At 39.3% G+C, this 130,825-nt stretch overlaps 1 protein-coding gene across 1 annotated transcript; it reads right to left on the bottom strand.

Annotated features, from left to right (window-relative positions):
* Positions 1–9,421: 9,421 nt before the first annotated feature.
* On the bottom strand, positions 9,422–124,506 carry COL15A1 (collagen type XV alpha 1 chain; the record flags this gene model as incomplete). The annotated part of the gene is made up of 42 exons (XM_082277640.1): positions 124,393–124,506; positions 124,193–124,275; positions 86,613–87,160; positions 83,677–83,751; positions 83,153–83,245; positions 80,709–80,835; positions 79,704–79,822; positions 76,380–76,508; positions 75,754–75,780; positions 73,308–73,370; positions 69,581–69,658; positions 67,890–67,952; positions 66,018–66,143; positions 63,873–63,926; positions 61,762–61,797; positions 60,526–60,678; positions 56,561–56,656; positions 54,110–54,130; positions 49,059–49,121; positions 48,126–48,161; positions 47,949–48,032; positions 41,640–41,705; positions 39,808–39,843; positions 37,310–37,372; positions 35,245–35,322; positions 35,089–35,124; positions 30,967–31,020; positions 30,827–30,886; positions 28,939–29,007; positions 28,540–28,581; positions 26,173–26,218; positions 25,447–25,536; positions 21,659–21,708; positions 19,812–19,922; positions 18,300–18,453; positions 14,795–14,859; positions 13,684–13,812; positions 13,458–13,517; positions 12,173–12,232; positions 11,090–11,275; positions 9,976–10,091; positions 9,422–9,638 (listed from the first exon to the last, which is right to left on the bottom strand). The coding sequence occupies exons 1-42, from the start codon at positions 124,401–124,403 to the stop codon at positions 9,422–9,424; spliced, it is 3,873 nt and encodes a 1,290-aa protein (XP_082133766.1). The 5' UTR covers positions 124,404–124,506.
* Positions 124,507–130,825: the final 6,319 nt, after the last annotated feature.

The raw sequence follows: 130,825 nt of genomic DNA, 5'->3' as shown, positions 1-130,825 counted from the left end.
TGTATCATTCTGATGCAGTTTAATTTTATAGGGGAGGTTACTCTTTTGTAGCTGTAGTTGAAGCCATGAGAAGTCCAGATTTTTTTGAGAAGCTGAATGCTTTGTCTTTTTGCAGGATACATATTTTCTCAGAACTTTGCTGAAGGTTAAAGAACTGTGTAAATATTACATTTTGGAGACTGGCTGCGACTCTTTTTAAAATACAGTTTCGGTTTCCACTTGAATCAACTCTCAGAAATGGCTTGGCCTACAAGCACAGCAGAATTAGTTTGTTCTTATAGCCTGGCTAAGAAGAGATATTCTTCCTAGAATTTGTAGGATAACTGTTCTCTGAGTCTGAGAGGCTATGGGATTCTGCCTTGCCTTCTGCTGATACTTGCCCATATCTTATCCACAGGAACCAAATCAAAGAGCAAAATCAGAAAGGAACAAGTATCTTTTAGTTTTCAGGGTGTTTTTGATACATTGTGCTCTCTGTGGGGTTTCATGATTTTGAGGGTGGCCATAAGGAAGAATGCACAACATGGAACTCAAACGTGTTTGTATCTGGTTGAACTGACTTCAGTCTATTTTATCCTGGTACTTACTGCATTTTGATCTACCCCACACTATCTGTAACCTGCTCTAAAATGGACCCATTTATGTGGAGCTTTTCTTCCATGAGTGAATCAGGGACAGAATTGCATTCATTTGGGCATTGTTCTCACAAACATGAGATCATCCTTTCTCTTGGGCCACACCATGCCTTAGTCATGCCTTGATGAGTAATCCTAGCTCTCTGGATATTGCTTTCCTGTGAGCAAAATGAAGAAGAAACCCTGTGAAAAGGAAACTGCCATAAGCCACTTGAGCCTGCAATGCAGTGTATATTTGAACATTGCTACAAAAACTGTAGAGGAATAATTTGGTCTCATCAGGCTCCTGTCCTGCTCAGTACTTTTCTAACTTCATTCTGTAGTTAACTTCTCTGTATGCTTCCAAGTTGGCTTGAATGGGACAGTCACAGCTGCCACTGGACTTCACTGATAGTAATGAAAGACCCTGACAAGTTTTCTCAGAAGTAGTGGAATAGGTGGGTTGTTACCCCATTCATTCTCTGTATTTTACTTTGGGCTAAAACAGGTTTAGACTTCTCTTGCTTATAAACTAAGACTAACTTTTGAGCAGGCTCTAATTTTGTATGTGAAAAAGTTGCTGCTCTACTTCTTATCTTGACCTGTCTTTGATTAAAATAGGTTTCAGTAGTTTAGAAGTAACTTAATTTACATGTAGACAGCTAAAGTCGTCACTGTAGCTTTTTTGCAGTTTGAGTGCTTAAGTTCTCTGCACAATGCACAGAGAGATACTCACTTAAAAATTAACAGGAAGTTTTGAAGCAGGCTTGCCTAAACTTCTTCACTCTCTCCCCATAGTTAATAGATTCTATCTAGAATCAGGGTATTTCTGCAAAAGTATTCCTGGAAGCTGTTACATTTTAACACATTATTCTAGTGGAAAATAGAGGTTTAATTCCCAAGTGATTTGTGCTCACAGACCTTATTTTCAAGACTAAGGATATTTGGAGTGCTACTCTGAGTCTTTCCTACTGGAACTGTTTCAATAGTTCTGGATTCATATTCATGAGCTACAGAAAGATTTTTGCTCTTTAATAGCCTAAAGTGTCAATGACAGCAGGGTTGCCCACTGATGTCCACCTGTGGCCAAGGAGAAATTAGAGGACCATGAATCTTGGACATGGATACATAAATCCTTTTCATCACCGTGTTTGACATCTATCAGATTTAATTGGGCTGCTCTTCGCAGCTCTCTCCTCCTAGTTCACTCTCCCTTTTGTAGCTCTGACTGTAGCCAATCTTGTTTACTGCCTTCAGAGTTGCTTCAATAGAACCTACACAGAGCAGATAATTCTATATATCCTCTAGCTTCTCATTCATAGAGTTCACCACAACTTCAGAGCTTTATTATCCCTCCTCCCCAGTCCTTTTGATTTGTTTTACCCTGCTCCCTTCCCACCTTATGTCTTACTGAGTGTACCAGTACAGCAGGATACAGCTGTGAGTATTTTGATCCCTCCTCTAGGTTATTCATCAGTTTTCCTGAGCTCTTCTCTTGATGGTGTGCAATTGGGTTTTTGTAAGAAAGATACTGTGATTCAGTAACTTTGACAGAACGAGTAGCTTATTATCTGTCGTTATATAGCACTCAATTGAGAACAGGACTTTGCTCTTGTATGCCCAAGGCTTGCAGTATACTCTGATATATCACCCATACCTAGGTTGGGAGAGCTGACTCTCTTTTTAAAAAAAAAGTGTGAACATTAGGAGGTGATTGAGTTAGATGCTGCTGACTTATCTTGCTTCTCTCCCCCAACATTTTGTTTGTCAGAACAGAGATCTTCCATCAGGAGATAAATTTTGAGAGGCCCAGGCCACAAATTTATTCTAGTTTTGGTGGCAATTACCTCTATCCATCAACTGGATGCTTTCCTGACCTAACAGAAAAGAATCACGGCACACTATACCAACTTCTTGCCTTCTTAAAATGGAAGCATAAAACCTGGGCACAGTGCTGCACCTTCAGTTCATTTGCCTACAATTTGAGAAGATCGCACTTTGAAGTTAGCTTAGCTGTACTTTGAGCAGGGAGTTGGATTAGATGACCTTCTGAGACCATTTCCAATCTAAATTATTCTACTGTTGTAAGACATATCAAGCTACAGGAAAGCGAGGAGAGAGATAGTGACTAAGCATTTAACTACAAATCTTGATGAACTCTGGTTATTAATAGGTATTTTTTTTTACTTTTGAATAACAGTCTGTATGCCCATTTCTAATTCAGGAGGATTAACACATGGAATCAATTTTGGCTGGATTTTAAGCTTTTGAACAAACAGCAGTTCTATGTCTGCTCTTTTGAATTTCTGTAAGCTTTATTTGCATGAAAATGAAGATCAAGATGGGAGTTTTGCAGCCTCAAGGATGAAGACACTTTTAAATAACCCCCCAAAATTTAAGCTGTGTCAGTGGTATATGTTTTAATTACTCAGATCAGTTCTGTCATAGCAAATTTTAGCATGCTCTTCCAAACTCTTCAGCCAATTAGCTTCTGTACATTGGTTTTGGCTCTGGATATCTGAGCAAAGGAGGCAAACAGTCTCAGGATATGTTTAAAAGACCTTGGCTTGTGAGTGTATGGTGTCAAAATTGATGTGTCTTCCTGATATGGGCTACCTCTAAATCCTGGATGTTTGAGATCAAGAATAGAAAATGTCCAAGACAAATTTGTGGTTTAAGAACAGCTTTGCTATAATGTAGACAAACTTTGCCAAGTTGTAGTGAGGGAAAAAGCTACTGAGAGCAAGTCAGGTTCTTACTCTGTAGGCAGAACCAATGGCAGTGAAATACAGTAGTGAATACTTTTGAAATAACCTGTTCACAGATGTACCCTAGGGACTTCCCAAGCCCCAGGGACTTGTGAAGGTTCAGAGCCCACTGGGTTATGCCTTCTTGGGAGGAAACATGGACTTCAAAATAATGAGATCAACAAGCTGGAAATTGCTTTGATGAAGCTGATGAACAATTCCCAATTCACTCAGCTGAAAAAAGGAAACGTAATATGAATTTGAGCTTGGTTTTGTTCAACATTACAGTAAGAATTTAGTAAACACAGGAGTTCAAACACACCACTCACCCTACCCTAATATGGTGCAGCATCAAGGGATGCAGCCTCACATTTTGAAGTATCAGGTAGGCTTCTGGTAGGCTGGCTGAAAGGGTGGTGGAATGATATTAGGAACTCATGTTTGGTGTCTCAGGTGAATCTAAGCACACCTCTAGACTCTGAAAAGTCACTGAGAGGATGCTGCCACCTCTAGAATTGGAAGCTGCTCAGTACTCCTAACAGGCAGGCTGTACATAAGCACGATGCCTGATCCAACATCTGGGGTAAAGCATGCAGACAAATGTCTTGTGTTGCCCTGTTTACTGATGAAGGCATCATGGTAGTAATCAGTTGTACAGGATGACTGCACCAGTATCCTTTAATTCTCAGATATTTGAAACATCCCAGCTCTGTGAACAGTCAATCAAGGCCCTAACCAAGGTGCTCATCAGTGTTGAAAGAGGTGAGGATAATGGCACAATATATCTATACACGGCTTGAGAACAAATGTGTGAGACAGTGACGGCTGTAGGGGGTGCCCTGAATGAATGCAGTCTGGCCACAGGGTTTACATGAATGGAGAATGTTTGCAGGAGGAATGTTTGTTATTAAATTTGGCAAAAAGATGTAAAGAACCATTGATGTGTTTTCTGCGGGTATCAGACATGCATGTCCTGCAGCCCCCCTACAAGTTTTCAGTGGGATGAGGACTCCAGTTATCCCTGAGACCAGGCACAACGCTTCAGCACCTCTGAGTACAATTAAACCTTTCTGTTCCAAAATAGGATGGCTCTTTCAAACTATCCACAACAGTAGTCCTTGGCACACACTCTCCCCAAAAGTTATCCCCCAAAGAAGTGGTTGGAAGGATTACAAATGGCACTGACCACAATTGTGTCAGGAAATAGTTCAGCTGTCAGTCAGATGCGGTATTTCTGCTAATAGCTCTGCCTTGACTGTGATAATTTTCTAGTACAGTGGTAGCCTTGGGGATGAGACTAGCCTCAATTGAAACCTTGAAGCCTGCAAAATGAAAATACGTAACTGTAGAGCAAAGATAAATACCGGCAAATCATTTTTTAGAGGTTAAAAACAACCCATCCTCTAACTCAGTGGGGAGATAATGTGTTTCCAATAGCAAACCATCACTATCGCTAGGACCTCAATGAGTATGTCTGGAACCAAAGAAGGTCAAACAAAACACCTGTGACAGGGTATTGGTGCTGGTCTGTGGAAAACATTGATATTATACTGCTATTCGTGTGAACATACTTGAAGTGCACGATACAAAACATACCTTTCCTGCAGAGGCAATGTCATCATCATCCTGACTTGAATTTGAATGTGATCTTAGGTACTTCTTATAAGGTCCAATAGGGTTGCCATCCCCTTTTCTGCTGAAACATTACTAGTATCCCTTAGACCAGCAGAGGGAAGGTTGTAAGTTACCTCTCATCAACACCAGGGTGTGATGCTGAATTGATATCACATGTATGTTGTGGCTTAACCCTGACTGGCAACTCAGCCTCACACAGCTGCTTGCTTACTTCCCTCAGGGTGGTGTGGGGGAGAGAACTGGAAGAGTAAAGATGAGAAAACTCATGGGTTGGGTTTGATAGGTAAAACAAAAACCACACACACAAGCTAAACAAAACAAGGAACTAATTCACTGCTTCTCCCATTTTCAGGCATTGTTAAGTCATAACCAGGAGATCGGGGCTGGATTGGAATGGTGACTTGGGATGACAAATTCCATTGCTGCAATTATTCCCCCTTCCTGCTTCTTCCCCCCATTTTATATGCTGAGCATGATGCCATCTGATATGAGATATCCCTGTGGTGAGCTGTCCCAGCTGTGTCCACTCACGACTTCTTGTGCACCCCCAGCTGCCTTGCTGGTGAGAGGCAGAAAAGGCCTTGGCTCTGTGTAAGCTCTGATCAGCAAGAACGAAAACATCCCTGCATTAACAACACCGTTGTCAGCACACAGCCAAAACACAGCCCCATACTAGCTACTGTGAAGAAAATTAACTCTACCCCAGGCAAACTGGCACAATGTAGAAATTCCCACAGCCTGTGCTGTCTGTAACTCCATTACTTTCTTTTGCCCACGCAGGATGAAGAGATGTTCTGGCTTTGTGTTCCCTCTCCCCCAGGCAAAGTCTACTACTGCTGGCACTGAGTCATCCACTCTGGGTGCACCTCCAGGTTAGGCTGTGTGTACATATAGCCATTAATGAGGCATATTAGGAGTAGGATAGGGTGGTGTTATGGTGTGGTGGTTTTTTTTTTTAATATGGATACAGTGGAAGGGAATCTGGCAAGTAAAATTTTAGATCAACTGGTAACAGTGGAAGTGTCACCAAGGTGCAGAACAGGCCTTTTAAGATGCAGCAAATATCAGCCCTCTAACTGGTTAAAAAAGGGAGGCTAGGTTCAGATTAGAGGATCAAAGTACTTAAGTAAATGTTCATCTAGAAATATTTCTATCTCTGGGCAGCTACCATTGAAGCATTAAGGAGAGACAGCAGAGAGGAACTGTTAGAGTGCAGGCTCGAACTGTGTATCAGACAGCAAATAACAGCCAAACCCCAATCAGATGTTTTTAGGATGCATGCATAGCATTAATTCCAGTACTTGAACACCAAAATAAAGTTGCAATTCTAGCAACTAATTTTTAAAAAATCTAGGAGACAGATTCTCTTCTCCAAGACAATGCTGGAGTGAAAACAGGAATTGCAAGTGTTAATGCAGAGGTAATACCTAAATCTCAATGCCAAAGAGGAGGAACTGTGGAATCTTCCAGGCAGGACACACTGCAACTCATTCTTTCTTCTTTCACTGCACAGCTCAGAAGCAAGGCTGGCAGTCTTTGATTATACCAAAATGAGTTTTGTTAATTGTCAGTCCTTTGAGATGTATGTGCTGCACTGCAGAAACTCACAGGTTTGGCTTGATTATAGCAGCAATAGGAGGAGAAACTTCTCCTCTCACTGCAGTTCTGGGCAGAGCAGCACACTACTGATAGATGGTAACATGACATGGTTTGTGATTGCCCAGAGAAAAGATCCCTGAACTGAGAAGGACGAAAGACCTGCTGATTACCTACTGCTAACAAAACCAGTGGGCCAGAAGACGATTTTGGGGTATTCACAATTCAGTACTATTTGGATTTCTACATTTATTTCTTGCGCAGTTACTGTTTTCAACCTTGCTCTAGTGCTCTCTTGGTGATTGCTTTGCCTTATACACAGTTTCTTACCTGAATTAGCAAACGTTCTTCCTTAAGTGCACCTGACCTTTGTGTTGGAATCGTGCTGAAAAAAGTACTCTTCTTTGATATAGAAAGCTAAAATATTCTAAGTATTGGGCTAATTTTTTTCTCTGTCATATCCTTGATGAATACTATTTTTTCTTTTCAATTATACTAGGGAATCTAAAGAGCATCACTGGCTTTGAAAAAAAGTGTGTGTTGTTGTTGTTGTTGTTGTTGCTTTCCCCAAGGGAAACTTCATTTTTGTAACAGATTTCTCATGCCATTCTCTGGTAAAAGTATCTCCCTTTGTATGTGAGCAACCCTGTGAACTCAGCACCACAGCAGCCCAGGTGGTGCATGGTTCATGCTCTGTATTCTGTTAAAGGATGTGCAATAAATTCCTGTAGCCTGCAGATCAATGTTAGAGGTGGAAAGCAAACACTGAGAGTTTTTTAGCAACTTATTGATGATGCTTAACCATTTCAGTTCCCTGCTAAGCTCTGTTCAGGATACAGAGACGGGTTAGCTCTGTGACAGGACTGGCACAAAGATCTCTGGATGCATTTTGCTGGACCCAACTTAAACTCCAGTTCAGTATCTTCTAAAACCTGCATGTTTTCATTAGTCTTCTCTCGTCCGCTTTCACAGAGCTCTTCTGTGTGATCCCATGGCCCCACCACCTCTTGTCACTGCAACGCCAGGTGAAGAGATAGCCCACTCCCTGAGGGTTGCTCAAGCTCAGGAGAGGAAGAGTAGGGGCTGATGTGGATGACTGGCTGCAAGCAAAGACCACACTGGCCTGTAAAGGATTCAAAGTAGATGGTTCCTGCTTGAAGCAGGTAAAAGCACTTTATTTCCCCCTCTTGAACCTCCTGTGACTCAGAGTGAAACCCTGCTGTACATAAATAACTCTTCCAGCTCTGTGAACTGGAGGAATTTGGCACAAACGTGCTCAGTATTTTAGGAAAGTCGACTATAAATGAGTGCAGTGAATTGTTATGCATACATTTTAAATGTAATACAAATAGCTTTTGCCTTATTACCATGTTGTATTAATGGAGTAATTTACATTTTTTACTTTTCCAGAAAAAAATGAAGATATCATTCAGCTGACCCTGGGAAATAAGCTTTTATAATCAATCAGAAAAATAAAGCTGGATTTCAAAATATTTAGTTATATAATTACATCATTTTAGTATTGTAAGCGTGATTTGCTTTTGTTTGTTGACAAAAGCTTCTAGTTATTTAACACTCTATTTGTCAGCAAATGAACATGTATTTCCCACACGGATTCTCATTTAAATCTTTAAAAAAAGGATAATGTGGAGTTTGACCTCCACAGTCACTGCCTGATAAAACATAAGTAAATACATTGTATAAAGTATACAGTAGACAAATATATCAGCAAAAGACTTCAGATATTTTGATGATACTGTTAGTGAAGAATATTACCATTTCCTGATCATTCCTATAGTTGTTGCAGTTATTTTATATTAACAATTCTTTAATTATGTGAATGCCAGAAGGGTAAATTCACAAAAAGGAAAATCAGTTTACATATAACTTAGTGGGATAACAGTGTAGAACCTATTTTAAAGAAACCATGGCAGACATATTTAATTCATCAGTCTGACACAAAAGGAAACAACTTCCTCTAATATGGAATGAAATAAATAAAGGTCAGGTGGTTCATTTGTCTGCATTTCTTTGCTCGGTTCTACCAGTTAAACAGGATGTTTTCTATTAACATTGCTTTCAGGTTTCCTGGTAACAATAGCACCAAAATAAAGGCCAGATTTTGTCTTACGTGAAATTCACTCCTCCTGCATAAAGTCCTATGCCTAGAATCTGCAAAGAGAAAAGCTGAAATAAGATGTGAGAGCTGCTATATTTCTGTGTAACCACCAGGCTGAGATCCGTACAAGCTTGCAGGAATCAGGTACTCGGCTTCCACTAAAACTCAGAGGAGGTGAGCACCTTTGTTCTTAAAGCTTTGTTTTGCAAATGCGAGCTCTGTGAGGCATAAGAGCCTCCCAGTATTTGCTGTATACATGAGTATATATGAACGGTGCCTTAGGTATTCAAAATCTATGCAAGTGAAAAGGAGAGCATGGAGCATGCAGCTTCTCAGCTGTGAAGCAGCAGCAGCAGCAGCCTTGCTGAGCCCTACTGCTTACAAGGCAGGCTACTGGATGTTCCTCACAGACCACACTCGACTCATGCCCTTAGGTGACCTCCAGCTCAGGCAGAGGAACATGAGTTAACTGTTGGCAAACTTCGAACCGCATGGGGTTCAAGTGGAAGGAAGGGCTTTAAGCCAGCCATGTGTGCACTGGATGTTCCACCTAACTGGAATGTGGTTTGTGCTGAGGTATGTTTTCTCTGGCTATTTTTTTCCTGAAATGTGCAATTACAAAAATTAAAATATTTACATCATTACAAATGAAATTTCAGTGTCAGCTTTTTCTGTCGTCAAATGGAATATTCCTATGTGCAGCAGGTGAATTATTTTCCTTGGGGATCAGATACAAAACTGTTTTCGATACAGAGAACAATAAACTGATTATTACAGCTATATACTTTCTGGTCAAGAAGTTTCCCTGTGTTCAGCGGCGATGCTTGTCCTGTAGCTCCCACACCAGCTGTGTGCCAGGCTTCACAGTAGTTGCTAACCAGTCGGATCCCATTTGCAGTTGAACCATGCCATATTACCTTTTGAGGCCTGAAAGGTAACATTAAGAAGTTATTTACTGGAAAAGTCTCTGTTGCTTTATTCAGATGCACACCTGTACGTGTGGTGATCCACATTCCTTGTGCTTGAAGCAAAGAGTGGTTAGGTAAAGATGAAGACAGAAAGAAGATAGGGAAAGGAGAACATAAGCTGATATCCCATTTCTAGACTATCAGAAATGGCAAAGAAAATGGCATAAAGAAAGTGGGAAATTTTTATCATGTCTAGTACCCCAAGATACTGCTACTATTTCTATTACTATCTGGTAAAAGTAGAAAAAAACCCCTTATATGTAACATATGAAACATAAATGGTAATGCAAACTCACCAAGATGAATCAGTCATGATGTTCCTCCCATCAAAGGAGTATATTGGAACGTGAATGTTGAATTGTCCACCATTTCCATCAAATATAGATTCCCAGTTACTGAAAAGGGTTTCTCCCTGTTAAAATTTCAAAGCCACTTTTACAAAATAAACTAATCCCAAATCTACATCAAATCCCAAGTCTACCTTTATAGACTTATCTGTAAATTGAAAATTAGATCTGTACTTAAGGACACTTGTGATTTCATCTTTCACATCAGTTTCTGCATAATGTTCCTGAACAAACTTGTCTCATCTGTCATCTCTATGCAAATAGCTTTCTGGCCCATGCCTTTGCCTCAAAGTTGTCTCTCTGTTCTATTGTCACTTCAAAAATTGAGCTTGATCATCTCCTGTCCTTTTCCTCTGAAGGCATTGTTTGAAAAATTGCTTATAACTACTGCAGCAGTAGAGAAAATACAGATATAACTTGTACTGGAACTTCAGTTGCAGTCACAGTTTTGTGAAAAGTGTTGTAAATGTTCAGGGCAAAACCTTTGCATTTGGCTTCCTCTCAAACTGCTTTTGAGTTTTTCCAGTCAAAGTTGAAACAATATTGTCTTCACAAATTTCTCTCAAGGCTCTCTGTTTGCATGCACTTCAGAGCAGCATCCGTTCAACATGTTCCAAGCATCATGTGTTATTCCTGTAGGTTTCTTTGGCCGCTTGTTCTGGGAGCCAGCCAATGCTACAAAGACATGGTTTGTTTTCCTCAGTTTGAGAGTGTGTCTGTTTATGTGAGACCACAAAATGACTCATGCTCTAGACTCTCCTCTCTGTTTCATTGGGATATATCCAACATCATTCCTAAGCACAGAATTTGCACTTTTCTTAGAAATGAGAAAAATAGGTATTTTATCCTATGATCACACTAAAAAGTAGAACATAATAACTCAGTAGTTTTCTACTTCATCACTACTTTTTTGTTTCTTGAATCTGACTGTGAAATACGAAGCAAAGCTGCTTCTTTATAAAATGCAGTTTGGGCTGAAACTTTGTGCCTTTGCTATTTTCCAAGATTTTTGGGGAACCTACAGCCTATCCTAAAAAAGCAAGGGCTGAGTACCCATTTTTACCTGAAGATTGACTATTGGCAAATGGTGTCGGTCTGTTTTTCTGACAACTGTGGCCAGATCTTGCAAGTGCGATGAGAGGAAGGCTCTATAGGTAGATGTCAAACCCGCAAGCTGGGCCTGCCGAAAACACTGAAAATCTGCTCGCATGTCACCAGACAGTGGGAAGTTCAAAGCCACCAGATGTAACTGGAAGAAAAAAGAAGAAAAGGCACCATTTTAGAAAAAGTTTATGACACTAGGAAGACATATATTGGAAATAAAACTGTGCCCCCTCCTCCTGCCGGTACAGAACATGTACCCTTCATAACAGGTATGAAAGTTATTTGTTGCCATAACATTACATTTCTCAGAGCCATGAGACCCTTAGGAGATATACCAATTTATCTTTCAACATTAAGGAAACCACGAAGATTATATACTCCTAAAAATAAAAATCTTTTAAAAGCAGCTTATATTTTTAATCGAAAGTCTTGGAGTTTTCACATGAACAAAATCCCAAATCCTACAAACATTGAAAAAAGTAGTAAGAAGTGACTAGATACCATTTAAAAATACAAGAAGTAGCATGCTTAGGTCAAGCAGCACAGATGCATGAACTAATTTACATTCCTGCTTTATTTTTCTCTTTGGTTTAATTTTTTAGATATAACTCAGTTACCTTGCTTTCTTTGTCTAAATATTTTAAAGTCTTTTAAATAAAGGCTTAGGTTCTAAAGTGTCTATCTAGGCCAAGCAGCACCATGAAGTTTGAAAATATTGTAATGAATATTTTAATTATTTAATTGTTACACTATTGTTAGCTTAGAAGTTACTCTGTGTTGTAGATTCAATCACTAAGTGAAGAGGTATTCCTAACTCAGAGTCAGGATTTTTTTTCTTTGAGATGGGATGATGAAAACAGATCTGGAGGGAAGAATTTCAAATTGTGTCTGAGATGTCTAAACAAGTTAAAGAAGTGTATTTGTAAATTTCTGAAGTAAAATCTCTGAGTTTGAAGAGCAAATATCACAGCTGTCCCTCAAGATGCAAACTATCACATTACAAAGCACAGCTCTGCAGCTGCAATACAGATCTCATACTTACTGCTGGTTTTCCATTGTTCATATTTGATATTGGTCTCAGTGCTGGAATAGACTGAAATCCCTGTTATTTGAACACAAGCAAAAAAAAAATCAGAATTTTAGACACTCAGTAATTTTTAAAATAAAATTTAATTACTGCATCACTGGAGTCCTGCATGAAAGCAGTCTGCTCTTGGTAGGAGCAGAAGAGCAGTTGAGGAAAATCAAAACTGAAAGGGTAAGGAGGATGTGAAAACAGAAAATGTAATGAGTGGAAACACTTCTCAACGCGGTTAATTGTTTTGGGAGAAGCAAAATTTTCTTCCCTAGTTATGGCAAGTATGAGTAACAAGCCACCAGCTGTAGCAGATGGGAAACTCAAGTGGTGTCAACTGGAGGCTGCAGACAACTTCTGATAACATGAGGTCTAGACATTTTGCCAGTGTGCTAGGTGAATTTCTTCTTGACCTACTCTAACTGTTTTATATTTTTTTCTGGCTGTCTTCCTTCTCGCTGCTCCTTCCAAGCACTCTCTTGCCCTTTCATTTTTGCAGCAGACAAATTAACCTGTCATCAACAAAACCTTTCTCTATTCCCTTTGTCACTTCATGGTTTTCATTCTCCTGCAATTTTTTGGGACAGACAGCATGTTCACATGCAGGTTGGTACAATAACTTGCAGAATGGGGTCAGGTCCAAACTAACAACTGAGGCTTTAGAGTACACCCTCTGCATGCTGCAGGGTAAGCTACATTCAGGTGATGATTATGGTATTCTGAATACAGGACTATAACCTTTCAAAGAAAATCTGCTTTTCAGAAACCCTTTTCTGACCTTTCTTGAAGGGAATCAGGGCTTGATATGACTGATTCCAGGATTATGAAACAGAATTCTGTGGGTTTGTGATTTTTTGTTTGTTTGTTTTGTTTTTCATTTGTTTGTTCTCTTCTGTTTTTTTTTTTTTTTGGTGGTGTTGGGTTTTTTTTCCTTTTTGTTTTGTTTTGTTTTGTTTTGTTTGTTCATTGTGTTTTGTTTGGTTGGTTTCTTTTGGTTTTTTGTGGGCAACTTACTTGTTCTGCTTTTTGTAAATGTGGCTTTGTCTCCGTAGTGTTTGGAGCCTCAGAAGATACATGAAACAGATGACTGTCCAAGCAAATCAATTTGCAAGCTTATGTAGTGGTAGGATGCTTATTTCGAACTGACAAATCTCAGTGGAAAATCACATTGTGCAGAGATCTGCATACAACTTCTGCCAAGTGTATCATGCATCTAGACTCAGTTTTTTATGGTCCAATATTTTGTACTTACATGGCTTGATATGGCTGGAGGAGGAAGACTGTCAGCAGGGATAGGAATTAGCTCACCAAGCTGAAAGAACCAAAAAGGAGAGTAGAACAAAACCATATCACCAGGAGCTTCTGAACTCAAAAAAAGGAGCCTTGCACCCACACTTCTCCTCCTCTGTAAAAATATCTCCCTCAGTTTCATTGTGAGGAAGGGAGTTGGAAAAGATTAGGATGTAGTGCAGTAGTACCTGCAATTTTCTCCATCCATTTCGAACACGGATAAAAACCTCACTGGTTTCCCTCAGATAGATTAGTGTACCTTCTGCTACATAGTGAACTTTTTCCAACATACCCTCAATGTTTTGGAACGTCGTAACCTGTCAAATAGGAAAATGAAATATACTTCATCAGACACACAAAACATTTCGCAAGTTAAGTAGTCTCATTTGGACACATAAATGTCAAGACCTCTTCTGCAGGAAATGCTCATAATGTCAGTTTTATGTAATTTAATCCATAAGGGATTCATATTCAGTAATATAAGTATCTTGCTACTTTGGCATACCAGCATCATCATTCTGTGGATTCTAGTAGAACTAGAGCAATTTTGTACAAATTTTGTACAGAGTGAAGATCATTGCACTGCTACAATTTAGCATCCTAGGTCAAAATGGCAGAGTTCAGAAGAGAACTACAGTAGGTTAAAATTGGGGCAAGTTTCAGGAAAGTGTAAATTCTTTCACATTTTTTTTCTCATTTCCTCATTGTCAGAAAGCATATTAGTACTTTATGAATAATGCAGACCCTACTATAGATTTGTACATTTTTTTAATCTTAGTTTTGACCTAAGTAAGCTTGGACCTTCTATCTGAGAGAGTAGCTCCCAGCCTGCAACTACAGTCTTCGGTCCTGGGGCACAAGTCTTTGAACATTTGTTTCTCCCCTGAGAATTGCAATGAATGCCCTCTTCTAGCTTGAATAGGGGTTTTTTTGGGGTGGTTTGTTTGTTTGTTTGTTTAGTTGTTTTTTTCCCCCCAGAAACTATGAATTCTTAATTTAGAAATTACTAAGACTTCTGTCTTAGCTGTTTTTTTTTCTTCATGGATATCTTGGATCCAATTTTGATTTGTTTCATAATGTAAGAAAAGGAAACAAATTTACAGATATTCTCTGGCACAATGATTTTTAGAATTTCTAGGGAAATCTACAGTTTGCATCTCAAAATTATGTGGTTTATAAAACATTGTAATAAATAGAAACACAGGATGGAACTTTCTCTCTTCTTTCAGTGCTACCAGTGACCACCAAAAGTCTTGAAGAAAATTTTCTATAGCAAACTTCCTTATTTTGCTCTCTTACCAGATTCCTGGTGGCAGGTGACCCTGGCTCTCCAGGAGGACCTGGTGGCCCAGGCATTGCAGCTGCTAAAATAAAATAAGCATACAATACATGCTGAAGGTCATCTTTTTTGAGAAAAAATGTGAGTGACATAAAGAAAGAACTTAGTGGTGGTGTCCAGGAGCAGTGGAAGTTTTAAATAGCCATAGTCGTGTCCTGAATAGCTCAAATCAACTACAGAAAATACATTCTAAGGATTTTTTTAGAAGCAATGATGAAACAGACTTTTCTCTGTTGTTTTGGGATATTAAGGCCAGCAGATTGCAATCTGTTGTAGAAAGTGCAAATGAAGAACCAGACCCACTTAAGCTGACCAGAATGCTCTTCTGCTGGCTAGTTCTTCTGCATGTGGAAGAGGAAGAACTTTTTGCTCCTGCCCATATAAGCTTTGAGGGAGTAATTCCATCTTTTGCTCTAAAGGCAAATAAAAATTTACTTTTCCTTAGATGAAAAATTCACGTGTAAGCTTAGCTTATGTTTCAAAGTGAAGAAGAATTCTTCGAGGGTATGAACTTGGACTTCTAAGAATGTAGTCCACACCACCTACTATCTGTGTCTACTCCAAAAGCAAATTTCTTCTCCTTGAGCCATTTTCTGGAGTAAAAACTTCTTTCTTTTAAGGCAGGAAAGATTCAAAGATATGGAAGACTGAAAGCATGCATTTTGTGCAAGTGCATGGCATGGTAATGGACCTTTGAAGCTGTTTGTAAGAAGGAGCTTCTACACAAGGACCTCGCTTGTGGGTTTTTGTGAAACCCAGAGGAGCCTTGAAATCACCTTTACAAACTGAAGAATCTATGTGCTGAGGCATTTGCAAGGATACTCCAGAGCAGGTCCTTCATGCCAATGGCAGGGGGAAGGGGGCCAGTTCTCAGAAGTGTTTAGAGCTATTTACCTGCAGATAAGCTATTCCTCTTTCCCCATATTACAATATGTGAACCCCATACTACAGTATGTGAACTCCATAATTTTAGATAGTAATAGCTTTAAAAGAGATAACTGAGCCTTGAAGATAGGAAATAAATAAACATCTCTTCTTAACATTTAGTAAAATGTGCATTGCCTAAAGAACCTTTTTACAAAGCAAAGAGCATAATGTGTAGGAGGATGATGAAGACTAATGGCAGAGAGCATAAATGAAAGTATAGGGATGAAATACTACTAATAATTTGTTTTGTCTGACTGGGTCTCTTAGGTAATATCCAGAAGTGCTTAATACAAATTACACAGGAAAAGGCCCGAAGACCTTTATGACCTTCATGGATGCTGTGGATCTGTCCATATCGTGATGATCAGGGGCTGATTCACATAAAACCTACATTCCAATGTTGAACATATTAAGAATTTTTTCTTTCTCAAATATTATTCAGAGGATGAATACTTCTGATAGACACTAATTTAATAATATTGACTGGATGACAGATTGGAAATCTCACCTGCTGTATAAACAAGTCTGACCAGGTTCAAGAAATACCTGGAGAGAGCAAATTGAAGACAGAGATATTTTCTCCCCAAACTAGTATACTGGAGGTACAGCTCTCATGGTAAAACAGGCTAATTGTTAGTTCTCAGGAACAGAGATCTGTATTTGCTAGACCTGTTGAAACTTTAGGAAGAACAGATCTGTGTTACTCCCATCCTGCTAGTAAACCATCTTCAGATGAGATTAAGGAATGGTCTCCTCTGGTTTTACCTGGCTGGATTGCCATGCTGGTCACAGTTCCTAGAGGGAGGAATCAATCATTTTCTCAGGCGTACCTGCCAAGTAATGTCAGAGGAGCCCAGGACCCCATCCACCAGAACCCAAGGCTGGACATTAACAGTATGAGGCTTGTCACTAGGAAACTTGTGACCCAAAAGGAGTCAAAAGCACAAATGCCTTGAACAGTGACACTTGATTTCTAGCCACATACTCCCTTTGATGTCACCTTGTTTGCAACATTCCTTCTTGATGTGACTATTTGTGGCACATTTTGCTCCTTTTCTAACCCAGTAAGTTGAAAACCATTAAAGGCAGAGTAAGCAACCTGAAGTTTCATTTCTATTCAGCATTTGCATAGCAACTAGTTTTCAGGAGCAGTTCTCCAGCAGTCTCATTCTAGACCTAAACTCTACCATGGGTACTGCTGTTTGATCAGAGAATGAGAGAAGCACTTGGGTTGGAAAAGACCCTTAAGATCATCAGTGACACCCAGCACTGCAAAGTCTACTACTAAAACATGTCCCTAAGTGCCATGGTTACACTTCCAGGGATGGTGACTTAACCACTTCCCTGGGCAGCCTGCTCCAGTGGCAATCCTTTAGGTGAAAAAAAATTTCTAATATCCAGTCTAAACTTCCCCTGGTACAACTTGAGGCCATTTCCTCTATTACTGTTGTTTGTTGCCCGGGAGAAGCGACTGTCCCACCTGGCTACATCCTCCTTTTAGGCTTTTGTAGAGTGCTAAGGTCTCCCGAGTCTCCTGTTCTCCAGACTAAACACCCCCAGCTCCCTCAGCCACTCCTCATTGGACTTGTGCTCCAGACCCTTCCCCAGCTTTGTTGCCCTTCTCTGGACACACTCCATCACCTCAATGTTGATCTTGTAGTGAGGGGCCCAGAACTGGACACAGCACTCACAGTGTGGCCTCACAAGTGCCAGGTACAGGGTTGATCACTGCCCTGGTCTTGCTGGCCACACTATTGCTGATACAGGCCAGGATACCACTGGCCTTCTTGGCCACCTGGGCACTGCTGGCTCATGTTCAACAGCAGCCAATCAGCACCCCCAGGGCCTTTTCTGCTGGGCATCTTTCCAGCCACTCTGTCCCCAGCCTGTGGAGCTGCCTGAGGTTGTTGTGACACAAATGCAGGACCTGGCACTTTGCCTTGCCAACTCTCATACAGCTGGCCTTGGCCCATTGGTTCAGTCTGTCCAGATCCATCTGTAGAACCTTTCAGCAGACCAACCTTCCTGCCCAACTTGGGGGCAAACTCACTAAAGGGTGCATTTGATCCCCTACCCGAGATAATTGATATTGGATAGGTCTGGACTCAATACCAAGCCCTGAGAAAAACCCCTTGTGATGGCCACCAGCTGGATTTAATTCCATTCCCCACAAGAAGAGTGTTTTGCCTCAAATTTAGCCAGCTGCTCAATTTGATGGATTTTGCAAAGCTTTTCTCAAGGTAACCTGTCTCTGCTATGCAGATTTCCTCCGAGCCACAGCAAGATCTTTCACGCAATAGCACTGCCCTGGCACTAGTCAGTGGAAACTGTCTGCAGAGAAATTGTCCCTTTCGTGCTCTTAGTTCCAACTCAACCCCAGGAGAAATTGGTGGAGGGCAGGAGGAGAGCAGGGAACAACCTGATTCAGGTATGCAGAGAGGGTGGGCAGGTGGGACAACCTGCCAGGTGTGAAAGAATTGGTGATGTGTGGGTTGTGCGCACATGGCTGTACACTCACCTATGCAGTGAAAAGCTCACCTGAGCCATATATTGCAGGGGGGCCTGGTGGTCCAGGTGGTCCAGGTGGGCCAGGTGGGCCAGGAGGTCCAATTTTTCCATAACCTGGTAAGCCAGGTAGGCCAGGTAACCCTGGAGGTCCTCTGGGTCCAACAACTGAGTCCCCTTTTGGTCCCTGCCAGTGATGAAAAGTATTTCCTTGAACGTATTGGTTTCACTGCTGCAGGGCCATCATCTCTGGTGGCAACATTTACCAAATGCCTGCCATTACACTGCCATTTAGACATGAGTCTGTAATTTTCTCCAAGGAGGCATGGGTATAATGGAAAAGGAAAATTTAACCACATATTGAATTAAAGTCAAGGATTTAAATTTCAGAAAGCTTTCTGAAAATTCTCATACCTATCCCTGAGCAGCTGATAGCTGCAAAACTCTCAACAGTGCTCTCAAAGTCCTGGATCTCTACTCTGCTCACGCTGAGACTGCTTGCTTTGATGGGCTCAGAGAGCTTGTGGAAAACTTTAATGTGAAATGTGTCTGTGCAGGGTGTACACCTCATGACGAGTGCTGTCTTCTCCCTCCTGTGATCACGTTAGCCCTTAACCTCTCCAGCTGCCAGACTTGCAGAATAAAAAGGCTCCAACTCTCTTCATTTCCAGTTTAGCAGCGTGTCCTCAGCCTGACTGAGGAGGGCTTGTGCTCCCCATGCTCACACCATCCTTCAGACATGGAACACTGGACCTTGTAGCTCAGCTGTGCTGTTCAGCTCCTTCTTGCCAGTAGAACAGTTTCTGAATAGGGACATGGTTCTCAGCAATGTGGAATAGAACCAGGGGGATTTTTGAGGGTGGTCTTGCTAACCTGACACTTCATCCTCAGCTGTGGCCCACTCATTCATGGTTCTTGACACAGACATGGCAATAGAGGAATGCAGTGCACATATTTGTTGCCAGATGTCAGGGATAAACTTGTTTCCAAAGAATTAGTGCATTTTATTCCAAAGCAGCTGTGGTGGCAATTGCCAGAAGATAAAATTAAAAGGTAGACAGTAGCGAGTGGCTGAATTTTATAGAAATGATCCAGATGGCTACACACTGGTCTCTTCATTAATGTTTTTGGATTACTAGGAAAATAGGATTAATTATTTAGATGGCCAGTAACTTTCAAGTCAGCCTCTGACTAACTTCATATGGCCTATTTTGGTATTTACGAGGGTGCAAGTAGTAGCATCACAAACTATATAAGATGCTTTGATTTGTAATGCTATTAATAGAATGGTCTACATACCAGTGTTGATATATGAGACAGCTGAGCACAACATTACATCAGTATTTCATAGCAGAGCAATTCTATGCACAACAGTGAAGTGTCCATGTTTACGCTCAATGCAGTTCTCTCCTATTCACCTAATGCTTAACATGTAAGTTTTTATATAGTTCCTAGCAATCCTGATGTTTGTCTCTTTAGTGTCTTCTAAATTAATTCTAAGTGGGTAGTGACAAATATTCCCATTCTACAACTTGCATGACTCACAATTAATCCCGGTCTTCCCGGTGGTCCAGGAGGTCCTGTTAGAAAAAACCCACCATTTGGTTCTCCCTTTTCTCCTTTTACACCAGTGACTCCATTGTCTCCTTTTTCACCCTTTGAAGAAAATACATTTTAAAATGTTGAGCTGAAGTGAAATGAAAACACAATGCACTGAACTTTTAAATTTACATGAAATCTCTGAGTTTGATAAAGAAAACACCTGCTTGAAATGTTTTTAACATCACTTTCTTCTTCTGTGATATGGGATGAAAAAGGAATGCTTTCTCTATCGAGGCTGCAAGGCTCTCTCAGGGCAAAGGCTAGGGGAGGTGTGATTAGGTGGAGGCAGAGAAAATGCCTCTGTTGCTGTTTCCTGCTATTCTGCCCAGCAAAACCTTGTTCAGTGCTGTAGCTGGAGGCAAAGAGAGAGTTGGAGGGAGCATAAAAGCCTGGCTTTGTGCTTTCCTCCATCACCAAGGAAAAAGCAAAGCAAGATTGTCATCGATTGGGCAGCTATTTGAAAGTATGTGAAAAAATGAACAGAGCAGGATGGGGATGTGTACCAGGATAACAGAAGAGACACCACACAGAACTGTAGACACTTTTAACTGCATGTCTTCTGTTCTGCATCACTGATTATCAGTTAGTTTGGGAAGCAGAGCAATAGGTAAGAAGAAACATTTACGTACTATATTATTATCTGTCTATGCAAGATGAGCCACAGCATTTATACATTCCTCCTCACATTATTTTTTTCTGTTTGTCTGCTTTTTCCCCCCCTTCAATTTTTCTTTTTTTTTTTTTTGGTCTACCTTTTTCATGTTTCTGAGAAATAAACCTGTGGATAGAAGAGGCAAAGGGCAAAGCAAGAATGGCAGGTGTCTGCAGACAGCCAGAGGACTTTTAGTCTTTTAGATTCCCAGTAAACATGACTCAAAAGGTTTCTTTATGCCAGGCCATTTTGGGGAATTGAAGGACTAGACGAAAAATGAGTTCTTGACAGCTAAATCTGTAAAGCTACAGACATTACATTATAAGGTCAAAGAAACCATATCAGCTTCGCTGATACACAGGACACTTTATGCCATCAGAATAACTTGGGTGTACTCTGCCAAGCAGAAACAAAATCCTAAAACCAGGCAGCTCTAAGAGTCCTTCCAAGAGACTATCAGCACAACACTTTTGGTAGCATCTTTAAATGAGAACTTGATTCAATTTTTTTTCAGTTTTTCTACTGATAAAGAGTCTTATTCACTTAAAAACATTTAAAATAATATTAGATTGTTATTATTTATTGTCACTTGAAGTGGTCAAGAGAATAACGGAACAGAGAGAGACCAAACAAATCAAAGTATGGGTATACTTCATTGTAAGAGCTTCCAGGAAAAGTAGTTCCCATAATTTAATTTCATTCAGTGTGCTTAAAAGATAAATAACATGACACGGAAGCTATTTTCACTCCCCTTTCCCCTCACCTAGTGTTCTAGAAGCCCTTTAGGTAATGGATGTCTTTTACCTGAGCTGGCATGGAAACAAAAGCATTCATTTAAGGCAGGTATGTTAGGTAACAGTGAATTATGACTCACTTTAATACCACTAGGAAGGTAAAAAGCCTCAGTAATAAAGTTTCTCTCAAAAGTAATCTTTATAGACCTCTGACAACTGCTATCTCTACACTTGTAAAAAACTTGCCTATGCAGCTGGAGTTCAAGAAATTAATGTAACTTTTATTTGCTGATGCTCTTATATTTGCATATTTCACCATGTTGCATAGGTTTGTGCTTAATTTATAGCAAAGTACACTTTAAAAAAAGCTTAACAGAACTCAGACACAAATGGGATATAATTACCTTTATGCTATTAATAAAGTGGCTGAAATATGATGGAGGCAGAGGTGGACCTGAAAAATGAAGAAAATACAGTAAAGCACAATAATTATCTGTAATTTTCCTTTTAAAAGCACTGCGGAGGGTATTACTGGTTTAGGAGTTTAAAGGAAAACTATTTACAATAATGGCATTAACCTTTAGATCAAACAGATACTTTTAGTTTGGCTTCCTAACAAAGCAAGACTTACACATCCTATCTTGTCTGTGCCCTATCTTGTCTGTCACTCCTCCACCTTAATAACTTCTGAATCTGATTGGGATTTCAGAAAAATTAGAAGCAAAGAAGGCTCAAATAGGAAAAATTCCCAGTTTTCTGAAAACATAGCAGCTGGGAAGAGGGGTGAAAGAGAAGCATCCAAGTTAACGCCTTTGATGGAAGCCACGGTAAAAGAGAAGCTTTTCATATGTTTTCCTGGTAGTGGGGTGATCCATCAGTAGATGTGTGATCTTTCTTGCAAAGACAGTGCCAGAGCTAACAAGAGAAAAAGAGAAAAGTGTTGCTGCTGTGCTGCCAATTGTATAATAACTCTTCCTTGACATTTTTCTGCCATGAAAACCAACATCAGATTCAATTGTTACACCACCTGCGTTGCCTGCCAATGTTGGTCAGCCAAAGCCATCAAGCCAGCATAAAAGGTTCAAAAAGCCTTCAAATACTATCTGCTTGGTACACATTTGGGAAAAAAACTATTTTGCAGCTTCCCATAACAGTTCAATGCATTTCCTTCAATTGTGTTTTGATTAATTTTTGAGAACTTTGGGCCCAACCCTCCACCAGATATAGGGCTCATTTCCCAGTGTACCACCTCAGATAAAATTAAATCAAGCAGATGTTGTGGGACAGAAATGTATTCTCATTATGGCACATATTTGGATTTTATTCCAACCCTACCAATTACAGCTTGCAGCAGTCATCTCCTTGATCCTTGTGAGGGGAAGGGAATGGACAGCTGGAATGTAATGTCGGGTGTTCTTCTCAGATGTTGCTTAGTATTAACCTCTGCAGTGAGGGCTACCTGAGGCCTTTCTAGAATGACCAGCAAGTGGTCCAGGTCTGAATAAGGTACATGTAGCCCAGGTCTGCTGAGTTTGCTCTCACACATTTTGTTCTGGCTTCATATTTTTGCATGTTATCAATTAATAGACCGTGCTTATAAGGTTGGAGAGGTGACATTTTGTGAGAAACAAAAATAAATCCACTATATGGACAAATACCATGGTTCAGAAAGCTTTTCTGGTTGCTGGAACTCAACAGATATAGCGGAAAGAATTTCAGTCACTTGCCCCTTAGAAAAGCTTTTTTGAAAAATTCCTGTACTTTAATTATGCAACTACTGGCTTGTAAATTTTCCCCGTCAGTGGTTATGCAGACACCTGTGAGAACTAGAGAACTGATTTGTATGAAAGACTATTTTAGCAACTACATCATTAAGCAGAAAAACAAACAGGAATTTTTTTAGAGCAGCAACCGAATTGGTCTTAGTCAACATGCTTCAACTTCACAAAACGTTGGAGCCAATCAATCTATTGGATTTTCTTGGCAAATGAATGAATCGCTGTTATTTTAGTAGAAAAGTGAATCGAGTTTTCTGTTTAACCAGAATTCTTGTGTTATTTTTGCCATCCTAGCTGCAGTTTTACAGCAAAATCATAAGCACAATCCTCTCATAATCTTCTCCTTATGAAGCACCTGAAATCAACTGATATAGGCAAGAAAATACTTCTAAGATACTAATTTACATTCAATACAGAACCTGAAAAGGCACAGACAGGCTTGTGGTGGATAAGCCAGCACAGAAGAGAAAATTTTCTTCGTTTCTGTTTAGGAATGTTTCTTGCTTCTTCTTTTGACAAGTTTATTGATGACTGGAAATGGCTAATGGCTTATTTTAAGGTATTCTGTCAGAATAAAAATTAATGAGGACAAGACAGGAAAATTGATTTTATTACAACAAACAGATGTTGTCTTCAAAATAACCAAGATACCATCTTCAGTCAACAGAACTATGTCTTTGGAACAAAGACAGAAATATCCATGTAGATACAGTGAGGAGTTAATATAGTTATTATATGGGGATTATATAGTTATTATCAATGCATTAAAGGAAAATTATTATAAATATGTTATAGCAACTGTCATACATGAAATCCCTATTTGTGCTTGGTCTTTGCATATTAAATGCTTTAATTAATTAATTTCGAGTTAAATATTTTTAAATTGAATCTTAAAATTAACCCATCAGCCCAGGTACAAAAATCAAGTTCCATTATCAGTGTTTTCAATTGTTCAAAGTGGTTTATTAAGAAAGTTGCATCCTTCCCAGTTAAAAATTCCCCAGTTAAAAATCCCCAACTTAATGCTCTCCTTTCAAACTTCAAACCACCCGTACACCATAAGAGTTACCTTTCCTGTGTTTACGGTATACTTTTACAAGTGTTTTAAGATGTGTTGGATGTATTTTAATACTTTTTTTTAGGTGTTTTTACTTGTTCTCTGGTTCCACGGCCAAAAACCCCAGTTCTAACAGCCAGCAGCTATTTTTAGCCACAGCGCCATTACTCTGCAGGCAAGCTCCATGGCAACCTGAATACCTGAATTTTAATGAAGGCATTTCAGCTCCCTTATCTCAACTAATACCACTCCTCTGACAACGATGAGCCACTGGTGGACAGAGATGATCTATCAAAGGGAAAGCACCAAAGCACCAATCGCTTTAAACTGAAGGGGCGGGCTGTGGGCAGACTGGGGGCGAAGGGGGCGAAGCAAAGACACTATAGAAACAACGAGGCAGGGCGGTGGGGCCTTTCCTCTCTCTCTCTCTCTCTCTCTCTCTCTGCGGGCTAGCTGTGGTAGATGTCGGGGCTGGGCATTCAAAGCCTTACTCCTTTTAAGGAGCCTTTAGTAATTTTTTACTTTTGGACCAGCCAAAAGCCAGCCCAGCACTGCAAGTTCTTTTTCTCACTGAGCCATAGGATCCCAAATTTTTATATTTTTGTAATTTCTGTAATTTTTCAATTTTTCTGTTTTCAATAAATTAATTTTTTTTTACAGTTGTCTCATTTCTCACACAACAGTAATTCAATATACTGCATTTTCTATTTCAAATGATTTCTGGCACTGATCAAAGCCTTATCTCAGTATATGAGATTTCAAAAAATGTACAGAAAATGAAGAGTTTGTAATCACAGTATTTTCAAACAGATGCTTACTTCTGTAACTCTTTTCAAAGAGTTTATTCACAAATACAGCAGAAAATATTAAAAATTAGTTGAAGTGGAAATCATCTATTTCTATCACCTGTTAGAAGCGGGACTATCACCAACAACTGACTGCCTGAAACTCAGAATGCACAGGTGTGTTACCCTGAAATGTGAAGCACTGGATTTTAGCCCAATTGGCTCAGAAAGATTGACAACAAAATGATATCTCAGGAAGTGCTCATGATATCCTTCTAAAAGGTCAAAAAATCTCTGACCAGCCACTTACATTTCAATATCTATTCTTGTACTTAACACATTCCTAATGCTCACAAATGTGCAGGCTGTCTTTTCAGAAGTCATTTTAGATAATATTCTGGGCTTTGCTGTTCTGTGTGTTAGTTCATCAAAGAACACAGGCATAAATCTTTAGGCAGGTAAGGCTGCAGAGATAAATATCCAAGTATCTTGCTGAATTGCTTTTGAAGTTAAACATATATTCCTCCACAGGCTGTCAATGACATATCCCTAGTGTTACAGATTTAGTGTACCTGGTGGTCCTGGAGCACCTCTGTCTCCCTTTTCTCCTTTTAAGTGTACTGAACTGCGCAGTCCCCAGGAATCTCTGTTTGCTTTAGCACCTGCCATAAAAGCATCACAAATTCATGAGGACTTGAAAACAGCAGAGACTGTAGCAGTGACAACCAAACCACTGAAAGTGGGAGCAAACTTTTCCACTCGTGGGGCACATGGCTCCTGTCCCTCTATGCCTGTCTCACTCATGATCATTGAATGGCTGCCCATCTGTCCTCTCTTATCAACCCCAATGTGCGCAAGACAATCTCTCACAAGTCAATCTTTTACTCCCCTTTGCCTAACCACCCAGCCTAAGACCCTCTGAACAAACCTGTTTGGTTTTTTTTTCCATTTTCCAGTGAATTTCACTGGAACAGGTGCAGAAACATTTCTTGAGTTATGACTGAGTGTTGCATACCACATCTTCTACTACCTCCAGACTCCCTTCCCTTCCCTTCCCTTCCCTTCCCTTCCCTTCCCTTCCCTTCCCTTCCCTTCCCTTCCCTTCCCTTCCCTTCCCTTCCCTTCCCTTCCCTTCCCTTCCCTTCCCTTCCCTTCCCTTCCCTTCCCTTCCCTTCCCTTCCCTTCCCTTCCCTTCCCTATACAATAGCCAAGAAAAAGCAAAAAGCTCTTAAGTATGAAAACCCCAACCAAACAAGAAGAATTTATTTAAACCAAGGTACAAGAAAAGAATTACCCACCATGGTCATTAAGAACTTCTTGATTTCCAGGATAGGGAGTGTTCACCTGCAGACAAAGAAATCCATTAAAAATTATCCATACATATTAAGAAATGGAAATGCATTACTTGGTGCGACTGAAAAGTCTGGCAAGTTTGCATGCTAGTAAATATTACAACAACACTCTGGGATTATCTCCAGTTTGACAGTGTCTGAGTATAGCTGATCAAGTTTTTATGAGGATTGTGCTCTCTTTAACATGCAACATGCTTTCAGCAAAAGGGTAACATCATGCATTTTGGAGGCATCAGCAAATCCTACTCTCAGTTGTGCCAGTGAAGCATCAGAAAACTCATTCTCCAAGAACAATTCTGAATTTACAACATCGTGTTTGGAAGCAGGATTTGATTTTTGACTGTGAGATAACAGCTTGTGTTTGTAATTTTTTTCATCAGACCAGGGCTATGTTATGTCTGATGTTAACCTGTGCTCCAGATGCATTGAGACCACAATGGGGAGGCAGAAGCTATTCTAGCATATTCTCTTCTGACACCTGTAACAGTGGGCATGCTACCTACCTCTATGCTGTCCTCAAATTAGGGACAATGCAGGAACTAATACATGGCACAGTGCTTGGAAATCTTGGTACCTGCTTGTACCATTTATAGGAAACTAAGCATGTGTATGAAAAAATGGAAGTTGCTGCATCTGGCTAATCCTGTAGTACTATCCTGTAGAAGTCTTACTCACATGGATAGCTCCATTAACTTCAGAAGTTCAGTTCCCATGAGGAAAACTGGTGGGGTTCAGTCAGTAGTTCTTTATCGACATTCAGTTATGTAGGCATGAACAGCAGACTTCTTATCTATAAACTCGGATAGGTTTAGAAGATTATTCACAAATGCAGGACAAATCTATCTAGCACACTCAAGTGCATGAAGAGATGTTTATAAGTACACGTTTCTATTACTTGTGCACATAAAAGTTAGTGCTATTTTTCACTGATTGCAACCTTCCTGAAAAGTGGCTATTATTATCTGAAATTCAGTGAAAATAGGCTTGTTTTGATTGAATCATTCCACAGAGAATCAGAGGAGAGTTGAGGCTGGAAGGCATCTCTGGAGATTGTCTAGCCCGAAGGACGATCAGCTACAGCAGGTTGTTCAGGGCCTCGTCCAGTCAGGTTTCAGAGGTGAGGCTGACAAATACATACATGATTATGGATGTATGTGATCAATGTACAACAATGTTATACAGTGGGAGCAAGAAGATTCAAGGGAGAAATTCAAAGAGGTAAAAAAAAGATGCATGGAGGAGGTAGGCCAAAACTGTAGAAATGGCTAATTACCATAGAGTAATGACTATTTATCATTAATTCACAAAAAGATCACAAGTTGGGATACAACTTTCTTCAGCAGTAATATTAGGGTGAGTATCAATACATCTAGCATATTTCTCTAAAATAAGTGAAAACTAACTGGAATGCAAATTGGAGAAGAAGGCACAGTATCATTTGGAACTATACTGTTTAACAGAAAAGTAGAACCACCATCTTGAACCCTACACTATTCAGGGGTGGACTATGGCTCCCAAGGACAGAATCCTTTCCAAGTACATACCCCACAGCTTAACAGTAGGATATTGCCCTAGGGAAAATACTTCCAGGACTGAATTATGTTCACCATTCATTCTAGGATGCAATTTCTGTAATTCCTTAAACAAAAATTGCACTAGTGTTCTGAAAATATGAAACCTATCTCCTTTCTTTTCATACTATGTGTGAAACTGCAGGTCCTTTGAAGGTAATGCAGGCTTTGTCATACTCTTTGGAAAGGAAGGGCAGATCTTCACCTGCTGCGATTCTATGCGAACAGACTGCATTTGAGGGTCAAATAAAGAGCATGATCTTTCTTTTCTGATGCATCTTTCATGCCACAACGAAATACATAATGAATCTTATTTTGGACAGGGAAATTAAAAACAGCTAAAGACATAACAACATGGGGACTGTATTTATACATACATCTAAAAGATACGTGTACCTGTATGCATACACATTGAGGTCCCCAAAGCAACTCCTAAACTATGGAAACACAAGCTTTGAAAGGCATTAAAAGTATTAGAAAGAACAAGTAATCAAAGTGCTTTAAGCAAAAGCGTCTAGTGTTTCTAGTTCTGTTATATATTTTATACATGGCTAAGTTTTCATATATGGCTAAACACTTGAAAATCTGTTATCTTGAAGAACAAGTAAAACACATCCCTGGTGCAAAGCAGAAGGCAGGGGAAGAAAAGCTGCAAAGTTATGGTGTTTAGGTGTACAGCTGCTTTGGTTATGTTCTGTCATGGCCATGCATCCTAAGAGCAGATTCTCTGTGTGTGACTTACTGGCATTTTGCAATGAGGCCTGGGAGGGACTGGGAAAACTGTCTATTGAAAACAGGAGGGAAATTACTTTAATGAGCATAGGTATGATAGAGCAGGTAACGCATCATATGGATCTAACAGTCATGATGGAGCTAAGCCTGGAAACAAAAGCAGCACCTCCCTAGCACAGAGCCCAGCTTGCTGCCAGGTCTGCCATCATGTCCCTCTCTGTGGGGCTATGGGGGCAAAACTCTTCCATGACAGTGGCTTTGGTTAAGAGGTCTCTTTCTCTGCACACAAGCAAGTTTACCCACTGTGAACTGTGTTGACTGAAACAAGGTTTATTGTTTCCCTTTGCAAACTGTTTCTGGAGCAGCACATTTCTGCTACAAACCAGTCACTGACCCCAGTGGTACTTACTCCTTTGATATAAAGTATACGTCCTGGAGGCCCAGGGGGCCCTGGGGGCCCAGGCAAGCCAGGAAGGCCCTGGTAAGAGAAAGTGAAAGAAGGAAGATATTAGACAAAAAGAAACCCCAGCCCCAAACTGGAACTGCAAATTGAAACTGAAGTAAAGACAGTGGATCTCTCATCCAAGGAAAATTAGGTATTCTATACTGATCTAGAACTCTCAAGACTGCTAAAATTCATAAATTTTCAAGTGCCAGTCAGATACGTACATGCTAATTAGCAACCCCAAGGAACCCTGCTAGACTGGAGGCATGACCGCCTTTTACAAAAAATGTATGTCAGCTCTTTACTGTGTAATTTGAAAACTTGGCACAAGACCATGTTCACCTTTCAGTCCACATCAATACAACTTTCTGTGAGGTGACATACGTCATCTCATGAATAATTAGAGATACATTAGATTTTATCTTCCCTGAGCATTCCAGGAAGGACTACTAGAATATGTAGCCTCTTTTGTTTGCTTGTTTGCTCTAACCTGTCAGCCTGATGTACTTCATCTAGTTACACTTGCTACAATAGTTTCTGTGTGGTTAGGACAGACAATCCAGAAAATGAACTTCAATATTGTTTGGAAATATGGAGGAAAGGAAAGTCTACTCTAATATATTCTGTTGGTGGGTAGTCAACTTTTCTGTCATTTTCTTCCAATTAGAATTTGTCTAATTTGTCTGTTTTCACTTTCCAGGAACTATATTTCTATTTATACCTTCTTCTAGAGGTGCAAGCCATATTCAGTATCTGCTCTTTTTTTCTGTGGAGATACTTAAATACTTACCAGTTCTGTGAAGATACTTAGCAATTCTCAGTCTCCCTGCTACTCAAATAAAGCAACATCATCTCACTTATATTTATTGTTTAGATAGACAAGACACTTGTGCCTTGCAGTTTGTGTGCCATATTTTTTTTCTTTTGAAGAAAGTAGAACCAGAGGCTTCCTACAACAGAATCCATTTACAACAAGTGCCCTACTGAAATACAGTGATACTGACTTTATGCTAACACAGTAACATACCCTTGTAATTTTTTTCAGCATTATCTCTGATGCAGATGAAATAATGTTAGCTGCTGTTGTGGCATGGGTACCAATTTTCTAGCACAGAATGTCCCATGACATCAGAACAACCACACAAATTACTCTGCTATTGTGAAGCTTATTGTTTATGCTCAGCAGTGTTAGTTGTTCTGTGGTCCAGGCTCAATGTTTGTCATGAGACAACTTGTCTGAAATCTTTTCACGAGAACAGACTTGCAGCAACAGGAGCTTGGTTCATCACTTGTCATTCCACAATTACAGGTTGTATGTGAGCATGGATATGCGATTATCTACGCAGAGGTCATTATTCTGGATACATGTACAGGGCAACTGTAGCAGGTAGCAGGTATCAGTGAGTATTTCCTTGTTAGTAAAGTAGATACCACTTCCCTGTGATATGCGCAGGGCTATTTCTGGGCTAGAAAGCTCAGAGCCTGTGGGAGTACCTTCACATCATGAGAGGTCACACTGGTGGCCTGGATCAGGAAGTCCTCGATATATATAAAAGAACTGGAATGAAAAATCTTGTGCTATTTGAAGCTGCTATGGTAGCAGTGAATAACACACATAACTGTTACACCTGGGAGCTGACACAACTATGTGTATCTGCAAGAACTGCTCAGATGGACCCAGAAGCTGACTTTTCAATGACTGCTGCTAGATAGGAAAAGTAGCAGAAACACAATTATTTCTATATCATTTCAGGTTTTTAATCCCATCATCATTTGGAAGGAATCAATATAAGTCAGACTTCAGATTTTAATGGTTTTTTTTTTCAACTAATTGAAATAAAAAATAACTTACATTAAATGCTTCACCTCGATCACCTTTCACACCTCTCAGTCCATTCAGTCCTGGACGGCCCTGAAACAAGAGAAAATAATTTAGTATGTGTCAGAAGCAAGCTTTTCTGTCTTTATCTCACTTGAGAGCATAATACATACTGGGCGTCCTGGGAAACCGAGTTCTCCTTTGGGTCCAGCAGGTCCTGTTGGTCCCTGAACAAAAAAGAATATGTGATTATGGCCCATTTTGTTGATCTATATTTGATTATTTAGAATAAGAGATATAGTTTCATATCTACATTAAAAATCAGTCTGTGATTGCCTGTAGGGACTGCACTGAACCTCCTCTCTGCTTGCCCTACTGAGTGATCTCAGGAGCTGAGGACTGTGTGTAACAGTCAGCTCTGGTTTGGGAAAGACCACCTATCTGAAATGAAGTCTGAATTCCCAGCTCCTTGTAGAGTGTGAAATTCAAAACTGACTTACCATGTGTTGAAGAAAAATGCATCAGCCAGGAACAGAAAAGGAAGTTAGAGATGCATGCTTTGTGCATCTTGTGCATCTCCTTTTTTTTTTCCTCTTTTGTTTTTCTAATTATTTTTGAACCAGGCCCTGTGAGGAAATGTCTGTGAATCAGCCTAAGAATTCATAGAGTGACAGGCTTCTACTTGCCTATTGCCAGCCTGGGTTTGTGGATTCATGGGGCTGATAGTTGAAACAGAACAGTTCCTTCTTTATAAAAGTGTGACTGACTCACCAGGCCTCACAAAGTAATACCAGCCACAGCAAAAGGAGAGGACAAGAAGGCTGCCTGGGAAAGGTGGTCCAGGACTATGGATAACCTGTGATGGGGCATTTGCAAGGATGCAGCTTCTAGGCAGCCTACAAGTGATCAACAAAAAGCAGCACATCTGAGGATCTACAAACTTTCAACTGCTGTCAGCTTCCTGAAACTCAACAAAACCACAAGGGTCTAGACAACCTCTTTACGTTATATTTGTCAGCCTTTCTGGTTTCATTTCCTTTTTTTCAGTCTGCTGAAATGCTGAGATACTCCTTCTTGCATTACTTGTTAAATAATCTGTCTGTAGATCTCAGTCAGATACCACTTACATGTGACAATGGGTGTGTTTAACCCTTCACGTGGTATCATTTCATTGAAAAGTGATATGTACATTCATGAAAAATTTATCTGATGAAGAAGATGAGATAATTTCCCTTAGAATGAAGCTGCAAATTCATGGATGAATTGTTGTAGTTTTTATCCTGCTGAAACTGAAGACTGGATTAGACTTGAAATTCATAAGCAGTTAACATAGGGATATAGTGATTTATAATGTCACCATTTTAGTCAGAATTTAAAGCTCATCAGAATTTAATGTCAGCTGAAGCTGCTTGAAGGTGGTAAGACTTTTACTAATCTTCTAATTTATTTCCTCCTTGAAGGTAATTTCTGCCCGTGTGATCAAAGTTAATGCCTGTGTCTCAATTAGGCAAGAGATTGCTGCTGAACTGGCAGATGTGAATTTCAATATTGTGCTCCCAAGATTTCAAAATTCAACCCACCTTTCCATGATACTACATCCAATAATGAAGTTTGAAAAAACCAGAAATCCAAAATGTTATGAAGCATTTTCCTAGTTCACTCAAAAAAAGAAATCAAAAATGTTATGAAGTATTTTCCTATTTCACTCTCTAAAACCTGAGCCTTTAAAGAATATGCAAATCTGAACTTTAATCAGCTGTGAGGACAATTAGAAAAAGACTTCTTTTTTAGTTTAAAGAAACAGCAGTGTCTGATCTCATGCTTTAACTGGGATTTCAAATAAACATTAACAGTGTGAGAGTTGACTAATCTGAGGCCACTTTTACTATTTTTTTCTAGGTGCTGGCCCAGTCTGACAGGTGTTGGTGACTCCCTGAGACAGAAGGGAGCAGTCACAGCTAGAAGTGAAAGAAGGAAGCGAGGAAGCCACAGGAGTCTTCTTACCACAAAAGGAAACTTCATTTACAACAGCACAGTAGATTTGGGCAGACTGACACCGAGGTTCTTACTAAGTGCTCTTCTTCAGTGATATGCAGCCATTTGCTTCACTGACAGGGAACAGCACAATCCTGCATGTAAAAGGTTCTAATTTCTCCTGTGGCAGGAGCTTGGATTCAGTCTGTCTGCTTTTGCTAATAATTTTACTGGCCTCCTGACTATCCCCAGTTCTCATCTGCCAAGCTACTACTTCTCTGTAGCTCCTTGTGCTCCAAGCTCTTGTGATCCTATCTTCCATCTAGCTGAAGTCTCAAAAAGAAATGAGCAATGACTAGGGATTTGTTTTTAAATTCTGGAAACTTGTCTATGATTTTAAGAGCAGAGAGGAACAATCAGGGTCCCCAGCTACCTGAAAGGTGTTCGTGGGCCAGAGACTTACTTAGAGCAAAGTGGAACAGAACCATCGTACTAAAACCTTTGATAAGTTACGCATCACAGTCTCTGGCCCAGCAGTCAAAGTCTGTACATTTTTGCTGCACAGGACTCACACTAACTATGAAGGGATTTCTTTCTATGGGACAACACCAAATTGTATCGCCCCATTAGCAACGATGACCAAATGAGAGTTCTGCACTAAGAAGAGAACTGGTTGAGCAAAGCCTTGAGGCAGGCTCTGTGTACCGAAATTTCCTGAAGTGTAATCATTCCCACCAGTGCTAGCAAGGATTTCCTGATCTGCATGCTGAATTGTGTGGAGCATCTCATGGCAGTACTAAATGAGATGTAAAACACAGAGTTTGGGGCTGACAGGAAAAGGACGTCCACAGGATGAACAGCGATAGGACAAGAGGCAGTGAACACAAGCCAGAAAATGAAAGATTCCAAATAAATATAAGGAAAGTATTTTTTACTCTGAAGTTTGTCAAATGTCTGGAATGTGCTGCCCAGAGAGGCTGTGGAATTTCTATCCTAAGAGCTGTTGAAAACTTCACTTGACAAGTTCCTGAGTTAAAGAGACCTGCTCTGGGCAGTGAAGTGGACGAGATCATCTCCAAGTTCACTTTCATTCAAAGTTATTCTGTGTCAGGTTGAAGAGGTAGATCATTTTGCAGTCATACAAGGAGGAGCACAGGAACATCCTTTCTGATAAGTTAGGACAGCTTCCTCCAGGTATTTTGATACACAATAGTTAAGAAAGCAGTTACTCAGCACACCCAGTTAGCCCCTTTAGAAGACTACAGAAACTGATGTAAAAATCTCCTACACACCTTGGTGTGCAGAAATATCAACACCTGCTAACATTCACTTAGACACAACAGTGACCAGGCTACATCAAAAGAAGCAAAGGTTTCTTTGGAATACTAGACGAGAAGAAATTGGTGCCCTAACACTGCCGTGTCTGGGAAACTGTTCTTATTTTATAACTAATTTCTTGTGTTTTCTTGCAACATTTTGTGTCCAGTTAAAAGTATCAGACCAAGTACTTGAAAGAAGGCCTCTAAATCCTGATTTTGGTACATGATCTTACCCTACTGCCTGGTGTGCAGCTTTCTCAGAATCCAACACGTTGGCAAATTACTGGCATTGACAGAAATTGAGCTGATGCAGTTAGTTATATTAATGTAAATCCTATAAACAGAGAATAATTTACGTGGAAAGAGAGAGATCCTCTTGCACAACCCCTTGCTTACAAGACAATCTTGTAAGTTAGGCTTGTAGGTTAAGTCATGCATCTCAACACCTTGTTCCAGAATGTACCATCTCTCTGGGCACCTATTTCTGTGTTTAACCACTTTTAACGTGATTTTTTTTCTTTATATCTAAGTGAAATTTCCCTTGCTGGAACTTGTGATCTTTGTTACTTGTCTTTTTCATGTGCACCTCTGAGAAGGACCTGACTTTGTTTTATGATTCCCTTTCAGGCCGCAGCAAGGAGCAATTAGAGCTCCTCTTAGTGTTCTATCTTCAGGGCTAAACAAACCCAGTTCACTCAGAGTCATAAGTCATGTAAATTTCTAGCTCTGATGATATTTCACTGTTGGTTTAGATAGTAACAGATACATTTGTTCTACCGGAATTTAAACTCTGCATCAAGTCAGTAGTTCACAGCACCACATATGTAACAACTACACTATTTTCTAAAGGACAGTGATCACCCTGAAGCATAAATACTCCTTATCATCCCTACTCAGAATTAATGAAAAGCTAAACCAAAGTACCTTTATATTTACTAATATCTGTAAAGCCAAAGCGAAAATAAAAAAGAAAAAAGCCATTAATCTTTGGAATCATCTTACCATTGGTCCCACTGGTCCCACCACTCCAGCTTCACCCTGTTGAGGACGGACACAGAGAGAGCAATGACAAGGAGAATTCCTGCAATGTCTAGCAAAGGCGGCTGTTAGCAAGGCCACCAAATAATTCTGGAGGAGCACAACACAGTATTAGCTCACCTTCTCCCCTTTTCTTCCTAATAATTCAGTTAAAGATCCATCAGCAGAAATGACAGCACCTGGTTCTCCCTTTTCACCCTGCAATTATCAGAGTAATTATGGTTTACAAAGCAGTTCCCAGTGAATCAGAAAAAGTCAAAGCAGCATTACTTTTCGTTTGAAGCATGACGGGTTAGTCATGCTGTGATATCAAACATAAAGTGATATCAGTATGAGTAGGGTGAAGCTTGATTCTGGGGAAGAAAAGAGATGATCCTTCTTAAAACATAATAAAGTACACTAAAGATGTATAAGTACTGAGATGAATAAGTACTTATTTTTTAAAAAGGACTTAAATTGTTCTCCGTAGAGTAACTGTGTGAAATATGCTGTGTTCACAAAAGGTCTCTGCCAAACGCAGACAGGTTATTGGTGTCATCTTGTGTACCATCAGCTTAATGGTCAGCAAATCCTGCTGGAAATGCAAAATCTTGATAGAACAGTAGATGTTCGGATTTTACTATCAGGAAAGCATGAGTCATTCTCTCTATGTGCCTGGCACGATGCAACCTCATTAACTTTAGGGAAGGCCAATTCCCAGCATTCAAACTGTGACCCTCTGCATTCCTCTTCCACTACTACGAGCTTATCACTTTTCAGTGCTAAGTGCATGGTTCTCACTCTGGATCACTCAGCTTTAACTTTCCTCTTCCTACCTCAGGCAGCTTGCTACATCTTTCCCAAGATCTCGTGGAAGAAATCTGGCTTGAAACTAGCAATTGCATTGCTATTAAAATGACCGTCCAGGTTACAGACCTTTCACTGAGCTCTAAGTGCTGTAACTCAGTTATTCTCAAAAGTTCTTAAATCACTGTCTTTGAAGACTCTCTGAAGATACTTTGGATACTTTGGAGTCTCCCTAAGGCTTGGTTGGCTTCATTGACTTTATCTTCTGTGAGATTTTATGGACCTGAGGTTGAATTTCATGATCCTTTAAGTAAAATGCTCCTAGGTGTCTGTACAGCTTCACTGTGGTTCCCAAACTTACTCTTGAGCACAGTGTGGTATTCACAGCGCAGAAACACTGTCAGATACATCACTATGTTTTTGGTGGGTCCAAAATTAAATGCCTTTAAAGCTTTGAGTCCTTACCAGTGTGGACACTGGAAACAGAAGAAAACTAACCAAAAAAACAAAAGTAAAAACCTCCACAACCCAAACCAAAAAGCACCCAGAGGGTTTTAAGGTTGAGCTTGATCATTTCATGCACTCTGTAAAAGAACAAGAAATCTTATAGTAAATGGGGACTGGTATTTGTGGCCTGAGAGGTTTCCTTCTGAGTAGTGATGATACTGTTCATCTGCTACCCAATTTAAAACATAATTAACCATTTCCAATTACTTGTGAGAAAGTGAGCTCAGCTACTCGGAAAGAATAAACAGAAAGTGTTTTTGTTTTTCTTTTTGTTACCCCCAAGATATTAGATGTTCCTCTCCCCTGCTTCCTTGCAGGTGGATAAGAAGGGGAAGAAAACTGAAACAGCTGCAGTATTTACAGAAGAGCAGAGTCAGTCTTTAGTAACCTCTCAGCACTGTCATAAAATACACATTTTTTGTGAAGAAACGAAAGAAAGAATCCTAAGAAGAGAGCTCCTCAAGTCTTATACTTTCTTTGGGAATTGAAAATTGCAGTCTACATTCTGTAGGCAAAGCCCTCTCTGGCACAGGAGGAGGAAAAGATCGATCTTTTTTTTGTTTGGTCTTTTGGATAGGATCCCAGGGTGTCAGCACAGCAATCAGCTGGCAAGAAGAGGTCACTTCATGTTTAATGTTTAAAGAGACTTAACCTGATAAGCGCATACTGGACTTATGAATTTCAACACTGGAGCAGGAAGATTAGCTCTTGGTGGGATTATATTAAGGGATGTTGCTTAGCACTTTCACATTCCACCTAGTACATTTTTCACATGAACTTATTAACATTACAATCCCTAGAAAAATTAGAATCATTAAACTTTTAATGTCACTAAGTACTTATCATCTAACACATTTCTCAGCATATACTTCCCCCTATGCATTTTTCATACCTGTTGTCCTTTAGGTCCTTGTGATCCAGGCAAACCAGTGTCACCCTTTGGACCCTGAGGGCCCTAGGCAAAAACAAGTACATAAATCCATAGTGATATTTGTGAAGAATATGGAGCTAATCCATTTTACTAAATGTAATTTTAAATTACCGGCAAACTTGGACTTAAATCACTCTGGTTGCAATCTAAGAATTCTTACAAGACTAAATTCTCTTTGACTCAAGTTATTCCCTAAACCAAATATCACAAAAGGAGAATCTGTTAGAAAAAACAAAAAGAAAAATCCCTGATGTTTATCACAGTGTGGATGATACACATTCACAAAGGGAAATATGCAAACATTAATAAGAGTGGAAATTCAACCTAAAATTCTCTATTTCCTCTGTACTTGATCCTCTCTCTCTCCATAATCATTCAACCAGACTGATTTTCAACAGAATTTCTGAAGGTATATTTTTAACAGTATGTTAAAAAAAAAAAAAAATCTGAAATAGAGATTATCTATTTGAAAACAAGACGATTTCTTTATCTGTTTTGTGGGGAAGGCATTCCCCTCAGATCAAATTGTGCTTTACAATCTTCCAAGAGCATTCAGAAGCATTTTTTTACCCACCAAGAACTAAACTCAGGTCTACATAATTTCTGCATTAGTCAAGAGATAAATAAAAGACATGAGGTGAGAACAAGAATGGTATTTTCATGTCTGTAGAAATTCTATAAATGACAGAGGCCCAGAATTCACTATATCACTTTCTAAATGTTATCAGCTCTTTTTCAAATGAAATGTATTTTTAATGAGTTTTTTTTTCCTTCTCTTTGGTTTTCTATGCAGTGCACAATACCCAGGACTTAAGCAATCTTCTGTAGAATTTTGGGCAATTTGCCAGCTTTTTGTTAAGATCTTTGGTCAGTTTTCCCAGTTTTCTCCTTAGCTGTTCTCAGGCAATAGACAAAGGATCCTGAGATCATATGCATGCTCTGAACTGTTAAACAATCATAACAAGGGAAAATAATACCATCACATTACATAGAATATGAATACAATAATTAGAACAATACTATCTGAAGTCATAAGCCAAATAATTACAGAATCACAGAATATGCTGAGTTGGAAGGGACCTACAAAGATCATCAAAGTCCAACTATTGCCTCTGCAGAGGACACCCCATGTGCCTGAGAGCATTGTCTAAACACTCCTTGAGCTCTGTCAGGCTTGCCACTTCTCTGTGGAGTCTCTTCCAGTGCCCAACCACCTTCTGGGTGAAGAACCTTTTCCTAATCTCCAACCTAAATGTCCCCTGACACAACTTCAGGCCATTCCCTCGGGTCCTGTCACTGGGCACCACGGAGAAGAGGGCAGGCCCTGCCCCTGCTCTTCCCCTCACAAGGAAGTTGTAACTGCAATCAGGTCTCCCCTCAGTCTCCTCCAGGCTGAACAGACCAAGTGACCTCAGCTGCTCCTCACACGGCTTCCCCTCAAGGCCCTTCACCATCTTCACAGCCCTGCTTTGGACACTCTCTAACAGTTTAATGTCTTATATCGTGGCACCCAAAACTGCCCCCAGCGCTTAAGGTGAGGTCTCCCCATTACAGAGCAGAGCAGGACAATCCCCTCCCTTGCCCAGCTGGTGATGCTGTGCCTGATGCACCCCAGGACACGGTTGGCCCTCCTGGCTGCCAGGGCACAGCTGATTCATATTCAACTTGCCACCGACCAGGACTCCCAGGTCTCTTTATCTGGCACTGCTCTCCAGCATCTCATTCCGTGGTCTACATGCACAACCAGGGTGACTCCATCCCGCATGCAGAATCCAGCACTTTCCCTTGTTGAACTTCATACAGTTGGTGATCCTCCAGCCCTCTAATTTATGTAGGTGTCTCTGCAGGCCTTGGAAGGAGTTAACAGCTCCTCCCAATTTTGTATCATCCGCAAACTTGGTGTCCCTCCAAGTCCTGCGTCCAAGTGGTTAATGAAGATGTTTATATATGTTTATATGGCAGTCTGAGTGCAATAGGTAGGTAAGGCACCTTTTGATACTATGGTTGTGCAATGCTTACATGGTAGCCCTGGTCTATTATAAAAAATCATAAATATTTCCTAAAGGATAAAATAAAAAGGGTACATCTTGTAGGGCTTTACTGTATTCTGTAGTGGAGATAAAAAAGGCAAAGGAATAACACAGTTACATATACATATGCAGACAACTTGTAGAAGTCCATTTGTTCCATTTGTTTCTTCTATGTGGCATAGGTCTTCCCTTAGGTAGTAATTTTCCATGAATTACATCTCTGTTTAAACTATGACACTGAGATAAGCATATCAGAGTATATTTCGTTTCCCACAGAATAAATTTCTACCTTAGCTGGTAAATTCCTAAGACCTGCAGCATCCTATATGAAAATTTATTAGACTTCATGCAAATTGTGTACAATATAATTTTTAAAAAATATTAAACTGTATTGGAAAAAACCTTAAATCCTAGGAAATGAATACTTACAGGAAATCCTGGTAAACCTGGCTTGCCATCTGGCCCCTGCAAAATCAAAAAACTCATACCCTTACAAACACATTTTACAGACTTGCAAAACAGTATGCATTTTTCATGTGTTGTGTGATTTGTGAATATCAACTCATCTGCAACTGAATTAAGAACTTCATTCAGTTGATGGCAAAGGTGTGAACCTGCACAATGTCCTATGCTTCTAATTTAGGGTTTATTTTCAAAAACTGAAAAGACAGAGATCCAGAAAAGACTGAAAATGGATTATATTTTCTACATATGAAAGGCATGCAACCATTATCCAGCCTCCTTTGAATCTTTTCCAGATGCTGGCACAGAGATCACCTTTCCCATTTTGGTCCTGGTTGTCTTTGGATAGACAGTGTATAATAGGCTGCGAATACAATCATAGATTGGGATTTGTATTGGGCACATTTAAGATTGCCCAGATGTGATACCTGCAGAGAGACACTTTAATTCTGGTTCAGATCAGCAGGATGTCTATTACCCCACTCACTATGAGACTGCACCTCTTTCCTGACTAAAGTTAGAGCTTAGAGACTGAGGTTCAGGTCTTTCTCACTGCAACTTGTGCTTCAAGCTACAGGACCGGCTTCTTTTTTGTGGGAATGTGGCTCTAACATCTACTACAAAACAAAGGTTTGAATGGCAAATACCTGTGGCAGAGCTCACACAAGGGGGCCCATACTCTCCTGGCATCCTATTATGTCTAGGGATTAGGAGAATCCGGTCTTTGGGAAAAACACGAAAATAGTCTTCCATGAAAACTGTTTTATATTGTAAGCACAGCTGGATGCAGCCACAATAACATGGAGTTGTCCTATCGTGTAACAAGTGGGAAAGAGCCGTGCTAGACTTGCAGAAAAAGGTTACAAGCTGTTGCTAGAGCTAATGCCCTTCTTCCCAGTTCAATGACAGATTCAGTAAATATTTGTTTTGGGACAGCTGTAATAATAAGACACAAGGTTTTTGCAAACTTAAGCTATGTAGAGTGAAATTCTGCTATTGGCTATGAACATTCTGACTTTTCTGGCTTCATCAGGGATTGAATGTGGGGGAGATCACTGTGCTCACCAACAAGAAAACAGATAAAATGAAATACACAAACAACAATCCACAAATGAAACTAGCTGTGAAGTAAGTTGCTTAATTTGTGGAGGTTAAGATTTTGCAAAGTGCAGCATGTTGTACACTTTCGGGCAAGTTTGAATAGACTCCACATTTTGGAAAAGGTAGATTTTTCTTTAGATCCAGTCCTAGGAACCTGAAATCATTACCAAGAAGCATTCAGGATTTCAAGAATTTGGCTGAACTATTTTGCAGCTAGAATGGAACCTAAATTTCACATCTGTTGTTCTTTTATGAAATCCCTAGTTTTTCATCCACTGCTATAATTTGTGTGAGACTAAATTCATACACAGGAGCCTAGCATTTCTAGTTGTAGTCCCAAGCAGAACTGAGCAAAACACTTTTTATCCCAATGCTTTGTTACTTGAAAAACAAGAAGGAAAAAAATGGAATAAATGTGAATCTTGGTCTCTATTTTTGCAACAGTTCTACATTTCTTTAATTCTGAGCATATAGTTCAGAATGAGAGATAAGCCAATTTCTTTATTTCATAGAAATGTGTAAAAGCAGTTTGTTCACACAGAACTCAGTTTTGCCTGAAAGTACTTCTGCAGAGTTTAGTGCTGAAGTTAGCAGGAATACAATCTTAAAGTGTAGGAAACTCATCTCTGGTTGATACTCAAAAGAAGACATTGAAGATAGAGCAAATCTGAAGATTTAATAAAGCAGCATATACTCACTGGAGGCCCAAGGAGTCCTTTAATTTCAGTAAAATTAAAAATTCCATCTGTATCATTGAGAAGTAACTAAAAAAGGGGTTAAGAAACAGGTTATTCAAATAGTTTATCTAAGGCACACACACATTTTTGGAAATGTAAAGTTATCTCTTTATAACTATGAAAAACCCCCAAACATAAATAAGGCCACAGAAAAGGCTCTCTACTTCTAATTTCCATTATACATCTGGAATAACAAAACCTAGAATTTCTTTTACATTTCTTCTATAAAGATCTCAGAATGCTTTCAGAAATTTAATTAACTGACTCACATTTTTAATTTGAAAGCTATGACACCAAATTTTGCAGTGTGAAGTCATTTCTCAGCATCATTATCAGCAAGATAAAGATGAAATGGAGGTTTTATGCTCCAGTGTGTCACTGGCATTCTAAGATGGTGAATCAATCTGAGCACACTCATCCTCTGTTGCAGAGTTGAAGTTTTAATTATATTCTGGACAGGTCTGCATCACACCATGCAGTGCCATGCTGCGATTCCTAAGTCAGCACTGATCATGCTGCTGTGTCTGAAACTAGCTTGGAACCCCAAACTTGGATGTGGACCAGCTCTACGCTACCCAGCTCTGAGTCTCAAGATGCCTAATAGTGCAGTGTAATTGCACTGCTGTTATACTGCTTCTTATCCTGGAGTTGGTGAACTCCCCATTAGCCCAGGCATTTCTGCATAATTCCATTACAGATCTTTGGATTCTGAATTAAGAACTTCATTCAGTTGATGGCAAAGGTGTGAACCTGCACAATGTCCTATGCTTCTAATTTAGGGTTTATTTTCAAAAACTGAAAAGACAGAGATCCAGAAAAGACTGAAAATGGATTATATTTTCTACATATGAAAGGCATGCAACCATTATCCAGCCTCCTTTGAATCTTTTCCAGATGTTGGCACATCTGATCCAACACTCCTCAATGCAGGTCTGAATGGATCAGGTCACTCAGGGACTTGTCCTGTTAATTCTTGAACACCTCTAAGGATGGACATGCCACAACTGTTTTCAGCAATCAGTTATAGTGTTTGATCATTGTCAGGATAAAAAAGGTTTTACTTATATATAATTGGGATTTCCCTTTCTCCAACTTGGGTGTGTTGCATCTTACAATATTTACATACACCTGCAAGAAGAGGCTGCTTCCATCTTCTCAGTATCCTCTGATCATGTAGTTGCAGACAGAAACAAAGCCTCTCTTTATCCTGCTTTTTGCCAGGCAAATCAGACCCAGTTCTCTCAGTGCTCTGGTCCCCTGAACACTTTGGTAGCCCTGGATGGGGCTTGCTCCATTATGTCAATGTCTTTCTTGTCAAGGGGATCTCACAGCTGGACACAATACTCCAGAAGCAGTCTTGTGAATGCCAGTCACAACTCTCTATCAGTTGAGCTGATTTTCCACCTATTTTATCATTCTCTTACCCACTTCATAGGCCATCAGTTTGATGATAGCAAGGCTATGGGAGACTGCATCTGAAGCCCTGCCAAAGTCAGGGTCTACAAATTTCATGCCCATCCCTTGTCCACAGAGAAGCAATGATTTGGATCAGGAATGAACTGCCTTTAGTAAATCCGTGTTGGCTGCTTCCCATCAGATTCTTGTCCTGATGTTACGATTAGGCTTTCATTTTGGTTTCAGATAGCTAACTTTCTGGTTTAAATAGGTGTTCCCAATATTGTATCACGTGGTCTTACAGAACAATTCAAGACAGACAATATGTAGGTGCTTGTTCCACATAAATGTTTTAGGTGAAAAGACATCCTTTGTTTTTGTCATTTGTTTAATTTCTTTCAGTCCAATGGTCTCATTTGACACTTTAGCCTTGTTTTGGATTCAGAAGTATGTTCTGAATCTCCTTGGAAGCTTGAATTGGTCCATTTGTTTAGAAGGCAAGACATGCCATCCATTTCAATATAAGGCTCTGTGTGAAGCAGCATATTCCCATTCAATGTAATGAAAATCTGAATTTCAAAAGGCCAGGACAGGGCATGCTTTCAGGTGCCAGGGATTTACTTAGTACATGAATAAACATGTTTTCACTGAGGTTTTGTGAAATCTGAATGCCCCCTTTTCTGCCTGCAACCATGTGCAGATCAACACTACCAGATCACAATCTTTTCCAACATTTGTTATGAATACAGTGTCCAGGAACTGAGTTTGAAACTGCCCTGCTTTGAATAGGGGGTTTGACCATATGGCCTTCGGAGATCACTTCCAATACTCTTATGAGTCTCTGAATACTATTTTTCTAATCCAGATCACTCATCCTATCCTATCCTATCCTATCCTATCCTATCCTATCCTATCCTATCCTATCCTATCCTATCCTATCCTATCCTATCCTATCCTATGTCATCTGAGCACAGCAGTATACGGTCAGCTTTCTGTACTTTGAGGTCATGTTGCATAATTCATACAGCTAAAGCTTGCTGCTTATACTGGATGCTTCTTTCTGCTCCTTCTCCTTGTCCTCATGTTCTACAAAAACCACTGGAAAAAATGTCAAGTAAAAATAGAGTTTAGATCCTACAGGCAGCACCCCACTTTCCAGGCTGCATGAACTCTGCTACTCTTCAGGGGTAGTACGGTGCTCTTGGTCCCACTCTATTTCCAGTTCTACATGGCCCAGGAAAGGAACAGGACATAGGCTGCTACATTAATGACAGTAATAAGAGTCCTGCTGCTGCAATTGTTCTGCTTTATCTGGTGGCAGAAGTCCAGGAGTCCTGGGTTTACATGGTCTTTTCATTGTGGAATCACTCAGTATTCATTGCTTTTGCACTCAATCCAAACAATATTGAAGTCAGTGAAAAGAATCCCAAAGGCTTTGCTGAGTCTGGGATCAGGCACATTGTATATTTTATACATACAGTTGATCTGCAAATGGAAATCGTGGTTGGAAGTCAGAAAACTGTACATAAGGCTGAAGAAGATTTGAAAACAAAAGGTAGAAGAGTGACGATTAGAGGAAAAGATTGCACTCTTCACAGCCTCATCCAGGTGTATAATTATTTATCTTTGGGTTTGGATGTGCAAACAGGTTTAATAACAAAAATCCAGCAATATAATTCTTTAACACATTGAATTAGTTCAGAAAGTGCTGACTACAATAGTAAGGGCAACACTATTTTCCATATTTTCTTCACTGCTGGGTTTTAGGATAATTGTCTGGGTTGGTTTCTAAGTAAACCTTCAGCTCTGCATCCAAAAAGCATGAATATGGCCTTGTTAGAACTATAGAAAGAACAGAGTGAACAAAATCTTTTGACATTTCCTTTACACCCTCACCATTAACCTTCCATTGTGACTTTTGTTTCTTGTACCCAAACTAGGGGTGTGTAGTGGCAGCCAAAGATAAAGGTTTAAAAATTTGAAATTTAAGTCCAATAACATTTGTCTATTCAAAATTACTTCTGTACTGTACCCAACTAAATTTGTGTGATAAAATCATAGCAACAAATATTATGGTTTTTCGGTTATTGTGATTCCATTCATGAAAATGCAGCAAGTATCAGCAACTATGCTCCAAAAGAGTGAAATAGCCAATACAGGATGAGAAATATTGATTTTAGTGTTTTGGAATATCAAACAGCAGCAGAGGGACACTGTTTTTTTTTAAACAGGAGCAGACTTCCTGATCAGTCGCAGGAGGCAGCAGAGCAGGCAGCAAGGACAGCAAGTCTCTGAGACCCACAGTGCTGGCAGGAACTGCAGAAGTCTGGAAATGGATAGGTTCCACGGCAGACCTCAGTTTTAACCTAACATGTATTTTCATGGTATGAGAAATGGTTCTTGAAGGAACCAAATCCCCTCCATTGACATAGGGACCAGGTTAAATGAGAAGAAAACCAAGGTCCACTTTTCAGTGCAGCTCGATCAATGTGCTATTGGCCAGATACTGGAGAGACCTGGCCCTAAGCCACAGCTGTTCATGTCAGGTCTAAATATTTCAACAGTGCTGAAATTGCACTAACTCTGTATTTGCTTTTATTTTCATCAAAAATTTATTTTAAAGTCTGTTTAGTTGTAGCCACAGAGCCCTTCCTAAGAAAACTTCCTTCTAGCTCTGATGGATCAGTCAACTGGACTTCTGTAGCCCAAGAAGTCCTTGGCTACGTAACAGTTAAATGAATGAATTAAATGACCCTGACCTGGGGAGTGATCTCTCTAAGTGCCCTGTGGTTCATTCAGATCACTGATCTCTGCTGCTCTGCCCACATCAAGCCAATATCCACATTACAACAGGTGGCAGTGTTATTTATTTTAGTTCTGCAATTCCAACTGCAATTGATAGGTCTGCTTGCAATAGTTCTTTTCCATATTTGAAGCTTACTATGAAAGATGAGAGACTGAGTCAACAAAATGCACTTGGATAATTTAATGTCTATCTCAGCAAATGTATTGCAAGCAAATGTCCTGTTACACAAACATTTGTGAGATAGGAAGAATTCAATGTCATACACAGTGACATATACTTCCACACAGGTTTAACTAACTGTATCAAAATCCAGTACACCAAGTCCTCAGAGAAATCTTCTGATTTACAATACAAAGGATTTGACAGCTCTTGCTGTACCTCCCCAGAACACCTACACCACAAATGTGTATAAAGCCACACATACTATGCTCTCAATTTTTAAAGAGAGCTTACTTCTAAAACCTGAAAACACTTAGAGAAGGAAATGGGTTTCTGTATGGATTTGTAATACACCTGATGCAATACAGCTTCTACTAGGCTCTATACATTTGTGTAATACATGGTAAAAGTGGTTCATACAGGGATCTGGAGGATTCAGAGGATGCACTTTAGGTTTCTTCAGACATAGCTGTGTGCTAGACAGATGTGAGGACAATGACTAGGGCATGTAGGGAGCCATGCTGTCTCCAGCAAACAAGTTTCCAGCAAAAAGTTAGTTTATGTCAGCTTCAATAATCTTTTTATATTCCTTGTATATACTGACCTCCCTCTGAGGCTCTCATGGTATTTTTTGCAAGTATTAATGAGCTATGGAGCAACACGTTAAGGTTCATTTTTACTGCAAACAGAGCTGTTTAGTCACTGATATGAGTTAAGGCACCACAGTGGCACTGTGGCAGGGTTGTGAGAAAGGACATGAGTTTTACATCAGCATTTCTATCACAGCTATTGAGCAGTTCCCCAGAAACTCCAACAGAATTGTATTAAAGTGTAGAGCTGCTGACAGTCCCACTATGAGCAGGACGTTGAACAAGATCTTCACTGAGCCAGCATTTCTGTGAATCTATAATTCTGCTCATCTAAGACTCAGGATCCAAGATCCTAGTATTCTACATGGATTCCCAGTAAATTCAGTAAAGAAAAAAACACTTCTGTTGGGATGCGTGATGTAGCCTATGGGATGCCAATTAATGCTATATTTGCTATCAGTAGCAGAAGCCTAAGTGAAAGCCTAGTTATTTCAGTCAAAAAAGGTTATGTGTAGTTCAGCTTTGTGATAATGATGGTGCCAAGCTCCCCCTAACACAGATTTCTCAGCTGGGCATCTTCTCTTCTTACAATTACAGAACACTCCTTATTGCCCTTATATGCATTCCTTTGGATGAGTCTGGCTGTTTTAGGCACCTCCAGCTCTCAGAGGTGAAGTTTCCTGCAGCCACTCACAGTTCCTCCAGATCTGAATGTCATACCAGGCCAACTACTAGGATTTTTGTTGTCAGCTCCAAGTGGGATTCATCCTAATCTCCAGCCTTCATTACTGCAAATAGTACTGCTTCTGCAAAGGCTGATGTATACACAGCAAAACTAACTGAAAATATACTTGCATCTAAAGCATACTGGAGAGTTTTTATGAGTCTCTAGTATTTTACCCTTTGTTGCTTCCACAAAGGGGTCAGTGCTCTGGTTTGTGGACAACTGTCAGGAAATATGTCTCTCCCCCACATACTGCTGTGCCTTGGGTGCTCTGCTTTGTAAAATATCCCCAGTTTTGTATTTCTCTGCTGATTTTTAATTTGATGTTCACAGCTCCTGCAGAATCACCTAAAGAGCTTGTGTGAGGTGCTCAATATGACCTCATAATTCTTGTAGGTAAGATTTTACCCTCTTTCTTCCAATGTAATATTTTCAAAACTAATCCATTTGATGCAGAGACATACTGATATTCTTTTGTTTTGAGAAGTAGACTTATGACCTGAATATGAGCAGGAGACTTGCCAGTGTGTTAACCACTTGTGACCTCTTCTCTATTAAGGGAGTAACAGACGTCACTGCTTGATGTACACACTCACCTCAGGTATTGCTATGACTGGTCCTGGCGGTCCTGGTGGTCCAGGTGGTCCCACAATACTGTTCCCGTCCTGTCCTGGTTCACCCTGTTTCAAAAGCATTGCATGTGGAGAACCCATATACTAAGTGCTACATTTCACATAGGTTTTTCAAAAAGAATGAAATCCACACAATCTCACCTGAGGTCCTGGGTCACCCTTCTCCCCTTTTGGACCCTGGAGGTGATAAAAAAAATGAGCATAAGTGATTTAAAAGGGGAAATGGTGAAATTTGCTCTCCCTTGCTTCACAAAAAGCACAGCAGTGACTCACATCTACAGAATGATCAATCCCCAGCTCTCTCAAAAGACACATGGGGCCAACTGGTTTCAGCTCAGATCTTTTGAGGATTTGATGTTTAAAAGTATCTCCCAGAACTTTTGACAGAGTTCACAGACGACTAGAAGCAAATGGACCCAAACCACTTCATTAGCTGGGAATTAATTCAGTGAACCTTTCTTTCACTGCACTGAAATCAGCCATCCCTGGCTGTGCTGTCCTCTTCCAGCACAGTTGTGCCTGGGATTTCCCAGGGGACCAGATAGGAGAAGACAGGGGAGCTAAGCTGTCATCTTTCAGGCAGCTTATTTCTAAGCTTGATTAGCCCCTCTGTAGAACTCCCTGTGCTGGAAATGCAGACAGTTTGTCTGGCACAAGTGAGAGGAAGGCGCCAGGGGACGAGCCGCGGGACTTCCCAAGGAAATCACGCTGTAATCCTCGAGGGTCTTAAGCACAAGAAATACATTAAAATCACCTATGAGACTGCTGGCTTTCCTCTAATTAAAGGCAGAGCTGATTTCTGAATAATTAAAAGCAGAGGGAGCATTGAGGGATCAGAACCAGCCTCTGGAGATGCCTGTATCTCTTCTGACTGATGAGGGAGGTGTGGGCAAGGGACACCCTGCTCCTGTGTTCGGCGTCTGAGGTAGCTGCTCCAGGTTAAGCAGGACAAACACAGCCCCAGCTCTTCACACTCTGCTAGCAAGTACTGGTAGGGCTCCTATGGATCTTTAAGAGGTCGGTTTGGGAGCCAGTGTGTGTTAGGTGATCACAGATTATGGTAACCCTACTCACCATTTCTCCGGGGTGCCCAGCAATGCCAGGAAAGCCTGGTTTCCCATCTGTGCCTGGCATCCCCTGCAACAATAAATACAACAATAATATACAACAAACATACTGTCATGCTCTCTAAACTGCATTCAGTTTCATACAAGCAGGAGGCTGCCACTGGGGAGGGACATGACACAGTTCTGAACAGGCTGGTGGGCAGGTTTGGGGGAGGCTAATTATCTCATTAGTCACCTGCTCTCTCCATTCCTCCTGCTCTTTCCCTCTCTCCAGAGCAGGCTTACAGGTTTTTTTAATGCAGCTTCAATCGTTCTTCACTGCTTCCACCCCTGCTTAGCAAAAGGGTGAATTTCGTTGCTTCCCCCCAAAATACATTTGGTGAGTTATTTCCACCCTTTAGTTAAGTGACTCTCAAGCTGGAGGAAGAGGAGGGATGTAGACATTGGCATTGGATGCAGACAGGAGTCAGTATGTGGGGTAGAAAACACCCCCTGTTGTAGTTTAATACAGGACTGTATATGACTGCTGGAATCTGACAGCTACTCTGTTCTATGTGAAAAACAGAAGCAGTAATGATAATGCAGTTTTCCCTGAGAAAAATGGATAAAAGAAGGCTCTAAATTCTTAAAGGACCAGATAAACAGTGAGATAACACTTTTTGCATCTGTTTTTCTCTGTGTCATATGAAAGAGCAAAGGAAATGACACAGAGCAGCCTAATGATTCATCCAAGGGACCAATTACTCTTGTTTTGTTTTAAGAGTGGGGCTGTTTATTTGTTTGTTAGCTTGTTTTTTTTGGTGGGGTTGTTTGGTGTTTGTTTTGTTTTGTGTGGGGTTTTTTTTGTTTGGCTTTGAGTTTTTTTTTTTTTTAATTTGCTTGGGTTTTTTTGTTTTGTTTTGTTTTTTGGAAAATACTGTTTCTAGCTTTTTGCTCTGCTTCAAGAAAATATTTTTGGGTTTTAGCAGTAGATAGTACCACCACATGAGATTTAGTGTGTCTACTTCATTAAGAAAGGATATTCTCACTGCTTTTTTTGGTTTTTGTCGGTGATGTGTGAAGCATGTGGGTCAGGAATAAAGTATGATTTCTGAAGTACTTTATTCTTCATTTCATAAACAATTTTATAAGCAGGATAAAAGGTGTCTGAATGCTAATGGAATTTAAGCAAAAAGTGGTACTTGGGACATAAGTCTCTCAAGTGCTTGTGGAAAATTGTAAGTATTTATCTGCAGCAAAGGTAAATGGGCAGAGGAAATAACCTCAGACCAACAGCATTTCTGCAACAGAATGTTGTCATTTCAGGCATGTTGGTACTTGCAGGACAGCTTCCTACCATTGCAAATGCTGAATAATTTTTCCCATTAATTTTCCTAACGAAATTTAAATGGGACAAAAAGATCCAGGATAGGTAAGATGTTTTATTGCAACTAATGTATCCAGAGACGTCCTTATTTCTAAGTCCCTCCATGTTTTAAGAATGTAGCTCATTGCTCAAATACAAGAAGACAAAGATCTTTTTTAGTCTGAGGGCTAAAGAGATAAATCGCTTGTTTTTCTTATTTTTTAAATAGCCCTGTAGTAATTCCACTTAAAATATACACGTATTTCAAATGCATCTATCGCATAAAACAACAATAATTACTAGAAAAAGGACCTCAGAAGAAAGGGCATGTAGTCATAATAATAAAGAAAATATTCTATTGTATCAAACTGATTAAGAAGAGTTAAACTACTGTCCTGTGTGTCAATGCATCAGCTTTAATTATCATGCTGACAAATATCTATGTGAAATGACAACACTCAAAATATGTACAGCAGATGGAATTTATGGCAAGTAAAGTCCTGTTACATTGTTGGTATTTTTTAAAAATAAACAAGCAGATGCTGCTAGAAGACTGTGATAATATTCTTGTAAATACTCAGCAAGCATAACTGCATTTATCTTGTTTCTTAGACCAAGTTTTGATTTCAGTGCCGTCCCAAATTCAGGGGAAGGATATTTTATTTTATTTTATTTTATTTTATTTTATTTTATTTTATTTTATTTTATTTTATTTTATTTTATTTTATTTTATTTTATTTTATTTTCTATGAGTCACATCAGCGCTCTCTGCTGGCTTATGCCTGCAAAAGACACCCAGGTCAGACAGCGACCAGCAAGGAGCAGCACAGACCCAAACTGGAGTTTTGGGGTGGGCTCCAGGAGAAGTTCAAAGCAGAATAGACAGGGAAAACGATTGACATGAGCCTACTACTGTAGCACAGACCTGTGTCATGGGTGGGGCACACTGGTGTGGGGTAATAGCTCCACAACACCATATGAAGGAGAAAGGGGCATGTGGAACTTAGTTTTCTGTCTAAGCTTTGCTGATTTTCATTTCTGTTCTGGTGAAAATGTAAACGGCCTCACAAGACACCTTCCAAGACAAGCACCTTTTAGATGCAATTTTAGATGCAATTTTAACCACATTTTAAGCAGAAGTCTTAAGCACCAGGTTACACTGGCTCCTGATACTCATAATTCACCAGAGAAAGGGGTTTGTTTTCCCAGAGAAGCCATCCTGAGCTTTAATACGCTGACAGAGCAAGAAATGTTCATTATCCCCTAAGTGCATTAAGAGATGAAAGGAAACTGAGGAAAGAAACAACTGAGGTTTTAGATCAGGTTAAATAAACTTCCCACCTTTGAACCTGGTGCACCTATGTTGCCTCTTTCTCCCTGAAACAGAGACACAGTAGGGCTCAAATATTACAGTGAGCAGTAACTGCAAGGATTTTAAACATGTATGTTACTTTGATTAAAAACAAAGGATCCAAATGGAGTAAAATGATTAGTAAAAACAAGGTACATTTTGGTAAAGTGATGCTTGGCATACATTTGTAATTTGATTCTGGAATTTTAACCACTCGGTTCCCACCCACATCTAAAGAGCTTGTGGTCATGACTAATTATTTTTGCTGAGCATCGACCAAGCCACATGCCTGAACCCTCATTTTGATGTCTGAAATCAGTACATGGTAATGTTCCCCAGATCTACCAACACAGCCACGACCTTGTGCCTCCACGAAGGACTCACCATCTTTGTCCAAAACAGCTAACGCAGTCCCCCCACACTGCTGCTCTCTCCACCTACCCAGGCACTGCGTCAAACCAAAGCAAAATAATGAACACTGCACTGTTCCACCTTCGGGACTGATTCTGCAGGATTTTAGCACTAAATAGACAGAGTTCTTTGATTTTGTAACAGACAGAGAACATCCAATTTAGTTTATTTCACTGGAGTTAGAGAATATAAACTGGAACAAATCAGTCATTGCCTCAAATGTTATGCTTACTGCTTTTTGGGAGCTCTTATACTCAAGTGTGTGAAGACTGTAGACTGTTTTTTAATGAAAAAAGCTTTTCATAATAACAAAAGCAAAAGCAGAATTTGGATCCATGCTTACTTATAAGAGAGAAAATTTATCATAGCTGGTCTTCTCTGACAGCTGTACTTGTCTGGGGTATTTGAAGGATGAAGGAAGGATGCATGAAACAGAACTATACCTTCAACTCCTCGTGATGCATTAGCTCTTGGTTTTGGGAAGTGGGTGGTTGTTGTATTTTGCCACTGTTGCCTAGTGAAGTCATTTATAATCATGAAAAGTGGGTGTAAATTCATCCCCATGAGAATGATAGTGTATTATAACCACTTTATATTAATTTTGCTGTAGTGTACCTGGTTTTGTAAGATGTCAGGCAGTAACATGTTGCTTTCTGTTTCTCCTGTATCTTGGGGAATGACTAATGATTAAACCGAGGTGATGGTGAAGTCTCTTGGCATAGGTTTATGACTATCTTTTCTGCTCCAGCCCAGTTCCTAAATCCTAGGAATCATACTACCTCAATTTCTGAAATCTTTGTGAAGCAGCATTTCTTTGAAACAAAATTTCTAGCTAAGGCCAGAGAATAAGTTCTTAACAAAAAATGTATTTTGAGTGTAGAGACTGGACACCTACTCCTGTGCACAGAGCAGCATCTTGTGAGAGCACATCTGTTCTTGCCAGTCCACCGCAGTATCACTCACCAACATGTGTTGTGCAAATCGCCATTTTTTTCACTCATGAGTAATGTCATCCAGCATTAACAGGAGTAGTACCCAATGGAAGGACTTTTTTTTGGCCCTAGAAGCTGAGCTCTACAGACTCTAGACAGAGGGGACTGTCCAGATCTTTGGTGGCTGTTGTCCTATGAATCAGGTGCATGCAGTTATTGCTGGCAATGGGCAGTCAGTGATTAATCCTGGGTGTCAGTTCAGGTGAAAATTTCATGGGGAGAGGATGGAGACCGCCACTTCTCGTCTTCCACTTCCTTCTCTTTCAATGCTATTGTTATTTCCCAGGACAATGAAGAATTTGAATTTCTTTAACTTCCCATTTAAGGTGTTGTCATGCTGTACTACTAATCTGAGTGGTACTTTATGTAGGAATAGAAAAAATCTCTTCCTGTCTAAGGACCTATTCTGCAAATCTGCCCTTTTCTTCTGGGATGTTTCATCTCTCCATTTTTTCCTCATGGGCTACACAACCAGTAGCAGCATCAAAGCGGAAAAATTCAGTCACTTCTGAGCTCAAATCAAAACCAAGACAAAGTAGTTATTGCTCCTCCCCTCTTCCCCCAGCACCTTCCAGAACGTTTTCCTATCACTTTCTGGGATTAGAAGGCCTCCTCATGCAGATTTCTCTTTCAACAGCATATATGTAACCTCTTGGAAACCAGAATGATGTATGAACGAGCAACAAAGAGAAATCACCAAATGTCCTAAAAAAAATTAGCAAAGATGCCATGAAATGTAACAGCCCAGTTAGTATTTACTCACTGCTCTTGTTGGGTGTGAAATAATTCTGATTATACACATTCTGGATAGATACCCAATGTGAATGGGAACAAAATTTGTCCCACACTTAATCAGTACATGACTCTTAAATGAAAGCTGTTATGTTCAGGCAAATTCTGGGAATATAGAAATAAAAAATTACAAAAAAATATATAGGCTAGCTTTCAAGTGTTTTTACTTTTGGTCCTAATGGTCCATGCTATCCACATCTTCCTGCGCAGAACCCTGTAAAAATACACTGAATTTACTGGTAAATTCACATGGCATTTCAAAGGAAATTTTTTTCAGAACAAAAATTTAATTTACGACCACAACTGTTACAAAAACAATGCTGGAGACCTGTAATATAACAGAGCAATAAAATGTAAGCATTGTTTTAGGGTTGTTGTTCTGTTAAATACTGCCTTGCTCTATGTTATCATGGAAAGGTCTAAAGATTTCTTTTGCTTACAAAGACAACTTTAGTGCTGTCAGTGCATATTATACATACTTTTAGAAAATATTAGAAATAAATTTATCCAAGTGCGTTTTTTGCAAGGGATTGCTTTCAACTGCTTATAATTTTTTGAATTTGCTTTCTTGGCTAAAATTAAGATATGCTACCATTTAGAGGCAACACAGTCTTGCTAGGATTAAAAGCAGTGTCCCAAATTGTTATTTCAAAAAATGTTTGGAAATTCAAATTCCTCTCGTCTCTATATGGTGGCATCAGTTGTAAAGTACAATTATGACTCTTTGATGGTGAAATCGGCAGCAGTTTATTATTGGTCATTTTAGAAAGCTGAATGGAAGAGAAAGGAATTCAACTAAGTGATTGAGTTGTCTTTATCTGGAATATGAAGGCACTAATAAATGGTAATGCTAAATAATGAGAAAACACCAATGAAACTTTACACCGATCTGTGGAAGAAAAAGAATAGAAACCTTGGAAATGAGAGCTGAAGTCATCAGAAAAAATAAATCTGATATTTCTACTTCAAAACACAACAACTACTTTCTGATTAAAGATTAACAAGAATCTTAACAAAGATGGTGCCAATAAAAGTAATTTATTTCCTAGCAGCTGTTTTGAGTTTCAGCCCCCTTAGAAGCAGATACTCTGTTTTCACCTAAACACCATTGGGTACTCTGGGGTTGTGATAAGGTGTAAATGGCCCATAATGCAGTACCAGTAACTATGTAAAAGCAATTTCATAATCACAGCAAAATTCTTGTTTTTCTTATCTTCTTTTTCTCATCTACCCTCTTTACTGACTCAGGCTTTGCAGAATAATTAAGCAGTAACAGGAAAATTTTATTCAAGTGCAACAAGACATTTAAAAAATATTTATAGCTGAGTGATTTGGAAACAATGCCTGTTACAAAACCAAATGTGAGAGTAAGGCTGTGACTAAGGCAGGTCAGAATCTGCTATTCCAGCCCTGGTTTTGGACACCTCCTTGTTTCAGCTAACAGATTCAATACTTATTTTTGTAACTGTATTTTTGTGCTATTTTTAATATCTAGGAAAATACGTAAGAGGAAGCAAAGTTCTCTAAGCTACCAGCTGTAACTTCAGTGACTCACAATTACTAGTACTTTAAGCCAACACAGTAAAGAGCCGCTCAAAGTCACTCCTATCTCCAGGGTTCCATTGGTTTCTGATGATTCATGGAATCACAGACACAGGCTTCTACAGGCCTGTGGAGGCTATCAAATCCAATCATCCCCTGACGCGGAACTGTCACCAGCTTCAGATCAGGTCAGTCATGTCTCTGTCCAGCAAAGTCTTGGTAACTTCAAGATCAGATCTTCTGCAACCTCCCTGGGCAAATTGCCCTAGTCCTGCACCAGCCTCCTGGTGAACAGCCTTCTCCTAAGGCTTAGCCTGAATAACGCAAGCTGCAAATTGTGACCACCGTCCCTTGCTGCACCATCTGGCACTACAAGGAACAGTTTGGCTTCATCATATTTATAGTTGCCCCTCAGAGACTCATAAGCAGCTACTGGATCATGCCTTTGTCTCCTTTTGTTGCCAGACTAAACCACTGGAGCTCCTTCTATTGTTAAGAATGACAATAAATCCAAGTGATCTGGTAGGTACTGATACATTATATTCCCATGTTCTCTACTTGATTTAAGTGGCCCACACTAGCAAAAAATCTCCTGAGACACAGTGATGAAGAAAAAAGTATCCCTTTGTCTGTGACATTGCTGCCATACTACTGGGAGCAAATTTTTAGTTTAAAGTGGCATGTCAGATTATACATATTTGGTTGTCAAACTATAACATTTCAGTTTCATCTTCGTATGTGTGATTCACCTTCGTAAGTGAGAAGGGAATCTATTAGGGTGAAAGAAGAAATAGAGAGCTAGATAACATGAAAACCCTCATTTCACCCTTTAATATTTCAAAAATATATCAGAGCAGAATCTAAAAATCACTAGCTAATGAGGTATCAGAGAAATACCATTCCAATTCTTTGGAGGACACAGTTATTGTAATGACATTCTAGGGCAAGTGAATCCATTTCAACCTATGGCTGACTGGGGCTGTATGTTTCCAAAAAGCAGAAAGGAGGAAACTTTTTTTTGAAAAAAACCCCAAACCAAACCAAACCAAACCAAACAACGAAACAACAAATTATACTTCCCCTCCCCCAAAACACCCACTTACCTTTGGCCCCCTTGATCTGGAAATTCTCGATTCACTTAACAGGTCAATGCTACCTGATCCTTCCATATCCTAATGGAAAAGACAAAATGCTACAGAATTTAAGAATTTATCTTTTGGGGTTTTTTTCTGTTTTTTTTTTTTAACTGCTCCGTTTTCTGAAGTTCTGTAAAAACTGGAAACATACTGAACACAAATATTTTAATCTTTTCTCATTAACTTTTTTTCTGAGGCAAATGGATGATGTCCTGGTGATAGGCTCTGCTCAAATGTGATAAAAACATGTTGGTCTTCCTTACAGAAACTCTGGTCTTTACTGTCTTGCCAACTTGACACCATTGCTCCAGGACTTCAGGCAGAAGGGCATCAGGCAGAAGTGAAACAGCATGTACTATGTTTAAGCACACTTTTAAGTGTATTTTTCTGTGTAGCATTTACCTGCCACACAGCTACGGAAACACTAATGACTAGTAAGGGTTACCAGAACTGATTTATTTCAGGGAGAACTTGCAAACAGTTTGTCAAGAGCAGCAATCACTTTTCACCAATAAAGGTTCTTCCTAATTCTCAGAGCTGAATGTTGAACTCCTGCCTAAAATACTGCTTAATGAAATTGAGGAGAAATAAAATTTCCACCATTGAATTGTAGAATTAATTATGTTGAAAGGGTTCTCAGAGGCTGCCTGCCCCATCTGCTTGTCGAATGCGGTGTCAACACTGAATTACAATCAGGTCATTTAGGGCTTTGGAACCTCAGGCCTCGGAACATTCCAGAGATGAAGGTTAAGTGTTCTCCAGACTAAGCAAGTTCAGTTACCTGAGACTTTCATTATAGGTCATCTGCTTCAGCCCACTGTCCATTTCCATTAACCTCTGCTTCAGAAACAAGTCTCTGCATAGTGGGAGTCCTTGAGAGCAGCCTCTGTATTTCCCATGGAGATTTTTTAATAGTTTTACAGGAAACTACACAGAAAGCAGCAACCTCCCTCCAGCTTTCATTGTTCTATGACATTCCAGATCCATGGCAGAAGCAGGAGCTACCAATTCCAAAGCAGCCAAGAAATAAAACTGCAGGCTGCCCTAATTGCTTGTTTCAACCCCAGCACCTATCACGTTCCTATCCCTTGGCTTGTGCCTAGTCTAAACTTGTCAGACTGTGCTTCAAAACATCTGGATGAACCATGCCAGCCGGGAACTGTCCATTTGCTTTAAGCTGTAGTTTTAGTTGCAGCTGTGCTGGCTTAATTGTTTCCTTTTTCTGAAAAGGGAAATTCTTAATCTTTCTTTTTTTCACTTTGTTACTCACAGCCATACAGCCTTCATTTGCAATGCCAGCGTCATGTGTTGAATCCCCTCACTTTCCTTTAGATGACTAAAATGGCAGAAAATATGTTACTTTTGGGGTACAAGTGTTCTCTAAAATTTTAGTAAATTATATTGGGTTGCAGAAGAATTGATGGAATACTGAATCTTAGTGCGTGTGAAGGGCAGGCATGTGCCAGGAATGTCTGCAGATGGGAGAAGAAACAGGAGCAAAGGAGAATCTCCGTCTCCTAGTGATGACAAGCCCTTGTGTCAGCTTACCATGTTTAGAGGATGCATACTCCTGGCCTACTTAGCTTCCTGCCTGTTGGTGACTTGAAATGGCCCAGCTTAGCACAGTTGTGATGCACTCAGGAGAAGGTGAAAAGGGAAAGGGTGAGACACCAGTTAGATGACCTTCAGCTACTATCGAATGACAGCTTTACACCAAAGGTATGGAAAACACCAGCTGACCTTACTCCACTGCAAATATAGATCCTGTTCTTCTAACTATTTCTGCCAACTCCACAGGAGTAAGAGAAGCAGAAGGAATGCACAGCTGGAATCAGTTCCTTCTTTTTGGTGGACCAAGGCAAAAGACCATTTGTGCCACTTCACCTGAGATTGACTGAATGTTATTCAGACTTTCATTCTGCTCCTCCATCAGCAATGAGTGTATCAAATACCAGCAGAAAATCTCCTCATATTCTCTTTGGCCTTTTTAACCGAACACTCACTGCTTAGGGTAAACCACAAACTGTGTTTCTGGGTCCTTTCCCTTGACTGCACTGTGCCAGTCTGTTTTTCCCTTTAAGAGAGTGCTTGATGCCTGCTTTATATAACACATCATCTCTTTTGACATCTGCATGTTTTTAATGGGTTTACCAGGTACCTTCTGCAGCTCAAACTGTTCTTTTGGCAAGCATAAGTGCCAGCAAACACCATGCCATTTGGTTTTTGCACATAGCTGATCACAGATGCTAACAAGTGCTAACAGGAGTGTTTTGCAGAAACAGCCTTACAGCAATAAACAGACTGCCACCCAAAAGGTAGTGTCACCCTAACAAACTGGCAGACCATGGTGCTGCTTCAACAGATGGCAGGGGTGGGCATCCAAAAGATCAGCTACAGCTAGCAAGCCTGTTTACAGTAGTATTTCTCTCAGGAAAATGACAATCATGCCAATTTTGTTTGGACTAGATAAAGTTCAAGATGAAGCCAGTCAAGATACTGTTACTGCAGTTAGAGCTCAGATCTTTCTGCATATGCATCCATAAAAGAGGAGACTCCTAGTTTTCACTCTCTCCTGCTCATCTGCTAAGTTTGCTCCTCTGAGACTTAGGTATTAAAAGTGGCACAGTTTGATCCTACGCACCTAATTTCAGGACAACTCTTTGTTGACATAATAGGGGCATGTTGCCTTCTGCTCAAATAGTGTGAATAGGGAAAAGTGGAGAATCTCTTAAGAATGGGTCCTCACAGGTCACAGAAGATGACTGGAAGTCAGAGAAGCCATCATTCTGGGCTAAAACTCAGACCAGGCCTGGGATGAAGATATGATTTGCCAGTGGTCCTTTACTCATTCTGAGATTAGTAGGTATTTATTCAGGGGAGAGACTGTACCAGCCTTTGTAGTGTGCCAAAGATAAGGCAGAGGAGGTTTGTGTGCTTAGACTTCATGCTGTTCCTTGCTAACAATTTCAGTACTGGCAATTAAGAACTTGTGAGCTGCTTGAGATATTTTTTGTCCATTGAAATTCACTGACATCAGTGAGGTTATTAACCAGTTTTGTATATAGTACAACATTTTTTAGTCAGACATCAGAAAGCAAATTAGGTCTCTAAACAAGCATTAGTGGTCTGTGACACCTCAAAGTGTCTGTAAAGTAAAGAAAAGAAAAATACAGAAGAGATGGGGTAGATATTAAGAGAAACAGCCAAGTAAACTGGTATCTTTTAAACACCACCACTTTACTGCAGCAGTTCTCCAGATGGCCAGTAATTTTGGTCAAACATTTTTACTTCTCTGATGAGACTGCCCTGTGTTACTGTGCAAACCTTATTATATCCCATGACATAAAGAGCTTTGGAGAGACTTTCCTGAGCAAAACAGCTAAATTAGAATTGAAAGATGCATGGAAAAAAAGGAAAAAGAAAAGGGAAGACACAAATATGAATATTGATATTGATAATTTCTTGACCTCTCTTCCCAAAGATGTTAATGCAGCAGCTCTAATTCTTGAACCTGGGCATTCTTCCCTTGCCTTTCTTTACTGCCAAGCCACTTTCCGCTCCAACAACATTATCCAAATGAGCAGTTCTCAAATTATATGTAAAACTCATCTTGAGCTTGCCCAATCTCATATTTTTAAGCGATGAGGGTTTTATCCTCAGAAAAAGTAACATCTGCAACTTTATATTTTTAATAGAACATTTTTGTTCTAAGTAGAACAGGTCATGAGGTCAGAAATGACCAACATGTATCTCTGTATTTGCACTCCAATGCAAATTTCAATCTAGAACAAGTTACTCTGTTATCAATTCAGCCTTAAACATCCATGAAATATACAGGTGGTCACTGTCTTTACTCTAGAGGAAATATATCCACAGTTACAACAAACTTCAGAATAGAAAAATACCTCAAATCCCAAGCTGTAGCTTAGTCCTGGTGGTCCAGGAGGTCCAGGGGGCCCAGGAGGCCCAGGAGGTCCTGGTGGTCCAGGTTTTCCAGGAGACCCAATAGGGCCAGCTTCTCCTTTGGGGCCTATTGATCCAGTGACTCCAGTATCACCCTAAAATAAAGATGCAGTCTATTGATATGTGTATCTAGATGCAAGTGAGTAGATTTATAGGATCACAGACTGGTTTGGGTTGGAAAGCTCATCAAGTTTCAATCCCTCTGCCATGGGCAGGGATACCTTCCACTAGACCAGGTTGCTCAAAACCACATACAACCTGGCCTTGAACATTTCCAGGGGGAGGTCATCCACCGACTATATTCATGGCCCTCCCCTGGACTTGCTCCAGCAGGTGGCATGCCTTTCTTGTGCTGGGGGTCCCAGAGCTGGGCACAGCTCTCCAGGTGGGCTCTCATGAGGGCTGAGTAGAGAGGGAGTATCACATCTCTCTACCTTCTGGTCACGTGTATTGGTTCTGGCTAAGCTGGAGCTCATTTTCCCTTAGCAGCCCTCACAGTGCTGTGCTTTGCATTTGTAGCTGGAAAGGTGTTGATAACACACCAGTGTTTTGTCTACTGCTGAGCAGCACTGGCACAGCATCAGTGCTGTCTCTTTAACATGCTCTCCTCCCCTCCTCCCCTCCTCCCATCAAGTGGGCTGTGATGTATGGGCAGTATACTGGGAGGGGACGCAACTAGGCTAAAATAGCTGACCCAAATTAACCAAAGAGATATTCCCGACCATATGATGTCAGCTCAGATATAAAAGGGAGGGAGGAGGACTGGGGGGCATTCGTTATTTTACAGTGTTTGCCTTCCAGAGCAACTGCTTCCCAGGAAGTGGCTGAACATTACTCACTGATGGGAAGTGGAAGTAGAGATTAAACTTTTTTTCTCTTTGTTTATATGCATGCGAACTTCTACTTCCTTTTTGCTTTTGTAAACTGCCTTATCTCTACAAATTGTTTTCCATCTTATTCTCTCTCCCCAGTCCTGCTTGGAAGGGGTGATAGAGCGGCGTCCAGCCAAGGTTAACCAACTACACCATGCTTCATAAAGAAGCATTCTGGCCAACTGAGAAACCAGGTTTGCCTACTTCGTTAGGTTACACAATAATAAAGATTTCTCAGCCCTTTTCAGTAATGTGCTGTATCACAGTGATACCATCATTCTATAAAGACACTGTCCTTTTTGTTACCTTTGGACCAGCAGAACCAGGTAGACCTTGATCACCCTGTAAAAGAAGATCAGTCCTAAATACTTAGAATAAGACTATGAGGCAACAAAAACACATTTGTAGTATTCTTCCTTAATAAAAATGCCCACAGATTTCTGTGTTGTTTGATTTGATGTCCTTTACATGAAGCCCTTAGTCTGGAACATCAGACCTCTCAGTCAAAAACAATCTATAATTCAGGACTTACAAGAACACATTAATAGCTCTGGTCTGGTATGCTGACTGGACGCAGTCTTGTATTTCAATTATTGCTGCAGATTTTAAGGGTTTGGAGGACACAGAATTAAGCATTTCAGGTCACATCCTCATGCTTCCGAACACAAACATCAAAATTCTTGTGGGATATAAGAGAACAGGAAACTGGTCCCATTCAAGTTGTCTAGAGCACCCTTCCAAACACAGGATGTGACAACTAGGAAAATTTTAAGGTTCCTCTGAAGTAGTCAAGATTTTATCAAGGTTTGCTTTTATACACTTTACTTGCATACTCTTTTTTCCATTTCTAGTCCATGGAATAGACAGAAAGACAATAATAATGCATGCAAATAATTCTTTTCCAAATTGCTCTGAGTCTAGTGGAATTATTTTTTATTTTGGCAAGCTCCTGTCCTTACTCACTCAGCAGAAATATTTATTGAGTAAAGTCTGAAAAAATGAATAAGCATCAGGAGTAAAGTAATGTTTTTTCTAAAAGCAACGGCAAAACTCCATGTCAAGTGTCACTCCAATGAACAAACGGAATTTACTTTCAGTGCATCCTGTTGTTCCTGTAGTCTTCTCTGGATTAATTTGGAATTATGATCAAAACAGATAGTGCAATATAAATTAAAGCAGGGTTTTCAGAAAGAGAAAATAGTAAAAATGAAAAAAACACTTGTATTGAGCAGGTGCAAATACACAGTGCTTCAATTCTAATTGAACTTTTATCAAATATACACAATGCAGCAGACAGACTCAGTGAGGCAAAATATTTTAGTCCTTTTTTTTGAGGATTATGATTTAAAAAAAAAAATTAATTTATCTTCCAATTGCTTCTTTTTCCACATCAATCTCTTCCTATAATATACAATTCATGTTCAGTTTACTTCAGCTAGACTTCTTTCTGTTCTTGGGCTCCCTCATGTAAAACACACACCACTGATTACAATGGACCCAGGTTTCAGGTGCCTGCTTTATAACACACATGCTGCACTTTCTGGATAGCTGCTGGTTCCCATGTGTGCTGCACTTTTACCGACCTCAGGCTTTTGATACCACAACTCAAAAACTCCAGCCTCCAGAGATAAAAAGAAATCAATATTCTGGTCATTTAAGACTTGCCTTTTCATTTCCCTTACAGTGTGTGAGCTTACAATGTACCCTTGGGAATTTACTTGCAAGTTCTTGTACGTAACATGTGTTTTTGAAGCTCACTGGAGGATGAAATTGTCTTGTAGTCTTTGCCTCGGTTTTCTCCACATCCTTCTTGAAGTGGGGTGTAAAAAAATGGTGCTTAAAACGGCTTTTTGATTAGCAATAGGTTAGATTAATTTCCCCAAGTCAAGTCTGTTCTGCCTGTGCCAGTAATTACTGAGTGATCTCTTGGTCCTTATCTTGACCCATCAGTCCTTCATTGGTGGGCACCTGGTATCCAGCCAGGGTAGGCCATGGCTTTGTCTCCTGTTTGCCAGATTAAATGGTTTGTGCTCCTTCAGGCTCTTCTCCCCTGTCATATAATGTGCTGTGACTCTGTGCCAGGCTGGACTAACTGGAGTTCTCTCTTTCCCACTACAGACTCATCTGTCTGAGCCCAGTCATGACTGGCTTTTGAATGGCACATCACAACAGAGTAGTTCATACTGCATATCGAATATTGCATGCTGCAGAAAATGAGACAGTATCCAATAGGAAATTCTGATTTCTGAATATGCCTTTTGAGATGTGCTCTAATAAACCATTAGTATCTGAATTCCATTAAAAAATATTGAAGCCAGATGCTCTTTTGTTGCAGGGACAACTGTTTATGATTTTTACAGCCTAGAATTGGCAAAGATTTTCCACTGAAATAGGAGCAAGACAGACATTTAACTCACCTTTTCTCCCTTCCATCCTGGTGGGCCAGCCACTCCATCACGGCCAGGAGGACCCTGCAATGACGGTAAATCTAAAGCAGGTGCCACTTGAGAGCCCGGTTTCTAGAACATGTGTGTGAGTATTTTGGACCAACTGATGATACAGCATTATGAAAGACTCATGTGCAGCACCTCATGCCACTAAGTTGTAACATCTTTATTTCTTGTCTTCTCAGAGTTTGGCTTTGTATCAAACCAATATTTAAATATATTTTAATAGGAAACTATACAACAATAATAAAATAATAAACGAAAATAAAACTCAGCATAGTGTAAATATAACATTAGCATGAAAAATAATGGTGCTATCCAAGCAGGTGTTGACAATCCTGTAAAAGACACGAAGGGGTTGAAATCCCCAGGCACCTCAGTTATCCACACTTTTGGCAATGCCAGTGCTAGACAACAGCTGAGGAAACCTCGGTGTTGACAAAATCAGAAGTGGCCAGGTTTTCTGTGTGGCAGAATAATTAAAAGCAGTTGTGATATGGAGGGAATGGTGTCAAACAGGAGACTTCTGTGTCACTGCAAACAGAAAAGCCAGTGGGTTGACAGTGTTCTTGATTCACACAACTCCAGTGATACCCTCACATGGGAACAATGAGTCTGGGCCTAACCTCCCCATGCTTTTACATTATTCTTTTATGGCAAATTTTAGTACTATGTCCTAGACCATTTGAATTAATTTATAATCTAAAGATATAGAAACAGCCACAGTCAGGAAAGTTGAAAGTACATTTTGAATTACAAAGAAGGTGTTATAGAGGACCTTTCAATCTAACACTGCACTTCATCGAATGTAGTCAATAAAACATTAAGGTAACAATGTCTACTTTATAAGACTTGCCAATGGATTTTCTTAAAATTACAGTTGTAATCCTCAATAGAATTTCATCTGTCTTGGATTCAGAAAAGAAAAAGGTACTGTTGGGAGCTTAGCAGTTAGATGAAATCTGTTATTTCAGATTTTTAAATTTATACTGCCATCCATATTACAATCAGTAGAGAACAACGGGTTTCATTGGCTTCCCATGGACGTGCGTCTTGAATCCCATATTAAAGATTTTGGGTGCTTAATTTCCTTCTGCACAAAAGATGCTGCTTTCCATCTGGATGGACAAACACTTTTTAGATTTTGTATCAACTCCCAACTTGGTTATCCTCAAAAAAACATCCTCCAAGACAACTGAGGTATAGTGAGATCTCCTTTTTAACACCTGCCACCCATACACTTCCTTGATATATGCTAATTACACCTTGTCAGGTACAGAAATGGTGACTCACCCTGAGGGTGGCATGAATTTACAGGCCAAATCTAGCCCTGAGAACAACTTCTACTGGCAGGTGGCTGATAGGGGATAAAGGAACCGTATTAGTAAATATATGGAATCAGAGATTATTCTGAATTGGAAAGGACCCACAAGGATCACTGAGTGCAGCTCTTAGATGAATGGCCCGCACAGAGATCAGACCCACAACTGTGGCTTTAACAGCACCATGCTCCAACCAACTCAGCTAATCTCATAGTTCCAGAGAGGATTCTCAGAGCTGTTCAATGCTAAAAAAAATTGGTTTTCTTCACTGAAAAAAACACTTTATTGAGGATTTATTTGCAAGTCGAACTTTAGCAACATTTTTTACAGTAGAACTACATTTCACATGTCCACAGGAATAAGTGTTTCTACCTAGCTGAAGAAAAGGAAGGAAGAGAAAAGAGGAAAATTCAGTTTATTCTAGAAATTCTCTGTGGCTTATGTAGGTGATTTAGCAAACTTCATTTTCCTGAAAGCACCACAGGAAAACTAATACTTAGTCTTATTCAGTGTTGGCAAAAGCATTCTTACTTTTAATTTATTCTGGTCCAGATTTACCAGTATCTGTCTGTCAAATGTACATTACTGCTGTGCAGTAATGTGATTTCATTAACAAAAATTTTCTGGTTTTTGGTGTTGTTTTTTCTTTTTGGTAAAAAACTCGGGTAAGATCCAAGCTCTTAAATTAAAAATATTCTCCAATTTTATTAAGAATTATACAGACTGTAAGTCTTAGAACTTAGTGTTGCAGGACAGAAACAACATCAATATTTGTGAACAAAAGGGTACTCACTTCAGGGCCTGGTTCCCCAGAAGCTCCGTCTTCTCCTGGTGACCCAGGAGGTCCTACACCTGAATCAGGTGCTGGCTTTCCTGGAAGACCAGGCAGTCCTGGAGGGCCTGGTGGCCCAGGAAGACCCTGGATAAATCAGCAGGACTGTTAGAAATTACCCTAGCCAGGTTCATTTCTATATCCGTAGAACAGGAAAGAGCTCACATAAGGCTGTTCAGGCTCGTAAAACTCAGCTTGGGTTTCTACCCCACTTCTGCTTCACTGAGAACCAATTTTAGTTTCACAGATACACCCTTACATGGGGTCACACTGACCTCCCTCACCCGTGCTCTCTGACCTGTGCCACCTCATAGGACGCATCAGCAAGCAAGAAATTGAAAACCAAAAAATTTTGTGTCAGCTCTCTGTAGCCCAGTGAATATCTCAGACATATCCTAAGGATCAACCTGGTGATAAGAGACCTAACCATAATGAAACCAAGGGATCATTGTACTGAGGGAAGTGGTTGGTTTTTTCTCTACCATTTTATAGGATTTCACCATGTTATTGCTAGAGCACTGATAATATCTATTCATGCTTAATGCTGTAACACTGGCCTCCACTCTAAAGATCTCACAGACATGAGGAGAGGTATTTAAATTGAATTAAATGAATGAAATGTTACTTTAGGAGAAACAGTACATTTGCAATTATTCCCTCTCATGTGCAAGCCCATATGTGTTACTGATTGCATTAGCAGGCAAACATGGAGAGCTTGAAATTTTGGGCCATGGCACTTTAAGTCAGGAAATCTTTAATTCTGACTTAGAGCCACATACAGGATTCTGTCAGGAAGAGGGTCATCTTGGATTTTCAGTACAGTAAACAGGGCCTTCTGCAGGGCACTCACCTGTCTTGTTACCTACAAAGGGCATCTAAAGAGGCTCCTATATTAGGCAAGATAGCTAACTTCCAGCATGTGGCAATTATCTCCTGAAGGGCCTTGAGAATAAGGCATTAAGCACTTTTGAGAAAAAAAACCCCAAAAAACAGAAAAGAAATCCAGAGGCAGAAACCAGCTCGAGAGAATTAAAAATATCGCTAGTTGTGTTGCAAAGCAGATGCCTCCATGCTGTAGCATCCTGGACTTCATAGGAACCATAAGGAACTCAGAAATCTGCAGGGTTACTGATGTTCTGTTCACCAGAAAGCTGCACCATAAAGCATGTCATACAGGCACACTTATTTTTTTAAACAGGTCCTCCAAATTCAAAAAAAGCAAAGACTAGGGTCATATAGCACCTTCCACTGACTAAAGGTGGCTTACAAGAGAGCAGGAGAGGGTTGGTTTACAAGGATATGTAGTAACAGGATAAGGGGCAATCTGACAGAGTAGGTTTAGATTAGATATTAGGAAGAAATTCTTTGCTGTGAGGGTGGTGAGTTACTGGAACAGGTTGTCTGTAGAAGCTGTGGATGCTCCATCCCTTTAAGTGTTCAAGGCCAGGTTGGATGGGGCTCTGAGCAACCTGGTCTCGTGGAAGGCTTCCCTGCCCATGGCAGAGGCACTGGAACAAGATGACATTTAAGGTCTTTCTGTGCTTCTATGATCTATGATTCACCTCTCTCTCCTCTTTACTGTCTTCTCATAGTCAGATTAAAAGCATTTCCTCATTTTAAAAAGTCCTCTTGCTATTATTTCTTTGTTGGCCTGCTTCTGTCTCATACTTCTTCCCCACTCACAAGCTCTTAGGCCTTTTCTCATCTTGAAACGAAACCCTACAAATGCTGTAAATTAAGCATGTATAAAACTTGCATTATGAAATTAACCTTCTACAACTTGCACGAGTAAAATAAAGATCTTTATTAGGAGAAATATGAATATATACTTACCCTTAAAATCTCAGTCTCTCTGTCAGTATCTCCAGAACCTGATTCTTCAGGTTCGAGTCTATTCTGAAATTAGGAGAATTCGGTTTTGAATTATTGGTTCTAAAGATGACTAATGCAAGTATCACTGACATTTACTGGAAATACAGCTACCATCAATATCCTTACAGCAGTCTGTCACTGGTAAAATAAATTATAATACAACAAAAACATTTTACTTATGTTTCTGGTGTTTCATACCATCTTCTTCTCTAGTCACTGAGCACTGTATTTACCTGCAGGTGCTCTATGAGCACAGTAATAATTGTCCTGCAGGACACACATGCTATGTGACTGTTTAAGTGAACTGAAGTAATATCTCAGAAAAATTTTAACTTCAGAAAGACACCTGCCAACATTAAGAATATCCTAAAATGAAGACCTTACAAATAAACCCAGTTTCCTACAATGTGCCCCTTATTTAAAAAGCCAGATTCTGAGATTCCTGCAACTGGAATCAAAAAGATGACTTTTGTAAAGATACATCAATATACTGAAGCCCTTTCTAAAACCTTCTGTTGAGAAAACAGTGTTTAGTCCTTGGTGAGTTTCATAGTTGTGTACATTTTGCAAACTACAAAGAAAAGCACAGAGAGAAGCACTACCTATCACAGTACCAAAGCTAATGTTTCAAATGCATGAGAGGTGAGGATGCATTCCTTGGCTGCACTGAGACTTCCACATCACTACAGAATAAAAGGCCTTGAAACTTGCTGTCACAGAGAACAAGAAAGTAAAGGCAGTGTAGGACTTGGTGTTCACTGCTACATTTATGGAAGTGGCCTTTGACTGGGTGAAACTGTTGGACTGGAGCACCTTGTCCTAGGGATCTGGAGCTGGTCTATTGAAGTCAGCATCAGTGCAGGCTCAATAGTGCAGCAGAACACTGTTACTCTGTTTTTATGCTGCAGAAATATATTGGCATAATTCAACAGGCCCAGAATCAGGGAAGCATATAATCCATTTTGGCCAGTGGAATATGTTTCAAACTGTCTTGTTAAATACTCACAATACCCAATGTGAGAGATGGTTTTCTTTAAAAGTCCACCACAGGATTTCCACTGTGTCAGTGGTGAATTATGTCTACGTGTAAAATCAGCTCTCACACCATGAACTGAGAATTCAGGCCAGATTCCTTCTTTAGCTGCGTGCACATGTATCCTCATAGATACAGTGGGAAAAGTCCAAGTACAGCAGAAAGATGGATTTGAAACTTACTCTTTAACATTGCCTGAGTACTGAGCATTCAAAATACAAACAGTTATCATGTTGATATGTGTTCTAGTATTTAATGACAGCAAACATAACTGACTGTCAAACCATTTCTCTGTTCAGTAGCAGGAAGAAATTAATAATTCAGGTTTATAATGCCTTTTTGTGGAAATTTTTGTTTCATGTTCTCCCATATATTGTTGCTTTTGCACAGGAGAGCACACACATCCACTGACATTTTAAAGTGGGAATACTGGGTGTTTATGTAGCTTACAGAATTCACACACTTCGTCAGACATTTATTTGCATTTCGGCATGAATGTTTTAGAAAACATGATTATCTCTGTGGCAGTCAGGCTGCTTTCCCAGAGAAAACCTCCTATTTAGTTCTGGATTCCTCTGTGGCAAGCTGAGCTCATTGACAGAGAACCCCAAATACTCACTAATCCTCTGGAAGGAGCAGATGGTCCTGCAGGTCCTGGAAGTCCAGGGGGTCCTGGCAATCCCTCACCAGGATCACCCTGAAATGGGAATTAAGATAAATCAACAAGGATTTAACCATATAAAGACTATAAGCACTAGCTGCAATCTGTGTGGATTTCCAGTCACAAGAGTGACTGCTTAGATGCTATGAGCAGGGTTGGACTTTGTTAATTTCAAAGACACGCTCCCAAGAAACATGATCTTTGCATGGGCAATGGAAGAAAGAACTCCTCCTTTTCTAACTTCTGCAATGAATTTGCAAATGTACAAGCAGTATTAACAGCATTAGGCAGCACATATGTCTTTCCAGAGTAAGGTTTAACTGTGGCTCTTGCATTTTTAAGGTACATTATATATGGCCCTCCCAATAAATAAATAAATCAATAAGTAGTCAACATGGTCACACCATGGTACTCAATCTGTAAATTTCTTGATTTTATTGCTACCCTCTGTAATCTTTTTTCAATACCACCATGACATGATTCTTCTTCTATGTGTTGACCTTTACCTATTGCCAACACAATGAAAGACCCTGTTCAAATATGTGCCATTTCCTTCCATAATTACTACCATTTCTTATACTTTGTCTTTCTTACATCACCTCTGACATTTTGCTGAGGTTAGTTTGAACTGCTTCAGCTTATGTTTATGACTTTTAATAACTTTTCTGCTCAAGTCCAGTATTTTTCACTCAAGTCAAGAGTTGAGGTTTTGCCTCTACTGATCTATGCTTTACCCTCTAAACTGCCAATTTGCTATCTGGGCTTATGAGCATTTTAATTCTCTAAATTCACATATTCAGTTACATAGCAGGAAACACTGACTTTTAAGTGCTTCTTGGTCACTTGTTCTTTATGCTTCAGAGTCCATTAGATAAATGTATTCATTGAGCTCTTTGTTCCCTGTGGCTTTGTCGAATGGTTTCTATAGTGATACTTCAGTCAGATCCATAGAGAATGTGTTTAATTAATTTGGGGCTATTTTCCCTGTCTGCCAGTGTGTTCATTTACAGATGCTCTTCATTCATTTTAACACATCCTTCACTTTTTTTCCAATGACTATTATATTAGTTTCTGGCAGTGTTTGGTGCTTGCTTTCATGCAATTTCTTCCACTTTGTGTGCACTGCAAGGAAGACAAAAACCCCAGATCTCGTATTTGGGTCACAGCCAGTTTTGGGAAGCCTAACTGTATCCGTTCCCAAGGAGCATCTCATGGCTGTATCTCTACACAGAACACGGACCACAGTGGAAAAGTGACAGGCAGCTGCCCACTCTCCACTGATGTGTAGTGCCCCACTCATTCTTGGCTTTCTATTTTCCATGAGAAGAACCAGAAAGAAGAAGGTGGATCCTACTACTGTTCCTGAAATTTAGATATTATTATACTGGGGAAAGTGTTGACTGTGCTTGGACAGCATAACTGTTTTGAAATTTTGTGTGTGTTTACAGATCAATTCTTAAAGCTTCCCTCACCCTACCAACACAGCCAGGCCTAGGAAATCACACTGATTTGGATATTGAAACAATTTTCTGAACAACTGATAACTTAAAAATAATTCACATGTGTAATAGAGAAACAGAGCAGTGTCTTCTTGTTTGTCCTGTTTTTACTGCAGGAATTGTGTCTGTTTAAAGTATTGCCAAGACAAAGCTCTGCATACGAAACTGTCAGCTTTCCTTAGTGCTTTTGAACCTATTAGGATTTTTAGCACTCATTTGCTAACTTCACAATGTCTCTTTTAAGTGTCCCTTGAAAATATTAGTCCAGTTTTTAAATAAAAAACTAATCTTAAGAAGTCTTTACTAAAGTAGCCATAAAGGTAATCAGGAACAGACTACTGGAGTATTTTCCTTTCCAATATAACTTTTGCTCTCTACAGCTAAGCTGTCTCTCCTGCTGCTGAAATGTTCTCCTTCTGATGGCTACTCTGATCAATAAACTAAGGCTGGGTGGCCTTTGGCCATGAGGTCAGCTAGAACAGCCTGGCTGGGCTCACAGTGCTTAAGTACTTGGCTCTGGGACTCCTTTTAGCCCTGCATGTTCAAAGCTAGTATTTTGAGTATGGTTTTTTGTGCATTTTGCATGAAATAAAGCTAGAAATATACTGAAATCCATCAGCATGAGTATTTGAAAAAAGATTACTGGGATGGCACTGGAGGAGTATAGAGCCAACCTATGCAGTCTCATCTTGCAGCATACTGGGAGCAGTTAACAACTGATGCTACCCCTGAGGCATTGTCTGAGCGAGGTCTATTTGATACAGGCCAAAACACTGTCAGGGACCATGCCTGCAAGTCTGAACCATCAGCAAATCAGTCAGTTCCTGGGCCTGTTCCATTTGGCAGTGTAGGTGCAGCACTTGTTGCTGAAGATTGGAGTGGTCACCTAACAGGAGCTGCGGCTGTAGCAGCTGCAAAGTAAAATGCATTTGCTAATTTGCCCCTAGCTTATAAATAGAAGAAATGTAAACAGCCATAATTTGAACATCTTTTCCATTGTTTCCACTGAAAGTGTCCTGACTGATTTTATGGTTTCCTACAAATGAATTACTTACATCAGTACCAAGCACCCTAGAAATAACTCTGGTCACAAGAAGGACCAAAGCAGATTTGAAGGAAACCTAAGAAGCTAAGTGTCAAATGACATTTAGGTGCCTGTAATACCTGTTGACAACTGATATAATGTCTTACTGATAATCTGCCTTCCCAGCCTATCTTTCCTGAAGAGCCTGTATCCACACTCTATAGCACTCCAGTTGTGAGCAATCCCACCATGTCTCTGTAACCTCTGAAAGGTGGTAGTCCTGTGACTCTGCATGGACTTGTAAGTCCTCCTGTTTGTCTCCCATGCTGCCTGGTTTTGTGAACATGTACCTGACACAGGTCCCAGAGGAGAGCAGGAGTGTCCCCATCATGCTGTACCTGAGATGCTCCCCACATGCCTTTACTTCTCTTCAGCTTATGAGAACCCTCTGCCCAACACATCTTTCCATTACAGCTGGACATAGAGATGGGGGGTTGCCATTCAATCTTGTGACCTGATTCCTGTACTGGAGACTAATTTTACCTTTGAAATGATTCTGGATCATTTAAAACTGAATCTGAATAGATGAGATTCATATGGGTCATGTTTGTGTGTTTTTGAAGTCTGTATTGTTTTGTTAAACAGATGAAAGGGATTATTAATTTGACACTTGGAGTTACTATCTGTATATCAACTTTGTGTACAACATGTACTTTAATAATAGATTAATCCATTATATCTCACTTCATCTCAGAAGAGATACAAGCTGTTACTTCAGATGGTTTAACTGTTATTTCAATTATGTTCATTTCCTAAGAGTAATATGATTGTACTGCTTCTGTTAAATCACTTAGCCAGTAGAGTAAGTTGCCCAGAGCAGATATAGACAACAACTGACTTTTCTTTATTAAGTGTTCAATACATCTTCCTTAGCTCTCCTGTGAATTCCCAACTTTTTCTACTGATGAAGTTTATTCGCATCCTTGAAAAATACTTATGATTCTGTTATGGTGACATCCAGCCGTTCATGGATGAACAGTAGGATGTTTAAATTCTTCCTGTGATTCCATATTTTTGTTTCTCTCTCAGAGTGTACCAAATTAGTACATGTCCAAGAATATATAGTATCTGATTGATTGTTGGATATTAACAGGACACATACCTTTTCACCTTTTGGGCCTGCTTTTCCTTTCAGTCCTGGCAACCCCTGAAGTCCATCTTTACCCTAAAAGGAAAAAAAAAACTTTTTAATTAGACATTTTCTTTCATGTTGGTTGAACAGCTGTACACTTAGCAGCAGAGGCTGGATGTAAGGGTGCTAGATTCTAACTCTTGGTTTGTGCAGTGGGAGGAGGTGTGGGACTTGGCATAGAATGCCCCTGGCAGTGCCCAGCATGTGCCTCTCACCACATCTACTCTTCCTACAACCAAGTGACAGGGAAGCCTGTTTGGGGGGTACAGATGGAAACACTCCCAGGCTGCATTTGGATTTGACAGAGTGCCAACAGAACCGCCACAGCACTGATGGCGAGGATTTTTAAAACTAATCTTTGTAACACACTACTTCCAGCTGCTGCTCTGAGTGCACCAAATCATACCATTAACCTAAGGCTGCTCCCATCATCTACTAAAACATTTTTTTTGTCTTAACCAACCTGCATCTATTAAGTTTCTACCAACTAGGATCCTTCCTGAGGACATGCATCTGACAGGTAATGTGGGATACTAGATAGCATTTCACCCCATTTTCCATTCTAAACTTCACCAGTCAAATGAATCCCAAATTACCCTTCTTTATATCTTCATATTACCTACATACAGCATGCATATGCTCTTCCTATAGAGGCTTGTTCATTGGCTAGAAAGAACTCCCGCCAGCTTTAAAGTCAGTGCTATTATAAAATGGGGCTGCTTATGAATTCAGTTAGGACACTCAAGAAAATATTCAGAAGGCAAATAAATAGTATTTTCCCGTTGGCATTTTGGGAATCTTGACAGCTGTGGTTATGGACTCTACTGGAAAAATTTCAGGAGTGCCCTAATTTTAAAGAAGGGTTATATAAAGTCATTAGGGAGAAAAATGTATCTCTAAGACTGAAGGGTGGGCTTTTTTCCTAGGATGATTTTTCCTGTAGAGTAATGGGTAGCAGGTTCATAGAAAAGTAGCAAACACATGACCAACATAAATGTAGAACATACTAATTTCATTGCTGAGTGAAGCCCCATCAAACCAATAGTAAAGTTGCATGGGTATATGTAAAATTGGAACCTAGATGCTCATGGACGAAAGAGTAGCTACAAAAAATACAAGGCAATGTCGCAAGACGTCTATGATAGAAAACAGGATTGTTTTCACAAGGACAAGACAATTGGTTTTGAAGCATTTGAATTACATTTGAAGAATTTTCTCTAAGACATATTGGTTTCATAGAATTTTCTTTGAAGATATGCTGCATGAAAGTAGTCAGGCTTCTGTTAATATGTAAAATATAAACTTCTTGTCCAATAACACCCTAAAGACACATAGCCTGAGTTTTGGCTAAATATTTGCAAACTTAGCTACATTTCTTTGAACATACCACTGTCTGAAGGCAGCATTCAGGAAGGAGCTCAATAATGCATGCAACGAATGACTACTGAATTATTTTTCTAATATCTTAAAACACACCAGTTTCATTTGAGCTCCCAGCAGTGGCACATATTAGTATAGAAAAACAGGAGCGGACATGGGAATGGTGACAAACTCTGGGTGGTAAGGTCTTAGAGAGGGGAAAGATGCACAAAGTGGTAGCAACAAACAAATGAGAAAGGAAACAAAGAAGCCAGGCAGTAGAGTGTCAGCAGAAGACAGATACACAAGAGCAGCTGAGACATGCACAGAATACGACAGCTACGGGTTTGTTATTGTGTGCATTGCTGAGCAGTACCTCACCACAGAGGATGCGTGTGCAGGCTATCAGCAGCTTGTGGTGAACTGACCCAGCCATGGGAGTTGTCTGGAGAAGCTGGGAAGGAACACCCCAGGAAGAAGACAGCAAATGTGACAGAGAAGGGTAAAGTAGAGGAACGCAGATAAAGGAAAGCAGGAATGATGAAGCAGAAGATGCAGTCAAATTACTGTACAAGAGTAAAGGGGTGAGAGGTACATCTCAAATCAAAAGTACTCTCAATTAACTACAAAGTTAATTGCAGCTGAGGTTAGGAGCAGGCAACATGGAAGCATGTGTCTATGGAGGGTCAGTGAAGCACCCCCCCAGAATGAGTCTGAGTATGTCCTCTTTTTGAAATTCCCCTCTGCAAAAAAAGCCAGCCTCACCAGAGCTGAATTCCTGGTACAGCTGCTTATGCCATGCCATGCCATGCCATGCCATGCCATGCCATGCCATGCCTCTTTCTTTGCAACTGGGAAATCATAAATTTCTCTTAGAGACCTGGATTTTGCTCGCTTGACAATCTGAGGATGTCAACTACAGCACCAGAACTGTCTTCTAAAGAGATGAGATGAAGAAAGCACTTCACTGCTTAAGCCTCAATGTAGTAGAGCCTCAAAAAAAAAGTTATGTTTTTCTTAATTCAGTTAACCAAAATATGTATAAATGAGTACTTACAGGTAACCCATTTTTACCAGGAATGCCCTAAAATAAAACATCTTTGTTAGAAAGATAAATAAAACACTGTAACATAGAAATAGCAAAAGAGAAAAGCAAGTAGTTAAGTTGTGATGTGCCGTGCAGTGACAAAATAACAAACCAGAACGATATCAAACACTATGGCACAGTGGGATGTTTTGCACCTCTCTTTAATCTCATGCCTCTTGGGCTGATGGTTCACAAGGATTTGAAGTGTGAAACATCCTGGATATAGAGAAGTCACTGAAGGAGGCCTGTGCGTCTTGTAGCTTTGTACATGTTCAAACCTGACAGCTGGGAGGGCGCTGCAGTACTGCCCAAGGAGCTGGTGGAATTGCTGCTCTGAGAACATTTGTATGTTGGCATGGCAGCTGTTTGCCTTTGCTTTCTGATGGCTGTCACTCACTAGGCCCCTGTGTGGCCACTGACACATGTGAAGTGCAGGTAGGATGCTCCTGAGCTGCTGGACTAAAACCCATCTCATAGAAGTGTAACTGGTGACAGCGTGCAAGGCTGTGCAGTTCCAGCTCTTCATGCGTGTGTGACAGATCACTATTAACCTTTCCAAAATATGTGTTTTCTTTCAACAGAGAGAAAATACTCACAGGCTGACCAAGTTGTCCAAGTTTCCCTGGAGAACCAGGAGGTCCTTGATCTTCATTTTCCACATCTCCTATTCCTGACCCTCCTAGAGATTCTGTGGACCCATCCTCTACTTCTTGACCTTTCTGGCCCTGAGCAATTAAAGTATGAAATATGAAAAATGTGTTGCATTACTTGTCCCCCGCCCTTTTCCTCTCTCCTAGAGCCCTTGCTTTGTTCAATGCAGTCAGAACCTGGTAGGCACCATACAAACAGTATATTCCATTCAGCAAAGGCAATCCAAATTAAAGATCATTCATGCACCAACAAATTAAGTTGCTCTCTGAGCTGGTCACCTAAATGCAAATGACTATGATCTAATTTCATATCCACAATAATCTGCACAGTCTAAGTCAATAGTGCAGGTTTGAAAGATATCATTTTCACGTACTCAATCTGTCAGGGAGAAAACTGTGAGTTAAGATAGACATGTTTAGGAGTGCTTTAGCCAACTTCCCCAAGATTTATGACTCTAACAAAAGAGGGTTACATACTGGTTAAAAAGTTGCAGAAGATGAAGCAATGATAACAAAGAGTAAAAATGGACAACAGCAAGACTAAAATATTGCTAAACATTAGTATTTGGTTAAGAGAAAGTAAGAATAACAGAAGGAATAATTTAAATATTCCAGGAACAAAATAAGACCTTCCAGGAATGAAGCCTGGACATTATTACATATTTAAATTAAAATACATTATACAGAAAAACCCACATAAATCAGTATTGTATTTTGAAATAAGCACTAGGATTTACTCATATTTTATAGCACCAATGGAATATTTTGATCTCCATTGGCAGCTAATGAAACTAGGAGGGATGAAATACATCCTGAGTAACTCTCAAATAATTTTTTCCCATCTGGAGAAGCGTTAGAAGAGAATCTATTTAGTTAAACTGTGGGTAGAGATCATAGCCTGAATGAGATAACAGGATTGTTGATACAATGTTAGAGTGCTGAAGGAGGTAGCAGATGGTATGGCAGGACACCTCTCAATCATCTACCAAAGGTCTTGGGAGTCTTGGGAGATCCTGTTGACTGGAAGACAGTCAGTGTTATTCCAGCATACAAAAAGGGTGTAAGGGAAGATGAAGAACTACAGATCTGTTAGACTAATCTCAGTTCCTCAAAAATTAAGGAGAAGATCATACCGAGTACCATTGAAAGGCATTTAAAGAGCACTGCACTTATCAGGAGCACTCAACATGGGTTCACAAAGCGAAAGTCCTGCTTAACTAATTCGCTACCTTTCTGTGGTGAAGTCACCCACATGAAGGATGAAGAGACAGAGGTGGATGTAATTTCCCTGGGGTTTTGTAAGGTTTTTGATGCTGTCCATCACAGCATCCTTTGGGGCACATTTTCTGACTGTGGGATGAGTGGGTTCATGGTGTGCTGGGTGAAGAACTGGCTGAAGGGCACAGCTCAAGGGTTGCGGTGAACAGGGCCACATCTGGCTGGTGACTGGTCACCAGTGGTGTTCCTCAGGGATCAGTCCTAGGGCCAGTTCTGTTCAATGTATTTATCAATGACCTGGATGCAGGCTTGAATGCACCATGAGCAAGTTCACTGATGATTCCAAACTGGGAGGTGCTGCTGACTGTCTTGAAGGACAGGAGGCCTTGCAGAGAGATCTGGGTAGCTTGCAGCATTGGGGCTGTGATTAATAGCATCAAACTAAACAAGAACAAATGCTGGATTCTGCACCTAGAAAGGAGTAACACTGGGTACATGTAAAAACTGAGAGAGAAGTGGCAGTAACAACTTTTTTTCTTTATTATTATTTTCTAAAAGATTGGTCATTATCATAATATATAGTCATCTTGGGTATCTGTGTAGTGAAAAATATGTAGAAATTGAAATAAAGTCAAGGAAAACTTGTAAAGATAAGTAGCAAAACTACTTGTCACAGTAGATTTAAGCATTAGGTGTCACACTTCTTAAGTCAAGACTGGATTTTTATTTAAGAAAAATGTCCTAAAAAAGAAAAGAAAAAGAAATGGTAATAGTAATAGTTTATCTGGTATTTAGTTTATCTATTTATTTATATAAGCTAAGATTAGAAGTGCTGCTTTAAAAAAATGTGAACGCAGGCATGAAAATGTTAGAGGAATTATATTGGGAAGTTCTCTAACAAATACTGAAATTTCTTGTATGTCAGCTCCTATGGATGATCCTTAACTTAATGCTTCACCACTTACTATCTTTTACCACAGTAAACACAGGAACACAAGAAGACCCTGCAAGGAGCAACCTTAACCATTTGAACGAAACACACACAATGTGGAAATTTTATTCTAAATTTCTGTCATTCATGACACGGTGTGTTTTCAGGCAAAAAGAAGCTGTCATAACTGACTGTAGTTTCAAGCAATACAAAGAATGGACTTACAGTGTAGGAGTCTCAAAGGCAAGAGGAAGGAAAGGTCATTATTTATTTTCTGCTTAGAAAAATCTGTGGTGGCTGTTGAATTAGGAACGTTAATTAACAAAAATTGTACTGCCAACTGATTAATTTGAAATGTATCAACAAGTAAGGCAAGTATTTGAGTAGCTCACAGGATTCCAAATGAGTGATGTATGTAATTTTAATTTTTAGAATCTCACAGAATTCAGGTTACACACTACCTTACAAATGCAATATTTTTCAAAGTCCAGTGTCTCACCAGAGAGAGTGACTTTGCTACATGGGGCAGATGCTCCATTTGGAGAGGCTGGTGCATGCTCTGTGCAGGAGTTAAAAGAGCTGCTATTTTCCTCAGCACTGTGCAAACATCAAACTAGAGACAGGCTACAGCCTTGCATTGGGTCTTTGTTTCCTTGTCTAGGAGCCACACCCACAGGAGCCTAGCCAAAAGGAGAATCTAATTTTATAAGGGATTTGACGAAGGGTTCTTTAAAAAATGTGACTAGCTTTGACGGCTTGAATGTAATTTACAGTTATTCCCGGTCCTGGCAAAATGAGGATTTAGTCAGCTATTTTCTTTGTTTCTCACTTTCTTAAATTCAAACTGAAAAAACTGCAAAACTGAAAGAACAAAATCAATTTTTAGTCAAAAATCTCAAGCCCATTTCAATGGTTATAGATCCAAACTTCTGCACAGTGCAAGTGCTTTTCAATCTGATGTCATGAAAAGACATTCAAGAACTTAAAAAGTATCTTCTATTTCTCCATGCTGTTAAGATGGAATAGATCAAGGTACCAACTCAGAGAAACACCTGGAATTCATGGATTTTCCTGTTCTTGGGACAAAAAGATTAGGCATGTAATAAACCCATTATACAGACCTCCTCTCTGCTTACTCCTGGCAAAACATCAGCACCAGAGCCATCTTCTTCTCTTAACATTTTCTGTGTGACAGTGGTAGACTCACTGTTGCCTTGTCCAGTTTCCATGACAGCTGAATCTAAATAAAATAATTATTTATTAATGAGAGTGCAAAATAAAACCTGCCCAGAGGTATTTATCAGAGACTGATGCTGCAAGTTGTATGAAAAAAGAAATTATTCAGATTATGACTAAAATATATTCCAAAGATTAATCTTAGTCATTTAACAGCTCTGAAAATTTTAAAAGAAAAGAAAAAAAGAGAAAGGTGAGAGTAAAATTACAAAACAAATGTCTATTTTAAGGTCATGGACTGTATTGCATTATCATTTTTTCCTCTAGTTCTAGTCTAATGGCTTCCTATTTGTCATCCATGTAACACAAAAAATAAGAGTTAATTACAATAGGTACTATCTGAAGTATGTATAGAATTTAAATTGTAACATTGTCTTTGGCCTTATTAATATGACTAGCATTTTTTAATGTTTTCTAGGAGTGCCCTGAAGTTGTTCTAGCCATGGAGGACTGGATTCCTCACTGCATTATACCTTGCTCTCATTGCTTTGCTGCCTACACTTGCACCCAAAACACCCCACTAGTGCACTAGGCACATTCACGTCCTTTGAAGGGAACAGAAGTAGGATATAGTTGTTTATTCAGTGGTGGTATTCAGTTTTACATGAAAGGCTGTGGTTTACTGTATCAGGTCATCAAATAAATGCCCATCTTAAACCCTTTTTAAAGGTGCCACATGGCTTTAGAGCCAGCAGGACTATTTGCAGACCTAATGTATGATGTGACAATTCTTTTCTAGCACGCGGGATGCCCAAAACCATAGGATTTTCCTTTCCTGGCAGCACCCAAAATATGAGAGTGGATTTCCATACACAGGGAAATGAGAGACGCAAAACCAGAGAATGTAAATGACCCCACCCCCCCAAAAAACCAAAAACCCGAGGCAGTGCCTTTTTCTTTAAATTTAGCTGCTTCTGAGGTTTCTTCTGATCTGTGATTTCCAGAGAAATCATTTTCTTCCAAATAAGACAATATGGTTGGGGGGGCTTCCACTGGCTCAGCCAACGTATCTTCAGGCTAAAAAAAAAATCCCAAAGAAAGGTTTAGAGTAAAGGCTTATCACATATCTAAATGGAAGAATTGCTAGGTTACCTTCCTCAAAGCACAGTAATCAGAACTACCACATGTATGAAGCAATACAGAATTTTGAGAGAAATTAGTGTAATACCTTTGGGCTCCATTCCTCCAAAGCAAGGGATGTACACTTGACAAACCCATAGAGAGGGAGAAAAACACAAGCAATGTACACTTGTCAGGACTGCATTTTTAAGTACAACTTTTGGCTTGTTTCATTCTGGCTCAGCATTGCTTTACCTATTAAAGTCTCTTTATCTCAACCCACAAGTTTTCTGACTTCTCTTCCAATTCTCTCCCCATCCCACTGGTGGGGCAATGGGTGAGTGGCTGTCTGATGCTTAGTGGCCAGCTGGGATTAAATCACATATTTCAGAAGGAGGAATAAAAGCCAAAAGTTCTACTATTTCTGTGTGTAATTTTGAACAGTGGAGTAATTATGAAGATTATTAAACAGAAGCTGACAACAATAGCTAAATTGATATTTTTCTGTATGGAGAAGCTAGACATCTTTCCTGAATTAGTCACAGTTGTATCCAAATGAGAAAAAGTCAAGGCACAGTATGATTTCATGGATTAAATTTTGTGGTGTGATGGAAAATGGAGAGTCATCAAGCACTAGGTCATTTTGCTGCCATTTGGAAAAATCCTAGCTGGCTGCAGAAATTCAGGAAAAATAAAGTGCACATCCTGCATCCAGTGAGAAATTACCCAATGTAGCAGTACTGGCTGGGGCCAGCTGCCTGTCTTTTGACCCCTTAGAGAAAGATAAGAGAGCAAGGACTACCTCAAGAAGGCTCAGAACAATCTTATCAATGTGTAGAAGATCCTGATAAGAGCGAATAAAGAAGACAGAACTAGATCCTTCTCACTGGTTGTAGCCAGTGAAGGGAAAAGAGACAACGGACACACATTAAAATACAAGAAATTCAGGCTCTATGTCAGAAAAAATTTGCATTGAAACAGAGAGGCTGTGGAGTCTCCATTCTCGAGGAAATCCAAAACCCACTGGCACTGAACAACCTGCTCACTGAGCAACCTGCTGTATTTGGCTCTGGTTTGAAGAGGGAATTGGGCAGGGCAATTTTCAGAGGTCCCTTTCAAACTCAGCTAGTCTGTGATTCTGTGCAAAGCACAAGGCAGGCCAAAATGAGTTTATTGAGATATACATAAAAGGCAAAAAAATTAATAAAAATTAATTCAAACACATCAGGAGCAGGAAGCCAGGTCAATATTTATTGAAGTTACAAAAAGAGTGATCAGGGAATTTGAAGTCTATAACACAAAAAAATAAGATTTTCTTCCATTCATGTTGACCCTGGAAGAGTTAAAATTCCTGCAGAAAAATATTCTTGGGAAACTGAACAGAGGATCTGTCTAAAACTGAAGTCTTTGTATGAAAAGGTAGGAAACACAGTAAGTGCATGACAGGGCATCACAACCAAAAAGTACTTGCCCACAGGTTCTGTTAAGATTCAACAGTGAAATAGCTGAAGTATGTGCTATATCATGCAAATGTGAGCATGGTTTCTGTGAAGTCATTTCTCAGAAACCTACTGATTTTCTCTAAAGGAACCAATGAGAACTTGTATTTAAAAAAAGAATGTTTGGTACAAACAGCATGGAAAACTTCATTGTGAGGAATGGACTGGAACATTTAAGCCTGGCACAGAAAGGGAGTGGGACACGATGTGATAAGAATCTCTAAATATGGTAAGAAACAGCTGTTTACTCTGTCATCCAGTTGATTAACCACCAAATGAGAGCCACAGCACGTTCAGAAGGGCAAGAGAAAGGTGCATGTCCTTCACAAAACATGTCATTAAATTAGCTAAGGAACTCTGCAGCAGGAATCTGAGGATGGTAAAATTCTCATGTGTTAAAAAAATCCCAATCAAACAAGCAAGAAATTCAAGGATTAATAACTCAGCTGAGTTCCACTAGCCACATATACTCTTGGCTCAAGCATTTCCTGAGATAAAAATTGATGCAGAGTAAAAGAGTGTTCCCAGTAAGTGTCATATATATTTTCCCAATCTTGTATTATACTCTTCTCAAGCTCTGGTTACTGACTGTTGTCAAATAGATGAGATTTTTTATCTAGCACAGTGCCATCGTTCTCATGGATGGGTGCACGTTGTTCTCAGGGGAGCCTTTGGAAATTGACAAATATGAAAGCTACTCATCAAATCCAGACCCCACCCTTTAAAAGAGTAATATTAAACCAGAATTTTAAAGTAAATAAATCAAATAGATTTACCCGTATGGGAAGATGGAAAGATCCAAGGGCTTCTTGTGCCTCAGAAACATCATGTTCTTGAACGCTGCCATTGCCACTGCTGTCCCCTGAAGCCTGTGCAAAACCCAGTTATGGGAGGAAATTCATAAAAGTCAGGGAGAAAAGCATGATCTCCAAGGAACTGGCTATTTAAATGCATAAAAAACCCCCTTTTTTTTTGGTTGCCGAAGCCTCAGTGTCATTATGTTAACTTATTTCAGTACTTACAGTATTCCATCAAAATAACCCTTCAGAAAAATAAAAGCCATAGTTCATTTCCTGAAAGGTGTTTTCGACCTTTCAGGAAATGCAAATAAAATGATACTTTTTTAAGAAACAGGTTTGGGGGTTGTACAGGAAAAAAAATCCCTCCCTCCCCCGATAGTTTTAAATATGATATATGTCTCCAAGAAAAAAACACTACATATAGTGTTATGAAAGATGTCAAATGGAAATTTACTTTGAAATCTCTGAGGCATTGAGGAAGTGTTTGTAAGAATACTTACATAAGGATCATCATCTTCACAATGATCTTCAGCAGCCCTTGGGTCAGATTTGATTGTCAGATGTTGAATCGAGCCCTGCATGGAACATCAAAAACATTTCAAGGAAGTAATATTTTAAGTGGCATGTGTGAGGGGGAGTGGGGGTGAACGGTGGGAATTAAAGCAACAAAATACCCCAAACTGTGTTCAGATTTACTTGGAAAATGATCTGAAGTATGAAATTTTATGATAATAATACAGATTTAAAGATGTAAATATGTTTGTACATTCTCCTTTTGCAAAATGCAGAACAAATTGAAGCTGCCAGAATATAATGACTGCCATGTCCCAATGACATTATGGTCACCACACTGCATGGTTAGTTCCCCAGCCGAATGATCTAGTCCTGGATTGTGTCCTACACTCTGTAAAACACTGTCTGCTTTTTTTAGTGAAGAAGTGTGTTGCAGCTCCAGAAGTGGCATGTGAAAGCCCCTAAAAATGGAGACAAAGGATGGGAAGGGAATACCAATAAGTGATGAAGTGGGTCAGGAAGAAACCAGTTTAAAACTTTCCAGAGAAGAAATAAAGGAGATGGATTTTCTGATAACAAATGTTTCTTTTTTTCAGAGTCACAAACTGTACTTCTCAGTCTGACATGCTGAAGGAGCAGTAACAATTCCATGTTAAACATTTAACTGTTGTTTCTGCAAAGACTCAAAGTGTTTTAAGAAACGTGGGAGATGTTTTGTTATTACAAGATTTCACAGAGTTAGACATGATGCACATGTAGGGCACAAAGATGGATATTCAAGTCAAGAACCAGTTTACATATAACACACCACATAGAATTTTTTAGAAAGGAGTAAAATTTGTCATTCTATCTTAAACAATCCTATAATTTCTGTACCTTTAAAGACCATAAAACTCAAGCAGTTGGTACCTCCTGAGTTTGCTGGCCTTCTGAGGCAACAGCTCAGTAGTCTCAACCATCCTATTTCTCTCAAAATGTAATGGGCAACTCAGATATTGAACAATGTCAGACTGACAGAACAGTTCACTGAAAAATCATACATGAAACAAGCACAACCAATTAAACAGTCTCCTGGAAGTGATAATTTTTTCACAGTACAAGTGAATCACATTTGGAGAACACATTTTTCTCCTCTTGCTCTAATCTGTGGCCCTGAATGGTAAAGGAATGGTAAAATGGAGAGCTGTAATGTTCCCCCAATGTTACTGCTAGCCGATTTCTCCAACTAGGAAAGCCTGCACGACAGGGATGGTAGATATGAGATACTTTATTTACTTTCTGGGTCTTGTGGCTGCTGGTGCCTTCCCTGTTAAAACTGGTTTGCAGCATCTGGCATTATCACTGATTCAGCTGTACTTGGTTGTTGTCTGGCTTCCGCTTTTCTTTACAAGCATCAGGGCTTTATTTTCCTTTGGTTTCAATAAATCTGATGATAGTTATGTCCTTTTGTGTCTGACAGCCAGAGCCTTAGACACATGAATTCCCATTAGCCAGAGCAAACCAGCATCTGACATCTATTCATTTGCACAATCTGCTGAGATTTGTTTCTGTTTTGGGCAATTAATGTAAACAGTTCTTGCCACAGAAACAGAGTTTGAGCAAGGTTCAAGCATTTAGTTTTTCTACCCAAAAGCAATTGTGACAGATGATGCATGAAAAAATAAAGGCACAGGAACCTAGAGTACAAGTCACAATTAGTGCTAATGAAGCAATCAGAGTATTGGCTGAAATTTACGTACTCAATATAGCATACAGAACAGCTTGTTTCAGTGGAAATACATTACAGTGTCATCCACTATATGCATTTCTGTCATCATATTTATTGGTGATAATCTCAGCAAGTGATCATCACGTGCATTTTCCAGGTGGGATAGCAAAGTGGTTTCCTTTTCTTGAATGTTTCTCAATCCTACTTAGTGATCAGGCATTCACAATACTCCAGTCTTCCTATTTGCCTAAGAAAGGTAGCACCAACAGGCAGTTTTCCTGCATATCACTTTCCACCCCTTATTGGTGCTAATCAATATAGCTCTGTGATTCTAGGTGCTTAGACTGGTCAGACAAATGATAAAAGTACATCAACTTTGTTGCTTACCAGATGGAGCTCGCAACCTGCCAGTACCCCTGAACTTTGGAAAGAACATCTTTATTCCCTAAAGAAAAGGATTCACTCTGCTTTGTGCTACTGCTTTACTAGTTTAGAAGAGACATTAATCTCACAAAGCACAGTACAAGTTCTGAAGTAAGGAAATACAAAAATAAGACAAATAAAGTGTGAGGTTCCCCTTTCTGTTCGACAATAAGTTGATCTTACACATAGTGGCTGCTCTCAGTGGCTGAGAATTTCAGTCAGGATGCAGCAGGAAGGATGCTTGCACTCAAGCTAAGAGGGCTTGGGAGCCTTGTAGTAGTGGTTTTGGTGCATTCTATTTCCTAAAGCACCTGATAAGCTACAAATAATATATAAACTGTAAAAATACACATTTATCTTCCAAATATCTTTATCTTTGATGGTATCATTCTCCTTCTGATGTTGAATGTGAATACCTAACTAATAAGAATTTAAAACTTTCACTTTATAGTAAGGTATTTTCAGAAATTAAGAAAATGGATTCTCTGAAATCTGCCCTTCTTAGAAAGGCCATAAAAATTTATGTGACATATTTACTTTGAAATTTCTAATATTCAAATGGAAGAGTGAGCTTAATATCTGGACTATCAATAAACTTCTGAGGATCTCAGAACATTGTATTTTAAACCAGAGGTTATATAACTGCACTGCCCAAACCCTACCTAGGTATGGAAAATAAAACCTATGTGATTTGACCCTCATTTGGGATATAACCACCGTAAGCAGGCTTTCTTGGGTAGTGAGTACATGCATTAAACAGTGAGAAATGTGAATTTGTCAGACAGCACTTACTGTGAACTTTTCCAGTCCCGTGGCTCCCGCATTACCGACAAATATCCCAGAGCCAGATTCAAATGCCAAGGTCCGAGCAGACCTTTGAAACTGAAGCCTCTGATATTCTTCACAATCCATGAACAAAGCAACATCATTTCCCTCAACAGTCACTGTAAACCTATTCCACCTGTTAGTCATCACTGGCACTTTAAAGGAAGCAGCCTCTCGGGAGATATGGGATCCAGGCTCTGTGTAGTACATGATTATTCTCTGGGTGCTGTCATCAACTGGTGAAATCCTCAGTCCCAGGTAGATTGTTTTCTGGAAGGCATCTGTTACTGCAAAGAGCACTCCTCCACGATCACTGTTTGGTTTCACAGTAACCACAACAGCGAAATCTCTGTAGAAAGGCGATGGTATTATAGCGCTGGTCAGTCGGCCGATGTTGGAATCTGGACCAAAGCTGTAAGCTGGGAACCCTCCATAGCCCGTGACAAAGTAGACAGAAGGAGGAAGAGGGACTCCTATTAACTCCGTGAGGTCAAGGTGTCCTTTTGAGCCTCGTTCTGTGCATGAGAAAAAAACGTGTTATTTATCCTTGAGGTACGCAGAGCCCATTTAATTTACATGATTTAATAAAGGCCTGAAAAACTGAAATGTAGTGTTATAATACCAGGAACATACTTCTAATACTTCAGGCCACAGTCCAGGTAGTGCTTAAACACATGTAGCTGTGTATGCACGTCATTCTTTGCCCTTTGACTAACAGAGGCTACTTGTAAGCTAAAGGAAGGCACATGTAAACATTTGGTGAAATTCAACGGCAACAAGGATTTCCTGCAACATGTATTTACTTCAGCTGTCCATAAACTGCAGAAAATGCTGAGTGTGCTTGCATAGTGGATTCAGTGGAAAACGAGCAACATTCATTTTCTTAAATAAATTGAGATTCTTTATTGTCACAAAGACAGCAATAGTTCTCTACAAACAGCATGGCACAGTTTCACAAAACAGGATAAAATTTACAGTGGATTTGCTTGCAAATTACAGTTGCCTGTGTCTACAACAGAGGTCAGATTTTATTTATGCCCTATTTTCACGTTTATCTCCTTAACTGCACTGCCCAACAAATACTATTCAGCAACAATAACTCAGTTTTGAAATGAGAGTATTTACGCTCTGGCAAACAGGAAGAATTATGTATCTCTGCCAAACATGCCCAGAGAGACAACACCTACCATGCAATGAAGGAGCAATGATAACAGCTAAATAGCTGCACCCAATTTTAACCTTGGGAAGGCATACTCTAGCAGCATAGCAGAAACAGAACTACCAATTTTCTTCTTCTAAGAAGTAAAAGCAAGCAAAAAAAGATAACATTTTTAATCATGAGTGATTCAGGTCTGAATCTATGCACAAATCTGCTTTCAATTTTTAAATTTATTCAGTTACCTGTGACTATAACAGCTATATAAGCTGAATAAATCCAAATGGAATAGTAATGGAAAAGGTATGACAGTCCATCTGAATACTGCAAGCAAATTGAACTCAAAAACTTTGCTTGAAGTACCTGATTAAAATCAGGCAAAATAAAAGAACCTTACTCTTTGCTCTGTAAACTGGCAAACTGGCTCTGATTAAGAGCTTAGAGAATTTCTTTAGCTGCAATGTGCTTCTGTTATTGATTGCTCATATGCAGTACCAGCCTGGCCTATGCATGGCCAAGTGTCTTCCATTGTACTAGTGGATTTGCAAAGAAACTGTAAAGTGTTTTTCTGGTGCCAAAGACGTTATAGTACAGTTGAAATAAATCCTAATCTATCCTCTTCTCTGTACTTTATAATCATAGAATCGTAAAGGTTGGAAAGCCCTCCAAGATCTTTGAGTCCAAATGTTAACCCAGCGCCACTGTGTTCACTACTTAACCATGTCCCCAGTTGCCATATCCACACACCTTTTGAACACTTCCAGGGGGAGCTCATTAAATGAAAAATAGGCCGGTGTGCTTCATACAGAAACAATTGCCCTGAAACATTTTTGAAAGTATAGATGTTTTGTTTGGAAACAGAAAAACTAGCTCCTCATTCAGAAACAAAATCCCTTTGACACTTCTAAATACTTTGCCAGATAGATTTTTTTCCCTTTCCAAACAGCTTGAAAAGTGGATATACTTCTTTTCTGGCCAAACACAGCTAACGCTATTTTGATTGTGAGTCTAATACTGGGTCATGTTTTCTATTCACATATACTTACACATAAAGGAACCTCCACAACAAACAAAATACATAAGCCATCACACAAGGGTAAGAAGGTAAAGAAAGTAATAGTCTTGAAGGATAATATAGGAACCCTACACAGATACCAAACCTACAGCCAAAGAGCCATGGCAAAGTAACCAAGAAAGGAGATGGACAATATCTAATGTGTCCAGCAATCAGGCTTGGACAGCAGGATGCATCCTAGGAGTGAAACTAATAAATACAACAGTAATTTCACAATTCCCATTCTCAAGGGAAGATTTGGTGATTGGAAAAGAGCCTGTTCATTCTCTCCACACAACGTGTGGAGCTGCAGTCTAGTTGCAGTTTCCCAGTCACCCAACAGTAGCACACAGAGCCCCAAACATGAGCTCTTTCAGCACAGCCTCTGACACAAACAAAACGTATTTGCAAAAGGTGGCAGCAAAAGACAGCAAAGAATCAGGATTTTCATTTGAGTAAAATAAATCAGAAGGCCCAGCAAAAGTCTGAACTTCAGAGAGGCTGGGATAGAAGCTTGCACCTATCCACTGCAGAAAATCAAAACAAAACAAGAAGCGTCTAGCCAAATTCTGTACTTACAGCTCATACCCAGCTCTTAATGGATTTATGTGGACCTAGAGACACAGTTAGAAGCAGAATACAGGCCCTACAGCCACTGGTTTTCAATTATCTCTGACAAAATTAATGTCTCCCTAATGTGGTTGTGTTAGAATAAAAATACTCTCTTATTCTCTTACATAAATAGGTAAATGCTATGCTATTTTAAGTACCTTTAAGCCAGCAGAGCACTATGTTGCACCAGATTAGTTTTGTTTCAAACACTACTAAGGCACTGGATATTGGGGAGCATCCAGAATTCATCCCATTTATATCCATGTTTCCTAGACCTGGGGCACTGGAAGGTGCTTTAATATTAGCTATATTTTATCTCAACAAGTATAACCCCATAATTTTTTATAATTTAGAGCTATGAATTGTGCTGTACTTTGCATTTGTTGCTATTTGTTACTGTATGTTATAGTTGGAATTGTTACAGAATTTGCTGATAGCTGGTCATTCCCACTGAGTAGCTTCAGGGACCATCTGAGAAGCACCAGTGTGTTGTAAAAATCATCCTGTAAGTCAGTATATGGAGTGTTTCAAGACTGCAGATGACAACAGTAGGGGTTAGGTAGTTGGGTTTTCTCCTTGTATTGCAATTTTTGGATGTAATTATTTAGGCAGGGTGGAATTTCAAACCTGTGGGATCCAAAATACTTTTTCACTGCTCACAGGGGATGGCGTATAGAGGAAAGAAAAAACTTACCTGCATGGAGGCCTACTGTGTTTGTTTTAGCTGTTAAGCACAAGCACAGTATTTATATACTATAAATGGGAATGGAGGTGGAGGTCCACATTCATATAATTTAACTTGTTACACCCATCTGTGACTTTTTGGTTAGGAGCCTCCTTTCAGATGAAGTTTCTGGCACACACAGCACTGGTCTCTGGACTGTGCACGTGTGACCTCATCCTGGTTGCCTCCTCCTCATGTTTTCTCTCATGGAGCAGGGTGGTCCCAATGCTAGGCCTGATCCAAAGACCTTGGATGATCAAGCTGCATCATAGAATGATAGAATTCTTTGGGTTGGAAGGGACCTTAAAAGTTATGTAGCTTCAGCCCCTCCACCATGGATAGGGACACCTTTCACTGGACCAGGTTGCTCAGAGCCCCATCAAACCTGTCCTTGAACACTTCCAGGGATGGGGCATCCACAGCTTCTCTGGGCAACTTGTGCCGGGGCCTCACCACCCTCGTAAGGAAGGAACATCTTCCTAATATCTGATCTAAACAAACCCTTCAGTTTATGTGCCTGACCACTACATGCCCTTGGGAAAAGTCCCTCTCCAGCTCTCTTGCAGGCCCCTTTAGGTACTGGAACTTGCTATAAAGTCTCCCCAAAACTTTCTCTTCTCTGGAGGAGATGCTATCAGGATGCTATATTAAAATCTACTTTAGGAATATGACTAGAATCCAGAATTTTCTTACAAGTAGTAATTTAAAGCACAAGATTATTCACTTGGAGTAGGGCATTTGTATTTCCTGTTCTCTACAGGAGCTCATCTAAAATTTGGAATACCCACAGTCCCTGTTTCTAGCTGATACACCACACTTCGACACAAACTAACTTCAAAGGTGATATAAGGCATATTATCACACAGGCTTTGGGAAACTACTACAACAGAGTCAAAGGCTACAGGGTTACAGATAAGGACACTGTTTGTCAGTCTACTTTTATCCATGGTTTCACCACTAGAAAATAGAAGCAGAGTTCAAAGGCAAGGCCCTCACCTCTGGCATAGACAGAACTACCCATCTCAGCCTCACTTTAAAATACACAGTTCCAATGTCCCAAGTCTGAAAAAAAAAAAAAATTAAATATTGACAAGTCCTTTGAGCAAAAGAGTATTATAGGCACCGGTATGGTAAGACCAACCCAAGTCACACTACTACAAAATAAACACACTGCTGTTGTCTTCCTTGCTGTGAGAAGATGCTTGAGCTGGACTATCTCAACTACACGAATGCAAAGACTGAAGTTAGAATTGTTTGTCATATTTGGCCCCAACCACTTAAATTTTAGCAGTAATATTAATTCAACTAACATTGAGGATTGTCCCATGTATGTTTCCTATTGTTTTGAGCTAGAAATGCCTGTTGACACAATTATTCAGGTAAATCAGCTGCCACATTTAGCCCAATTCTGCTCCAGGTTAATGAACTGTCATGGGTACGTAAGGGTCAGAATAACATGCTCAAGTGGTTGCTATTTGCTAAACGCAAGAAGTCAACCACCCTGTTGCTAAGACTACGACAGCTGTTTTCAACTCACTCAAGGGAGCGCTTGGATGGCTCCACGCAGATGGGAGTGGGATGGATGCTGGCTTTTGAATGAAATCATTATTTTCCCTTTATTTTTAGCTTAAGTTCACCTAGTGTTTCCCCCGTTCCTCTTCAGACACTTTTATTGGAGCTGCTCCTGGCCCATGCCTGTAAAAGTCCGTTCACTCCATAGTCATTGACTTTCATCCTGTGCAAGAACACCTCATTTCACTGCTGCCCACTGCTGCATGAGCCTTGCTGGCAGCTCCTTTTTCATGTTCTTTTAAGGAAATGAGATGAAAGCAATATTCTACATAGGCTTTCATAACCAAACCAGGCTCAGAGCAGCCAAGATCAGGCACTTCCCGATCTGTAAACTTGAGCCAAGCTGACCCTGCTTCCCTGTTCTCTTCCAGTCCAAATAATGATAACTTCAGGTTATAAGCTCCCTTTCCAGCAGCATAAATAAACCATCTCTGTCTCAACAGTGCAGTGCCTCTGCTGTCTCTACTCCACATTCAAAGAGATGCTGTAACTGTAATAGAACATTATTTTATATCGAGTGCAGTTAAGAGGTGCAGTAAGAAAATTGCTTCTTCCCTGCTGCCAAAGTGCTTTTATTTTGCAGTTAACAAGAAATATTTATAGCAATTCCATTAAGCAGAGAAGGATTTCCACATCTACCAAATAAAATTTAATCAAGTACTGAAAAGAGGAAAAGAAGTGGAATATTGTAACATAGTCCCAGATGTGCTGCATGAAATGGAAGAGGCCAGCATCATTGCTGCTACCAGGAAAAACAGCATTGGCTCTGCTTTCCCAGCTTAAACTGATATTTAGCTGCCATTAACACACTCTTGGAAATCATGGATAGAATACTAGTATTAAAGGCTGCAGCATTTCCTTACAGATGCCTCAGGAAACCTCAGAAGCCCTTTCTAGTCAGGCTGCAGCCAGCAGGAGCTGAGGTACTCACTAACACGCCAGAGCAGGGCCGGTATTCCTTTGTGAAAACCGCTTTCCAACACTTTCTGCCAGCTCCAGCTCCTTCTACATCGTTGTCATTCTGCCCTCTACTGGGCGAAAGTGCCTAAATATAGTTAATTAAATAGACATTTACTTTCCACAAAATACTATTTGGGGGTTCCTCCCCCCCCCCCCCCCCCCTTTTTATCTTGTTTGAGAAACTTTATTTCATTACAATGCTTTAAAACTAGCCACCACCACAAAAATGCTGTCTTCCATACAATTAGTTTTTCTGGTTTTCTATTTTTTAAAATCTAATATTGCATTATTTTCCTACTGTTTTGTCAGTTGTTCTACTAGAAGGTCTTCCATATATTTTTCGGCACTTTTTCTTTGTACATACCCCCAAGGCTTTTTAATGTGTACTCGATGAATTGTTCTCCTAATAATAACAAAAATCTATGTTTCAAACACGTCGCTTTCTTTGAGCCACAGCAGTAGAGAATACAAAATACAAAATACAGCATAGACACTAAATATTCGTTGTTTTTCTTTCCTCAGAAACAGATGAGAGGAAAAAGTGGGAAATATTTAGCAGTTCAACTCAGTAGTGAGGCAAAGCTAACTGAGCTGTTAACCAGGTCAAGAGACTGAAACCACTATCTGGAAACTCAGCGTCCTGTTTCTGAGTTTGCAGCCCCCTGACATGTCTCTGTACTTGCTCTACTCCTATCATGCCAGGTTCACACTCAGCTTATGAGGCCTTTTGAGCCGTTTAATTACCTGTAAAAGGTGTCCTTTTTCTCATGCTAATCCTTTGGGGATATACCAGGACTTTTTTCTTTACAATTGCATATATTCCGTATATTCCATATGCATTAGTGCAAGAAGCAAAGGCACAGATGGCCTTCATAAAAAAAGATGTCCAGACTTTCTAGAACATCCAGCCTCCTAAAGATAACAAAATTAACCTGTATAAGAATTACAGAGTCTGCATCGAATATTGCAGCTGTCCAACAGTAGGCACCTGTGACCAGTTTGGACACTGACTATATGAAATAAAATCTGTATGTGGTGCACATGTGTAACTGTGATATGGGCAGTCTGACTGCCAGCTAGAGGGACAAGTAGCCTTTAATGACTGCAGGAGAGTGGGAGCTTTTGCATTTCACCACTAGGAAGCAACACAGCACTTCATAAATCAGATGGGAGCTTTGGCTGAGGAGAGAACATTATGAATCACCAGTGTCAGTGTCTGCTGTGCAAACTCTTCTACAACTTCTAAGTTAGGACGTTTTAATTTCCATTACATCCATAACAAAGCAGATGTGAATTATCATGCTGCCCTTCTTTCACAATGACCTTGAAAATCTAAGTACATTGTCTTCTGTGTATTTTCGGGGGGGGGGGGAGGGGAAATATATTGCTATTCTTGTTTTCTCTTTCCTTCTCTCATCTTTATCTTGAATTTTAAGGGAGAAAATTCTTGCGAGGTCATGTTCAACACCCTCATTGCAAAAAATTTATATATTTCTAAGATGAGGAAGACAGTTCACTTTTAAAATACTGGCAGTGGCAGCTGACACTTTCCTAGATTTACCAGTCATACATGCCAGCAGAGAGTCTCTGCCCAAATGTGGAAAAACAGACACTGACATTGTCTGGCACACTGACCTGAATATAAATTCTCATCCCATATAAAGAGATTGAATGGGAAGCAAGGACAGAGAACACTTAATCAGCAGCTCCCGCAGTTGTCCCGGCTGTCTCTGCAAGACCCTGTCTGCACTGCAAGTTTCTGTCATAGAACAGGGGAGTAAGAAGGATATGGGCAGGTGGGATTTGTGAGTTACAATTTGCTTGATGAAAATTAGAAACCTTCAGCTAGAAATGCTCCTTCACTCCTCCCACCAGAATGACCTGAACACTACCTTCTCCCTGTATTTCCCATGAGTATCATGTCTTCCTGCTTTTCCTCTGACACTGTAAATGACCCAGAAAACTCTCTCCTGTCAGGAAATCCTGCTCCAGACAACCACGTGCCCAGTCAGTGCCTGTGTAAGAAGACAGAGGTCATGCTCCCTGCTCATCCCACTTTCAGGACATCTGTTTCATCACAGCAGTAGAAGTATGTATGCTCAGTGAGCCTTCAGGCCAAAGTTGTATGTTGTGTGCAGTTTTATCTTGCAAGCAGACCCTACCCAAGAACACCCAAGGACAAGCACTATCTCCAATATGGTTGGAAAGGCTGTTGGCAGGGAGTTTATGAGTGAAACATGAGAGAAACAAGGTGCTGACATATTTTTGTAGCTTCTACAGTCTGTAATGGTCTCTCTGTGGTGGAAGCTGACACATCTATAACACATCATCAGAGCTTTGGGCGAAGCATTATGAGACGTTCCTCATACAGCTAAGCTGAGAGTAGAAAATCACTTCATTCCAGTTCAGACTAGATGAGAACAGAAAAATATAAGTATTGCAATAACTGAGGTTATGTTTTGGATTTTTTGTTTTGTTCTTTGTTGTTTTGAGGTTTTCTTGGTGGTGGTGTTCTTTGTTTTTAAAAATTAAGGGCTATAAACCCAGTAAGGTAACAAAAACTAGAGGATTTTTTATACATCCTTGACTCTTCCACAGCACTTTGAGATTGGTGGACAGTGTTCCTCTCTCAGATGACTAAGCTATCCATCCTTTTATGTTAAGCAACAAAAGTTGATGTTTTGTTACTAATATTTTATTTTCAAGTCATTAGGAGGACTTCTATATTCTTCCAGGAACATCCCTTTCATAAATGTTCTTAAATTTATGCACCTGATATTGATCATTATTTTTTATCCTTCTAGGTGTATTCTCATGTATTCTCTACACTATTGGATTTATTAGCTAATAGATTTTATTTATAAATGGACAGGATTCAGAGAAGTTGAAAAAAGATTGTGAGGTGGAAGATATGGGAACAGTAAATACTAAAAGTATGTCTTGTATTGGACATCAACATTTCTGACAGCTAAATGCTTTTATAGCATGAATGCACCAGTAAAAATGTAGAAATAAAATCCAGCCAACATAATCCTTCTTTTTTCATCTTCCTTTTTCCCAAGAATTTAATTTCCCAAGAGCTGTGTTACAGTACTTTTATATCTTAGTATAAATCACATATGCTTTTATTATGCTCCTGCTTTTTTTTTCATTTCCCCAGTGAATGCACTGATTTTTTTAAAAAAAGTTCATTGATTTTAAATAAAATACCATAAAAATGTCATTTCTAGTCAAAAAGCTCTAGGTTGAAATCCTGGCTAAAGTCCTAAGTGAAAGACCTTCTGGGTTTAAAATGTTTTCTTGATATAAATTCTTAGAATTTTGTGTTATGATTGGATTCTGTTGCCAGGAAAGCATAAACACTCACTAAAGCTTTTCCAGCATTTAAGACAACTTATGCAAATATGTTGGTTCTCCAAACAGTCCCTCTCTAAGTGGGACACAAGTATGTTTCCCACCCTTACTCTGTTCCCGATCCATGAGGTTTGTAAGGATTTAACGGCCATCAGGCCTCTGTGTCTTTGTCAAATTTGGTGAACAGAAGTTCAGACTCAAAGCAGACTCAGGAATCATTGCACAGACACATGCTGCAATAATTTTTGCATTGTTTCCTAGTGAAACCAAGTTAAACTCAAGGCATCACTGTAATACCTGCCTACAGATCTCCTCTTGAACACAAGTACAACGGGTTCTTTTTTTCAGCTCAGTGGAGTAACTGCTTTTACTACTTACAAACCACACATTTCCCACTGGGGACCTAACACACGGTCCCATGCAACAGTAAACTAAGCAAATCTGATTTCAGCTACATGACTTCATACACAAATATTTTGCAAAGCATCTATTAGAGGAATTGTTATCTTCATTAAGAAGAATGTAGACGTTTTCTTTAGAAGATGAATGAAATAAAAATGAGATGCTGGATACAGGTATTTCACCCCATTCATACAGATGGAGTAATGCAGTACAGTGACTTTACTTTCACCTGGATTCAAATGTGCACAGCCTTATACATTACATTATCCATGTTTTTGGGACTTTCTTCACAACCAGAAATGCTAGAAGTTCAGAAAAAATCCTCAGATATAGACCTACTCACTGCTGCCTCTGTCAGATAGCTCCAAAAGCTTCAATCAGTTCTACAAACAAGATTTATAAATTTTTTTAATTTCAACTGACATACTACCATGGAACACCAATAAACTGGACTTTAAATTTTTTTTTTTTCCAAAAAGATGTCATGCAGAAAGTGACCATGTTCATGAAATATGTTATTCTATGTAGATGATGACCAGAAGTTTTTCCTCACAGTGTAGCTGCATTTTCAGGCATGTATTCCCCCTTTTCACTCCATCCTTATCTACTGCTCATCACATGACCAAAAATGCAGTCTCAAGCAGGCACTTAAGAAACTTGAGAGAGTTGAAACCAGCTTTCACCCTGATTCAAAGCTGCATTTCTCTTGTGCTATTTGCAAGGAAATATGAGAGGAACAGTGTGGCAACATTGGAACAGCCCCATGGATCAGATCTTTCATCAATGCAGTTCACTGTTATAATCAGACTCTAGCATGTAAATAAAATTTTCTACATTTACCAAAGCTTGAGTTATCTAGCTGTGACATCACTGATCACTGCCTGACAACTAAATCAGAGAGACCAGATTGCCAGGTAGATCATAATTAACTTTAAGATCACTGACTCAGATTGAAGTAGAAGATTTTCCAGCTTGGTAACATTAATTTTAATAGCTCTACTATCATGCAGAATTATTGAACTAATTCGGAGCTGTCTGAGCCTCTTACTGCCCTCCTGAGCAGTTCTCCACTGCTTGTATACAATGTGAATTAATCAATAGCTTCTGTCTAGAATAACTGAAGCATCTGTTATATTTTATTCAGGATTTAAAGTTGTATGACCAAAGTGGAAAAAATGAACTTTTTTTTTAATCACACAGAGGATATATTATGTTTTACATGTGCATGGCCAAAAATAATTTTATTTCCTCCAGAATATGTAGAGAATAGACACGGTCTTCTTTTTGGTAAATACTATATTTTTAGTTCACTCATATGTTATTTGAGACAAGAGCTGAAAATAGACAAAAAGATAAAAGTAGAATACAGCAGTAATTCTTTGGTCTTGATACTTGATATACAGTTGAAAGTCTTTCCCAGAGAAGTCTCAACTGCATGCTGTCCCTAACTTGAAGAATACAGCTGATTTACATCTGTATCCAATGTTTATAAATCCATTGGAAATGTGTCGGCATGTTGGCCTTCTGCTTTTAAAAAGTTGGTTGCACAAAATGTTGTTCTTTTGGCTTAAATTTCAAAGGTTACTTTTCAAGGCCATTAGCCTTGTGACAAGAATAAGAAAGAGTGATATCCTTAGAATTTATTGTGTTTTTCCTAATGCTTGTTTGAACTGAAGATTCAGAAAGTCAAAAAAAAGAATTTCACATAATAAGCAACAAACACAACGTTATTGGCATTTTTTGGCTTTGATTACATGCTTAGCTCTTTATTTTCACTGTCTGAACCCTCATTTGTATTTTAAGACACTGGTTTCACAAATTTCACTCATGATAAGCACAGCTGTGTGTTAGTAATAGCACAACCATGTTGCATAAAATTTTAATTAGGTCTGAATTAAAGCATGCCCTTTGATGTGCCAGACTCCAAAAGAAGTCTCCAGGTAGTGGAAATTATAGCATCATGCAGCCTAAAGGCTGTGTTTTCCATGTTCTGAGCAGTGGGTTCTCCAGATCTTTCAGCTGTCTGCTCTCACCTCCTTTTTCTTCCGCCATCAGCTGGAATCACTTTCCTCCTCCACCATGCCATATATAGTCAAATACTACCTCATCTTTGTTCTGACTTTGTTTATAAGCTTCTTGCCAAAACCACTGGACAAAAACATGCCATCCAATGTGCTGAGCTGCAGCCACAGGAGGCATTTTTCAAACCGTAGGTTTTATGACAAATATTGTAGGCAGTGCTGTAGCCTTATTCCCTGAGAATGTACGGCAGCTTAATCTTGTTCTCTGGCATATGCTGCACATCCTGCCAGACCTGTGAACAGTAATGAGCTTCTATAAGGCCAACAGTCACCAAAGTATTCAGTCTCTTATGAGTGTGTCAACATTCTTGGCAACAAAAATGTCACAGTAATCCCTCAAACCTCCCCTCTCTGTCTCCCATTCCCTACTTATATTTGCAGACCTATCAAGAAAACTTAAGGTGAACAGGATCTAATTACTCCTCCTCTCTTATCAGTCTTTGAAAAGAATATTAAGCTTATATGGTCTTGTTTTGTTTTGTTTTGTTCTGTTTTACAAACTATTCTAGTAATTGAATAGTAATACCAATGTACACTTTTCTGGACATGTGGCTCAGTCATTAATATGGCTGCTCTGGAATCATAGAGGTAACCTATTCTGGCATCCATAGGTCACAAATCCTGCCAACAAAAACCTCAATATGTTCACGTGCATTCCCTGGAAGCTGAACATTAGGACTTCAGTTTATATTCAGTGAGCTTTGACCTTCTTTGTACGTGCACAAAACATGGCAGTAATAAAAAGCATTCAAGGAAGAGCAGAATCATATTGCAATGGCTGAACTTGAAACAGTTATGAAAATTGAGGAGAAGAGATTGCTTTTAAATTGTTTTTTGGTTCTCAGGATCTCTGTATATACTGTCAAAAAACCCAAAGAAGTGTAACTAATTTTCACACAGGGTGAATCATGGTAATTCTGTTGCTTTTAGTACAGCTGTGAGAATTTTATGTAATACAGCAGCTACTCTCAATACCCAAACTGAGACTCTGCAAGTGTGGAAATATATGGTTGATGGCAAACCCAAACTTGTATTCATCTGTTATTTCATCACTTCCTTATTTAATCATCACTCTCTTGTTTAAATGCTAAGTATGTTCCATAGAAGCATAAATTACAATTCGACATGATCATTGCATCTGAATGCAGAAGGTGCAAACAGAACATTGAAATTTGCAATACAGAGATCAAAAGTATCCATTTCCACACACCCTCCCCAAGAACTTTTCCATATGGGTTAGCTTCTTTGTGAGCCAGGTCAGTTCCCAGTGGTCTGTCTGGCAGCTGCATTGTTTGCTTTGGAGTAACACCAAGGAACTAGCTGATACAGCCTGTGAGGTCATATGTAGGGGCTTTTCTGTTATTTTAAAGAAAGGAAAAGGATCACAAAATTATTTCAGCTTATAGAATGCAACTACAGAACTTCAGACTCAAGGGGCAGGAGGTTTATCTTGCATCTGACAGCATGTCTCTTTCTGCAGCTGAAATTTTCTGGTTCTGTTACATGACCACGTAGCCAAAGTCACACAGATATTAATGTATTTGGCTACACTCTCATATCTGGAATCTGAACATCTGCAGCGTCCTGAAGTAACCTAGTGAATTCTGATAGGTCAGAAAATAAAGACAGGTTTTTTAAAAACACTTAGTAGATATCTAGAACTGCGTCCCAGTAGAGGTTCTGTGCCAGACTGAAAGGGAATGAACAGAAAGATACACGATCTGATTGGCAGGAAAAACAGTGTTCAAAAGAAATACCAGTAACACTGCCAGTATCTTTATTACATCCATCTTACTTGGCAATTTTTGGTGGTTAATAGTAACTGCTATTAATTACAAAAAGTAATATCTACTTAGAAACACAGTTAATGGCAGCATCTGCTAGTAACAACCTACTTGTGAAGCAGGGCTGTATTTGAATGGCAACAGAATATGTGTAGATATAAAGGAATGGATGTTTTCACCATTGTCCTTCCTTTCATGACTTTTTTCTTGTCTTCATAAACACTTTTGCAGAAAGTGGTACCCTCGTCCATTGGTTTGATCACAGTGTCAAAGACTTAATGTTGTAGCAAAGAATTCCTTGTAAGCAAAGAAGAATGAGCTAAAAAGAACCTGACAGAGCCTCTTAAAATATATATTTTTACACACACTCACTCCTGTGTTTTCCACAGGAAATGTGGCTGGAGAAAAGAGAGCTTGATCCTATGATGTCTCTTACATTTATACTTCTTAGAGGCAACTCTCTCAAAGAAGTGACAAGGATCTGACACACAGGACCTTTTTATTTTATTCTTACTCATTAATATAAGAACGCGAAGGGAGGGTAGAAAGAGGATGGAGACAAACTATTTTCAGTGGTGCTCGTGGACTGAAGAGAGGTGATGGGCGCAAACTGAAATACAGGAAACCCTCTGAGCATGAGGGAACACTTTCTCACTGTGAGGATGACTAAGCACTGACACAGGTTACACCAGGATTTTGTGGAATCACCTTCCTTGAAGATATTAAAAGATGGTCTGGACATGATCTGGGCAACAGGTGAGCAGGGGGACTGGACCAGAGACTTCCAGAGGTCCCCTTCAACCTACAAATGAATAGATCCCAAAGTATTTATTTTCCTCATATTTTTTTTGTCCTTTAATTTCAGTGCTTTTCATAGTGAAAAGAGCTACTGATAGACTTCCCACTTGGAAGTCCCACTTTATTTTCAACATAATGTGCTGCTAAGGAGAGATTGTCTAAAAGACAAAGACTGAATAAATCTTGCTGTGCAAACTGCCAGACTGCTCAGGTAGTTAACCATGATAGCAGGTGATGCACCAAAAGCCTACAAGCCTGAACTCTGCTCTTGATCAAAGCTGCTGAGCTACATGTGTGTATAGATATGTTTGTACATATAAACACACTTAAAAACAAATTAACTTATCCAGTTGTCACTATATAATGATAAAAAATTTCTTTCTGAAACTACATGAACCAAAACATGGAAGTGTGACAAATTAATTCAAATTGTGCAACCACTCTGGAATTCCCATAAACATTAAAACAGTATGAGGTAGCAGATTTTTTTTTTTAAACAAGAGCTGCTCAGTCTAGTTTTGAAGCAGCTGGTGAAGTGTTTGTTAACAGCAGGACCTTAAGCTGCTTGATCCAGTTTTGCCTGTGTGGCAGCTATAGATATTCCAGACTAAAGATTGGATATTTACTGCTCATTCATTTCCACTGAGACAAGTCTGAAATGAGCCCTTGTATTTTTACTTAGTCCAGTAGTGGAAGAGAATAAAAACAGAAGCCTAATTCTCTGGCATGCTTCCTGCACCCAAATGCAACAAGCATGAAGGAGATGTGGAACACTTCAAGTAGGAATGGTTGTGGTTTACTCTCCTGAAAAAAACCCAACCCAACAATAAATAGTGGACACAAGGCAGAGAAATAACAGGCCGAAATGTGAAAAACAAAGCACATGCCTTCCATGGACAACTGGAAAAAAACCATACTTCCCTTTGGAAATGAAAATTTATTTTACTGTTGGGTCACTAGCAGCTAACAGGACTGCAGCGTTTGCTTACCCTGGTCACCAATGAAATGAACTGACTGTGCTGTTTTTGAGTGAAAAGGAGACTTTGTACAGGCCAAAGAAAATCCCTCAAGAGGGATTGGAAATACCTTGTGAACTGTGATTATTTTCATGCACCCTTTTTGTGTTTGTCTTACAACTTTTTTTAATTAGCCTTTTTTAATTGATGAAAGCAGTACAACACAATTCTTATGATATAAAAATAATTATTTTAAGAGATACATTGATATACATTATCTCTTTTTACAATAAAACATGAAGCCATGCCAAAAGTCTTTTGCCAATAGTTTAACAATACAATAAATTTAGATTCCAAGGTTTCTGCAGTTGCATAAAAATATCATTGCCACCTAATGTTAAGGCAGAAATTTCCAGTTTTGCTTTGTAGAATCTGCCTTTACAGTTTGCCAGGAATTGTTTGTCTCCTTGCTGGTACTATAAAGCCAATATGATGGGATTTAGCCTTGAGCTCAGTTAATGAGGTTAATGTTCAAATGTGTTTCAACTTAATGCTGAAGTTTGTATATTCCTGGATTGCCCAATTCTGTAACCTACTTCTGTGTGAAATTATAAATCCTTCAGCTCTTTCAGAGGATTGGGTCTTGACTACTGAAATTATTCTACTTGGCTGACAGATTTTCAGTCCTTTCTTGCAATTTCTTTTCTGTTGGGAACTGTGAAATATAACCAAGTCCACAGGAGGTTTTTACATTGCATATATTACCACAGTATTTATTCTTGCCAGAGTTAATTCTCTTTAGTGAACTAAACATTCTCCACTACAGAAAAGAAACAGTACTTTACAGAACACATGTAGTTTCAAATTCTAACACTTTAGAGCCAGGGAAAGGTTAATTAAAATGACTTCTGAATACTTGTCATATTTTTCTGCTTAGTAAGAGGATCCCAAGATGAAAGAGGAAGCAGATTGACTGGATACCTAAACATAATCCTGCTTCACTTTTTTCTTCATATCTTTGTAATTTCATCACACATATTTATGACAGTCATGCTCCTGACAACCAGTTTTACAATTCATTTCTCAGTTTTCATTTTGATGGTAAAAATGAACAGAGATTTATTTTTTAGTTCGTGAATCAGATTGACTTATGACAAAAATGTGTTTTAGCTTAAAAAATGAAGCCCAGCAAAGTATCATCTGCTAAGTATATCATCTAAATATTAAATGCCTCAATCAACATCAGATCTAAAACATGATTGCAAAATAATAGGATTTATTTCAAAGCACACACTGCTTGACTGTTTTCTTTATAAAAAGTGCTCCAGTAGCTACCTTTCTCTTTCTAGAGTTTCCTACATTCCATAGGAATTTCTTTCATTCCATACATTGATCAATGGAGTTACTGTTTGATTTACAGCAGTCTCGATTCATAGTTTGTGAAAGATGTTTTTCTAGGTGTGGATCTGTTAAAAAAATGAGCCACTGACATGTTTTAAATATTTTTTTGTGAAGCTCCACTTTGTCGCCAGCATGCTAAGGGTAATAAGAGGCTTTGAGGAGCAAAACTATTTATTTTAGTTATTACATTTATTAACTCCCACATTTTTAAGCATAGGTTTTGCAAATCATATTTAGAAGCAGTCAGAATTCTATGCTTATTTAATATACTCTGCACGCACACATTTCACAACAAATTGTTTTCTAATGCCAGGGAAATGAGTAGATAATGTGGAAATATTTGATTAAATAATAAAAGTAACCTCTTTAAATAACTCTATCATTTATGTACCTAAAATGTAAATTTATTTTTCAACCCCATCTCTTCAATGCTCCCACACCAAAACTGCTGAATATAACAAAACCAGATATTTCTTCCTTGCCCATAGAGTACAAACCCCTCTAATACAGGCTGGAGTGACTGGAATCCAGTGTTATATCAGGATGCACAGGAGAGGATGACATTGTCACTGCTGGTTTGCAGGATCATCTTCCCAAGATACATGACGTTTTGCTTTCAATTGCCAGGCTATACGGAATGTCATGTATATCACCCCATTAGAGGGGTTAAAATAGTTGTCTCCAAGGAGGTCCATCAAATCTAGAAGTTCAAGTCTAACCAGGCTAAGCCAAAGCTTGTTTGATCTAATAATGATCAGAATTTGAATGGAAAGTCGGAATAGAGGATCTTCAGAGGTCCTCTCCTTTCAACCTGTATTTCCATTATTTTGTTTAACAGGTAGAAAATAATCTTTTTTAGCTGTCATTACTCACTGATAGGTCACTGTGAATATTATTGGGATTTTAAAGACAACTAGGGGGCAACAAGTCCACTCTGAATGCTGAGACCATATTGCACAAATTTAATGCATGCACTTGAAGTCAAGAACATGGTCTACTGATTTGCTAAGGAAGTAACATGACTTTAGAAAAATCTTGGAGGAGTGAAAGAGTGATAGACAGCATTTCTTTGGAAGAAACCTTTATACAAAGGTTTACAGAGAAGCACATGGTGGTGAGAGGGAGCTGTAAGCAGCAAATGCTAGGAAAAGGGGGTGAACAGGGATTGCAGTAAAAAGGAAACATGGAAGATGTCTCAGTCACCTGGAGTGCTATGAAAATCCATGCCATTAATTGCATGGTAAATGCCAAGGCCACAAACACCTAAACATTTATGCAGCTCTGCTTGCGAGGTATTTTCCATCCTGGTAATTTACATTAACACAATCCTGGAAAGTATAGAAGAGCAGCTTCCCATGTTCTGCTTCTATCAGTTTCAGAATATACTGGGCATTTTCAAGCCTCTTCTCAAGGTATCAGTAGGCTGCAGGACGCCGTTTTTAGACTGGTTCAGAATGGCACTTAGAGATGTGTCTTTTGGGACATCACAGATGTGAGTACTCACGTTTCTAAATGCAGGGACATACTGAAATACTCTCCTGAGCTGTGGCTCTGATGTTTTCTTATTCATGATCATCTCATTATTAGAAAAGTAGTGTGAAATTTCCAAAACAAATCTCTGACAACCAAAACTAATGGTGTTTTTAAAAGGCTGAGCATCTTGCTGCTTTTAAGAAGATGATAAAGTTTTCCTCTGTTATCTGGTGATATCCTCATTTTTCCTGACAACAGAGCTTTTTATTTTCTGGCTAAATTTATGTTAAATTCACATCTCACTGAAGCTTCTCATAGCTATAGTAAAAGAATCCTATCCAATATCATTACTGTGAAAATTTAACAGACATCCTACTGATAGGTGGTAGTAACTCCCTCAAAAGTAAAGCTAATGGCTAAAGGATTATTTGTCTAAAATGGAAAGAAAAAGCACCTTTGTGTGAAGAGTTACTAAAACAAATGTTTCTGAGACACAGGCTATCCAGCTCTGTGATACCGGGTAATAGTAGATCTAGTTGTTATTGTGCTTCTTACAGAACTGATTTATCCTTGTATAATTCTTTGATCTGACTGCAACCAGTAGGAAATCAGATATTTTTTTCATCACTGATCATACACACTGTGGAATGGATCCTATAATGGAAAATATTTTCCATGCAGCAGGGAGGGTTTTTTTTATAATTAACGTGCTTGATATGGCTGCATATACTAACAGCACTCAAAGTGATATAGTCCAGAACACTCTGCAGAAGCAAATCATGACAGACTTTAATAGCATTTATGTTAGCTTTCCTTTCACAAATAGTATTATTCCAGAAGGACTGTGGAGTAAATTTTTTCTGTTATCTTGTTAACAGTAATGTTTCATCAAGCAACTTGTCTGCGTTAAATTTATTAAATGATATGGGATTTTTGCTGGTATAAAAGAAATAATCTTGGAGAACTATGATCTCAAAAGCCCCAGAATACATAGCCCTGTGTCACCTGTAACAGATAAAATAAAAATGAGCAGATGACCAAGCAAATGCGTTTTTAAAAACTAGAAATGTTTGAATACTTGAAACAGAATTAAAGAAAGCACGTGGAGAATGTGGAGGAAGAAAATGAGACAAACGAGGTAAAAGTTACAGAAATAAATACATGCCCTTAAACTAGCAACTCCCATAAGTCCTGCAGAATTTAACTGAAAACATTGCAAAGTATTATTCCAAGCAAGTCTTGATATTACAATATTCTGACTACTTTTGCATTTTAAGCATATATGGTTGTTTTTAAAAAGCCAGCAGTGAGCCTAGGAAACGTATAGCAAAACTACTTGGCAAGAATTTACCTTTTTGAGATAACCCATGTGCATGTCAGCACCCATGCCTGAGCTACTAGGCTTTACTATGGACCTTAGCATATTGCAAGGGAGAGACAGTGGCTTTGTGAGATGATGTCTGACTGCGGTATGATTTTTTAAAAATTTTTTTTTATACAGCTCAGAGGCAGAATATCATAGAATCATAGAATGGTTTGGTTTGGAAGGAACCTCGAAGATCATCTAGCTCCAAACCTCCTGCCATGGGCAGGGACACCTTCTCCTAGACCAGGTTGCTCAAAGCCCCATCCAACCTGACCTTGAACACTTCCAGGGATGGGGCATCCACAGCTTCTCTGGGCAACCTGTGCCAGTGCTTCAGCACCCTCACAGTAATGAATTTCTTCCTGATATGTAATCTAAACCTATCCTCTTTTAGCTTAAAGCCATTTGCCCATGCCCTAAAACTAAGTGCATTTGTAAAAAGTCACTCTCCAGCTCTCTTATAAATCCCCTCAAGGTATTGAAAGATGCCATAAAACCTCTCTTCTTCAGGCTGAACAGCCCCAATTCTCTCAGTCAGTCCTCATAGGAGACATGCTCCATCCCTCTGATCATCTTCATGGCCCTTTTTAGGACACACTCAAGAAGGTCTATGTCTTTCTCATGCTTAATTTTCTACTTTTCAGTATTCTGATTGATCGTAGACTGTGATGAAATGATTGAAACACTGACAGTGGCATACCTTTGGTCTGCATTTTTTGCCTACCTTTTAGTCATCACAAGAATGTTTTCCCTTTGATTACCTGCTTTTTAAATAAATTTTTTAAACAAAGACAGCAATAACAATATCCAAACTTCCTGCCAGGTCTGGCTTTCTGAATCAAGCTCTGTGGCCATTTTAATGTTAAAGAAAGAAAGATAAGTTATTTGCAGTACATAGCACATTTATCTCCTTTGAATGCAATTAAAATTGTACAACTTCTTACAAAAGGTAGAAAGACAAATCAGCTCTCAATTCTTCCAGTTACTTCACACTTCCCCTATAAGTCAGCTACGGGAGACAGATAATAACATCTTACAGACTTTTGGTTATCTTTATGCTTATTATTACTAAAACACAAGGAATCAGGTACTTGGTGAATTTCATGAGATAGGTTTTCATTGCAGATAATAGAAATAGAAAATTTCAAGACTGGTCAAATAAAATTCCTCTTTGATATTTATAAAATGTTTTGTTTAAGACAATTCTTTCTCCTCTCCTCCTCAGGGCTCAAACTTTTATCAAAACTTCTGAAAACAAAATTTTGCAACAAATTCACAGTCTCCCCATATAGGTGGCTGAAAATGCTTTCTCTGATTTAGTTCTTTTATGATAGTCCTTTTGCTCTTAACAGTTTTTGTAAGGTTGCCAATAATTTTTAAAAATGTTGCCTGTGTTCAAAAATTTATATGTGTTCAATACAGCAGGAAACCCATATTCATCTATGGAATTAATAGCAATTTTTACAAAGCACTCAGAATTATGCTGGACAACCTCTAACTGCTGTGCAATGAAGCCATCTTCCAAAGTGTCTTGACACAAATGTGCCGACACCATTCCAGTGCCTACTGAATATTTCCAGCTCAAGCACAGAATGACTGAACCACTCATCAGTCATATATTGCAACGCTTTGTTCACATCCCAGTCACTTCAGTAAATTCCATCTGCCCTTACTCTTTTCTCTGTGCAGTTTCTGGGTTTTCATGTTTTCAAGGCAGTTCTGGGTCTTCATGATGCTACTTTGACCTTACCACACCGTGTGCTGGTTTGGGATCCAAGTTTGCAGAAAACAGAAAAGATTTCAACCCCTCTGGCTCCAGTTTTCCATTGCTTTTGTATTCATTTCAGCATCCAGCCTGCCTGAATTTTCATTTCTAGCAGTAAATACCATGTAGACTACTTCTGTTATTCAGGTCCATAGCTCTGATTTCTTTTTCCTAATTGATCTGAGGATGATTTTTATAATGAAGTGAGTTTTTTTAAAAAGCTTACTGATTAAAGATTTTTAAAAAACATGTTAATGCCAATTAACTTCTGCCAAAATGCAATCATGCTTCTTTTAATGGGTCTGGCATACTACATAAAATCAGATAGTAAACATAAAACTGTAACCGATTTTTTCAATTCACACGGACACCTCAAGGTCAAGGCTTCAGGACAGTTCCATAATACAGAAATCCCCATTCTGTGACTGACACAGTGTTAGGAATTGGAATCTCAGGAACCACAAATTAACTGGGAGATGTTGGAACAGGTTTCCAAGGCTCAGTAACATATCATAACTTACAGAGTGAAGTAGAGGAAAATTGTGGAGAAAATGTCATAGTTTCACTTTACATTAAAAATAAGCACAAATTATTATTGCTATTGCCATTTTTAAGACTCTCAGAAATGCCTAAGAAAAGCAAATGTTGACTTCATCTAGAGCTAAATTTATAGAAAGTGGATTCTGCAGCTCATTCTCACTTCTGCAGTCTTTCCATAGCGAAACTTTTAAGTGAGGAAAGCATAAACCTTTTTAAGGAAGGCAAAGGTACAAGATAAAAAACCTTAAGTTTAATCATAGCAGGTTTGCCTTGTCCTTGGCACAGTTTTGAATGCAAGGATATATCCAGCAGCAAATTAGACCAAATTTGGTCTGCAGTGGAAGTAAAAGGGGTAAATTAAATCCTTAGCACAGCCTCAGCAGGTGCCCACTGTTTTTCTGCACACCGTGAGCCATACTCTGTCAGCAACAAAGAAGGCACCTCTTGCTACCTCACAAGACATCTGTTTGCTTCAGTTTTCAGTGGTGGCTGGTGTCCAAGACAGAGTGCAAGAAAATGAGTAATTATGGAATAGACTTCCCACAGGGAAAATTAATCCTTCAAATCTTGCAAAATCCTTGCATCTTTTTACTGGTCAGCTTGTTCCTGGAGGAACAAGAGCTGTATTCCTTCCACGTTTAAAAAAAAAAATTCCTTTCTAGCTCTGACATGAATTTTAGCATCTAGTTCATCCAAATGAATGTTCATTTCTTTTAGTAGTAACTGGAGACCATCTGCTGCAACCAAAAATTATTAGAAGCTGACAGATATCCAAAGGCAGTTTTCCTTCATTAATCTCCATAGATCAACTCCTGCCCTCTATGTCAGACTTGCATATCTTCAGTCTGGGTACATGGAGCACCTCTCCTCACAAATGTGCTGGTTTATGGCCAGGGGTCAGAGGTGTTACAGAAAGGCTTAAGAAAATAAAATTACTTTCTCCATACATGCATTGCAATCAACTTTTCTGAAGAGGAGCTACATTCAACTACTGCAAAACTGCCCTCACTTGGTTGAAATTCAAATAATCAGGGGGGAAAGAAGCCAGTAACAATACTGAGTTCAGAAAGTAGAGGACAGTTTCTTTTGAAATTATTCAGACTTCAAAGTGTCAAAGTTCTACATACACAGAACTATATGTTTGAACAGTTGGCTGTAGCATAAAATGCTTTATTGTAGAGAAAGAGCAGGCTGGAAGCAGTTATAAATAGCAATTTCTCGCTGAGCAATGTGGCCATTCCCATATGCAATTCCTAATGTACGGTTTAATAAACGACAGTTACAATGGACTCGGTCAGTACCCTTGGCACGAAAAACAGACACCATGAACACAGACAAAACTGATCTCTGAAATACATCAGATTTTGCAGTTACAAGGCTGCTGGGTTTTGTCAGACAGAGTAAAGAAAACTTCAAGCCATCTTTTTTTTTCGTGTCTGCCAAGGAAGGAGGTTCTCAGGGAGCACATGCCATTGCATCTCTCAAATTTCTTCTGTTGGCCATATTAAAATAATGGACACAAGGCAGAAAAGCTAAAACCAAATTATTGCTAATAACAAGGCAACAGGAACAAAGTATAATGAATCTAAGGGTAAACTATGCTACCCCAAAATCATTATGAGCTGCACACAGGTGTCACAAGGTTTTCTTGTTGGAAGTTATTATATTAGTTACCACATTAATTATTAATTTTAATAGTTAAAGTGGCATGGCAAATGTGGAGAATATCTGGTTCTCTGCTTTGGCAAATAGGCATATTTTTTCTCAGTGTGTGACTGTAAATAGACCAGTAAAAGTATGATGGAGCAGGGAATCCCATGACCCAGAAAGATTTTATATCATCATCATCATCATCATCATCATCATCATCAGTGACAGGGTAACTCCTGGCTGTGAAATGGAGGGTGTTTTGCATAGTGACATCTCTAAGCTTTTCAATCTCCAAATTATACAATGCCTGTGCTACTGTGGGACTCTGTCCTGCACCACAAACCCTCTCAAACCTTCCTCCATACCCCCGGTGAGACAAAGTTCAAACAGCACAATTCCTCCTGGGATATCACTGGAGATATCCTATCAGGGATAGGACCATTGGTTAGGGCTTAGATTCCCACCGTTCTGCCATTTCTACCTCACAAGAATTGCTGCTGGCACCATTTCTTCTTCGCAAGAAAGACACATAATAGGCACAGATTAATAATAGGGCAACATCCTGAAGTGAGAGCCTGGATCAGAAGATCATGCAGTGTAACTACCGTTCTCTCTGCGACAATTTGAGACACCATCCAGTATGTAATCACTTCAGCTGTAGTAAAAGCCAGGAGGAGCTTTTTTTATTCTGTGTCCAGAAAGGTAACCAAGACAGGACTCTCCACGATATGTTAAAATCTGATGACACCTCAGTAACAAAGAGGTTCATTTCCAGAGCAGGGACAGAAACTTCATTTCTGTGACAGTGTAAGTCTCATGCATTCAACATTCCCCATAAAAACAGTTCTAAGAAGCCACAGCAGGGCTTTCCCTCACTCCTTCTTTTGGCAGTTGCCTTTAAACTGAGGATCTTGCCTTTGGTCCGTGACTGTGTTATGTTGCAGCTGGCTAGTCCATGTCCAGCCATGAATCCTGCTGACTCAGACCCAGAGCTTTACCCAAACACTTGTATTCCTGGCTTGACTTTCTGGCTTCCTCATCACTGTGGACTTGTGCAATGATACGGCCTCTTGGCTACCATCAACGAACATACTCTGATCATTTTGCTTTCTTTCTGTGGAACTGTGTCCTTGCTGGTGGGGTCACTTGTCCAGATGTTCGGCTTCCTGCTCCCTGACACTGCAGAGAAGCCTGCCTTTGGTGCTCTCTGACAGTCTACACCTGCTATCAAGAAAATTAAAACTACAGCAACATCTTCCCAAGTATATATTCAGAGCATAGATCTATTCATAACATGGCTTCTAAATGAAGAAAAACTATGAATTATAAAAAATAGAGTAATAGATTGTCAAAACTTTCTTGTATCTAGAGAAACATGAAATGCGTAATCAGATTAATAAAAAGCCACAAAGAATTTTTTTAAATGCAGTAATGTTTAGTCTTCAAAGACACAATTCTGCCAACTAATTCTTTGTAAGGTCACATGGCTGTAAAACTTTATATAATGAGAAATCCACATAAGAATTTATTAGGGATTTATATCACAACTAAGACAGGCAGGAGTCTTTTCCAGAAGAATGATTTCCAGTTTGGGAATAACACATGTATTTGTTTCTGAGTTAAAATTAGTATAGACAATGGTTGTACAATTGTGCTAGGTTTTATTACATTTTATGAATTTATGGCTTCAAAGGAAACAAATATGTGCTTGTTTTCTTAATCTTGCAACGTATTCTTTTTTGTTTATTCAAGCCTTGATCCTACAGGGATGAGATTAGCTTTTACAAGCTGAATAAAGCACCAGTTTTAGTAAGGACTTACTGTTGGCTTTAAGTTTAAAATATCCATTAATATTGCAGGTGGAAACCTTTCATAATGTTCAGTGATTACCCTAAATCAGAATGCTGTCAATTTTCTGTGACATATGCATATAGCCAGAATAACACAGAATCAGAACAATAAATCACAGCTTAGCTCACGGAGTCACTGATATTTTAGAAGTCTGTCCCATTTGGGACAGTCTTCTGGGTCTGAAATATTTCTTTTTTATATTTGAGGCAAGTCTATCAGATAAAATAGGATAGTGGTTTAAAATAATCAGCTCCAGGTAACAAATTATGTCTTGGAGTTAGACAGAGGGGAAATTCTCCTCTATACTCTTCTGTATTGCAAAAATGAAAATGTATTGAACAGGACATCAAAACAATGCAATTGGTCCTATGTGCTGTATTGATCTTGCTAGTCATATAGTTAATATGACAACTTTTCATTTTCTGTCTTTAGACATGTGTCCATGCTCAGGTCTGTTTTGTTTTGAGAAGTACTTCTTGAAATCAGAGACTTCCCTTTTTATGTTGAGTTTATCTTGTGCATTAGTAGAAGGACAATAATTCAGGAGCAAATGCCATCACAGTCACCACAATAACATGTTTGCTTGTATTAATCCAGAGGTACAGTCTGCCTCTGTCCCAAACAGCCGAAGTTTGTGACTATAGTCACTGTGTCAGGGTCCTTCTGAGACTGGGTGCAACAGCTGCAGAGAAGGATGGACCACAGTTTGTGGTCAGTATAGTCTGCTTGACCACGAGCCCCTGAAAGGTTGGACAGCAAGAAGGCACTTAAATTTCAAAAACCTTTACTCTCTTAGAAGGGAGAACAAAAGCATTGTTTAAAGAGCCTCATGATCAGCAGGACCATGAGGAAAGATGAGAAGTCATAAGGTTACAGTAACATATTACTGTGTTCTGCTCCAAGATTATTCTCCCAAAAGCATTCTGTAGAACTTCAAAACAGAACAAAATGAGAAACAGAAGTGGAAATTGAACGGGAGGAGAAAGAGGGAAGTGGAGAAGTAAAACAGAGAAGGAAAGAGAAGAGGGGAAAAGAGAAAAAGGGAAAAGTAGAAAATGGAAAATGAGAAGGGTATAGTCTTTGATCTACCTTTAGACAAATATAAAAAGTGGAAAAGGGCCATTTGATTCTATACAGATACGAGGTATTAGTGTTAAAAGCCTATCAGCTCCCTGATTATTCCAACAAAGCTCACAAACAGCAAGGGATTAAGACAGCCAAGCACAATCCAAGTCTTTAAGTATTAACTATACTCATTTTCCTGGTCTTTGACTGCTGTTTTCTGTGATCATGCCACTGAGAAGGAATGCTGCTCAATACAGGGCTATCTTGAAAAATCATGTCACCAAGACAACTATCTAGTCAAGTTCAGAATACTTGCAAGAATGGAGATCCCACAAACTCTCTCACCAACTTCTTCTAGAACTTAACTGCTGCCGTAGGGAAGAATATTTTCCCCACTCGTTCAATCAAAATTTCCTTTGTTGCACCTTTTGACTGTTATTTATTCTTTTGCTCTGTTTTGTACTCTAAGAAAGTCTGCCTCTATTGTCTCTACCACCATTCCAATAGTGGTGATGAGGACCACGTCATCACCTTACCCAGGAGTGGAACCTTCCTGAGGTAAAGGGTGGCTGAAGTTAAGAGAGACACCTGGGATCTACAAGTCAACAGTAATAGAATATTGGACAGGAACAGATGACAATGGTGAGGTACTAGTAACGAGAGAGAACGTGAAAAAATAAATGCTGTGTACTCCAGGCTATTATACCTGCTTAACAAAAGTTTCATCTTCAGATGAAGAGTGCCTTAAGTTTCTAAACTGGAACAAGAGAAGTTCAGTTTGGGAAATGCTCGGAAAATGTGAACATGACCCTCAATCTTTAGGCTTTCCCTATAACTTACGAGATGTATTTTATGTAAACTGGCAGTTGAGAACTCCTTGTGTCATGACCCTTACAGAGATAGAGAATCACCTGAAGCCTGTCAAACTGTTCCACTTGCACTTCAGGACAGATACAGACATTATGACCAAGCTCCTGTCTGATCCTTGTGCAGATACATGAGGATGTGGAGATAAGTGCTGAGTTAAGATAAGTGCTGCCCCGCCTCTTCTGGTTTCAAAATGCAAAGTTTGTTTCTTCTACATACTGTGAATCAAAAATGGAAAGGTCGAAAGAGGTTGGAGGCACACAGTTGTCCCACCTTCCTCAGTAAGGAAATAAACACTTCCTGTCAACCACTTTGATGATGGTATCATTCTAACAGACTGTTCCACATCAATATTCCTTCATGGATTTCAGTCTGCATTGTTTGTGTTGCACTAATCTACATTTAGAGATTTATCCCTGAAGAAAACACATCGGAGCTAAGTATTCAGACACAGGAAAACCAGCTTTTGTTCATATCGGGTAAACATATCACACAGGATAGTTAATATTTCCAAAATACTTCAATGTATGGCTACAGTATTCTTATTATACACAGAACTGAGGACAAGACAGCATATTCATGTAGATAGTCTAGCTTTCCCCATAGTTGTTTTAGACATTTATACCAAATCATATATTTACTAGTGAAGTTTTGTTCTACTGACTGTATAGGAGCTAAATGAGACAGTAGCTTTTTTTGAATGCTGTTTATGGAAATTCTGCAGTGTGTCTGGAAACAATATGTCTTGGAATAGGACACTTAAGACACGAGTAACTTCAGTATACCAGAGGGCTTGTAAGCAAGTATTCATTTAACACTCATACTGTAAATACTCAGAGGTGTCTGCATTAACTCCTGGTTGGAGCAGTAGTTTTTTCCCCACTTTTTTTTTTAAATGAAAACTTCTTTGTTGAACAAGTCAAAGCTCATGTGGGTAAAGCAGTAACAGAGTTGCCACAATTCCATTCTGTCTCTTGAAATTCTGTAAGGGAACTGTAAAAAAGGAGCTACAATACTTCAGGTCACCAGTGGTTTGTTTATTTTTCCACTGAAAAGCATCCTTGAAATTTTATGCATGTTTACACTTGCACTGAACACCTCCCCCACTCCCCAACTCATCATATCTCTGGCCCAGGATGTTGCCATGTGGTACTCATTTGTCAGATTTGCATCTCATGATTGATGTAAGTTTCACTATAAGTGCATCAGAAAGAAGTCCTACACCCCCTATAACCTCCTGAAACCCCAACATACAAAAAACCCAACAAGAAATATACATGTAGAATCAAAGACTTATAATATAAGGCCACCTTAAGCAGTACTTTGAGTTCAGTCAAATATTGCTTGGTAAAAACAAATGGAGCTATACACTAATATGACATACTTTATAGAACACTAACTAAAAACTAAAACTCTTTCAGATAAGTGTTTTTACATTAATACCATTTCACTACAATTAACTAATAAGTTATTTTGATCAAGAGTCAGATTTTTTCAGCTGAGAAAATTTTCAAAACTTTTATGTGCTTTATGCCTTTCCTGTAATTGCATGTGAAAGAAACTAAAGACGAAACTAAAAAAAATCAAACCATGTTTGTTAAACCACATTCATGGCTTGCCTGAACAGGATGAAATGTTTGCTTGTTTTTTACAGTGAAAAGCATGAAAGGGTTTGAGTCATGTAGACCCACACCCACAAGCACCACAAAGTGGCAGCACTACTGTGGAGCATTCATTATAGATGAGTGGTTCCTCCTTACCAAGTCAAGAGCTGTGCTGGTTTGGCAGAGTGTTGAAACAGATGGAACTGGAACAGCTTTTGGAAAGTTGAAGGCTAAAAAAGCTAAGACTTTGGCCCTCTGAGAATAAAAAAGCATCACATTCACAGAAGTGACACAGTGTATTAAGTTAGTCCGTAGCTAACCAAAGCGGGATGGCGGAAATAAAGATCCTTACTGTGGGGAGACACTGCTCCCTCACACATCCCTCTGTGAGGCAGCCACTGCACTGGCAAGAAGGATTGACCTGATCAATGGATATTTTGGTGTTAGGAATTCCAAATATGAGAGGATTCCTAGAAAAGCTTTTGATTTTGCATAATTTCCCCCTCAGTTTGCTTTGTAGACCACCATACAGACGTTGATGCGCAAAAATTACTCAAGCTACAACCACATTTGTTTCAATTACCCACAACAACTCTTTCACACTTGAAGATATACCTTCTAATGCAACACGACAGTACTGAGCCAGAAGTTTTCTGTGGGACAGAAAGAAACACAGGAACAAGCAGCAACAACTCTAAATTATTATATTTCAAGAACTGTTGTGCCTGCAACATATGTTTGACAGCTGTTAGTTATCTAGTTAAGACATCAAACATATGACAATACAGTGTATATGTATAATGGTGGGGAAAAAGGGGCTTGATACATTCTGTCACCTGGTTCAGTTTTTTGGTACCATCAAGGAAGAGAAAATAATACATCTAGAAAGGCTACATAGCTCCTCTCTTACCCCGAACAGATCTGCTCTTTCAAGTTGCCTGTTTTTCCCATGAGCATGGCTCACAGATCAAGTTGTAAAATTTTTGAAGGGATCATTTTTAATTATGGGACCGGATTCTACCTGAGATGTTCAGGGTTCAGTCTATCACATCATCCATGTTGTGAATGAAGGTGTTAAAGAGTGCTGGTCTCAGTATGCACCACAGGGTAGTATACTAATGTAGTAGTAACTGACACCCAGTAACTGCACTTCATACCACTGATTACACCCCTTCAAGCATGTGTAGGTCAGACTGTTGTCAATACACCTCACTGCCCACTTATCTAGTCTTTACTTCATGAGTTTATCAATGTGGATGTTACAGGAGACAGGGCTGAAAGTCTTGCACAAGACCACAAATACCAGATGTTTCTTCCTCACACACTGAGCTGGTTATTTCATTGCTGAAGGCTATGAGCCTCTCAGGGAATATTTTCCCCTTCCCATGTATGTGCTAACTACTCCTTATCATCTCGTTCTTACTAGAATGGCTTCCACAATTATGTGCTCCCACGCCTTCCCAGGAACTGAGGTCAGCTGGTCAGCCTGCAGATCCCCAGGTCCTGCTCCTTGCCTTTTTCGAAAACAGGAGTGACACCGGATTTCTTTCCATCCATAGGACCTTCTTCTGATCACCAGAATCTTCCAAAGATTGTATTCCAAAGTTCTATCTCAATGACATCAGCCAGTTTGATGAGCCTTCATGGATGTGTCTCATCACGTCCTGTGGACTTGCAGTTATCCAACTGATTTCAATGTCCCTTCACTCAGTCTGCCTCAATGGGGGACTAATCATGGCACCAGACTTTCTGAGTTGGGCTCAGGGCTCAGTTTCCTGAAGGGAAATCTTACCAGCAAAAAGCGAGGCAAAGAAGGCATTGAGTACCTGGGCTGTTTCCATGTCCTGTCATCAGACTCACCCCATTTCACTTTGCAGCAGATCCACATTTTCTCTAATCTTCTTTTTGCTGCTGGTATTCCTGTAAAAGCCGTTCTTGTTGCTCTTCTCTTCCCTTGATAAATTTAATTCCAAAAGGGCTTTGACTTTCCTGAGCTCATTCCCATACTCTCAGACAGTGTGTCTATGTATTTGCCATGCCACCTGACCCTGTTTCCAACTCTCATATGCTTCATTTTACTGTTTACTTATATGAAATATCACCAGAGATGAATCAGAGCTTGGATGCCACACAGGATTATATTCTGGAACAGTTTTTCAGCAAACCCCAGTTACAGGCTATCCAAAATATCCACAGTTTATAGGAAATTTTGAAGCATGTCTTGGAGCACTATTCTTTTCTCTCAAGAGTCATCAACTTACTCTTTAGCAGGCAGCACAAAATTAGAATTATTTCTACGTGGGTTCTGTTCTCCTTGAGTTAGGTTATGTGTATCACTTGTAAGAAAGGAAGTGATTATGAAATGCAATGAGTAATGACAGATACTATAATGCTCTCTTAGTTGCCATCTACCAAAAAAGTACAGAGAAAGTCAAAAGCTATATTCAGCTTTCCAAAGAAGCAGAGACGGACATCATGACTATGCATGGCACTCTGATTTCACAGTTCAGAGAAAGATATGTCACAAATAGGACTGGAAGTTAACTGTACCTCATCAGTTATAAGTTACTGTGGTAACTCTTCACAGCAAGGATTGGATTCAGGGGCAGAAGAGGAGGTAGACCCAGAGACACAAGACTCAGGAGGTTCCCAAATATGGAATGAACTGGCTGAAGCCCTTGTTTGTTAATATTTTGTCTTCTGTATTGAAGATGAAGCAAAAGACCATGAATGATGGTGCAATTCATATTCAAATCTCATTGCTGAATCTCTATTACCAGATTCAGGCTACCGTCGATAGAATGTTTGGAATAAAACACATTTGACTGTCTCCAGAAAACCCTGGTTCTTCTCAGAACCCTTCAGGAAAACTTGGTACAGACCCTGGCTCTTCTCAGACTGGGCTGTAAGACAGCCAAAAATGATGTAAAATACTGCAGTTCTTTGTCAGGACACATTCAGCTCTGCCAGTTGCTTTTCCCAAGGCTTTCTGACCAGAAAGTATGCTGAATGATACATCTCTCATTTCATGCTCATATGCAAATACATTAAAACTGAGGTTTGCTCATTTTGCTCATTCTTTGGGATAATTCTACCTGCATTCTACTCTCTGCAACATCTGTGAATTTTGGGAGCTGGAGCTGCTAGAGATAGGAAGTTTTCATGAAGAGAATTAACCACAGTCTAAATTGGTGGTTGATATTGATGTTTTATGAACCTGTGGTGATAGTGTGGGTTGGCCAAATGGGAAAAGATTGTTTGAGGACTTAAAATTAATGATGATAAATAGACATTGTCTCTTAAATAGTTACCATTAACGACAGCTTAAATAAAGCAATCACATTTCACTAAATTGTAAAATTTACTGTATTTCTAGCCAAGGCACATTTCTATAAATTGGCAAAGCTACTGCATGGATTTGGTCAAATGTGAGATACCACTACAAGAAAAACCAAACTAATCCATGGCTAACACAGCAAAGGAAAGGGGAAGAAATCACAGCCAAAGGCACAGGCAGCCTCCAAAACAGGCGTTTGATCTTGCAATTAATGTGTTAGAATAAGAAATATGTTCTTTGGAACCCTTTGAATATACCAAACATAAATAGTGCAGTCAAATCTCTCCTCCTGATGCTCATTTATTGAAATGGTCCTTCAAACTCCAAGTGCAAGTGGGAAATGCAAGCACAATTGTGATTTTGAGTTCTATTTAAGATCATGGAAATAACTGCTTACTCCAGACTTCCAGTGTGCCCAAGGATGCCTCCAGAGAGGAAATGAAGACAGTTATTATAACACTATATCCACCCCAGCTGGTTTTCTCTTCGGAGGCCTCAAAATAAAAAAGCTAAAAAAACCATCTTCTGTTGCCCAGTAGAGTCACTTAGGAAACATGTAGTTTCTTGTCCAAGAGAATTAACATGTAGAGGGTGTCACACAGAAAAAGAATCCGTTTAGAAAAGTAACAGAATGGAACAAATTTTCTAAGTCAGGTTTGTTCTACTGGTGTTATCAATCTCTTCAGCTACTGAAAGAGATGACCCCAACTGAAACCAACTGATTTTCTATTGTAAATTACTGTGTTTTGCATGGAAAGGCCTTTTATCAGCTATGAAATCAGGCTTGGCTCCACACTGAAAACATGCACAACAGCTGGTAACAGCTTGAATATGTGCCTGAAGGATTACAGTGGTTCATTCAATTTAGACTCAATTGCAGTTTGATGATGTTCAAATGCTCAGTCTGGTGCAAGAGGATTGCAATGCCATCTAAGTTCTCTTTAAGAAGGACTGTGCTTTATTATCGCTGTAATTGTGTCCTGTCTTTGGAAAGAATGGACTGAGCCATCCCTATCACACATGTGATTGCACACATTTGAAACTCAGAGCACATACAACAATTACTTGGTAGAAACAATATTTTAAATGTATAGACATGTTTGTTCACACTCATTATGTCAGTTCATTGTGAAGAGAAGTTCTGGTTTGTTGCTTGTAAGAATTGCACCAGTTGATCACCAGCCAATGAAAGTCAATAATTCAGGATTCGTCCATTAAACTCAGCAGGTCAGGAGTGCAAAGTTTATGTCAACAGCCTAATGACAGCCTTTCTGTGTACAGAGGGCCAATGAAGGAGACAAATATTTACTTTATGTAAACAATTGCTAAGCATGTTACTTAGGCCAAGAAAGCGCTGTTCAGCTTGGTTTATAATAAAACCCAGATGTCAATGAAAAATTTGTAAAGCTTCTTTTAGAGTGCATAAACATAATATAAACTGCAGAACCACATACATTTGAACATTTGTTTTCTATATTTTTTTTAAATGCAGGCACTGGTTTGACTGCAGAGAACTGAGAAATGCTGATAACTGCCTAGATAGCCTAGAAGAATAAATGTCACTTCTGCAAGAAGCTAGAGCAAGTCATAGGGATGAGTCTATCACTCAGACTTGAGATTTTCTGACTTTAGCTCTGTCCACAGTTTGTATGCCAGCATGTTCAGGGCTGTGCTCTGAGTACCTTCTGTTCACTAACTTAATTTGTTATTGAAGACACAAAATGTGTTAAAAGCAGCCAGGGTAACCAGTGGAAGTCAAAATACATTACCAGGCATAATTAAGGGCCAAGTACATGCACTACAAGGCAGTGCCAGATAAGATAAGACAGACCAAGCTTTTATGAACAGAGACATACATGCTTGTCAATTGAACAAAAGAGAAGTGAGAAGTAATTATTAAGACACCAACATATCTTCAGTCCTCCCACACAAACCCAAGAAGAATTGGGTACTGTATTTGCACAATTTTTGTGAACACAAGAGAAAAACTGCAAAAGCTCTCCATAGTTTAAATGACACTAACTCTGGGGGAAGAGGAAGAAAGCATTTTATTCCTTACCTTTTTGTACACGTGCAATGCCAGCTGCAGTGAAATGGACTAAAGCCTTTCAACAGAGATAGTAAAAATTCATCATTCGAACTCATGAAAACTGCTGAGATTTCAGAACTCGTGTTCAGTTTCACTCTGAAGCAAGATCGCATTATTTCTTAAAAGTTTTGTTGAAATAATGCCCAATCCCATCAATTTGCAGGCCATGCAACTGAATTTTAAAGTTCTGAACTAAATATTTCAAAATTTTAAGTATTTTATTTTAGAATTAGTAGTTCATTACTTTAAATATAGGGTTTTATATACTTTTTTGTTTTGTTTTGTTTTATTCTACAATGAAAGCAGACATTCTAGGACTTGGAAATGAAAGCAATGCTTCTACTAAAAGAAAGGCACAACATCTCACAGGTTTAATAAAAAGTTAAACTAGAGCCCAGAAGTTCTCAAACGATTTCAAAGGCTGTCATCTGAATTTTCTCCCTACAACTTCCCACCCACTTTTTCTGTGTAGGAAGTAATCATAACTAGACAAGTTATCCTCTCAAGAGGAACAAGACTTGGTCAAAATATTGTTCCTGATAGGAAACAGACGAACATTTTCTAACTAGTCTTTCTACTAGTATCTCTCACAAAGTCATGAAAGAGCTCAAGCTCTCTGCTGCATGTCTGCTGAGGCTTTTGTTTTATTCAGCACCCTCAACCCTCCTCCGCAATTCAGTGCTCCCCTGAGGAAAACAAGAGGACAAAGATGGTGAAGGCAAAGATAGCAAACTTTTCTCTAAACTCCAAGGGCCACTGTTTTCAGGTTTGTAAAAAATAAGTTACCCACTCCCCATCCCTCAGTGAACAGTTCAATCCCTGAACAGTTTTCTTGCCATTATTTAACAAACTCAAGAACATCTCAAGGTATATTTTTCCCTTTTGCGTGAAACCAGCACAATGATACAACAGAAGGCACCTGCACCATTCCTCCAAAACCACATTTACTCATTCACGGTTTCTCTTTCATTCAAAGGAATTCAGATACAAATCTGTGCTATGGGTAGATAGAGTAGAGCCAGACTCAGAAAAGCAGTGCAGCATTATTCACTGTGCTGGAGAATCCTGGAAAGCAGTGATCTAGAAGGAGACAGTGACAAAAAGGACACTGGGCAAAGCACACATTTAGCAGCTAAAGGCCTGAATACTAGGGGGTCAATTCATCACTCTGTGTCTCCAAACATTTTCATCTTAAATACACAGTTTATTTCTGTGCACTCTACTGCTAAAAAGAACGGTGAGAAAGGAAAATGAGGTTATTTCTCCAACAGTTAGACTGAAAGATTTAAAGTATGAAATTATTCTCTTCTTCAGTAACAGGTACAATTTGTATTAGTCATGTATTTGCAGCACCAGAAGGAAAGGAATATTATTCCTGTCTCTGGCATTCAACATCTGATTTCAGAAGATGAAATAATTTAAACAAAGCATCAGGAAAACATGTAGTGGAATGGAAAGCATGAGACCCACATTATATCAAGCACTTAAAAATAAGATGTAAAAAAATTTAGTAAACATTTGAGAACAGGAGCTTTTGTATTAACAGACAAATGAGTAGGAAGTATTAGGCTAGAACAATCATGAAGGATCGTATGCCCAGAGCAGTCTCCAAGTCTCCAGTGATCTTAGGATCTTGTATAACTCTACTTGATCTTCATTCATGGTAAAGTCAGGTGTCCTTCCAGCACCAGTAAAATTCTGCACTGGAAGAAAATGTCCAGAAACAATAGGGATTATCTTTCCTACTTCTGACTTTTGACCTGACCTTCAAAGGTAGGATATTAAAAAAACCCAGACCTTCAGGTAATAGGAACAGGCATAGACCCACCAAAAAAGTTGTGTGTCAAATAAATACTTGCAGTTTTTGTCATTATACTTGTAGTTCTAATGATCTCCTGTTTATTAACTTTTATGTGCCAAAATTTGGTTCTCTCCTGTCCAGACCTCTCTCATGCACTGTCATTCATCAGCTCAAGAAAAACATTTTCACCTGATGCAACAGAACTGCCTTCAGTCAACAGACAATGTATTATATTTCAGTCACCATTCAGATATACATTTCTTAGACCTGGTTTCAGTTTGTTTCCTTAATTAATTACCTGTAATACAGCATTACATATTTCTCATCTGTACCTATAGCATTTTTAGTGATAACTAATCTGTGGCTTTTTCTCCTACTGCAATAACCACCTGGGGCTTTGGCTTTTAGATGCCAGTGTCAGTGATCTATGATGGTGTCAATTAAAGAGGAAAAATCAATCTGAGCAACATTAAAGTCTTCATGTGAGATACCTATTTCCCAACAATTCTTTCTAATGCTCCTATCACACAGTTATCTAGAGGTCATTTACATAACAAATTCCAACTATTTCTGCAAGACAGTAAAAAAACTTTTTTGATAGAAATGTATTTCCTAATGGCAAAGCAATATGTGAAGCCTTTTCACTTTTCTCAAAATTACATATAAACTTTAAAATCAGTGTTCTCTCTCACTAGTTAAATGTGAGTTTATGCCTTCCAGAGATGCTGAGGAATTTGGCTCTGTTACAAGAACATATGACCTGAAGTTACAAAAAGACTTTTCACTGAAAGTCCATAAAGACTGGACTGGTAAAACTAGACACTTAAGACATTAGAAAATCTCATTTTGGTCAGACTCTTACCAGGAGAAATCTCTGTGCACTGAAACAAGCATCACATCCATGTCTTTGCACTCACATCATGCCTGGCACATTCCTGATATGTCCACAGTGACACATATATCTATCCTAATTGTAAAAACATTCAGTATTCTGAATTTCTTTAAAGTACTTTCTGTTAATTATTACACTCTGAAGATATACTGAGAAAACAGGCATGATAGGCTGCCTTAGAGCTGGAGAACCAATGTATTTATTTCCCCTTATCCAGAATGAATGGGAATTTAAGCTCCTAACTCACAGCAGCTTTCCTATATGAAATGACAAACAGTAAGCAGCAGAGAAAATGAAGATCTGAAATGGTAGACTCTCTTTCCATACTAGGAAAGCAAATCTTAAAATTCACACTTTCTATCTATTTATAAACATGATTTGGAGAAGCCTTACCTTCTATGATCTGAGCTGCTGCACCAGCACGGATTGACAAGCCAAAGAGCAGTAGTGACAAGTCCCAGGTCCACCAGGCAAGCCTGGAGCAGGTGTGCCAAAAAAAGAGGGAGGTGGAGGAAGAATGAGACCAAAGACTGTAATACAGAAACACATGGGGAAAAAAAGAAAAAGTAAAATTTAGAAGCAAGATTTCTTACCATGAGAGCATTTTTTGAAAGTCAGTTGAAAGAACTTAAGTGAGGAAAAAGTTCAGTGCACATGAGTTTTATGCTTATGAAAATAAGTTAATAAAAACTGGAGCCTGCTGTTTCTCCTCCAACGTTCAGACACAAGTGGAACAAAGGCAGCACTCAGGCTCTCTGTGTGACTCACTGCAATTCACTGCTCCAGCTCTGAAATCTGACTCCGTGTAGACTTTCCTGTCAGACCACTGCCGAAAACTTCCTACTGTATTTATGGATGGACGCCCCTTACTGCTGTACACCATCCCGGCACTGTCATTATCCAACCCGGTCTTTAACTGCTGTGTACCCTGACAGGCAGTAGCACGGCTTCTCCAGCTTCCCCTCCCGCTGCTCCCGCCTGCTCACAGCCTCCACTTATCCAATAAAACATGACCTCCAACATCCTTCCATCCAGCATTACACAGGCAGTGATACAAATTCTTATACGGAATGGGACCTTTATCAGGCCATTTTAGCCAAACTTCATCAGAAGCAAGTTTTAAGATATGAGCAGGACAGAGCAGCAGTTAAATGGCAATAAATGCCTGGGATTCACAACTGAACTGTCTTACAGATTTTCTGTCACCTACAGAGACACATCCTTTTCTCTGACAAGCTCTCTAAGTTTAATACTCATATTTACAGAGATTTACACTCTGGATGTAGTTTGAGAGTGTATCTCTGCCTCAGCAGCTGTACATACACGTGTCTGCTATAGAGATCCTGCCACTGAGCATTTCTAATAGTTTCCATTAAAAGTGTTATTTTACCCCTCCCTCCTAACTCAATGAAAAGCATTTTTTCCACTTGTAGTTCTTCAAAGCTAGCACTTGCTCAAGGAATAAATTCTGCAAGGATATGCTTGAAATAATTCAGACAATTTCTAAGTCATGAGATATTTAACAAAGGCTGCAATTGTCACTTTTTGACTGGGACAGGAAGGAGCTTGGAAAGCACTGCATATGGAAAGGGACCAGTGGGCTCTCGGTAGATCTAGATTGAAAAGTGCTGAAGATCACCTTAGGAGAGTCAAAACTGAAAACAGATTTACCTAGGATGGGAAGTGGAAGACAGACAGGAGTAAAGTTTTTTGCAGTAATGAAAGAACAATCTCAATCAATAAACAGAATTAGGAAAAATTTTATTTCATGCTGAATAAAATGCTTGAGTTTGGGGAGGGGCGTGGGGGTGGTTGTTTAGTTGGTTATTTTGGGGGGAGGTTTGTTACTGGGTTATCTTAGTGGTTTTTTGTTGTTGCTGTTGTTGGGGTTTTTTGATTGATAGTTTATTATATTTTATTAAATTAGGAAATACAGAGGTTAGCGTTTTAAAATCTAGAATCTTGATTCTACTCCAGACTCCCCTTTTTGGTTAGAAACCACAACAGGTCAGCTCTCCCAGGTATATTTTTAACGAAGCCACCAGTATGATTTACTATACTCCTCCATAAAGATAAGGAAGAAAGAGATCAGATTATCCTTTAATCAAGTGTCTTATTATAAACACACAGTTTTATCTTCTTCAGAGGACCAAGAACCCCCCTTTTTCAGTCCCATAGTACTAGATCAGTGCTGAAAAAAGGTTTAATCATTCACCTTTTCTACTTGAGGCTGTCACCTCTTTTCTTTCTTTCGCCTTGAAATTTCTCTGTTGTTACCATCAGCCGCACTGCTTAGAGGAACAGTGTTTGTAACATTTGGTCGAATCATATACAAAACCTATTTATTTTATACCTTTATCTTGCACACAAGATATATGTTATCCTAAGAGAAAATACTGTTTTTAAGCATTCATGGAAAATGTATTTATATACAGCTTGGCTCACTTTTCCATTTTTTTCAGGTAATATTTAGTAATAGCTACCAAGAGCCATTATTAGTCCTGTCAAACAATTTTTAACTCAGATCCTTCCTTCAATAGGAAGGATCCTTCCTTCCTTTCTGTCTCTTTATCCACAAAATGTCAGCAGCTTACCTGCATAAACATTCCTGTTGCGACAGAGTTTTTATCCAGTATATATGACCAAAACGTATGTCTGTCTTGGTATCTTACAGTAGACTAACATATTTAAGAGATAAATGTAGAAGCAGCCTCCAGATTTATAAAATTTGTAATGATTTTTTTACAGTACATGCAGCAAAGACCTAATTATTGGATGGATTTTTCCTCTGATTTTAGAAAAGCCATAGAAATGAAGGAAGCAATACATGATTCATGCAGATGATCTTCATTAAATGCTGCTGACAGCGCCTTTAGTTTCTGCTGGACATTTTAACATTGGTATCTGGCCAATGCTCAACATTTTTATCCAATACTGGATAAAAGAAAACAAGACAGAGCATGTTCTTGACCTCAGCAGCCCGTTAGTTTTGAATGGACAGCCGTGGAAGAATCCCGAAATACAAACAGTTTATTACCCCCACTCCTGTAGGTCACTGGGATTTCTTGAGTGTCTAGTGCTCATTTGTAAACCAAAGAATTACTGAATTACAGGCTCTCTATATCTGCTATATCCATCTATCCATGTATATCTTGCTCCCCACAAAGGCAGTGACATTTGTACACATGCACTCAGTTTTAACCTTACTGTTTGTCTTGTCTTTTTCAAACACAGCAGGACTCCTTCGAATTAGGACATCTGTGCTTTCCTTCAGTACTGTGTCCAGCTGTCTTCAGCTAAGCTGGAGTTTTCCTTCTTGTTAAAAATCTCCATTTTCCAGGCAGAAGTTTTGTTTACTTTCCCTAGCTCTATCAACTGTTTACACTCCTTAAGACTCCAAATGGCAGGCCACAATTCTGCTTTTGCAGTTCTTATCTGCTCACTGAGTTGGTCTGGCTGGGTGTTATATTTCTCATCAGAGGGTTTTTCTTCTTTCGTGCTGACTGCAACACAAATTTCTTAGCTGCACATTTCTATTCTCTATAATTTGTGCAAAGTTAGTGCTAGAGAAGCAGTCTGGACCAAGGCCTGAGTGAGTTAAGAACCACTCTAAAAAAGAGTAAGAGATTTATCTTTTGCTTAGACCTCCTGAGCATGTACAAATAGTTGACATTTACAATATCCTCTGGCAAGGAGGTCCATGGCTCAGCTATGCATTTCATAAAAGAAATCTCTGCTTCTTTGTTTCCAGCTTAGGTCCTCCTGACGTTCTTCAACATCTCTGAGTTCTTAGTTCTTATACTGGACAGGGTTCGCCAGTTTGGTGCCCATTCTCTCTTCTCCATGCCCTTTGCGATTTCAGAAGCCTCTTTTATATATCCTTTCTACTTGTCTTCTTTCTGTACTAAGTGTGAACTTGGTCGTTTCTTGTACTGCAACCATTCCACACCTCTAGTTATCTTTTTAGTCTTTCTCATGGTTTCTGTGTTCTAGGACATAATTTTTGATCTTTGGTGGAGTCAGGAGAATCATAACTGCACATGATGCAAGTAATTCCAAGGGTTAGGGTTAGGTTTAGGATTATTACTGGGTTAGGTTAGGGTTAGGGTTAGGGTTGGGGTTAGTATTGGGTTAAGTTAGTGTTAGGGTTATGGTTAGTGTTGGGTCAGGGCTAGGGTACATAGCAATTTCCTCTGTCCTTTTTCTTGTGAGGAACACAACTGATGTACTTTCTGGACTGCAGCCAAGATATGTTCATGAAATTGTCATAAGTTTTGTAATTCACACCTAAGAGGTATTTTTATGTGAATTAGGGTTTCTCCCGTCCCTTAATGTATTTGTAACTATTGGTAGGAATTAATGTATTCTTTGATTTTATTCTCCAGGTTTTCCTTCTTGGAAGACCCATTTGGAACTCTTTACAACCTGTCCCATCCTTATTAAAAACCCTTATCAGCAATGTTCACTGCAGGGTACTCACATAAGTGCCTGCCCTCACTGACGCCCACAATAAAGATGTGGAGAGATGACAACTGCATTTAATGACAGAAAAGGGGGAATGGCTTCAAGCTGACAGAGAGTGTATTTAGATATTAGAAAGAAAGTCTTTATTTGTGAAGGTAGTGAGACACTGGCACAGGTTGCCCAGAGAAGCTGTGGATGCCCCATCCCTGGAAGTGCTTAAGGCCAGGTTTGATGAAGCTCTGAGCAACCTGGTCTAGTGGAAGGTGTCTCTGCCCATGGCAGGGGCTTGGAATGAGATGGTCTTCAAGGTCCCTTCCAACCCAAACCACTCTGATGACAAGGCAGGCAGTACAATATCTGTAGAAACAGTGGTGACCAATCTCTACTACAAGGGCTGCCTGTATATTCCTCGTATTTTTGCCTCTCTTTTAACCAGTTGTTCACACACAGAATCATTTCTTGTGTGTTGGCTTCCTGAAAAGCCAGTCATTCTGAGTACATAATTTAGGTGATGGATTACTGCAGGGTGTATCAATTTATCCAGAAACTCTGAATAACATTTTGGCTTTGAATATGATCAGCTGCTAAACAGCTAATTTCACAGTGGTTTGATAATACACTTTCAGAAGCATAACAAATGCTTCAGTATCTGTTCTTCTGCATTTTTCTCCTTAAAACAAAGCACCTTAGGAAAAAAATCTATAAATGCATCCTTTAATATATACTTATGAAGGAATAAGAATATACATTTATACTCTTATTATACTTATACATATACTCTATACATATATACAGTATATACAACCCTGAAGACAGGGTTGTACTATACCTTACAGATGGGTACAAACTAAGGTCACACAGCAAAAAAATTCTGGCATTTTCTTTAGTATATAATTTCAATTAATTTGATTTTCTGCCTACTCTATCCCTCCCTCACAGTATTGTAAAAAGCACTGGGAAAAAATATTACATCTTTCACACAGTGCGGGCTAATTGGCAAAGAAGCAAAGAGGAATCAGGGACCTGAAGCTTGCAAAGAAAATCCTAGAAAGGAAGGAATCTCTCATCAATACTTACATTAGGAGATGATTTTTGAAAGGGAAGAGACAAGGTCTGTTGGGCACACAGGTGGGTAAGATGGGGAAAATGGATGAATAATACAGAAAAAAAGGAGGATAAGACTGAGTGAAAAGCCTGGGATAAGAAGCTGGGAAGAGGTGAAGACAAAGCTAAGATGACTGGAAACCAGTTAGGAAGCAGAAGGAAAGGGAAGCGTTGATATGTTACCTGACACTAGGTGGCAAGTAAACCAAGAATAAATGCTTAGGCATATATATTTCTCCTCTACAGACTCTGACTCAGTTTTTTGCCAGGCAGCATAATAAGAAGAGGGAAACCTCTGTGATACTTCTGCTATAAGCAAGCATCCATGAAACCTACAAGAAAAGCATAACTTGTGCAATGCTCTAATATTTCAAGCAGTTTATGCTGTGAATACAGATATTTCAATACTTCTGGTGGCACTTGCAAGTATCAGTATGCCCTTATTGAGTTGGTGTTCTAACATGAAAAAACATTAGAATTATTAATCAATTATTTGACAGACTCACAAAAATTATCATTTCCAGAATGGCTGAACTGTTTCTGATGAATTTTATAGTATTGGCATGAAACACTAAGTCAGTGTTTAGAAATTGTACAAGCAATTGAAATTATACAATAGAGCATGTGGGACAACTGTAAAACCAAGTATAAATAGATGTTCTGCTTGTAATTTAAACTCATGTGCATGGCAACACTGATCCTATTAGTATACTAAATTAATTTATCATTAGCAGAAGGGTGCATAGTTTTAAAGTTTATTTTAAAAAAAAGTCTTAACCATATTAAGTACATGCATTGCACTGAAAGGCTCCATTCAGACTAAATGTCACACATTCCTTTTATATGAATAAACCCAGAAAGAATTATATGCAGCACTTTCACTGTCTGTTTCCATGTGCAGCTGAGCTGAAGAAATATTTTCTCCACACACATGGGCACATGGCCTATCACAGGGCACAGATAGTAAAACGTTCACCAGAATCCCTCCCCCCTTCTGTGCAAGCTAACTTAAATATTTTCCTTGCAAAAATATTCATAGAACTTGACCAAATGAGTGACCTTAGTGATTACTTTTTACACTGCCTTGAGATAAACTTGTAAAAAGCCTTCTCTTCTATACTGGGACAAACCTCTTTTCCCACTGGTTTATATGAAGTAGGGGTTTTCAGAAAAGTAAAATCCTACTTTTTAAGCCAACCACAAGGTGATGCAAATGTCAAATCTTTAATCACGTCAGATTATTTTCTCAAATTTCTGCTTGCAAATCATCACAATAACATGGACAGGGTAAGTGAAGAGCAATCATGTCATCTACTTGTACTTGTGCAAAGCATCTGACCCCGTCCAGCATGATGTCCTTGTCTCTAAATTGGAGAGACATGGATTTGATGGATCAGTGGATAAGGAATTGGCTGGATGGCCACACTCCAAGAGCTGCAGTCAGTGGTTCAATGTCCA

This window comes from Coloeus monedula (assembly GCF_965178545.1).
Source record: "Coloeus monedula genome assembly, chromosome: 1".
In the NCBI taxonomy this organism is placed as follows: domain Eukaryota; kingdom Metazoa; phylum Chordata; class Aves; order Passeriformes; family Corvidae; genus Coloeus; species Coloeus monedula.
This window is presented reverse-complemented; position numbering and strand designations above follow the sequence as displayed.